The sequence below is a fragment of the Zeugodacus cucurbitae genome, chromosome X (genome assembly GCF_028554725.1).
Source record: "Zeugodacus cucurbitae isolate PBARC_wt_2022May chromosome X, idZeuCucr1.2, whole genome shotgun sequence".
In the NCBI taxonomy this organism is placed as follows: Eukaryota; Metazoa; Arthropoda; class Insecta; order Diptera; family Tephritidae; genus Zeugodacus; species Zeugodacus cucurbitae.
The window spans coordinates 20,859,613-21,003,791 of NC_071672.1; positions in this window are offsets into that span (position 1 = coordinate 20,859,613).

The following is a 144,179-nucleotide window of genomic DNA, read 5'->3' on the forward strand; positions in this document are numbered from 1 at the left end:
CAAGACAAGACAAGACAAGACAAGACAAGACAAGACAAGACAAGACAAGACAAGACAAGACAAGACAAGACAAGACAAGACAAGACAAGACAAGACAAGACAAGACAAGACAAGACAAGACAAGACAAGACAAGACAAGACAAGACAAGACAAAACAACACAACACACGACATGACAAGACAAGACAAGACAAGACAAGACAAGACAAGACAAGACAAGACAAGACAAGACAAGACAAGACAAGACAAGACAAGACAAGACAAGACAAGACAAGACAAGACAAGACAAAACAACACAACACACGACATGACAAGACATGACATGACAAGACAAGACAAGACAAAACAAGACAAGACAATACAAGACAAGACAAGACGAGACAAGACAAGACAAGACAAGACAAGACAAGACAAGACATGACAAGACATGACAAGACAAAACAAGACAAGACAAAACAACACAACACACGACATGACATGACATGACATGACAAGACAAGACAAGACAATATAAGACATGACAAGACAAGACAAGACAACACACGACATGACAAGACAAGACAAAACAACACAACACACGACAGGACAGGACAAGACAAGACAAGACAAGACAAGACATGACACGGCAAAACAACACAAGACAAGACAAAACAACACAACACACGACAGGACAGGACAAGACATGACAAGACAAAGCAAGACAAAACAAGACAAAACAAGACAAGACAAGACAAAACAACACAACACACGTCAGGACAGGCCAAGACAGGACAAGACAAGACAAGACAAGACAAGACAAGACAAGACAAGACAAGACAAGACAAGACAAGACAAGACAAGACAAGACAAGACAAGACAAGACAAGACAAGACAAGACAAGACAAGACAAGACAAGACAAGACAAGACAAGACAAGACAAGACAAGACAAGACAAGACAAGACAAGACAAGACAAGACAAGACAAGACAAGACAAGACAAGACAAGACAAGACAAGACAAGACAAGACAAGACAAGACAAGACAAGACAAGACAAGACAAGACAAGACAAGACAAGACAAGACAAGACAAGACAAGACAAGACAAGACAAGACAAGACAAGACAAGACAAGACAAGACAAGACAAGACAAGACAAGACAAGACAAGACAAGACAAGACAAGACAAGACAAGACAAGACAAGACAAGACAAGACAAGACAAGACAAGACAAGACAAGACAAGACAAGACAAGACAAGACAAGACAAGACCAGATAAGACAAGACAAGACAAGACAAGACAAGACAAGACAAGACAAGACAAGACAAGACAAGACAAGATAAGACAAAATAAGACAAAATAAGACAAGACAAAACAACACAACACAACACACGACATGACATGACATGACATGACAAGACAAGACAAGACAAAACAAGACAAGACAATACAAGACAAGACAAGACGAGACAAGACAAGACAAGACAAGACAAGACAAGACAAGACAAGACATGACAAGACATGACAAGACAAAACAAGACAAGACAAGACAAGACAAGACAAGGCATGACAAGACAAAACAAGACAAGACAAAACAACACAACACACGACATGACATGATATCACAAGACAAGACAAGACAAGACAAGACAAGACAAGACAAGACAAGACAAGACAAGACAAGACAAGACAAGACAAAACAACACAACACACGACATGACATTACATGACAACATAAAACAAGACAAGACAAGACAAAACAAGACAAGACATGACAAGACAAAACAACACAGCACACGACATGACATGACATCACAAGACAAGGCAAGATAAGACAAAACAACACAACACACGACATGACATTACATGACAACATAAAACAAGACAAGACAAGACAAGACAAGACAAGACAAAACAAGACAAAACAAGACAAGACAAAACAAGACAAGACAAAACAACACAAGACAAGACAAGACAAGACAAGACAAGACAAGACAAGACAAGACAAGACAAGACAAGACAAGACAAGACAAGACAAGACAAGACAAGACAAGACAAGACAAGACAAGACAAGACAAGACAAGACAAGACAAGACAAGACAAGACAAGACAAGACAAGACAAGACAAGACAAGACAAGACAAGACAAGACAAGACAAGACAAGACAAGACAAGACAAGACAAGACAAGACAAGACAAGACAAGACAAGACAAGACAAGACAAGACAAGACAAGACAAGACAAGACAAGACAAGACAAGACAAGACAAGACAAGACAAGACAAGACAAGACAAGACAAGACAAGACAAGACAAGACAAGACAAGACAAGACAAGGCAAAACAACACAAGACAAGACAAAACAACACAACACACGACAGGACAGGACAAGACAAGACAAGACAAGACAAGACAAGACATGACACGGCAAAACAACACAAGACAAGACAAAACAACACAACACACGACAGGACAGGACAAGACATGACAAGACAAAGCAAGACAAAACAAGACAAAACAAGACAAGACAAGACAAAACAACACAACACACGTCAGGACAGGCCAAGACAGGACAAGACAAGACAAGACAAGACAAGACAAGACAAGACAAGACAAGACAAGACAAGACAAGACAAGACAAGACAAGACAAGACAAGACAAGACAAGACAAGACAAGACAAGACAAGACAAGACAAGACAAGACAAGACAAGACAAGACAAGACAAGACAAGACAAGACAAGACAAGACAAGGCAAGACAAGACAAGACAAGACAAGACAAGACAAGACAAGACATGACAAGACAAGACAAGACAAGACAAGACAGGACAAGACAAGACAAGTCAAGACATGACAAGACAAAACAAGACAAGACAAGACAACACAACACACGACATGATATGACATGACATGATATGACATGACATGACAAGACAAGACAGGACAGGACAAGACAAGACAAGACAAGACATGACAAGACAAAACAACACAACACACGACAAGACAAGACAAGACAAGACAAGGCAAGACAAGACAAGACAAGACATGACAAGACAAGACAAGACAAGACAAGACAAGACAAGACAAGACAAGACAAGACAAGACAAGACAAGCCTAGACAAGACAAGACAAGACAAGACAAGACATGACATGACAAGACAAAACAACACACCACACGACATGACATGACATCACAAGACAAGACAAGACAAGACAAGACAAGACAAGACATGACAAGACAAAACAACACAACACATGACATGACATCACAAGACAAGACAAGACAAGACAAGACAAGAGAAGACAAGACAAGACAAGACAAGACAAGACAAGACAAGACAAGACAAGACAAGACAAGACAAGACAAGACAAGACAAGACAAGACAAGACAAGACAAGACAAGACAAGACAAGACAAGACAAGACAAGACATGACAAGACAAGACAAGACATGACATGACAAGACAAAACAACACACCACACGACATGACATGACATCACAAGACAAGACAAGACAAGACAAGACAAGACAAGACAAGACAAGACAAGACAAGACAAGACAAGACAAGACAAGACAAGACAAGACAAGACAAGACAAGACAAGACAAGACAAGACAAGACAAGACAAGACAAGACAAGACAAGACAAGACAAGACAAGACAAGACAAGACAAGACAAGACATGCCATGACAAGACAAGACAAGACAAGACAAGACATGACAAGACAAGACAAGACAAGACAAGACAAGACATGACAAGACAAGACAAGACAAGACAAGACAAGACAAGACATGACAAGACAAGACAAGACAAGACATGACATGACAAGACAAAACAACACACCACACGACATGACATGACATCACAAGACAAGACAAGACAAGACAAGACAAGACAAGACAAGACAAGACAAGACAAGACAAGACAAGACAAGACAAGACAAGACAAGACAAGACAAGACAAGACAAGACATGACAAGACATGACAAGACAAGACAAGACAAGACATGACATGACAAGACAAAACAACACACCACACGACATGACATGACATCACAAGACAAGACAAGACAAGACAAGACATGACATGACAAGACAAAACAACACACCAAACGACATGACATGACATCACAAGACAAGACAAGACAAGACAAGACAAGACATGACAAGACAAGACAAGACAAGACAAGACAAGACAAGACAAGACAAGACAAGACAAGACAAGACAAGACAAGACAAGACATGACAAGACAAAACAACACAACACATGACATGACATCACAAGACAAGACAAGACAAGACAAGACAAGAGAAGACAAGACAAGACAAGACAAGACAAGACAAGACAAGACAAGACAAGACAAGACAAGACAAGACAAGACAAGACAAGACAAGACAAGACAAGACATGACAAGACAAGACAAGACAAGACATGACATGACAAGACAAAACAACACACCACACGACATGACATGACATCACAAGACAAGACAAGACAAGACAAGACAAGACATGACAAGACAAAACAACACAACACATGACATGACATCACAAGACAAGACAAGACAAGACAAGACAAGACAAGAAAAGACAAGACAAGACAAGACAAGACAAGACAAGACAAGACAAGACAAGACAAGAAATGACAAAACAACACAACACACGACATGACAAGACAAGACTAGACAATATAAGACATGACAAGACAAAACAACACAACACACGACATGACAAGACAAGACAAGAAAAGATAAGATATGACAAGACAAAACAAGACAAGACAGGGCAGGACAAGACAAGACAAGACAAGACAAGACAAGACAAGACAAGACATGACAAGACAAAACAAGACAAGACAAAACAACACAACACACGACATGACATGACATCACAATACAAGACAAGACAAGAAAAGACAAGACATGACAAGACAAGACAAGACAAGACAAGACAAGACAAGACAAGACAAGACAAGACAAGACAAGACAAGACAAGACAAGACAAGACAAGACAAGACAAGACAAGACAAGACAAGACAAGACAAGACAAGACAAGACAAGACAAGACAAGACAAGACAAGACATGACAAGACAAAACAACACAACACATGACATGACATCACAAGACAAGACAAGACAAGACAAGACAAGACAAGACAAGACAAGAGAAGACAACACGAGACAAGACAAGACAAGACAAGACAAGACAAGACAAGACAAGACAAGACGAGACAAGACAAGACAAGACAAGACAAGACATGACAAGACAAGACAAGACAAGACATGACATGACAAGACAAGACAAGACAAGACAAGACAAGACATGACAAGACAAGACAAGACATGACAAGACAAAACAAGACAAGACAAAACAACACAACACACGACATGACATGACATGACAAGACAAAACAACACAACACACGACATGACATGACAAGACAAGACAAGACAAGACAAGACAAGACAAGACAAGACAAGACAAGACAAGACAAGACAAGACAAGACAAGACAAGACATGACAAGACAAGACATGACAAGACAAAACAAGACAAGACAAAACAACACAACACACGACATGACAAGACAAGACAAGACAAGACAAGACGAGACAAGACAAGACAAGACAAGACAAGACATGACAAGACAAGACAAGACAAGACATGACATGACAAGACAAGACAAGACAAGACGAGACAAGACAAGACAAGACAAGACAAGACATGACAAGACAAGACAAGACAAGACATGACATGACAAGACAAGACAAGACAAGACAAGACAAGACAAGACAAGACATGACAAGACAAAACAAGACAAGACAAAACAACACAACACACGACATGACATGACATCACAATACAAGACAAGACAAGAAAAGACAAGACATGACAAGACAAGACAAGACAAGACAAGACAAGACAAGACAAGACAAGACAAGACAAGACAAGACAAGACAAGACAAGACAAGACAAGACAAGACAAGACAAGACAAGACAAGACAAGACAAGACAAGACAAGACAAGACAAGACAAGACAAGACAAGACAAGACAAGACAAGACAAGACAAGACAAGACAAGACAAGACAAGACAAGACAAGACAAGACAAGACAAGACAAGACAAGACAAGACAAGACAAGACAACACAAGACAAGCCAAGACAAGACAAGACAAGACAAGACAAGACAAGACAAGACAAGACAAGACAAGACAAGACAAGACAAGACAAGACAAGACAAGACAAGACAAGACAAGACAAGACAAGACAAGACAAGACAAGACATGACAAGACAAGACAAGACATGACAAGACAAAACAAGACAAGACAAAACAACACAACACACGACATGACATGACATGACAAGACAAAACAACACAACACACGACATGACATGACATTACATGACAAAACAAGACAAGACAAGACAACATAAAACAAGACAAGACAAGACAACACAAGACAAGACAAGACAAGACAAGACAAGACAAGACAGGACAGGACAAGACAAGACAAGACAGGACAGGACAAGACAAGACAAGACAAGACAACACACGACATGACATGACATTACATGACAAAACAAGACAAGACAAGACAACATAAAACAAGACAAGACAAGACAATACAAGACATGACAAGACAAAACAACACAACACATGACATGACATCACAAGACAAGACAAGACAAGACAAGACAAGACAATATCAGACAAGACAAGACAAGACAAGACAAGACAAGACAAAACAACACAACACACGACATGACATGACATCACAAGACAAGACAAGACAAGATAAGACATGACAAGACAAAGCAAGACAAGACAAAACAACACAACACACGTCAGGACAGGACAAGACAAGACAAGACAAGACAAGGCAAGACAAGACAACACAACACACGACATGACATGACATCACAAGACAAGACAAGACAAGACAAGACAAGACAAAACAACACAACACACGACATGACATGACATCACAAGACAAGACAAGACAAGACAAGATAAGACATGACAAGACAAAGCAAGACAAGACAAAACAACACAACACACGTCAGGACAGGACAAGACAAGACAAGACAAGACAAGGCAAGACAAGACAAGACAAGACATGACAAGACAAGACAAGACAAGACAGGACAAGACAAGACAACACAAGACAACACAAGACAAGAAGAGACAAGACAAGACAAGACACGACAAAACAACACAAGACAAGACAAAACAACACAACACACGACATGACATTACATGACAAAACAAGACAAGACAAGACAAAACAAGAAAAAGAAGACAAGACAAGACAAGACAAGACAAGACAATATAAGACATGACAAGACAAAACAACACAACACACGACATGACAAGACAAGACAAGACAAGAGAAGACAAGACAAGACAAAACAACACAACACATGACATGACATTACATGACAACATAAAACAAGACAAGACAAGACAAAACAAGACAAGACATGACAAGACAAAACAACACAGCACACGACATGACATGACATCACAAGACAAGACAAGACAAGACAAGATAAGACAAAACAACACAACACACGACATGACATTACATGACAACATAAAACAAGACAAGACAAGACAAGACAAGACAAGACAAGACAAGACAAGACAAGACAAGACAAGACAAGACAAGACAAGACAAGACAAGACAAGACAAGACAAGACAAGACATGACAAGACAAGACAAGACAAGACAATGCAAGACAAGACAAGACAAGACAAGACAAGACAAGAAAAGACAAGACAAGACAAGACAAGACAAGACAAGACAAGACAACACACGACATGACATGACATCACAAGACAAGACAAGACAAGACAAGATAAGACATGACAAGACAAAGCAAGACAAGACAAAACAACACAACACACGTCAGGACCGGACAAGACAAGACAAGACAAGACAAGACAAGACAAGGCAAGACAAGACAAGACAAGACATGACAAGACAAGACAAGACAAGACAGGACAAGACAAGACAACACAAGACAACACAAGACAACACAAGACAAGACAAGACAAGACAAGACAAGACAAGACAAGACACGACAAAACAACACAAGACAAGACAAAACAACACAACACACGACATGACATTACATGACAAAACAAGACAAGACAAGACAAGACAAAACAAGAAAAACAAGACAAGACAAGACAAGACAAGACAAGACTAGACAAGACAAGACAAGACAAGACAATATAAGACATGACAAGACAAAACAACACAACACACGACATGACAAGACAAGACAAGACAAGAGAAGACAAGACAAGACAAAACAACACAACACATGACATGACATTACATGACAACATAAAACAAGACAAGACAAGACAAAACAAGACAAGACATGACAAGACAAAACAACACAGCACACGACATGACATGACATCACAAGACAAGACAAGACAAGACAAGATAAGACAAAACAACACAACACACAACATGACATTACATGACAACATAAAACAAGACAAGACAAGACAAGACAAGACAAAACAAGACAAAACAAGACAAAACAAGACAAGACAAAACAACACAACACACGTCAGGACAGGACACGACAAGACAAGACAAGACAAGGCAAGACAAAACAAGACAAGACGTGACAAGACAAGACAAGACAGGACAAGACAAGACAAGACAAGACAAGACAGGGCAGGACAAGACAAGACAAGACAAGACAAGACAAGACAAGACAAGACAAGACAAGACAAGACAAGACAAGACAAGACAAGACAAGACAAGACAAGACAAGACAAGACAAGACAAGACAAGACAAGACAAGACAAGACAAGACAAGACAAGACAAGACAAGACAAGACAAGGCATGACAAGACAAAACAAGACAAGACAAGACAAAACAACACACGACATGACATGACATCACAAGACAAGACAAGACAAGACAAGACAAGACAAGACAAGACAAGACAAGACAAGACAAGACAAGACAAGACAAGACAAGACAAGACAAGACAGGACAAGACAAGACAAGACAAGACAAGACAGGGCAGGACAAGACAAGACAAGACAAGACAAGACAAGACAAAACAACACAACACACGACATGACAAGACAAGACAAGACAAGACAAGACAAGACAAGACATGACACGACAAAACAACACAAGACAAGACAAAACAACACAACACACGACAGGACAGGACAAGACATGACAAGACAAAGCAAGACAAAACAAGACAAAACAAGACAAAACAAGACAAGACAAGACAAGACAAGACATGACAAGACAAGACAAGACAAGACATGACATGACAAGACAAAACAACACACCACACGACATGACATGACATCACAAGACAAGACAAGACAAGACAAGACAAGACAAGACATGACAAGACAAAACAACACAACACATGACATGACAAGACAAGACAAGACAAGACAAGACAAGACAAGACAAGACAAGACAAGACAAGACAAAACAAGACAAGACAAAACAACACAACACACGACATGACATGACATCACAAGACAAGACAAGACAAGACAAGACAAGACAAGACAAGACAAGACAAGACAAGACAAGACAAGACAAGACAAGACAATACAAGACAAGACAAGACAAGACAAGACAAGACAAGACAAGACAAGACAAGACAAGACAAGACAAGACAAGACAAGACAAGACAAGACTAGACAAGACAAGACAAGACAAGACAAGGCAAGACAAGACAAGACAAGACAAGACAAGACAAGACAAGACAAGACAAGACAAGACAAGACAAGACAAGACAAGACAAGACAAGACAAGACAAGACAACACACGACATGACAAGACAAGACAAGACAATATAAGACATGACAAGACAAAGCAAGACAAGACAAGACAAGACATGACAAGACAAGACAAGACAAGACATGACATGACAAGACAAAACAACACACCACACGACATGACATGACATCACAAGACAAGACAAGACAAGACAAGACAAGACAAGACAAGACATGACAAGACAAAACAACACAACACACGACAAGACAAGACAAGACAAGACAAGGCAAGACAAGACAAGACAAGACATGACAAGACAAGACAAGACAAGACAAGACAAGACAAGACAAGACAAGACAAGACAAGACATGACAAGACAAGACAAGACAAGACATGACATGACAAGACAAAACAACACACCACACGACATGACATGACATCACAAGACAAGACAAGACAAGACAAGACAAGACAAGACAAGACAAGATAAGACATGACAAGACAAGACAAAATAAGACAAGACAAAACAACACAACACACGATATGATATGACATGACATGACAAGACAAGACAAGACAAGACAAGATAAGACATGACAAGACAAAATAAGACAAGACAAAACAACATAACACACGATATGACATGACAGGACAAGACAAGATGAGACAAGACAAGACAAGACACGATAAGACAAGACAAGACAAGACAAGACAAGACAAGACAAGACAAGACAAGACAAGACAAGACAAGATAAGACATGACAAGACAAAATAAGACAAGACAAAACAACACAACACACGATATGACATGACATGACATGACAAGACAAGACAAGACAAGACAAGACAAGACAAAACAAGACAAGACAATACAAGACAAGACAAGACAAGATATGACAAGACAAGACAAGACAAGACAAGACAAGACAAGACAAGACAAGACAAGACAAGACAAGACAAGACAAGACAATATAAGACATGACAATACACAACAAGACAAGACAAAACAACACGACATGACAAGACAAGACAAGACAAAGCAACACAAGACACGACATGACATGACATGACAAGACAAGACAAAACAACACAACACACGACATGACAAGACAAGACAAAAACACACGTCAGGACAGGACAAGACAAGAGAAGACAAGACAAGACGAGACAAGACAAGACAAGACAAGACAAGACAACACACGATATGACATGACAGGACAAGACAAGATGAGACAAGACAAGACAAGACAAGACAAGACAAGACATGACAAGACAAGACAAGACAACATTAAACAAGACAAGACAAGACAAGACAAGACAAGACAACACAAGACAAGACAAGACAAGACAAGACAAGACAAGACAAGACAAGACAAGACAAGACAAGACAACACAAGACAAGACAAGACAAGACAAGACAAGACAAGACAAGACAAGACAAGACAAGACAAGACAAGACAAGACAAGACAAGACAAGACAAGATAAGACATGACAAGACAAAATAAGACAAGACAAAACAACACAACACACGATATGACATGACAGGACAAGACAAGATGAGACAAGACAAGACAAGACAAGATAAGACATGACAAGACAAAATAAGACAAGACAAAACAACACAACACACGATATGACATGACAGGACAAGACAAGATGAGACAAGACAAGACAAGACAAGACAAGACATGACAAGACAAGACAAGACAACATAAAACAAGACAAGACAAGACAAGACAAGACAAGACAAGACAAGACAAGACAAGACAACATAAAACAAGACAAGACAAGACAACACAAGACAAGACAAGACAAGACAAGACAAGACAAGACAAGACAAGACAACATAAAACAAGACAAGACAAGACAAGACAAGACAAGACAAGACAAGACAAGACAAGACAAGACAAGACAAGACAAGACAAGACAAGACAAGACAAGATAAGACAAGACAAGACAACATAAAACAAGACAAGACAAGACAACACAAGACAAGACAAGACAAGACAAGACAAGACAAGACAAGACAAGACAAGACAAGACAAGACAAGACAAGACAAGACAAGACAAGACAAGACAAGACAAGACAAGACAAGACAAGACAAGACAAGACAAGACAAGACAAGACAAGACAAGACAAGACAAGACAAGACAAGACAAGACAAGACAAGACAAGACAAGACAAGACAAGACAAGACAAGACAAGACAAGACAAGACAAGACAAGACAAGACAAGACACGACAAGACAAAACAAGACAAGACAAGACAAGACAAGACAAGACAAGACAAGACAAGACAAGACAAGACAAGACAAGACAAGACAAGACAAGACAAGACAAGACAAGACAAGACACGACAAGACAAAACAAGACAAGACAAGACAAGACAATATAAGACATGACAATACACAACAAGACAAGACAAAACAACACAACACACGACATGACAAGACAAGACAAGACAAAAACACACGTCAGGACAGGACAAGACAAGAGAAGACAAGACAAGACGAGACAAGACAAGACAAGACAAGACAAGACAAGACAAGACAAGACAAGACAACATAAAACAAGACAAGACAAGACAACATAAAACAAGACAAGACAAGACAAGACAACACAAGACAAGACAAGACAAGACAAGACAAGACAAGACAAGACAAGACAAGACAAGACAAGACAAGACAAGACAAGACAAGACAAGACAAGACAAGACAAGACAAGACAAGACAAGACAAGATAAGACATGACAAGACAAAATAAGACAAGACAAAACAACACAACACACTATATGACATGACAGGACAAGACAAGATGAGACAAGACAAGACAAGACACGATAAGACAAGACAAGACAAGACAAGACATGACAAGACAAAACAAGACAAGACAAGACAAAGCAACACAAGACACGACATGACATGACATAACAAGACAAGACAAAACAACACAACACACGACAGGACAGGACAAGACAAGACAAGACAAGACAAGACAAGACAAGACAAGACAAGACAAGTCAAGACAAGACAAGACAAGACAAGACAAGACAAGACAAGACAAGACAAGACAAGACAAGACAAGACAAGACAAGACAAGACAAGACAAGACAAGATAAGACATGACAAGACAAAATAAGACAAGACAAAACAACACAACACACGATATGACATGACAGGACAAGACAAGATGAGACAAGACAAGACAAGACACGATAAGACAAGACAAGACAAGACAAGACAAGACAAGACAAGACAAGACAAGACAAGACAAGACAAGACAAGACAAGACAAAACAACACAGCACACGACAGGACAGGACAAGACAAGACAAGACAAGACAAGACAAGACAAGACAAGACAAGACAAGACAAGACAAGACAAGACAAGACAAGACAAGACAAGACACGATAAGACAAGACAAGACAAGACAAGACAACACAACACAGGACAGGACAAGACAAGACAAGACAAGACAAGACAAGACAAGACAAGACAAGACAAGACAAGACAAGACAAGACAAGACAAGACAAGACAAGACAAGACAAGACAAGACAAGACAAGACAAGACAACATAAAACAAGACAAGACAAGACAAGACAACACAAGACAAGACAAGACAAGACAAGACAAGACAAGACAAGACAAGACAAGACAAGACAAGACAAGACAAGACAAGACAAGACAAGACAAGACAAGACAAGACAAGACAAGACAAGACAAGACAAGACAAGACAAGTCAAGACAAGACAAGACAAGATAAGACATGACAAGACAAAATAAGACAAGACAAAACAACACAACACACGATATGACATGACAGGACAAGACAAGATGAGACAAGACAAGACAAGACACGATAAGACAAGACAAGACAAGACAAGACATGACAAGACAAAACAAGACAAGACAAGACAAAGCAACACAAGACACGACATGACATGACATAACAAGACAAGACAAAACAACACAACACACGACAGGACAGGACAAGACAAGACAAGACAAGACAAGACAAGACAAGACAAGACAAGACAAGACAAGACAAGACAAGACAAGACAAGACAAGACAAGACAAGACAAGACAAGACAAGACAAGACAAGACAAGACAAGACAAGACAAGACAAGACAAGACAAGACAAGACAAGACAAGACAAGACAAGACAAGACAAGACAAGACAAGACAAGACAAGACAAGACAAGACAAGGCAAGACAAGACAAGGCAAGACAAGACAAGACAAGACAAGACAAGACAAGACAAGACAAGACAAGACAAGACAAGACAAGACAAGACAAGACAAGACAAGACAAGACAAGACAAGACAAGACAACACAAGACAAGCCAAGACAAGACAAGACAAGACAAGACAAGACAAGACAAGACAAGACAAGACAAGACAAGACAAGACAAGACAAGACAAGACAAGACAAGACAAGACAAGACAAGACAAGACAAGACAAGACAAGACATGACAAGACAAGACAAGACATGACAAGACAAAACAAGACAAGACAAAACAACACAACACACGACATGACATGACATGACAAGACAAAACAACACAACACACGACATGACATGACATTACATGACAAAACAAGACAAGACAAGACAACATAAAACAAGACAAGACAAGACAACACAAGACAAGACAAGACAAGACAAGACAAGACAAGACAGGACAGGACAAGACAAGACAAGACAGGACAGGACAAGACAAGACAAGACAAGACAACACACGACATGACATGACATTACATGACAAAACAAGACAAGACAAGACAACATAAAACAAGACAAGACAAGACAACACAAGACAAGACAAGACAAGACAAGACAAGACAAGACAGGACAGGACAAGACAAGACAAGACAGGACAGGACAAGACAAGACAAGACAAGACAAGACAAGACAAGACAAGACAAGACAAGACAAGACAAGACAAGACAAGACAAGACAAAACAAGACAAGACAAGACAAGACAAGACAAGACAAGACAAAACAAGACAAGACAAGACAAGACAAGACAAGACAAGACAAGACAAGACAAGACAAGACAAGACAAGACAAGACAAGACAAGACAAGACAAGACAAGACAAGACAAGACAAGACAAGACAAGACAAGACAAGACAAGACAAGACAAGACAAGACAAGACAAGACAAGACAAGACAAGACAAGACAAGACAAGACAAGACAAGACAAGACAAGACAAGACAAGACAAGACAAGACAAGACAAGACAAGACAAGACAAGGCAAGACAAGGCAAGACAAGACAAGACAAGACAAGGCAAGACAAGACAAGACAAGACAAGACAAGACAAGACAAGACAAGACAAGACATGACAAGACAAGACAAGACAAGACAAGACAACACAAGACAAGACAAGACAAGACAAGACAAGACAAGACAAGACAAGACAAGACAAGACAAGACAAGACAAGACAAGACAAGACAAGACAAGACAAGACAAGACAAGACAAGACAAAACAAGACAAGACAAGACAAGACAAGACAAGACAAGACAAGACAAGACAAGACAAGACAAGACAAGACAAGACAAGACAAGACAAGACAAGACAAGACAAGACAAGACAAGACAAGACAAGACAAGACAAGACAAGACAAGACACGACAAGACAAGACAAGACAAGACAAGACAAGACAAGACAATATAAGACATGACAATACACAACAAGACAAGACAAAACAACACAACACACGACATGACAAGACAAGACAAGACAAAGCAACACAAGACACGACATGACATGACATGACAAGACAAGACAAAACAACACAACACACGACAGGACAACACAAGACAAGACAAGACAAGACAAGACAAGACAAGACAAGACAAGACAAGACAAGACAAGACAAGACAAGACAAGACAAGACAAGACAAGACAAGACAAAACAACACAACACACGACAGGACAGGAAAAGACAAGACAAGACAAGACAAGACAAGACAAGACACGATAAGACAAGACAAGACAAAACAACACAACACAGGACAGGACAGGAAGAGACAAGACAAGACAAGACAAGACAAGACAAGGCAAGACAAGACAAGACAAGACAAGACAAGACAACATAAAACAAGACAAGACAAGACAACACAAGACAAGACAAGACAAGACAAGACAAGACAAGACAAGACAAGACAAGACAAGACAAGACAAGACAAGACAAGACAAGACAAGACAAGACAAGACAAGACAAGACAAGACAAGACAAGACATGACAAGACAAGACAAGACATGACAAGACAAAACAAGACAAGACAAAACAACACAACACACGACATGACATGACATGACAAGACAAAACAACACAACACACGACATGACATGACATTACATGACAAAACAAGACAATACAAGACAACATAAAACAAGACAAGACAAGACAACACAAGACAAGACAAGACAAGACAAGACAAGACAAGACAGGACAGGACAAGACAAGACAAGACAGGACAGGACAAGACAAGACAAGACAAGACAAGACAAGACAAGACAAGACAAGACAAGACAAGACAAGACAAGACAAGACAAGACAAGACAAGACAAAACAAGACAAGACAAGACAAGACAAGACAAGACAAGACAAAACAAGACAAGACAAGACAAGACAAGACAAGACAAGACAAGACAAGACAAGACAAGACAAGACAAGACAAGACAAGACAAGACAAGACAAGACAAGACAAGACAAGACAAGACAAGACAAGGCAAGACAAGACAAGACAAGACAAGACAAGACAAGACAAGACAAGACAAGACAAGACAAGACAAGACAAGACAAGACATGACAAGACAAGACAAGACAACATAAAACAAGACAAGACAAGACAAGACAAGACAAGACAACACAAGACAAGACAAGACAAGACAAGACAAGACAAGACAAGACAAGACAAGACAAGACAAGACAAGACAACACAAGACAAGACAAGACAAGACAAGACAAGACAAGACAAGACAAGACAAGACAAGACAAGACAAGACAAGACAAGACAAGACAAGACAAGACAAGACAAGACAAGATAAGACATGACAAGACAAAATAAGACAAGACAAAACAACACAACACACGATATGACATGACAGGACAAGACAAGATGAGACAAGACAAGACAAGACAAGATAAGACATGACAAGACAAAATAAGACAAGACAAAACAACACAACACACGATATGACATGACAGGACAAGACAAGATGAGACAAGACAAGACAAGACAAGACAAGACATGACAAGACAAGACAAGACAACATAAAACAAGACAAGACAAGACAAGACAAGACAAGACAAGACAAGACAAGACAAGACAACATAAAACAAGACAAGACAAGACAACACAAGACAAGACAAGACAAGACAAGACAAGACAAGACAAGACAAGACAAGACAAGACAAGACAACATAAAACAAGACAAGACAAGACAAGACAAGACAAGACAAGACAAGACAAGACAAGACAAGACAAGACAAGACAAGACAAGACAAGATAAGACAAGACAAGACAACATAAAACAAGACAAGACAAGACAACACAAGACAAGACAAGACAAGACAAGACAAGACAAGACAAGACAAGACAAGACAAGACAAGACAAGACAAGACAAGACAAGACAAGACAAGACAAGACAAGACAAGACAAGACAAGACAAGACAAGACAAGACAAGACAAGACAAGACAAGACAAGACAAGACAAGACAAGACAAGACAAGACAAGACAAGACAAGACAAGACAAGACAAGACAAGACAAGACAAGACAAGACAAGACAAGACAAGACAAGACAAGACAAGACAAGACAAGACAAGACAAGACAAGACAAGACAAGACACGACAAGACAAAACAAGACAAGACAAGACAAGACAAGACAAGACAAGACAAGACAAGACAAGACAAGACAAGACAAGACAAGACAAGACAAGACAAGACAAGACAAGACAAGACACGACAAGACAAAACAAGACAAGACAAGACAAGACAATATAAGACATGACAATACACAACAAGACAAGACAAAACAACACAACACACGACATGACAAGACAAGACAAGACAAAAACACACGTCAGGACAGGACAAGACAAGAGAAGACAAGACAAGACGAGACAAGACAAGACAAGACAACACACGATATGACATGACAGGACAAGACAAGATGAGACAAGACAAGACAAGACAAGATAAGACATGACAAGACAAAATAAGACAAGACAAAACAACACAACACACGATATGACATGACAGGACAAGACAAGATGAGACAAGACAAGACAAAACACGATAAGACAAGACAAGACAAGACAAGACAAGACAAGACAAGACAAGACAAAACAACACAACACACGACAGGACAGGAAAAGACAAGACAAGACAAGACAAGACAAGACAAGACAAGACAAGACAAGATAAGATAAGACATGACAAGACAAAATAAGACAAGACAAAACAACACAACACACGATATGACATGACATGACATGACATGACAAGACAAGACAAGACAAGACACGACAAGACAAGACAAGACAAGACAAGACAAGACAAGACAAGACAAGACAAGACAAGACAAGACAAGACAAGACAAGACAAGACAAGACAAGACAAGACAAGACAAGACAAGACAAGACAAGACAAGACAAGACAAGACAAGACAAGACAAGACAAGACACGACAAGACAAAACAAGACAAGACAAGACAAGACAATATAAGACATGACAATACACAACAAGACAAGACAAAACAACACAACACACGACATGACAAGACAAGACAAGACAAAAACACACGTCAGGACAGGACAAGACAAGAGAAGACAAGACAAGACGAGACAAGACAAGACAAGACAAGACAAGACAATATAAGACATGACAATACACAACAAGACAAGACAAAACAACACAACACACGACATGACATGACATTACATGACAAAACAAGACAAGACAAGACAACATAAAACAAGACAAGACAAGACAACACAAGACAAGACAAGACAAGACAAGACAAGACAAGACAGGACAGGACAAGACAAGACAAGACAGGACAGGACAAGACAAGACAAGACAAGACAAGACAAGACAAGACAAGACAAGACAAGACAAGACAAGACAAGACAAGACAAGACAAGACAAAACAAGACAAGACAAGACAAGACAAGACAAGACAAGACAAAACAAGACAAGACAAGACAAGACAAGACAAGACAAGACAAGACAAGACAAGACAAGACAAGACAAGACAAGACAAGACAAGACAAGACAAGACAAGACAAGACAAGACAAGACAAGACAAGACAAGACAAGACAAGACAAGACAAGACAAGACAAGACAAGACAAGACAAGACAAGACAAGACAAGACAAGACAAGACAAGACAAGACAAGACAAGACAAGACAAGACAAGACAAGACAAGACAAGGCAAGACAAGGCAAGACAAGACAAGACAAGACAAGGCAAGACAAGACAAGACAAGACAAGACAAGACAAGACAAGACAAGACAAGACATGACAAGACAAGACAAGACAAGACAAGACAACACAAGACAAGACAAGACAAGACAAGACAAGACAAGACAAGACAAGACAAGACAAGACAAGACAAGACAAGACAAGACAAGACAAGACAAGACAAGACAAGACAAGACAAAACAAGACAAGACAAGACAAGACAAGACAAGACAAGACAAGACAAGACAAGACAAGACAAGACAAGACAAGACAAGACAAGACAAGACAAGACAAGACAAGACAAGACAAGACAAGACAAGACAAGACAAGACAAGACACGACAAGACAAGACAAGACAAGACAAGACAAGACAAGACAATATAAGACATGACAATACACAACAAGACAAGACAAAACAACACAACACACGACATGACAAGACAAGACAAGACAAAGCAACACAAGACACGACATGACATGACATGACAAGACAAGACAAAACAACACAACACACGACAGGACAACACAAGACAAGACAAGACAAGACAAGACAAGACAAGACAAGACAAGACAAGACAAGACAAGACAAGACAAGACAAGACAAGACAAGACAAGACAAGACAAGACAAAACAACACAACACACGACAGGACAGGAAAAGACAAGACAAGACAAGACAAGACAAGACAAGACACGATAAGACAAGACAAGACAAAACAACACAACACAGGACAGGACAGGAAGAGACAAGACAAGACAAGACAAGACAAGACAAGGCAAGACAAGACAAGACAAGACAAGACAAGACAACATAAAACAAGACAAGACAAGACAACACAAGACAAGACAAGACAAGACAAGACAAGACAAGACAAGACAAGACAAGACAAGACAAGACAAGACAAGACAAGACAAGACAAGACAAGACAAGACAAGACAAGACAAGACAAGACAAGACAAGACAAGACAAGACAAGACATGACAAGACAAGACAAGACATGACAAGACAAAACAAGACAAGACAAAACAACACAACACACGACATGACATGACATGACAAGACAAAACAACACAACACACGACATGACATGACATTACATGACAAAACAAGACAATACAAGACAACATAAAACAAGACAAGACAAGACAACACAAGACAAGACAAGACAAGACAAGACAAGACAAGACAGGACAGGACAAGACAAGACAAGACAGGACAGGACAAGACAAGACAAGACAAGACAAGACAAGACAAGACAAGACAAGACAAGACAAGACAAGACAAGACAAGACAAGACAAGACAAGACAAAACAAGACAAGACAAGACAAGACAAGACAAGACAAGACAAAACAAGACAAGACAAGACAAGACAAGACAAGACAAGACAAGACAAGACAAGACAAGACAAGACAAGACAAGACAAGACAAGACAAGACAAGACAAGACAAGACAAGACAAGACAAGGCAAGACAAGACAAGACAAGACAAGACAAGACAAGACAAGACAAGACAAGACAAGACAAGACAAGACAAGACAAGACATGACAAGACAAGACAAGACAACATAAAACAAGACAAGACAAGACAAGACAAGACAAGACAACACAAGACAAGACAAGACAAGACAAGACAAGACAAGACAAGACAAGACAAGACAAGACAAGACAAGACAACACAAGACAAGACAAGACAAGACAAGACAAGACAAGACAAGACAAGACAAGACAAGACAAGACAAGACAAGACAAGACAAGACAAGACAAGACAAGACAAGACAAGATAAGACATGACAAGACAAAATAAGACAAGACAAAACAACACAACACACGATATGACATGACAGGACAAGACAAGATGAGACAAGACAAGACAAGACAAGATAAGACATGACAAGACAAAATAAGACAAGACAAAACAACACAACACACGATATGACATGACAGGACAAGACAAGATGAGACAAGACAAGACAAGACAAGACAAGACATGACAAGACAAGACAAGACAACATAAAACAAGACAAGACAAGACAAGACAAGACAAGACAAGACAAGACAAGACAAGACAACATAAAACAAGACAAGACAAGACAACACAAGACAAGACAAGACAAGACAAGACAAGACAAGACAAGACAAGACAAGACAAGACAAGACAACATAAAACAAGACAAGACAAGACAAGACAAGACAAGACAAGACAAGACAAGACAAGACAAGACAAGACAAGACAAGACAAGACAAGATAAGACAAGACAAGACAACATAAAACAAGACAAGACAAGACAACACAAGACAAGACAAGACAAGACAAGACAAGACAAGACAAGACAAGACAAGACAAGACAAGACAAGACAAGACAAGACAAGACAAGACAAGACAAGACAAGACAAGACAAGACAAGACAAGACAAGACAAGACAAGACAAGACAAGACAAGACAAGACAAGACAAGACAAGACAAGACAAGACAAGACAAGACAAGACAAGACAAGACAAGACAAGACAAGACAAGACAAGACAAGACAAGACAAGACAAGACAAGACAAGACAAGACAAGACAAGACAAGACAAGACAAGACAAGACAAGACACGACAAGACAAAACAAGACAAGACAAGACAAGACAAGACAAGACAAGACAAGACAAGACAAGACAAGACAAGACAAGACAAGACAAGACAAGACAAGACAAGACAAGACACGACAAGACAAAACAAGACAAGACAAGACAAGACAATATAAGACATGACAATACACAACAAGACAAGACAAAACAACACAACACACGACATGACAAGACAAGACAAGACAAAAACACACGTCAGGACAGGACAAGACAAGAGAAGACAAGACAAGACGAGACAAGACAAGACAAGACAACACACGATATGACATGACAGGACAAGACAAGATGAGACAAGACAAGACAAGACAAGATAAGACATGACAAGACAAAATAAGACAAGACAAAACAACACAACACACGATATGACATGACAGGACAAGACAAGATGAGACAAGACAAGACAAAACACGATAAGACAAGACAAGACAAGACAAGACAAGACAAGACAAGACAAGACAAAACAACACAACACACGACAGGACAGGAAAAGACAAGACAAGACAAGACAAGACAAGACAAGACAAGACAAGACAAGATAAGATAAGACATGACAAGACAAAATAAGACAAGACAAAACAACACAACACACGATATGACATGACATGACATGACATGACAAGACAAGACAAGACAAGACACGACAAGACAAGACAAGACAAGACAAGACAAGACAAGACAAGACAAGACAAGACAAGACAAGACAAGACAAGACAAGACAAGACAAGACAAGACAAGACAAGACAAGACAAGACAAGACAAGACAAGACAAGACAAGACAAGACAAGACAAGACACGACAAGACAAAACAAGACAAGACAAGACAAGACAATATAAGACATGACAATACACAACAAGACAAGACAAAACAACACAACACACGACATGACAAGACAAGACAAGACAAAAACACACGTCAGGACAGGACAAGACAAGAGAAGACAAGACAAGACGAGACAAGACAAGACAAGACAAGACAAGACAATATAAGACATGACAATACACAACAAGACAAGACAAAACAACACAACACACGACATGACATGACAAGACATGACAAGACAGGACAAGACAAGACAAGACAAGACAAGACAAGACAAGACAAGACAAGACAAGACAAGACAATATAAGACATGACAATACACAACAAGACAAGACAAAACAACACAACACACGACATGACATGACAAGACATGACAAGACAGGACAAGACAAGACAAGACAAGACAAGATAAGACAAGACACGACAAGACAAGACAAGACAAGACAAGACAAGACAAGACAAGACAAGACAAGACAAGACCAGACAAGACAAGACAAGACATGATAAGACAAGACACGACAAGACAAGACAAGACAAGACAAGACAAGACAAGACAAGACAAGACAAGACAAGACAAGACACGACAAGACAAAACAAGACAAGACAAGACAAGACAAGACAATATAAGGCATGACAATACACAACAAGACAAGACAAAACAACACAACACACGACATGACAAGACAAGACAAGACAAAAACACACGTCAGGACAGGACAAGACAAGAGAAGACAAGACAAGACGAGACAAGACAAGACAAGACAAGACAAGACAATATAAGACATGACAATACACAACAAGACAAGACAAAACAACACAACACACGACATGACATGACAAGACATGACAAGACAGGACAAGACAAGACAAGACAAGACAAGACAAGACAAGACAAGACAAGACAAGACAAGACAAGACAAGACAAGACAATATAAGACATGACAATACACAACAAGACAAGACAAAACAACACAACACACGACATGACATGACAAGACATGACAAGACAGGACAAGACAAGACAAGACAAGACAAGATAAGACAAGACACGACAAGACAAGACAAGACAAGACAAGACAAGACAAGACAAGACAAGACCAGACAAGACAAGACAAGACATGATAAGACAAGACACGACAAGACAAGACAAGACAAGACAAGACAAGACAAGACAAGACAAGACAAGACAAGACAAGACAAGACAAGACAAGACAAGACAACACAACACTACACAACACACGACAGGACAGGACAAGACAAGACAAGGCAATACAAGACAACATAAAACAAGACAAGACAAGACAAGACAAGATAAGACAAGACACGACAAGACAAGACAAGACAAGACAAGACAAGACAAGACAAGACAAGACAAGACAAGACAAGACAAGACCAGACAAGACAAGACAAGACATGATAAGACAAGACACGGCAAGACAAGACAAGACAAGACAAGACAAGACAAGACAAGACAAGACAAGACAAGACAAGACAAGACAAGACAAGACAAGACAAGACAAGACAAGACAAGACAACACAACACTACACAACACATGACATGACATGACATGACAAGACAAGATAACACACGATAAGACACGATAAGACAAGACAAGACAAGACAAGACATGACAAGACAAAACAAGACACGACAAGACAAAACAAGACAAGACAAGACAAGACAAGACAATATAAGGCATGACAATACACAACAAGACAAGACAAAACAACACAACACACGACATGACAAGACAAGACAAGACAAAAACACACGTCAGGACAGGACAAGACAAGAGAAGACAAGACAAGACGAGACAAGACAAGACAAGACAAGACAAGACAAGACAATATAAGACATGACAATACACAACAAGACAAGACAAAACAACACAACACACGACATGACATGACAAGACATGACAAGACAGGACAAGACAAGACAAGACAAGACAAGACAAGACAAGACAAGACAAGACAAGACAAGACAAGACAAGACAAGACAAGACAAGACAAGACAAGACAAGACAAGACAAGACAAGACAATATAAGACATGACAATACACAACAAGACAAGACAAAACAACACAACACACGACATGACATGACAAGACATGACAAGACAGGACAAGACAAGACAAGACAAGACAAGATAAGACAAGACACGACAAGACAAGACAAGACAAGACAAGACAAGACAAGACAAGACAAGACCAGACAAGACAAGACAAGACATGATAAGACAAGACACGACAAGACAAGACAAGACAAGACAAGACAAGACAAGACAAGACAAGACAAGACAAGACAAGACAAGACAAGACAAGACAAGACAAGACAAGACAATATAAGACATGACAATACACAACAAGACAAGACAAAACAACACAACACACGATATGACATGACAGGACAAGACAAGATGAGACAAGACAAGACAAGACACGATAAGACAAGACAAGACAAGACAAGACAAGACAAGACAAGACAAGACAAGACAAGACAAGACAAGACAAGACAAGACAAAACAACACAGCACACGACAGGACAGGACAAGACAAGACAAGACAAGACAAGACAAGACAAGACAAGACAAGACAAGACAAGACACGATAAGACAAGATAAGACAAGACAAGACAAAACAACACAACACAGGACAGGACAAGACAAGACAAGACAAGACAAGACAAGACAAGACAAGACAAGACAAGACAAGACAAGACAAGACAAGACAAGACAAGACAAGACAAGACAAGACAACATAAAACAAGACAAGACAAGACAAGACAACACAAGACAAGACAAGACAAGACAAGACAAGACAAGACAAGACAAGACAAGACAAGGCAAGACAAGACAAGACAAGACAAGACAAGACAAGACAAGACAAGACAAGACAAGACAAGACAAGATAAGACATGACAAGACAAAATAAGACAAGACAAAACAACACAACACACGATATGACATGACAGGACAAGACAAGATGAGACAAGACAAGACAAGACACGATAAGACAAGACAAGACAAGACAAGACATGACAAGACAAAACAAGACAAGACAAGACAAAGCAACACAAGACACGACATGACATGACATAACAAGACAAGACAAAACAACACAACACACGACAGGACAGGACAAGACAAGACAAGACAAGACAAGACAAGACAAGACAAGACAAGACAAGACAAGACAAGACAAGACAAGACAAGACAAGACAAGACAAGACAAGACAAGACAAGACAAGACAAGACAAGACAAGACAAGACAAGACAAGACAAGACAAGACAAGACAAGACAAGACAAGACAAGGCAAGACAAGACAAGGCAAGACAAGACAAGACAAGACAAGACAAGACAAGACAAGACAAGACAAGACAAGACAAGACAAGACAAGACAAGACAAGACAAGACAAGACAAGACAAGACAAGACAACACAAGACAAGACAAGACAAGACAAGACAAGACAAGACAAGACAAGACAAGACAAGACAAGACAAGACAAGACAAGACAAGACAAGACATGACAAGACAAGACAAGACATGACAAGACAAAACAAGACAAGACAAAACAACACAACACACGACATGACATGACATGACAAGACAAAACAACACAACACACGACATGACATGACATTACATGACAAAACAAGACAAGACAAGACAACATAAAACAAGACAAGACAAGACAACACAAGACAAGACAAGACAAGACAAGACAAGACAAGACAGGACAGGACAAGACAAGACAAGACAGGACAGGACAAGACAAGACAAGACAAGACAAGACAAGACAAGACAAGACAATGCAAGACAAGACAAGACAAGACAAGACAAGACAAGACAAGACAAAACAAGACAAGACAAGACAAGACAAGACAAGACAAGACAAGACAAAACAAGACAAGACAAGACAAGACAAGACAAGACAAGACAAGACAAGACAAGACAAGACAAGACAAGACAAGACAAGACAAGACAAGACAAGACAAGACAAGACAAGACAAGACAAGACAAGACAAGACAAGACAAGACAAGACAAGACAAGACAAGACAAGACAAGACAAGACAAGACAAGACAAGACAAGACAAGACAAGACAAGACAAGACAAGACAAGACAAGGCAAGACAAGACAAGACAAGACAAGACAAGACAAGACAAGACAAGACAAGACAAGACAAGACAAGACAAGACAAGACAAGACAAGACAAGACAAGACAAGACAAGACAAGACAAGACAAGACAAGACAAGACAAGACAACATAAAACAAGACAAGACAAGACAAGACAAGACAAGACAACACAAGACAAGACAAGACAAGACAAGACAAGACAAGACAAGACAAGACAAGACAAGACAAGACAACACAAGACAAGACAAGACAAGACAAGACAAGACAAGACAAGACAAGACAAGACAAGACAAGACAAGACAAGACAAGACAAGATAAGACATGACAAGACAAAATAAGACAAGACAAAACAACACAACACACGATATGACATGACAGGACAAGACAAGATGAGACAAGACAAGACAAGACAAGATAAGACATGACAAGACAAAATAAGACAAGACAAAACAACACAACACACGATATGACATGACAGGACAAGACAAGATGAGACAAGACAAGACAAAACACGATAAGACAAGACAAGACAAGACAAGACAAGACAAGACAAGACAAAACAACACAACACACGACAGGACAGGAAAAGACAAGACAAGACAAGACAAGACAAGACAAGACAAGACAAGACACGATAAGACAAGACAAGACAAAACAACACAACACAGGACAGGACAGGACAAGACAAGACAAGACAAGACAAGACAAGACAAGGCAAGACAAGACAAGACAAGACAAGACAAGACAACATAAAACAAGACAAGACAAGACAACACAAGACAAGACAAGACAAGACAAAACAACACAACACACGACATGACAAGACAAGACAAGACAAAGCAACACAAGACACGACATGACATGACATGACAAGACAAAATAAGACAAGACAAAACAACACAACACACGATTTGACATGACATGACATGACAAGACAAGACAAGACAAGACAAAACAACACAACACACGACATGACAAGACAAGACAAGACAAAGCAACACAAGACAAGACAAGACAAGACAAGACGAGACAACATAAAACAAGACAAGACAAGACAAGACAACACAAGACAAGACAAGACAAGACAAGACAAGACAAGACAAGACAAGACAACACAAGACAAGACAAGACAAGACAAGACAAGACAAGACAAGACAAGACAAGACAAGACAAGACAAGACAACACAAGACAAGACAAGACAAGACAAGACAAGACAAGACAAGACAAGACAAGACAAGACAAGACAAGACAAGACAAGACAAGACAAGACAAGACAAGATAAGACATGACAAGACAAAATAAGACAAGACAAAACAACACAACACACGATATGACATGACAGGACAAGACAAGATGAGACAAGACAAGACAAGACACGATAAGACAAGACAAGACAAGACAAGACAAGACAAGACAAGACAAGACAAAACAACACAGCACACGACAGGACAGGACAAGACAAGACAAGACAAGACAAGACAAGACAAGACAAGACAAGACAAGACAAGACAAGACAAGACAAGACAAGACACGATAAGACAAGACAAGACAAGACAAGACAAAACAACACAACACAGGACAGGACAAGACAAGACAAGACAAGACAAGACAAGACAAGACAAGACAAGACAAGACAAGACAAGACAAGACAAGACAACATAAAACAAGACAAGACAAGACAAGACAACACAAGACAAGACAAGACAAGACAAGACAAGACAAGACAAGACAAGACAAGACAAGACAAGACAAGACAAGACAAGACAAGACAAGACAAGACAAGATAAGACATGACAAGACAAAATAAGACAAGACAAAACAACACAACACACGATATGACATGACAGGACAAGACAAGATGAGACAAGACAAGACAAGACACGATAAGACAAGACAAGACAAGACAAGACATGACAAGACAAAACAAGACAAGACAAGACAAAGCAACACAAGACACGACATGACATGACATAACAAGACAAGACAAAACAACACAACACACGACAGGACAGGACAAGACAAGACAAGACAAGACAAGACAAGACAAGACAAGACAAGACAAGACAAGTCAAGACAAGACAAGACAAGACAAGACAAGACAAGACAAGACAAGACAAGACAAGACAAGACAAGACAAGACAAGACAAGACAAGACAAGACAAGACAAGACAAGACAAGATAAGACATGACAAGACAAAATAAGACAAGACAAAACAACACAACACACGATATGACATGACAGGACAAGACAAGATGAGACAAGACAAGACAAGACACGATAAGACAAGACAAGACAAGACAAGACAAGACAAGACAAGACAAGACAAGACAAGACAAGACACGACAAGACAAAACAAGACAAGACAAGACAAGACAATATAAGACATGACAATACACAACAAGACAAGACAAAACAACACAACACACGACATGACAAGACAAGACAAGACAAAAACACACGTCAGGACAGGACAAGACAAGAGAAGACAAGACAAGACGAGACAAGACAAGACAAGACAAGACAAGACAACACACGATATGACATGACAGGACAAGACAAGATGAGACAAGACAAGACAAGACAAGATAAGACATGACAAGACAAAATAAGACAAGACAAAACAACACAACACACGATATGACATGACAGGACAAGACAAGATGAGACAAGACAAGACAAAACACGATAAGACAAGACAAGACAAGACAAAACAACACAACACACGACAGGACAGGAAAAGACAAGACAAGACAAGACAAGACAAGACAAGACAAGACAAGACAAGATAAGATAAGACATGACAAGACAAAATAAGACAAGACAAAACAACACAACACACGATATGACATGACATGACATGACATGACATGACAAGACAAGACAAGACAAGACACGACAAGACAAGACAAGACAAGACAAGACAAGACAAGACAAGACAAGACAAGACAAGACAAGACAAGACAAGACAAGACAAGACAAGACAAGACAAGACAAGACAAGACAAGACAAGACAAGACAAGACAAGACAAGACAAGACAAGACAAGACAAGACAAGACACGACAAGACAAAACAAGACAAGACAATATAAGACATGACAATACACAACAAGACAAGACAAAACAACACAACACACGACATGACAAGACAAGACAAAAACACACGTCAGGACAGGACAAGACAAGAGAAGACAAGACAAGACGAGACAAGACAAGACAAGACAAGACAAGACAATATAAGACATGACAATACACAACAAGACAAGACAAAACAACACAACACACGACATGACATGACAAGACATGACAAGACAGGACAAGACAAGACAAGACAAGACAAGACAAGACAAGACAAGACAAGACAAGACAAGACAAGACAAGACAAGACAATATAAGACATGACAATACACAACAAGACAAGACAAAACAACACAACACACGACATGACATGACAAGACATGACAAGACAGGACAAGACAAGACAAGACAAGACAAGATAAGACAAGACACGACAAGACAAGACAAGACAAGACAAGACAAGACAAGACAAGACCAGACAAGACAAGACAAGACATGATAAGACAAGACACGACAAGACAAGACAAGACAAGACAAGACAAGACAAGACAAGACAAGACAAGACAAGACAAGACACGACAAGACAAAACAAGACAAGACAAGACAAGACAAGACAATATAAGGCATGACAATACACAACAAGACAAGACAAAACAACACAACACACGACATGACAAGACAAGACAAGACAAAAACACACGTCAGGACAGGACAAGACAAGAGAAGACAAGACAAGACGAGACAAGACAAGACAAGACAAGACAAGACAATATAAGACATGACAATACACAACAAGACAAGACAAAACAACACAACACACGACATGACATGACAAGACATGACAAGACAGGACAAGACAAGACAAGACAAGACAAGACAAGACAAGACAAGACAAGACAAGACAAGACAAGACAAGACAAGACAAGACAATATAAGACATGACAATACACAACAACACAACACACGACATGACATGACAAGACATGACAAGACAGGACAAGACAAGACAAGACAAGACAAGATAAGACAAGACACGACAAGACAAGACAAGACAAGACAAGACAAGACAAGACAAGACAAGACAAGACAAGACAAGACAAGACAAGACCAGACAAGACAAGACAAGACATGATAAGACAAGACACGACAAGACAAGACAAGACAAGACAAGACAAGACAAGACAAGACAAGACAAGACAAGACAAGACAAGACAAGACAAGACAAGACAAGACAAGACAACACAACACTACACAACACACGACAGGACAGGACAAGACAAGACAAGGCAATACAAGACAACATAAAACAAGACAAGACAAGACAAGACAAGATAAGACAAGACACGACAAGACAAGACAAGACAAGACAAGACAAGACAAGACAAGACAAGACAAGACCAGACAAGACAAGACAAGACATGATAAGACAAGACACGACAAGACAAGACAAGACAAGACAAGACATGATAAGACAAGACACGACAAGACAAGACAAGAGAAGACAAGACAAGACGAGACAAGACAAGACAAGACAAGACAAGACAATATAAGACATGACAATACACAACAAGACAAGACAAAACAACACAACACACGACATGACATGACAAGACATGACAAGACAGGACAAGACAAGACAAGACAAGACAAGACAAGACAAGACAAGACAAGACAAGACAAGACAAGACAAGACAAGACAAGACAATATAAGACATGACAATACACAACAAGACAAGACAAAACAACACAACACACGACATGACATGACAAGACATGACAAGACAGGACAAGACAAGACAAGACAAGACAAGATAAGACAAGACACGACAAGACAAGACAAGACAAGACAAGACAAGACAAGACCAGACAAGACAAGACAAGACATGATAAGACAAGACACGACAAGACAAGACAAGACAAGACAAGACAAGACAAGACAAGACAAGACAAGACAAGACAAGACAATATAAGACATGACAATACACAACAAGACAAGACAAAACAACACAACACACGACATGACATGACAAGACATGACAAGACAGGACAAGACAAGACAAGACAAGATAAGACAAGACACGACATGACAAGACATGACAAGACAGGACAAGACAAGACAAGACAAGACAAGACAAGATAAGACAAGACACGACAAGACAAGACAAGACAAGACAAGACAAGACAAGACAAGACAAGACAAGACCCGACAAGACAAGACAAGACATGATAAGACAAGACACGACAAGACAAGACAAGACAAGACAAGACAAGACAAGACAAGACAAGACAAGACAAGACAAGACAAGACAAGACAAGACAAGACAAGACAAGACAAGACAAGACAAGACAAGACAAGACAACACAACACTACACAACACACGACAGGACAGGACAAGACAAGACAAGGCAATACAAGACAACATAAAACAAGACAAGACAAGACAAGACAAGATAAGACAAGACACGACAAGACAAGACAAGACAAGACAAGACAAGACAAGACAAGACAAGACAAGACAAGACAAGACAAGACAAGACAAGACCAGACAAGACAAGACAAGACATGATAAGACAAGACACGACAAGACAAGACAAGACAAGACAAGACAAGACAAGACAAGACAAGACAAGACAAGACAAGACAAGACAAGACAAGACAAGACAAGACAAGACAAGACAAGACAAGACAACACAACACTACACAACACACGACAGGACAGGACAAGACAAGACAAGGCAATACAAGACAACATAAAACAAGACAAGACAAGACAAGACAAGATAAGACAAGACACGACAAGACAAGACAAGACAAGACAAGACAAGACAAGACAAGACAAGACCAGACAAGACAAGACAAGACATGATAAGACAAGACACGACAAGACAAGACAAGACAAGACAACACAACACAACACTACACAACACATGACATGACATGACATGACAAGACAAGATAACACACGATAAGACACGATAAGACAAGACAAGACAAGACAAGACATGACAAGACAAAACAAGACACGACAAGACAAAACAAGACAAGACAAGACAAGACAAGACAAGACAAGACAATATAAGGCATGACAATACACAACAAGACAAGACAAAACAACACAACACACGACATGACAAGACAAGACAAGACAAAAACACACGTCAGGACAGGACAAGACAAGAGAAGACAAGACAAGACGAGACAAGACAAGACAAGACAAGACAAGACAATATAAGACATGACAATACACAACAAGACAAGACAAAACAACACAACACACGACATGACATGACAAGACATGACAAGACAGGACAAGACAAGACAAGACAAGACAAGACAAGACAAGACAAGACAAGACAAGACAAGACAAGACAAGACAAGACAAGACAAGATAAGACAAGACACGACAAGACAAGACAAGACAAGACAAGACAAGACAAGACAAGACAAGACAAGACCCGACAAGACAAGACAAGACATGATAAGACAAGACACGACAAGACAAGACAAGACAAGACAAGACAAGACAAGACAAAACAACACAACACAACACACGATATGACATGACATGACATGACATGACAAGACAAGACAAGACAAGACACGACAAGACAAGACAAGACAAGACAAGACAAGACAAGACAAGACAAGACAAGACAAGACAAGACAAGACAAGACAAGACAAGACAAGACAAGACAAGACAAGACAAGACAAGACAAGACAAGACAAGACAAGACAAGACAAGACAAGACAAGACAAGACAAGACAAGACAAGACAAGACAAGACAAGACAAGACAAGACAAGACACGACAAGACAAAACAAGACAAGACAAGACAAGACAATATAAGACATGACAATACACAACAAGACAAGACAAAACAACACAACACACGACATGACAAGACAAGACAAGACAAAAACACACGTCAGGACAGGACAAGACAAGAGAAGACAAGACAAGACGAGACAAGACAAGACAAGACAAGACAAGACAATATAAGACATGACAATACACAACAAGACAAGACAAAACAACACAACACACGACATGACATGACAAGACATGACAAGACAGGACAAGACAAGACAAGACAAGACAAGACAAGACAAGACAAGACAAGACAATATAAGACATGACAATACACAACAAGACAAGACAAAACAACACAACACACGACATGACATGACAAGACATGACAAGACAGGACAAGACAAGACAAGACAAGACAAGATAAGACAAGACACGACAAGACAAGACAAGACAAGACAAGACAAGACAAGACAAGACAAGACCAGACAAGACAAGACAAGACATGATAAGACAAGACACGACAAGACAAGACAAGACAAGACAAGACAAGACAAGACAAGACAAGACAAGACACGACAAGACAAAACAAGACAAGACAAGACAAGACAAGACAATATAAGGCATGACAATACACAACAAGACAAGACAAAACAACACAACACACGACATGACAAGACAAGACAAGACAAAAACACACGTCAGGACAGGACAAGACAAGAGAAGACAAGACAAGACGAGACAAGACAAGACAAGACAAGACAAGACAATATAAGACATGACAATACACAACAAGACAAGACAAAACAACACAACACACGACATGACATGACAAGACATGACAAGACAGGACAAGACAAGACAAGACAAGACAAGACAAGACAAGACAAGACAAGACAAGACAAGACAAGACAAGACAAGACAAGACAAGACAAGACAATATAAGACATGACAATACACAACAACACAACACACGACATGACATGACAAGACATGACAAGACAGGACAAGACAAGACAAGACAAGACAAGATAAGACAAGACACGACAAGACAAGACAAGACAAGACAAGACAAGACAAGACAAGACAAGACAAGACAAGACAAGACAAGACCAGACAAGACAAGACAAGACATGATAAGACAAGACACGACAAGACAAGACAAGACAAGACAAGACAAGACAAGACAAGACAAGACAAGACAAGACAAGACAAGACAAGACAAGACAACACAACACTACACAACACACGACAGGACAGGACAAGACAAGACAAGGCAATACAAGACAACATAAAACAAGACAAGACAAGACAAGACAAGATAAGACAAGACACGACAAGACAAGACAAGACAAGACAAGACAAGACAAGACAAGACAAGACCAGACAAGACAAGACAAGACATGATAAGACAAGACACGACAAGACAAGACAAGACAAGACAAGACATGATAAGACAAGACACGACAAGACAAGACAAGAGAAGACAAGACAAGACGAGACAAGACAAGACAAGACAAGACAAGACAATATAAGACATGACAATACACAACAAGACAAGACAAAACAACACAACACACGACATGACATGACAAGACATGACAAGACAGGACAAGACAAGACAAGACAAGACAAGACAAGACAAGACAAGACAAGACAAGACAAGACAAGACAAGACAAGACAAGACAAGACAATATAAGACATGACAATACACAACAAGACAAGACAAAACAACACAACACACGACATGACATGACAAGACATGACAAGACAGGACAAGACAAGACAAGACAAGACAAGATAAGACAAGACACGACAAGACAAGACAAGACAAGACAAGACAAGACAAGACCAGACAAGACAAGACAAGACATGATAAGACAAGACACGACAAGACAAGACAAGACAAGACAAGACAAGACAAGACAAGACAAGACAAGACAAGACAAGACAAGACAATATAAGACATGACAATACACAACAAGACAAGACAAAACAACACAACACACGACATGACATGACAAGACATGACAAGACAGGACAAGACAAGACAAGACAAGACAAGACAAGACAAGATAAGACAAGACACGACATGACAAGACATGACAAGACAGGACAAGACAAGACAAGACAAGACAAGACAAGATAAGACAAGACACGACAAGACAAGACAAGACAAGACAAGACAAGACAAGACAAGACAAGACAAGACCCGACAAGACAAGACAAGACATGATAAGACAAGACACGACAAGACAAGACAAGACAAGACAAGACAAGACAAGACAAGACAAGACAAGACAAGACAAGACAAGACAAGACAAGACAAGACAAGACAAGACAAGACAAGACAACACAACACTACACAACACACGACAGGACAGGACAAGACAAGACAAGGCAATACAAGACAACATAAAACAAGACAAGACAAGACAAGACAAGATAAGACAAGACACGACAAGACAAGACAAGACAAGACAAGACAAGACAAGACAAGACAAGACCAGACAAGACACGACAAGACAAGACAAGACAAGACAAGACAAGACAAGACAAGACAAGACAAGACAAGACAAGACAAGACCAGACAAGACAAGACAAGACATGATAAGACAAGACACGACAAGACAAGACAAGACAAGACAAGACAAGACAAGACAAGACAAGACAAGACAAGACAAGACAAGACAAGACAAGACAAGACAAGACAAGACAAGACAAGACAACACAACACTACACAACACACGACAGGACAGGACAAGACAAGACAAGGCAATACAAGACAACATAAAACAAGACAAGACAAGACAAGACAAGATAAGACAAGACACGACAAGACAAGACAAGACAAGACAAGACAAGACAAGACAAGACAAGACCAGACAAGACAAGACAAGACATGATAAGACAAGACACGACAAGACAAGACAAGACAAGACAAGACAAGACAAGACAAGACAACACAACACAACACTACACAACACATGACATGACATGACATGACAAGACAAGATAACACACGATAAGACACGATAAGACAAGACAAGACAAGACAAGACATGACAAGACAAAACAAGACACGACAAGACAAAACAAGACAAGACAAGACAAGACAAGACAAGACAAGACAATATAAGGCATGACAATACACAACAAGACAAGACAAAACAACACAACACACGACATGACAAGACAAGACAAGACAAAAACACACGTCAGGACAGGACAAGACAAGAGAAGACAAGACAAGACGAGACAAGACAAGACAAGACAAGACAAGACAATATAAGACATGACAATACACAACAAGACAAGACAAAACAACACAACACACGACATGACATGACAAGACATGACAAGACAGGACAAGACAAGACAAGACAAGACAAGACAAGACAAGACAAGACAAGACAAGACAAGACAAGACAAGACAAGACAAGACAAGACAAGACAAGACAAGACAAGACAATATAAGACATGACAATACACAACAAGACAAGACAAAACAACACAACACACGACATGACATGACAAGACATGACAAGACAGGACAAGACAAGACAAGACAAGGCAAGATAAGACAAGACACGACAAGACAAGACAAGACAAGACAAGACAAGACAAGACAAGACAAGACCAGACAAGACAAGACAAGACATGATAAGACAAGACACGACAAGACAAGACAAGACAAGACAAGACAAGACAAGACAAGACAAGACAAGACAAGACAAGACAAGACAAGACAAGACAAGACAAGACAAGACAAGACAAGACAATATAAGACATGACAATACACAACAAGACAAGACAAAACAACACAACACACGACATGACATGACAAGACATGACAAGACAGGACAAGACAAGACAAGACAAGACAAGATAAGACAAGACACGACAAGACAAGACAAGACAAGACAAGACAAGACAAGACAAGACAAGACAAGACCAGACAAAATAAGACAAGACAAAACAACACAACACACGATATGACATGACAGGACAAGACAAGATGAGACAAGACAAGACAAGACACGATAAGACAAGACAAGACAAGACAAGACAAGACAAGACAAGACAAGACAAGACAAAACAACACAGCACACGACAGGACAGGACAAGACAAGACAAGACAAGACAAGACAAGACAAGACAAGACAAGACAAGACAAGACAAGACAAGACAAGACAAGACAAGACAAGACAAGACAAGACAAGACACGATAAGACAAGATAAGACAAGACAAGACAAAACAACACAACACAGGACAGGACAAGACAAGACAAGACAAGACAAGACAAGACAAGACAAGACAAGACAAGACAAGACAAGGCAAGACAACATAAAACAAGACAAGACAAGACAAGACAAGACAAGACAAGACAAGACAAGACAAGACAAGACAAGACAAGACAAGACAAGACAAGACAAGACAAGACAAGACAAGACAAGACAAGACAAGACAAGATAAGACATGACAAGACAAAATAAGACAAGACAAAACAACACAACACACGATATGACATGACAGGACAAGACAAGATGAGACAAGACAAGACAAGACACGATAAGACAAGACAAGACAAGACAAGACATGACAAGACAAAACAAGACAAGACAAGACAAAGCAACACAAGACACGACATGACATGACATAACAAGACAAGACAAAACAACACAACACACGACAGGACAGGACAAGACAAGACAAGACAAGACAAGACAAGACAAGACAAGACAAGACAAGACAAGACAAGACAAGACAAGACAAGACAAGACAAGACAAGACAAGACAAGACAAGACAAGACAAGACAAGACAAGACAAGACAAGACAAGACAAGACAAGACAAGACAAGACAAGACAAGACAAGACAAGACAAGACAAGACAAGGCAAGACAAGACAAGGCAAGGCAAGACAAGACAAAACAAGACAAGACAAGACAAGACAAGACAAGACAAGACAAGACAAGACAAGACAAGACAAGACAAGACAAGACAAGACAAGACAACACAAGACAAGACAAGACAAGACAAGACAAGACAAGACAAGACAAGACAAGACAAGACAAGACAAGACAAGACAAGACAAGACAAGACAAGACAAGACAAGACAAGACATGACAAGACAAGACAAGACATGACAAGACAAAACAAGACAAGACAAAACAACACAACACACGACATGACATGACATGACAAGACAAAACAACACAACACACGACATGACATGACATTACATGACAAAACAAGACAAGACAAGACAACATAAAACAAGACAAGACAAGACAACACAAGACAAGACAAGACAAGACAAGACAAGACAGGACAGGACAAGACAAGACAAGACAGGACAGGACAAGACAAGACAAGACAAGACAAGACAAGACAAGACAAGACAAGACAATGCAAGACAAGACAAGACAAGACAAGACAAGACAAGACAAAACAAGACAAGACAAGACAAGACAAGACAAGACAAGACAAAACAAGACAAGACAAGACAAGACAAGACAAGACAAGACAAGACAAGACAAGACAAGACAAGACAAGACAAGACAAGACAAGACAAGACAAGACAAGACAAGACAAGACAAGACAAGACAAGACAAGACAAGACAAGACAAGACAAGACAAGACAAGACAAGACAAGACAAGACAAGACAAGACAAGACAAGACAAGACAAGACAAGACAAGACAAGACAAGACAAGACAAGACAAGACAAGACAAGACAAGGCAAGACAAGACAAGACAAGACAAGACAAGACAAGACAAGACAAGACAAGACAAGACAAGACAAGACAAGACAAGACAAGACAAGACAAGACAACATAAAACAAGACAAGACAAGACAAGACAAGACAAGACAACACAAGACAAGACAAGACAAGACAAGACAAGACAAGACAAGACAAGACAAGACAAGACAAGACAAGACAAGACAAGACAAGACAAGACAACACAAGACAAGACAAGACAAGACAAGACAAGACAAGACAAGACAAGACAAGACAAGACAAGACAAGACATGACAAGACAAGACAAGACAAAAACACACGTCAGGACAGGACAAGACAAGAGAAGACAAGACAAGACGAGACAAGACAAGACAAGACAAGACAAGACAATATAAGACATGACAATACACAACAAGACAAGACAAAACAACACAACACACGACATGACATGACAAGACATGACAAGACAGGACAAGACAAGACAAGACAAGACAAGACAAGACAAGACAAGACAAGACAAGACAAGACAAGACAAGACAAGACAAGACAATATAAGACATGACAATACACAACAAGACAAGACAAAACAACACAACACACGACATGACATGACAAGACATGACAAGACAGGACAAGACAAGACTAGACAAGACAAGATAAGACAAGACACGACAAGACAAGACAAGACAAGACAAGACAAGACAAGACAAGACCAGACAAGACAAGACAAGACATGATAAGACAAGACACGACAAGACAAGACAAGACAAGACAAGACAAGACAAGACAAGACAAGACAAGACACGACAAGACAAAACAAGACAAGACAAGACAAGACAAGACAATATAAGGCATGACAATACACAACAAGACAAGACAAAACAACACAACACACGACATGACAAGACAAGACAAGACAAAAACACACGTCAGGACAGGACAAGACAAGAGAAGACAAGACAAGACGAGACAAGACAAGACAAGACAAGACAAGACAATATAAGACATGACAATACACAACAAGACAAGACAAAACAACACAACACACGACATGACATGACAAGACATGACAAGACAGGACAAGACAAGACAAGACAAGACAAGACAAGACAAGACAAGACAAGACAAGACAAGACAAGACAAGACAAGACAAGACAATATAAGACATGACAATACACAACAACACAACACACGACATGACATGACAAGACATGACAAGACAGGACAAGACAAGACAAGACAAGACAAGATAAGACAAGACACGACAAGACAAGACAAGACAAGACAAGACAAGACAAGACAAGACAAGACAAGACAAGACAAGACAAGACAAGACCAGACAAGACAAGACAAGACATGATAAGACAAGACACGACAAGACAAGACAAGACAAGACAAGACAAGACAAGACAAGACAAGACAAGACAAGACAAGACAAGACAAGACAAGACAAAACAAGACAAGACAAGACAACACAACACTACACAACACACGACAGGACAGGACAAGACAAGACAAGGCAATACAAGACAACATAAAACAAGACAAGACAAGACAAGATAAGACAAGACACGACAAGACAAGACAAGACAAGACAAGACAAGACAAGACAAGACAAGACCAGACAAGACAAGACAAGACATGATAAGACAAGACACGACAAGACAAGACAAGACAAGACAAGACATGATAAGACAAGACACGACAAGACAAGACAAGAGAAGACAAGACAAGACGAGACAAGACAAGACAAGACAAGACAAGACAATATAAGACATGACAATACACAACAAGACAAGACAAAACAACACAACACACGACATGACATGACAAGACATGACAAGACAGGACAAGACAAGACAAGACAAGACAAGACAAGACAAGACAAGACAAGACAAGACAAGACAAGACAAGACAAGACAAGACAAGACAATATAAGACATGACAATACACAACAAGACAAGACAAAACAACACAACACACGACATGACATGACAAGACATGACAAGACAGGACAAGACAAGACAAGACAAGACAAGATAAGACAAGACACGACAAGACAAGACAAGACAAGACAAGACAAGACAAGACCAGACAAGACAAGACAAGACATGATAAGACAAGACACGACAAGACAAGACAAGACAAGACAAGACAAGACAAGACAAGACAAGACAAGACAAGACAAGACAAGACAAGACAATATAAGACATGACAATACACAACAAGACAAGACAAAACAACACAACACACGACATGACATGACAAGACATGACAAGACAGGACAAGACAAGACAAGACAAGACAAGATAAGACAAGACACGACATGACAAGACATGACAAGACAGGACAAGACAAGACAAGACAAGACAAGACAAGATAAGACAAGACACGACAAGACAAGACAAGACAAGACAAGACAAGACAAGACAAGACAAGACAAGACCCGACAAGACAAGACAAGACATGATAAGACAAGACACGACAAGACAAGACAAGACAAGACAAGACAAGACAAGACAAGACAAGACAAGACAAGACAAGACAAGACAAGACAAGACAAGACAAGACAAGACAAGACAAGACAAGACAAGACAACACAACACTACACAACACACGACAGGACAGGACAAGACAAGACAAGGCAATACAAGACAACATAAAACAAGACAAGACAAGACAAGACAAGATAAGACAAGACACGACAAGACAAGACAAGACAAGACAAGACAAGACAAGACAAGACAAGACCAGACAAGACACGACAAGACAAGACAAGACAAGACAAGACAAGACAAGACAAGACAAGACAAGACAAGACAAGACAAGACCAGACAAGACAAGACAAGACATGATAAGACAAGACACGACAAGACAAGACAAGACAAGACAAGACAAGACAAGACAAGACAAGACAAGACAAGACAAGACAAGACAAGACAAGACAAGACAAGACAAGACAAGACAACACAACACTACACAACACACGACAGGACAGGACAAGACAAGACAAGGCAATACAAGACAACATAAAACAAGACAAGACAAGACAAGACAAGATAAGACAAGACACGACAAGACAAGACAAGACAAGACAAGACAAGACAAGACAAGACAAGACAAGACCAGACAAGACAAGACAAGACATGATAAGACAAGACACGACAAGACAAGACAAGACAAGACAAGACAAGACAAGACAACACAACACAACACTACACAACACATGACATGACATGACATGACAAGACAAGATAACACACGATAAGACACGATAAGACAAGACAAGACAAGACAAGACATGACAAGACAAAACAAGACACGACAAGACAAAACAAGACAAGACAAGACAAGACAAGACAAGACAAGACAATATAAGGCATGACAATACACAACAAGACAAGACAAAACAACACAACACACGACATGACAAGACAAGACAAGACAAAAACACACGTCAGGACAGGACAAGACAAGAGAAGACAAGACAAGACGAGACAAGACAAGACAAGACAAGACAAGACAATATAAGACATGACAATACACAACAAGACAAGACAAAACAACACAACACACGACATGACATGACAAGACATGACAAGACAGGACAAGACAAGACAAGACAAGACAAGACAAGACAAGACAAGACAAGACAAGACAAGACAAGACAAGACAAGACAAGACAAGACAAGACAAGACAAGACAAGACAATATAAGACATGACAATACACAACAAGACAAGACAAAACAACACAACACACGACATGACATGACAAGACATGACAAGACAGGACAAGACAAGACAAGACAAGGCAAGATAAGACAAGACACGACAAGACAAGACAAGACAAGACAAGACAAGACAAGACAAGACAAGACCAGACAAGACAAGACAAGACATGATAAGACAAGACACGACAAGACAAGACAAGACAAGACAAGACAAGACAAGACAAGACAAGACAAGACAAGACAAGACAAGACAAGACAAGACAAGACAAGACAAGACAAGACAATATAAGACATGACAATACACAACAAGACAAGACAAAACAACACAACACACGACATGACATGACAAGACATGACAAGACAGGACAAGACAAGACAAGACAAGACAAGATAAGACAAGACACGACAAGACAAGACAAGACAAGACAAGACAAGACAAGACAAGACAAGACAAGACCAGACAAAATAAGACAAGACAAAACAACACAACACACGATATGACATGACAGGACAAGACAAGATGAGACAAGACAAGACAAGACACGATAAGACAAGACAAGACAAGACAAGACAAGACAAGACAAGACAAGACAAGACAAAACAACACAGCACACGACAGGACAGGACAAGACAAGACAAGACAAGACAAGACAAGACAAGACAAGACAAGACAAGACAAGACAAGACAAGACAAGACAAGACAAGACAAGACAAGACACGATAAGACAAGATAAGACAAGACAAGACAAAACAACACAACACAGGACAGGACAAGACAAGACAAGACAAGACAAGACAAGACAAGACAAGACAAGACAAGACAAGACAAGGCAAGACAACATAAAACAAGACAAGACAAGACAAGACAACACAAGACAAGACAAGACAAGACAAGACAAGACAAGACAAGACAAGACAAGACAAGACAAGACAAGACAAGACAAGACAAGACAAGACAAGACAAGACAAGACAAGACAAGACAAGACAAGACAAGATAAGACATGACAAGACAAAATAAGACAAGACAAAACAACACAACACACGATATGACATGACAGGACAAGACAAGATGAGACAAGACAAGACAAGACACGATAAGACAAGACAAGACAAGACAAGACATGACAAGACAAAACAAGACAAGACAAGACAAAGCAACACAAGACACGACATGACATGACATAACAAGACAAGACAAAACAACACAACACACGACAGGACAGGACAAGACAAGACAAGACAAGACAAGACAAGACAAGACAAGACAAGACAAGACAAGACAAGACAAGACAAGACAAGACAAGACAAGACAAGACAAGACAAGACAAGACAAGACAAGACAAGACAAGACAAGACAAGACAAGACAAGACAAGACAAGACAAGGCAAGACAAGACAAGGCAAGGCAAGACAAGACAAAACAAGACAAGACAAGACAAGACAAGACAAGACAAGACAAGACAAGACAAGACAAGACAAGACAAGACAAGACAAGACAAGACAACACAAGACAAGACAAGACAAGACAAGACAAGACAAGACAAGACAAGACAAGACAAGACAAGACAAGACAAGACAAGACAAGACAAGACAAGACAAGACAAGACAAGACAAGACATGACAAGACAAGACAAGACATGACAAGACAAAACAAGACAAGACAAAACAACACAACACACGACATGACATGACATGACAAGACAAAACAACACAACACACGACATGACATGACATTACATGACAAAACAAGACAAGACAAGACAACATAAAACAAGACAAGACAAGACAACACAAGACAAGACAAGACAAGACAAGACAAGACAGGACAGGACAAGACAAGACAAGACAGGACAGGACAAGACAAGACAAGACAAGACAAGACAAGACAAGACAAGACAAGACAATGCAAGACAAGACAAGACAAGACAAGACAAGACAAGACAAAACAAGACAAGACAAGACAAGACAAGACAAGACAAGACAAAACAAGACAAGACAAGACAAGACAAGACAAGACAAGACAAGACAAGACAAGACAAGACAAGACAAGACAAGACAAGACAAGACAAGACAAGACAAGACAAGACAAGACAAGACAAGACAAGACAAGACAAGACAAGACAAGACAAGACAAGACAAGACAAGACAAGACAAGACAAGACAAGACAAGACAAGACAAGACAAGACAAGACAAGACAAGACAAGACAAGACAAGACAAGACAAGACAAGACAAGACAAGACAAGACAAGACAAGGCAAGACAAGACAAGACAAGACAAGACAAGACAAGACAAGACAAGACAAGACAAGACAAGACAAGACAAGACAAGACAAGACAAGACAAGACAAGACAACATAAAACAAGACAAGACAAGACAAGACAAGACAAGACAACACAAGACAAGACAAGACAAGACAAGACAAGACAAGACAAGACAAGACAAGACAAGACAAGACAAGACAAGACAAGACAAGACAAGACAACACAAGACAAGACAAGACAAGACAAGACAAGACAAGACAAGACAAGACAAGACAAGACAAGACAAGACAAGACAAGACAAGACAAGATAAGACATGACAAGACAAAATAAGACAAGACAAAACAACACAACACACGATATGACATGACAGGACAAGACAAGATGAGACAAGACAAGACAAGACAAGATAAGACATGACAAGACAAAATAAGACAAGACAAAACAACACAACACACGATATGACATGACAGGACAAGACAAGATGAGACAAGACAAGACAAAACACGATAAGACAAGACAAGACAAGACAAGACAAGACAAGACAAGACAAGACAAAACAACACAACACACGACAGGACAGGAAAAGACAAGACAAGACAAGACAAGACAAGACAAGACAAGACAAGACACGATAAGACAAGACAAGACAAAACAACACAACACAGGACAGGACAGGACAAGACAAGACAAGACAAGACAAGACAAGACAAGGCAAGACAAGACAAGACAAGACAAGACAAGACAACATAAAACAAGACAAGACAAGACAACACAAGACAAGACAAGACAAGACAAGACAAGACAAGACAAGACAAGACAAGACAAGACAAGACAACATAAAACAAGACAAGACAAGACAAGACAAGACAAGACAAGACAAGACAAGACAAGACAAGACAAGACAAGACAAGACAAGACAAGATAAGACAAGACAAGACAACATAAAACAAGACAAGACAAGACAACACAAGACAAGACAAGACAAGACAAGACAAGACAAGACAAGACAAGACAAGACAAGACAAGACAAGACAAGACAAGACAAGACAAGACAAGACAAGACAAGACAAGACAAGACAAGACAAGACAAGACAAGACAAGACAAGACAAAACAAGACAAGACAAAACAACACACGACATGACATGACATGACATGACAAGACAAAACAAGACAAGACAAGACAAGACAAGACAAGACAAGACAAGACAAGATAAGATAAGACATGACAAGACAAAATAAGACAAGACAAAACAACACAACACACGATATGACATGACATGACATGACATGACAAGACAAGACAAGACAAGACACGACAAGACAAGACAAGACAAGACAAGACAAGACAAGACAAGACAAGACAAGACAAGACAAGACAAGACAAGACAAGACAAGACAAGACAAGACAAGACAAGACACGACAAGACAAGACAAGACAAGACAAGACAAGACAAGACAAGACAAGACAAGACAAGACAAGACAAGACAAGACAAGACAAGACACGACAAGACAAAACAAGACAAGACAAGACAAGACAATATAAGACATGACAATACACAACAAGACAAGACAAAACAACACAACACACGACATGACAAGACAAGACAAGACAAAAACACACGTCAGGACAGGACAAGACAAGAGAAGACAAGACAAGACGAGACAAGACAAGACAAGACAAGACAAGACAATATAAGACATGACAATACACAACAAGACAAGACAAAACAACACAACACACGACATGACATGACAAGACATGACAAGACAGGACAAGACAAGACAAGACAAGACAAGACAAGACAAGACAAGACAAGACAAGACAAGACAAGACAAGACAAGACAAGACAATATAAGACATGACAATACACAACAAGACAAGACAAAACAACACAACACACGACATGACATGACAAGACATGACAAGACAGGACAAGACAAGACAAGACAAGACAAGATAAGACAAGACACGACAAGACAAGACAAGACAAGACAAGACAAGACAAGACAAGACAAGACAAGACCAGACAAGACAAGACAAGACATGATAAGACAAGACACGACAAGACAAGACAAGACAAGACAAGACAAGACAAGACAAGACAAGACAAGACACGACAAGACAAAACAAGACAAGACAAGACAAGACAAGACAATATAAGGCATGACAATACACAACAAGACAAGACAAAACAACACAACACACGACATGACAAGACAAGACAAGACAAAAACACACGTCTGGACAGGACAAGACAAGAGAAGACAAGACAAGACGAGACAAGACAAGACAAGACAAGACAAGACAATATAAGACATGACAATACACAACAAGACAAGACAAAACAACACAACACACGACATGACATGACAAGACATGACAAGACAGGACAAGACAAGACAAGACAAGACAAGACAAGACAAGACAAGACAAGACAAGACAAGACAAGACAAGACAAGACAAGACAATATAAGACATGACAATACACAACAAGACAAGACAAAACAACACAACACACGACATGACATGACAAGACATGACAAGACAGGACAAGACAAGACAAGACAAGACAAGATAAGACAAGACACGACAAGACAAGACAAGACAAGACAAGACAAGACAAGACAAGACAAGACCAGACAAGACAAGACAAGGCATGATAAGACAAGACACGACAAGACAAGACAAGACAAGACAAGACAAGACAAGACAAGACAAGACAAGACAAGACAAGACAAGACAAGACAAGACAAGACAAGACAAGACAAGACAAGACAAGACAAGACAAGACAAGACACGACAAGACAAGACAAGACAAGACAAAACAACACAACACACGACAGGACAGGACAAGACAAGACAAGGCAAGACAAGACAACATAAAACAAGACAAGACAAGACAAGGCAAGACAACACAAGACAAGACAAGACAAGACAAGACAAGACAAGACAAGACAAGACAAGACAAGACAAGACAAGACAAGACAAGACAAGACAAGACAAGACAAGACAAGACAAGACAAGACAAGACAAGACAAGACAAGACAAGACAAGACAAGACAAGACAAGACAAGACAAGACAAGACAAGACAAGACAAGACAAAACAACACAAGACAAGACAAGACAAGACAAGACAAGACAAGACAAGACAAGACAATATAAGACATGACAATACACAACAAGACAAGACAAAACAACACAACACACGACATGACAAGACAAGACAAGACAAAGCAACACAAGACACCACATGACATGACATGACAAGACAAGACAAAACAACACAACACACGACAGGACAGGACAAGACAAGACAAGACAAGACAAGACAAGACAACATAAAACAAGACAAGACAAGACAAGACAACACAAGACAAGACAAGACAAGACAAGACAAGACAACACAAGACAAGACAAGACAAGACAAGACAACACAAGACAAGACAAGACAAGACAAGACAAGACAAGACAAGACAAGACAAGACAAGACAAGACAAGACAAGACAAGACAAGACAAGACAAGACAAGACAAGACAAGACAAGACAAGACAAGACAAGACAAGACAAGACACGATAAGACAAGACAAGACAAGACAAGACAAGACAAAACAACACAACACACGACAGGACAGGACAAGACAAGACAAGACAAGACAAGACAAGACAACATAAAACAAGACAAGACAAGACAAGACAACACAAGACAAGACAAGACAAGACAAGTCAAGACAAGACAAGACAAGACAAGACAAGACAAAACAAGACAAGACAAAACAACACACGACATGACATGACATGACATGACATGACAGGACAAAACAAGACAAGACAAGACAAGACAAGACAAGACAAGACAAGACAAGACAAGATAAGACATGACAAGACAAAATAAGACAAGACAAAACAACACAACACACGATATGACATGACATGACAAGACAAGACAAGACAAGACAAGACAAGACAAGACAAGACAAGACAAAACAACACAACACACGACAGGACAGGACAAGACAAGACAAGACAAGACAAGACAAGACAAGACAAGACAAGACAAGACAAGACAAGACAAGACAAGACAAGACAAGACAAGACAAAACAAGACAAGACAAAACAACACACGACATGACATGACATGACATGACATGACAAGACAAAACAAGACAAGACAAGACAAGACAAGACAAGACAAGACAAGACAAGACAAGATAAGTCATGACAAGACAAAATAAGACAAGACAAAACAACACAACACACGATATGACATGACATGACATTACAAGACAAGACAAGACAAGACAAGACAAGACACGACAAGACAAGACAAGACAAGACAAGACAAGACAAGACAAGACAAGACAAGAAAAGACAAGACAAGACAAGACAAGACAAGACAAGACAAGACAAGATAAGACATGACAAGACAAAATAAGACAAGACAAAACAACACAACACACGATATGACATGACATGACATGACAAGACAAGACAAGACAAGACAAGAGAAGACATGACAAGACAAAATAAGACAAGACAAAACAACACAACACACGATATGACATGACAGGACAAGACAAGATGAGACAAGACAAGACAAGACACGATAAGACAAGACAAGACAAGACAAGACAAGACAAGACAAGACAAGACAAGACAAGACAAGACAAGACAAGACAAGACAAGACAAGACAAGACAAGACAAGACAAGATAAGACATGACAAGACAAAATAAGACAAGACAAAACAACACAACACACGATATGACATGACATGACATGACAAGACAAGACAAGACAAGACAAGACAAAACAAGACAAGACAATACAAGACAAGACAAGACAAGACATGACAAGACAAGACAAAACAACACAACACACGACAGGACAGGACAAGACAAGACAAGGCAATACAAGACAACATAAAACAAGACAAGACAACACAACACTACACAACACATGACATGACATGACATGACAAGACAAGATAACACATGACAAGACAAAACAAGACAAGACAAAACAACACACGACATGACATGACATGACATGACAGGACAAGACAAGACAAGGCAATACAAGACAACATAAAACAAGACATGACAAGACAAGACAAGACAAGACAAAACAACACTACACAACACATGACATGACATGACATGACAAGACAAGATAACACATGACAAGACAAAACAAGACAAGACAAAACAACACACGACATGACATGACATGACATGACATGACAAGACAAGACAAGACAAGACAAGACAAGACAAGACAAGACAAGACAAGACAAGACAAGACAAGACAAGACAAGACAAGACAAGACAAAACAACACAACACACGACAGGACAGGACAAGACAAGACAAGACAAGACAAGACAAGACAACATAAAACAAGACAAGACAAGACAAGACAACACAAGACAAGACAAGACAAGACAAGACAAGACAAGACAAGACAAGACAACACAAGACAAGACAAGACAAGACAAGACAAGACAAGGCAAGACAAGACAAGACAAGACAAGACAAGACAAGACAAGACAAGACAAGACAAGACAAGACAAGACAAGACAAGACAAGACAACATAAAACAAGACAAGACAAGACAAGACAAGACAAGACAACACAAGACAAGACAAGACAAGACAAGACAAGACAAGACAAGACAAGACAAGACAAGACAAGACAAGACAAGACAAGACAAGACAAGACAAGACAAGACAAGACAAGACAAGACAAGACAAGACAAGACAAGACAAGACAAGACAAGACAAGACAAGACAAGACAAGACAAGACAAGACAAGACAAGACAAGACAAGACAAGACAAGACAAGACAAGACAAAACAAGACAAGACAAGACAAGACAAGACAAAACAAGACAAGACAAAACAACACACGACATGACATGACATGACATGACATGACAAGACAAAACAAGACAAGACAAGACAAGACAAGACAAGACAAGACAAGACAAGACAAGACAAGACAAGACAAGACAAGATAAGACATGACAAGACAAAATAAGACAAGACAAAACAACACAACACACGATATGACATGACATGACATGACAAGACAAGACAAGACAAGACAAGACAAGACACGACAAGACAAGACAAGACAAGACAAGACAAGACAAGACAAGACAAGACAAGACAAGACAAGACAAGAAAAGACAAGACAAGACAAGACAAGACAAGATAAGACATGACAAGACAAAATAAGACAAGACAAAACAACACAACACACGATATGACATGACATGACATGACAAGACAAGACAAGACAAGACAAGAGAAGACATGACAAGACAAAATAAGACAAGACAAAACAACACAACACACGATATGACATGACAGGACAAGACAAGATGAGACAAGACAAGACAAGACACGATAAGACAAGACAAGACACGACATGACATGACATGACATGACATGACAAGACAAGACAAGACAAGACAAGACAAGACAAGACAAGACAAGACAAGACAAGACAAGACAAGACAAGACAAGACAAGACAAGACAAGACAAGACAAGACAAGACAAGATAAGACATGACAAGACAAAATAAGACAAGACAAAACAACACAACACACGATATGACATGACATGACATGACAAGACAAGACAAGACAAGACAAGACAAGACACGACAAGACAAGACAAGACAAGACAAGACAAGACAAGACAAGACAAGACAAGACAAGACAAGAAAAGACAAGACAAGACAAGACAAGACAAGATAAGACATGACAAGACAAAATAAGACAAGACAAAACAACACAACACACGATATGACATGACATGACATGACAAGACAAGACAAGACAAGACAAGAGAAGACATGACTAGACAAAATAAGACAAGACAAAACAACACAACACACGATATGACATGACAGGACAAGACAAGATGAGACAAGACAAGACAAGACACGATAAGACAAGACAAGACACGACATGACATGACATGACATGACATGACAAGACAAGACAAGACAAGACAAGACAAGACAAGACAAGACAAGACACGACAAGACAAGACAAGACAAGACAAGACAAGACAAGACAAGACAAGACAAGACAAGACAAGACAAGACAAGACAAGACACGACAAGACAAGACAAGACAAGACATGACAAGACAAAATAAGACAAGACAAAACAACACAACACACGATATGACATGACATGACATGACAAGACAAGACAAGACAAGACAAGACAAGACAAAACAAGACAAGACAATACAAGACAAGACAAGACAAGACAAGACATGACAAGACAAGACAAAACAACACAACACACGACAGGACAGGACAAGACAAGACAAGGCAATACAAGACAACATAAAACAAGACAAGACAAGACAAGACAAGACAAGACAACACAACACTACACAACACATGACATGACATGACATGACAAGACAAGATAACACATGACAAGACAAAACAAGACAAGACAAAACAACACACGACATGACATGACATGACAGGACAAGACAAGACAAGGCAATACAAGACAACATAAAACAAGACATGACAAGACAAGACAAGACAAAACAACACTACACAACACATGACATGACATGACATGACAAGACCAGATAACACATGACAAGACAAAACAAGACAAGACAAAACAACACACGACATGACATGACATGACATGACATGACAAGACAAGACAAGACAAGACAAGACAAGACAAGACAAGACAAGACAAGACACGACAAGACAAGACAAGACAAGACAAGACAAGACAAGACAAGACAAGACAAGACAAGACAAGACAAGACATGATAAGACAAGACACGACAAGACAAGACAAGACAAGACAAGACAAGACAAGACAAGACAAGACAAGACAAGACAAGACAAGACAAGACAAGACAAGACAAGACAAGACAAGACAAGACAAGACAAGACAAGACAAGACAAGACAAGACAAGACAAGACAAGACACGACAAGACAAGACAAAACAAGACAAGACACGACATGACATTACATGACAAAACAAGACAAGACAAAACAACACAACACACGTCAGGACAGGACAAAACAACACAAGACAAGACAAAACAACACAACACACGTCAGGACAGGACAAGAAAAGAGAAAACAAGACAAGACGAGACAAGACAAGACAAGACAAGACAAGACAAGACAAGACAAGACATGACAAGACAAGACAAGACAGGACAAGACAAGACAAGACAAGACAAGACAAGACAAGACAAGACACGACAAGACAAAACAAGACAAGACAAGACAAGACAAGACAATATAAGACATGACAATACACAACAAGACAAGACAAAACAACACACGACATGACAAGACAAGACAAGACAAAAACACACGTCAGGACAGGACAAGACAAGAGAAGACAAGACAAGACAAGACAAGACAAGACAAGACAAGACAAGACAAGACAAGACAATATAAGACATGACAATACACAACAAGACAAGACAAAACAACACAACACACGACATGACATGACAAGACATGACAAGACAGGACAAGACAAGACAAGACAAGACAAGACAAGACAAGACAAGACAAGACAAGACAAGACAAGACAAGACAAGACAAGACAAGACAAGACAAGACAAGACAACACAAGACAAGACAAGACAAGACAAGACAAGCCAAGACAAGACAAGACAAGACAAGACAAGACAAGACAAGACAAGACAAGACAAGACAAGACAAGACAAGACAAAACAAGACAAGACAAGACATGACAAGACAAGACAAGACAAGACAAAACAACACTACACAACACATTTCATGACATAACATGAGAAAACAATACAAGACAAGACAAGACAAGACAAGACAAGACAAGACATGACAAGACAAGACAAGACAGGACAAGACAGGACAAGACAAGACAAGACAAGACAAGACAAGACAAGACAAGACAAGACAAGACAAGACAAGACAAGACAAGACAAGACAAGACAAGACAAGACAAGACAAGACAAGACAAGACAAGACAAGACAAGACAAGACAAGACAAGACAAGACAAGACAAGACAAGACAAGACAAGACAAGACAAGACAAGACAAGACAAGACAAGACAAGACAAGACAAGACAAGACAAGACAAGACAAAACAAGACAAGACATGACAAGACAAGACAAGACAAGACAATATAAGACATGACAATACACAACAAGACAAGACAAAACAACACAACACACGACATGACATGACAAGACAAGACAAGACAGGACAAGACAAGACAAGACAAGACAAGACAAGACAAGACAAGACAAGACAAGACAAGACAAGACAAGACAAGACAAGACAAGACAAGACAAGACAAGACAAGACAAGACAAGACAAGACAAGACAAGACAAGACAAGACAAGACAAGACAAGACAAGACAAGACAAGACAAGACAAGACAAGACAAGACAAGACAAGACAAGACAAGACAAGACAAGACAAGACAAGACAAGACAAGACAAGACAAGACAAGACATGACAAGACAAGACAGGACAAGACAAGACAAGACAAGACAAGACAAGACAAGACAAGACAAGACAAGACAAGACAAGACAAGACAAGGCCAGACGAGACAAGACAAGACAAGACAAGACAAGACAATATAAGACATGACAATACACAACAAGACAAGACAAGACAAGACAATACAAGACAAGACAAGACAAGACAAGACAAGACAAGACAAGACAAGACAAGACAAGACAAGACAAGACAAGACAAGACAAGACAAGACAAGACAAGACAAGACAAGACAAGACAAGACAAGACAAGACAAGACAAGACAAGACAAGACAAGACAAGACAAGACAAGACAAGACAAGACAAGACAAGACAAGACAAGACAAGACAAGACAAGACAAGACAAGACAAGACAAGACAAGACAAGACAAGACAAGACAAGACAAGACAAGACAAGACAAGACAAGACAAGATAAGACATGACAAGACAAAATAAGACAAGACAAAACAACACAACACACGATATGACATGACATGACAAGACAAGACAAGACAAGACAAGACAAGACAAGACAAGACAAGACAAGACAAGACAAGACAATATAAGACATGACAATACACAACAAGACAAGACAAAACAACACAACACACGACATGACAAGACAAGACAAGACAAAGCAACACAAGACACGACATGACATGACATGACAAGACAAGACAAAACAACACAACACACGACAGGACAGGACAAGACAAGACAAGACAAGACAAGACAAGACAACATAAAACAAGACAAGACAAGACAAGACAATACAAGACAAGACAAGACAAGACAAGACAAGACAAGACAAGACAAGACAACACAACACAAGACAAGACAAGACAAGACAAGACAAGACAAGACAAGACAAGACAAGACAAGACAAGACAAGACAAGACAAGATAAGACATGACAAGACAAAATAAGACAAGACAAAACAACACAACACACGACAGGACAGGACACGACAAGACAAGACAAGACAAGACAAGACAAGACAAGACAAGACAAGACACGATAAGACAAGACAACACAAGACAAGACAAGACAAGACAAGACAAGACAAGACAAGACAAGACAAGACAGGACAAGACAAGATGAGACAAGACAAGACAAGACACGATAAGACAAGACAAGACAAGACAAGACAAGACAAGACAAGACAAGACAAGACAAGACAAGACAAGACAAGACAAGACAAGACAAGACAAGACAAGACAAGACAAAACAACACAATACAACACAATACACGACAGGACAGGACAAGACAAGACAAGACAAGACAAGACAAGACAAGACAAGACAAGACAAGACAAGACAAGACAAGACAAGACAAGACAAGACAAGACAAGACAAGACAAGACAAGACAAGACAAGACAAGACAAGACAAGACAAGACAAGACAAGACAAGACAAGACAAGACAAAACAAGACAAGACAAAACAACACACGACATGACATGACATGACATGACATGACAAGACAAAACAAGACAACACAAGACAAGACAAGACAAGACAAGACAAGACAAGACAAGACAAGACAAGATAAGACATGACAAGACAAAATAAGACAACACAACACACGATATGACATGACATGACATGACAAGACAAGACAAGACAAGACAAGACAAGACACGACAAGACAAGACAAGACAAGACAAGACAAGACAAGACAAGACATGACAAGACAAGACAAGACAAGACAAGACAAGACAAGACAAGACAAGATAAGACATGACAAGACAAAATAAGACAAGACAAAACAACACAACACAATATATGACATGACATGACATGACAAGACAAGACAAGACGAGACAAGACAAGAGAAGACATGACAAGACAAAATAAGACAAGACAAAACAACACAACACACGATATGACATGACAGGACAAGACAAGATGAGACAAGACAAGACAAGACACGATAAGACAAGACAAGACAAGACAAGACAAGACAAGACAAGACAAGACAATATAAGACATGACAATACACAACAAGACAAGACAAAACAACACAACACACGACATGACAAGACAAGACAAGACAAAGCAACACAAGACACGACATGACATGACATGACAAGACAAGACAAAACAACACAACACACGACAGGACAGGACAAGACAAGACAAGGCAATACAAGACAACATAAAACAAGACAAGACAAGACAAGACAAGACAAGACAACACAACACTACACAACACATGACATGACATGACATGACAAGACAAGATAACACATGACAAGACAAAACAAGACAAGACAAAACAACACACGACATGACATGACATGACATGACAGGACAAGACAAGACAAGGCAATACAAGACAACATAAAACAAGACATGACAAGACAAGACAAGACAAGACAAACCAACACTACACAACACATGACATGACATGACATGACAAGACAAGATAACACATGACAAGACAAAACAAGACAAGACAAAACAACACACGACATGACATGACATGACATGACATGACAAGACAAGACAAGACAAGACAAGACAAGACAAGACAAGACAAGACAAGACAAGACAAGACAAGACAAGACAAGACAAGACAAGACAAGATAAGACATGACAAGACAAAATAAGACAAGACAAAACAACACAACACACGAGAAAACAAGACAAGACAAGACAAGACAATATAAGACATGACAATACACAACAATACAAGACAAAACAACACAACACACGACATGACGACATGATAAGACGTGATGACAAAGCAACACAAGACACGACATGACATGACATGACAAGACAAGACAAAACAACACAACACAACACACGACAGGACAGGACAAGACAAGAAAAGACAAGACAAGACAAGACAAGACAAGACAAGACAAGACAAGGCAAGACACGACAAGACAAGACAAGACAAGACAAGACAAGACAAGACAAGACAAGACAAGACAAGACAAGACAAGACATGATAAGACAAGACACGACAAGACAAGACAAGACAAGACAAGACAAGACAAGACAAGACAAGACAAGACAAGACAAGACAAGACAAGACAAGACAAGACAAGACACGACAAGACAAGACAAGACAAGACAAGACAAGACAAGACAAGACACGACATGACATTACATGACAAAACAAGACAAGACAAGACAACATAAAACAAGACAAGACAAAACAACACAACACACGTCAGGACAGGACAAAACAACACAAGACAAGACAAAACAACACAACACACGTCAGGACAGGACAAGAAAAGAGAAAACAAGACAAGACGAGACAAGACAAGACAAGACAAGACAAGACAAGACAAGACAAGACAAGACAAGACAAGACAAGACAAGACAAGACAAGACAAGACATGACAAGACAAGACAGGACAAGACAAGACAAGACAAGACAAGACAAGACAAGACAAGACAAGACAAGACAAGACAAGACAAGACAAGACAAGACAAGACACGACAAGACAAAACAAGACAAGACAAGACAATAAAAGACATGACAATACACAACAAGACAAGACACGACATTACAAGACAAGACAAGACAAGACAGAACAACACTACACAACACATTTCATGACATAACATGAGAAAACAAGACAATACAAGACAAGACAAGACAAGACAAGACAAGACAAGACAATATAAGACATGACAATACACAACAAGACAAGACAAAACAACACAACACACGACATGACATGACAAGACATGACAAGACAGGACAAGACAAGACAAGACAAGACAAGACAAGACAAGACAAGACAAGACAATATAAGACATGACAATACACAACAAGACAAGACAAAACAACACAACACATGACATGACATGACAAGACATGACAAGACAGGACAAGACAAGACAAGACAAGACAAGACAAGACAAGACAAGACAAGACAAGACAAGACAAGACAAGACAACACAAGACAAGACAAGACAAGACAAGACAAGATAAGACAAGACAAGACAAGACAAGACAAGACAAGACAAGACAAGACAAGCCAAGACAAAACAAGACAAGACAAGACAAGACAAGACAAGACATGACAAGACAAGACAAGACAAGACAAAACAAGATAAGACAAGACAAGACAAGACAAGACAAGACAAGACAAGACAAGACAAGACAAGACAAGACAAGACAAAACAAGACAAGACAAGACAAGACATGACAAGACAAGACAAGACAAGACAAAACAAGACAAGACAAGACAAGAAAAGACAAGACAAAACAAGACAAGACAAGACAAGACAAGACAAGACAATATAAGACATGACAATACACAACAAGACAAGACAAAACAACACAACACACGACATGACATGACAAGACATGACAAGACAGGACAAGACAAGACAAGACAAGACAAGACAAGACAAGACAAGACAAGACAATATAAGACATGACAATACACAACAAGACAAGACAAAACAACACAACACACGACATGACATGACAAGACATGACAAGACAGGACAAGATAAGACAAGACAAGACAAGACAAGACAAGACAAGACAAGACAAGACAAGCCAAGACAAGACAAGACAAAACAAGACAAGACAAGACAAGACAAGACAAGACAAGACAAGACAAGACAAGACAAGACAAGACAAGACAAGACAAGACAAGACAAAACAGGACAAGACAAGACAAGACAAGACAAGACAAGACAAGACAAGACAAAACAAGACAAGACAAGACAAGACATGACAAGACAAGACAAGATAAGACAAGACAAGACAAGACAAGACAAGACAAGACAAGACAATATAAGACATGACAATACACAACAAGACAAGACAAAACAACACAACACACGACATGACATGACAAGACATGACAAGACAGGACAAGACAAGACAAGACAAGACAAGACAAGACAAGACAAGACAACACAAGACTAGACAAGACAAGACAAGACAAGACAAGACAAGACAAGACAAGACAAGACAAGACAAGACAAGACAAGACAAGACAAGACAAGACAAGACAAGACAAGACAAGACAAGACAAGACAAGACAAGACAAGACAAGACAAGACAAGACAAGACAAGACAAGACAAAACAAGACAAGACAAGACAAGACATGACAAGACAAGACAAGACAAGACAAAACAACACTACACAACACATTTCATGACATAACATGAGAAAACAAGACAATACAAGACAAGACAAGACAAGACAAGACAAGACAAGACAAGACATGACAAGACAAGACAAGACAGGACAAGACAGGACAAGACAAGACAAGACAAGACAAGACAAGACAAGACAAGACAAGACAAGACAAGACAAGACAAGACAAGACAATATAAGACATGACAATACACAACAAGACAAGACAAAACAACACAACACACGACATGACATGACAAGACATGACAAGACAGGACAAGACAAGACAAGACAAGACAAGACAAGACAAGACAAGACAAGACAACACAAGACAAGACAAGACAAGACAAGACAAGACAAGACAAGACAAGACAAGACAAGACAAGACAAGACAAGACAAGACAAGACAAGACAAGACAAGACAAGACAAGATAAGACAAGACAAGACAAGACAAGACAAGACAAGACAAGACAAGACAAGACAAGACAAGACAAGACAAGACAAGACAAGACATGACAAGACAAGACAAGATAAGACAAGACAAGACAAGACAAGACAAGACAAGACAAGACAAGACAAGACAAGACAAGACAAGACAAGACAAAACAAGACAAGACAAGACAAGACAAGACAAGACAAGACAAGACAAGACAAGACAAGACAAGACAAGACAATATAAGACATGGCAATACACAACAAGACAAGACAAAACAACACAACACACGACATGACATGACAAGACATGACAAGACAGGACAAGACAAGACAAGACAAGACAAGACAAGACAATATAAGACATGACAATACACAACAAGACAAGACAAAACAACACAACACACGACATGACATGACAAGACATGACAAGACAGGACAAGACAAGACAAGACAAGACAAGACAAGACAATATAAGACATGACAATACACAACAAGACAAGACAAAACAACACAACACACGACATGACATGACAAGACATGACAAGACAGGACAAGACAAGACAAGACAAGACAAGACAAGACAAGACAACACAAGACAAGACAAGACAAGACAAGACAAGACAAGACAAGACAAGACAAGACAAGACAAGACAAGACAAGACAAGACAAGACAAGACAAGACAAGACAAGACAAGACAAGACAAGACAAGACAAGACAAGACAAGACAAGATAAGACAAGACAAGACAAGACAAGACAAGACAAGACAAGACAAGACAAGACAAGACAAGACAAGACAAAACAAGACAAGACAAGACAAGACATGACAAGACAAGACAAGATAAGACAAGACAAGACAAGACAAGACAAGACAAGACAAGACAAGACAAGACAAGACAAGACAAGACAAGACAAAACAAGACAAGACAAGACAAGACAAGACAAGACAAGACAAGACAAGACAAGACAATATAAGACATGACAATACACAACAAGACAAGACAAAACAACACAACACACGACATGACATGACAAGACATGACAAGACAGGACAAGACAAGACAAGACAAGACAAGACAAGACAAGACAAGACAAGACAAGACAATATAAGACATGACAATACACAACAAGACAAGACAAAACAACACAACACACGACATGACATGACAAGACATGACAAGACAGGACAAGACAAGACAAGACAAGACAAGACAAGACAAGACAAGACAAGACAATATAAGACATGACAATACACAACAAGACAAGACAAAACAACACAACACACGACATGACATGACAAGACATGACAAGACAGGACAAGACAAGACAAGACAAGACAAGACAAGACAAGACAAGACAAGACAAGACAAGACAAGACAAGACAAGACAACACAAGACAAGACAAGACAAGACAAGACAAGATAAGACCAGACAAGACAAGACAAGACAAGACAAGACAAGACAAGACAAGACAAGACAAGACAAGACAAGACAAAACAAGACAAGACAAGACAAGACATGACAAGACAAGACAAGACAAGACAAAACAACACAACACAACACATTTCACGACATAACATGAGAAAACAAGACAATACAAGACAAGACAAGACAAGACAAGACAAGACAAGACAAGACAAGACAAGACATGACAAGACAAGACAAGACAGGACAAGACAGGACAAGACAAGACAAGACAAGACAAGACAAGACAAAACAAGACAAGACAAGACAAGACAAGACAAGACAAGACAAGACAAGACAAGACAAGACAAGACAAGACAAGACAAGACAAGACAAGACAAGACAAGACAAGACAAGACAAGACAAGACAAGACAAGACAAGACAAGACAAGACAAGACAAGACAAGACAAGACAAGACAAGACAAGACAAGACAAGACAAGACAAGACAAGACAAGACAAGACAAGACAAGACAAGACAAGACAAGACAAGACAAGACAAGACAAGACAAGACAAGACAAGACAAGACAAGACAAGACAAGACAAGACAAGACAAGACAAGACAAGACAAGACAAGACAAGACAAGACAAGACAAGACAAGACAAGACAAGACAAGACAAGACAAGACAAGACAAGACAAGACAAGACAAGACAAGACAAGACAAGACAAGACAAGACAAGACAAGACAAGACAAGACAAGACAAGACAAGACAAGACAAGACAAGACAAGACAAGACAAAACAAGACAAGACATGACAAGACAAGACAAGACAAGACAATATAAGACATGACAATACAACACAACACACGACATGACATGACAAGACAAGACATGACAAGACAAGACACGACAAGACAAGACAAGACAAGACAAGACAAGACAAGACAAGACAAGTTAAGACAAGACAAGACAAGATAAGACATGACAAGACAAAATAAGACAAGACAAAACAACACAACACACGATATGACAAGACAAGACAAGACAAGACAAGACAAGACAAGACAAGACAAGATAAGGCAAGACAAGACAAGACAAGACAAGACAAGACAAAACAACACAACACAACACATGACATGACATGACAAGACAAGACAGGACAAGACAAAACAAGACAAGACAAAACAATACAACACACGCAATTTTTTTTTTTTTGGTGAGAGAGCTTTCAACCTATACGGACGTGTATTTTATGCGATCCGTGATTATTCTCTAAAACCTAAAATTAAAATAAAATAAGTAAAAAACAAAACAACTTAAACAGTGCATTAAGCAAAGCGTTAGTCAATAACGCCGAAATTGTTAGCAAAACAAAAAAAAAATCACAAAAATAAAAGTGTACAAACAATAATAAATACGAAATAACAAATTCTAAGTGCGAGAAAATAAACAATAAACAATAACATGAGCGCTGCGCAGCCTCACCAACAAGGCCGTAGGCATTCTCTGAATGCCTACTTTAGCTTTGTCGAGCCTGCAAAACCAGCTCCTACCAACAAACAAGGCAAAGGCGAGAAGGATGAGACATCTCAGCGATCAACGGAGCAGCACCCTAAGCAGAGCTTAGCAACAACAATAGTAGCAGAGAACGGCAGCCAACAACGGCCAGCAACAAACACGAACGCATCAACATATAAGCAGGTACCTGCAAGCGAGCAGACAGCGAAGAAAACGCAAGGTGAGAATGCACAAATCAAAAAAGGTCCATCTGTTCAGATTGGCATTGACCGCTACGTCAATATTAAAAGGAAATTAAGTCCTGTGAAGTCAGCGGTCAATCCTAAAAAATTTCTAGGCGGCACGCCAACCAAGAATAAACCTGACGTTTTAAATGGCAACAGATTTGCCGTACTAAGCACTGGTTCTGATGATGATGCGAAGGGTACCACCACAGTCGCGTATGCCAAACCGCCCCCAATATATTTGCGCGAGCGTAGCTCAAATACTCTTGTTGCTAAATTAAGCGAAATTGTAGGTACAAAAAACTTTCATATAGTGCCTTTAAAAAAAGGCAATATAGATGAAACGAAAATACAGACATACACTGAGAAAAGTTTTATGGATGTTGTCAAGTTTTTGTCGGATAAAAACAAAAATTATTATTCCTATCAGTTGAAGAGCTCAAAGGGCCTAGCTGTAGTAATTAAAGGTATAGAGTCATCTGTAGACTCTAGTGAAACCAAAGAAGCTCTTGAAGAATGTGGCTTTGAAGTTAAAACTGTCGTAAACATCTTTAACAGAAACAAAGTACCACAACCAATGTTTAGAATTGAATTGATGCCGAATTCTAACCAGCTTAAAAAGAACGAAGTGCATCCAATATATAATTTAAAATATTTGCTCCACCGTAGAGTAACCGTAGAAGAACCACACAAAAGAAACGGTCCGGTACAATGCACCAACTGCCAAGAGTATGGGCATACCAAATCTTATTGCACTCTACGCAGTGTTTGTGTGGTATGTGGAGATATACATCCCACTTCAAAATGTATCCTCAAGAAAGAGGATTTAAACAAAAAATGCAGCAACTGTGGAGGAAGTCACACTGCCAACTACAGGGGTTGTCCTGTTTATAAAGATTTGAAATCGAAGTTGTCACAGGGAATTCAAGCACGACGTAACCAAATGTTACATACTCCCCGTACTGACATTATAGATATCACAGACCATATTCCGAAATCTAGTAATATTAAAAATAATACTGTACAAGGGAGCTATGCCAATGTTGTAAAAGGCAACAATGTACAAATGCAACCACCGCAAAATCCTCCAAATAGTGGTATAGAAAATATGATTCTAAATCTGACTCAATGTATGACACAATTCATGTCTACGATGCAAAACATGATCCAAGATTTAATAAAATCACAAAACCAAATGCTGCAAACCTTATTAAAAAAAAATGAGCATACTAAACATTTGTATATGGAACGCTAACGGTGTTAACCAACATAAACTAGAGATAATTAGATTTCTGTCTGAAAAAAATATAGATGTAATGTTAATATCAGAGACTCATCTGACAAACAAAAACAATTTTAAAATACCGGGATTTAGACTGTATGTTACAAATCACCCGGATGGAAAAGCACATGGCGGAACGGCAGTATTGGTTAGAAATCGGTTAAACCACTTTACTCTGGGTTCTCATGCTACAGCACAGTTACAAGCTACAACAATATCGTTAAAAAATCGGGGTTGTGATTTAAATCTATCGGCTATATACTGCCCACCTCGTTTTAAAATTACAGATAGCGAATTTAAAGACTTCTTTGGAACGCTAGGTCATAGATTTCTAGCAGGTGGAGATTATAATGCAAAACACATGTACTGGGGGTCACGTCTTAATAATCCGAAAGGACGCCAGTTGTACCAAACCATTATGAACCACAATAACCTTGATATAATATCTCCTGGTAAACCTACATACTGGCCCAGTGATCGTAACAAAATACCAGATTTAATTGATTTCGCTGTAACCAAAAATATAGATAGATCACTTGTGACAGTTGATACAGTACATACTTATCTTCAGATCATTCACCTGTACTAATAAAGTTGCGTGAAGAACCCATATTCGTTGAGCCAAAGGTGGGTCTAACATCTCACAAAACGAACTGGTTAAAATACAAAAAATATGTGAGTAGCCACATTAATATTGATGTAAAAATAGATACAGAAAGAGATATTGATGAAGGTATAAGAGAATTTAATGATGTAATATCAAATGCAGCTGTCATAGCAACACCAAACATAAGCAATAAACCGATTATCCGCAGAAAACTCACTAATAATGAAATAGAAAAGCTTGTAAATGAAAAAAGGCGAGCTAGACGTGAATGGCAGTTAAATCGCTCCCCTTCTACTCAGCTGCAACTAAAATATGCTGTACGAAAACTAAAAACAGCGCTTAAACGTGAGGAAGAATACCACACTCACAATTATATAAAGAAACTGTGTCCAAATTCAAACAAAAGAAATTCTCTTTGGAAAGCCCAAAAGTCAATGAAGCCTCCAGTCGACTCCAACTTGCCTATAAGAGGCTTGGGTGGAAACTGGGCAAGAAGTGACGAGGATAAGGCAAATTGTTTCGCAAATCACCTAGAAAAGGTACACAAGACAAGACAATACAAAACAAGACAAGACAAGACAAGACAAGACAAGACAAGACAAGACAAGACAAGACAAGACAAGACAAGACAAGACAAGACAAGACAAGACAAGATAAGACATGACAAGACAAAATAAGACAAGACAAAACAACACAACACACGATATGACATGACAGGACAAGACAAGATGAGACAAGACAAGACAAGACACGATAAGACAAGACAAGACAAGACAAGACAAGACAAGACAAGACAAGACAAGACAAGACAAGACAAGACAAGACAAGACAAGACAAGACAAGACAAAACAACACAACACACGACAGGAAAGGACAAGACAAGACAAGACAAGACAAGACAAGACACGATAAGACAAGACAAGACAAGACAAGACAAGACAAGACAAAACAAAACAACACAGGACAGGACAGGACAAGACAAGACAAGACAAGACAAGACAAGACAAGACAACATAAAACAAGACAAGACAAGACAAGACAACACAAGACAAGACAAGACAAGACAAGACAAGACAAGACAAGACAACACAAGACAACACAAGACAAGACAAGACAAGACAAGACAAGACAAGACAAGACAAGACAAGACAAGACAACATAAAACAAGACAAGACAAGACAAGACAAGACAAGACAAGACAAGACAAGACAAGACAAGACAAGACAAGACAAGACAAGACAAGACAAGGCAAGACAAGACAAGACAAGACAAGACAAGACAAGACAAGACAAGACAAGACAAGACAAGACAAGACAAGACAAGACAAGACAAGACAAGACAAGACAAGACAAGACAAGACAAGACAAGACAAGACAAGACAAGACAAGACAAGACAAGACAAAACAAGACAAGACAAAACAACACACGACATGACATGACATGACATGACATGACAAGACAAGACAAGACAAGACAAGACAAGACAAGACAAGACAAGACAAGACAAGACAAGACAAGACAAGACAAGACAAGACAAGACAAGACAAGACAAGATAAGACATGACAAGACAAAATAAGACAAGACAAAACAACACAACACACGATATGACATGACATGACATGACAAGACAAGACAAGACAAGACAAGACAAGACACGACAAGACAAGACAAGACAAGACAAGACAAGACAAGACAAGACAAGACAAGACAAGAAGAGAAAAGACAAGAAAAGACAAGACAAGACAAGACAAGGCAAGAAAAGATAAGACATGACAAGACAAAATAAGACAAGACAAAACAACACAACACACGATATGACATGACATGACATGACAAGACAAGACAAGACAAGACAAGACAAGAGAGGACATGACAAGACAAAATAAGACAAGACAAAACAACACAACACACGATATGACATGACAGGACAAGACAAGATGAGACAAGACAAGACAAGACACGATAAGACAAGACAAGACAAGACAAGACAAGATAAGACATGACAAGACAAAATAAGACAAGACAAAACAACACAACACACGATATGACATGACATGACATGACAAGACAAGACAAGATAAGACAAAACAAGACAAGACAATACAAGACAAGACAAGACAAGACATGACAAGACAAGACAAGACAAGACAAGACAAGACAAGACAAGACAAGACAAGACAAGACAAGACAATATAAGACATGACAATACACAACAAAACAAGACAAAACAACACAACACACGACATGACAAGACAAGACAAGACAAAGCAACACAAGACACGACATGACATGACATGACAAGACAAGACAAAACAACACAACACACGACAGGACAGGACAAGACAAGACAAGGCAATACAAGACAACATAAAACAAGACAAGACAAGACAAGACAAGACAAGACAACACAAGACAAGACAAGACAAGACAAGACAAGACAAGACAAGACAAGACAAGACAAGACAAGACAAGACAAGACAAGACAAGACAAGACAAGACATGACAAGACAAGACAAGACAAGACAAGACAAGTCAACACAAGACAAGACAACACAAGACAAGACAAGACAAGACAAGACAAGACAAGACAAGACACGACAAGACAAGACAAGACAAGACAAGACAAGACAAGACAAGACAAGACATGACAAGACAAAACAAGACAAGACAAGACAAGACAAAACAAGACAAGACAAGACAAGACAAGACAAGATAAGGCAAGACAAGACAAGACAAGACAAGACAAAACAACACAACACAACACATGACATGACATGACAAGACAAGACAGGGCAAGACAAAACAAGACAAGACAAAACAACACAACACACGACATGACATCACAAGACAAGACAAGACAAGGCAAGACAATATAAGACATGACAAGACAAAACAACACAACACACGACATGACAAGACAAGACAAGGAGAAGACAAGACAAGACAAAACAACACAACACACGACATGACATTACATGACAAAACAAGACAAGACAAGACAAGACAAGACAACACAAGACAAGACAACACAAGACAAGACAAGACAAGACAAGACAAGACAAGACAAGACAAGACAAGACAAGACAAGACAAGACAAGCCAAAATAAGACAAGACAAAACAACACAACACACGATATGACATGACATGACATGACAAGACAAGACAAGACAAGAAAGACAAAACAAGACAAGACAATACAAGACAAGACAAGACAAGACATGACAAGACAAGACAAGACAAGACAAGACAAGACAAGACAAGACAAGACAAGACAAGACAACACAAGGCAAGACAATATAAGACATGACAATACACAACAAGACAAGACAAAAGAACACAACACACGACATGACAAGACAAGACAAGACAAAGCAACACAAGACACGACATGACATGACATGACAAGACAAGACGAAACAACACAACACACGACAGGACAGGACAAGACAAGACAAGACAAGACAAGACAAGACAAGACAAGACAAGACAAGACAACATAAAACAAGACAAGACAAGACAAGACAAGACAAGACAAGACAAGACAAGACAAGACAAGACAAGACAAGACAAGACAAGACAAGACAAGACAAGACAAGACAAGACAAGACAAGACAAGACAAGACAAGACAAGACAAAACAAGACAAGACAAGACAAGACAAGACAAGATAAGACATGACAAGACAAAATAAGACAAGACAAAACAAGACAAGACAAGACAAAACAACACAACACAACACATGACATGACATGACAAGACAAGACAAGACAAGACAAGACAAAACAACACAACACACGACATGACATTACATGACAAAACAAGACAAGACAAGACAACACAAGACAAGACAACACAAGACAAGACAAGACAAGACAAGACAAGACAAGACATGACAAGACAAAATAAGACAAGACAAAACAAGACAAGACAAGACAAAACAACACAACACAACACATGACATGACATGACAAGACAAGACAAGACAAGACAAAACAAGACAAGACAAGACAAGACAAGACAAGACAAGACAAGACAAGACAAGACAAGACAAGACAAGACAAGATAAGACATGACAAGACAAAATAAGACAAGACAAATCAAGACAAGACAAGACAAGACAAGACAAAACAACACAACACACGACATGACATTACATGACAAAACAAGACAAGACAAGACAAGACAACACAAGACAAGACAACACAAGACAAGACAAGACAAGACAAGACAAGACAAGACAAGACAAGACAAGACAAGACAAGACAAGACAAGACAAGACAAGATAAGACATGACAAGACAAAATAAGACAAGACAAAACAACACAACACACGATATGACATGACATGACATGACAAGACAAGACAAGACAAGACAAGACAAGACAAGACAAGACAAGACAAGACAAGACAAAACAAGACAAGACAAGACAAGACAAGACAAGACAAGACAAGACAAGACAAGACAAGACAAGACAAGACAAGACAATATAAGACATGACAAGACAAAACAACACAACACACATGACATGACATGACATTACATGAGAAAACAAAACAATTCAAGACAAGACAAAACAAGACAAGACAAGACAAGACAAGACAAGACAAGACAAGACAAGACAAGATAAGACATGACAAGACAAAATAAGACAAGACAAAACAACACAACACACGATATGACATGACAAGACAAAGCAACACAAGACACGACATGACATGACAAGACAAGACAAGACAAGACATGACAATACACAACAAGACAAAGCAACACAAGACAAGACAAGACGAGACAAGACAAGACAAGACAAGACAAGACAAGACAAGACAAGACAAGACAAAACAACACAACACACGACATGACATTACATGACAAAACAAGACAAGACAAGACAAGACAACACAAGACAAGACAACACAAGACAAGACAAGACAAGACAGGACAAGACAAGACAAGACAAGACAAGACAAGACAAGACAAGACAAGACAAGACAAGACAAGACAAGACAAGACAAGACAAGACAAGACAAGACAAGACAAGACAAGACAAGACAAGACAAGACAAGACAAGACAAGACAAGACAAGACAAGACAAGACAAGACAAGACAAGACAAGACAAGACAAGACAAGACAAGACAAGACAAGACAAGACAAGACAAGACAAGACAAGACAAGACAAGACAAGACAAGACAAGACAAGACAAGACAAGACAAGACAAGACAAGACAAGACAAGACAAGACAAGACGAGACAAGACAAGACAAGACAAGACAAGACAAGACAAGGCAAGACAAGACAAGACAATACAATATAAGACATGACAAGACAAAACAACACAACACACGACAGACAAAACAAGACAAGGAGAAGACAAGACAAGACAAAACAACACAACACACGACATGACAATACACAACAAGACAAAGCAACACAAGACACGACATGACAAGACAAGACAAGACAAGACAAGACAAGACAAGACAAGACAAGACAAGACAAGACAAGACAAGACAAGACGAGACAAGACAAGACAAGACAAGACAAGACAAGACAAGACAAGACAAGACAAGACAAGGCAAGGCAAGACAAGACAAGACAAGACAAGACAAGACAAGACAAGACAAGACAAGACAAGACAAGACAAGACAAGACAAGACAAGACAAGACAAGACAAGACAAGACAAGACAAGACAAAATAAGACAAGACAAAACAACACAACACACGATATGACATGACATGACAAGACAAGACAAGACAAGACAAGACAAGACAAGACAAGACAAGATAAGACATGACAAGACAAAATAAGACAAGACAAAACAACACAACACACGATATGACATGACAAGACAAAGCAACACAAGACACGACATGACATGACAAGACAAGACAAGAAAAGACATGACAATACACAACAAGACAAAGCAACACAAGACAAGACAAGACGAGACAAGACAAGACAAGACAAGACAAGACAAGACAAGACATGACAAGATAAGACATGACAAGACAAAATAAGACAAGACAAAACAACACAACACACGATATGACATGACATGACATGACAAGACAAGACAAGACAAGACAAGACAAGACAAAACAAGACAAGACAAAACAACACAACACACGACATGACAAGACAAGACAAGACAAAGCAACACAAGACACGACATGACATGACATGACAAGACAAGACAAGACAAGACAAGACAAGACAAGACAAAGCAACACAAGACACGACATGACAAGACAAGACAAAACAACACAACACACGACAGGACAGGACAAGACAAGACAAGACAAGACAAGACAAGACAAGACAAGACAAGACGAGACGAGACAAGACAAGACAAGACAAGACAAGACAAGACAAGAAAAGACAAGACAATATAAGACATGACAATACACAACAAGACAAGACAAAACAACACAACACACGACATGACAAGACAAGACAAGACAAAGCAACACAAGACACGACATGACATGACATGACAAGACAAGACAAGACAAGACAAGACAAGACAAGACAAGACAAGACAAAACAACACAACACACGATATGACATGACATGACAAGACAAGACAAGACAAGACAAGACAAGACAAGACAAGACAAGACAAGACAAGACAAGACAAGACAAGACAAGACAAGACAAGACAAGACAAGACAAGACAAGACAAGACAAGACAAGACACGACAAGACAAGACAAGACAAGACAAGACAAGACAAGACAAGACAAGACAAGACAAGACAAGACAAGACAAGACAAAATAAGACAAGACAAAACAACACAACACACGATATGACATGACATGACAAGACAAGACAAGACAAGACAAGACAAGACAAGACAAGATAAGACATGACAAGACAAAATATGACAAGACAAAACAACACAACACACGATATGACATGACATGACATGACAAGACAAGACAAGACAAGACAAGACAAGACAAGACAAGACAAGGCAAGACAAGATAAGACATGACAAGACAAAATAAGACAAGACAAAACAACACAACACACGATATGACATGACATGACATGACAAGACAAGACAAGACAAGACAAGACAAAACAAGACAAGACAATACAAGACAAGACAAGACAAAGCAACACAAGACACGACATGACATGACATGACAAGACAAGACAAAACAACACAACACACGACAGGACAGGACAAGACAAGACAAGACAAGACAAGACAAGACAAGACAAGACAAGACAAGACAAGACAAGACAAGACAAGACAAGACAAGACAAGACAAGACAAGACAAGACAAGACAAGACAAAATAAGACAAGACAAAACAACACAACACACGATATGACATGACATGACAAGACAAGACAAGACAAGACAAGATAAGACATGACAAGACAAAATAAGACAACACAAAACAACACAACACACGATATGACATGACATGACATGACAAGACAAAACAAGACAAGACAAGACAAGACAAGACAAAACAAGACAAGACAAGACAAGACAAGACATGACAAGACAACACAAGACAAGACAAGACAAGACAATATAAGACATGACAATACACAACAAGACAAGACAAAACAACACAACACACGACATGACAAGACAAGACAAGACAAGGAGAAGACAAGACAAGACAAAACAACACAACACACGACATGACAATACACAACAAGACAAAGCAACACAAGACAAGACAAGACGAGACAAGACAAGACAAGACAAGACAAGACAAGACAAGACAAGATAAGACATGACAAGACAAAATAAGACAAGACAAAACAACACAACACACGATATGACATGACATGACATGACAAGACAAGACAAGACAAGACAAGACAAAACAAGACAAGACAATACAAGACAAGACAAGACAAGACAAGACAAGACAATATAAGACATGACAATACACAACAAGACAAGACAAAACAACACAACACACGACATGACAAGACAAGACAAGACAAAGCAACACAAGACACGACATGACAAGACAAGACAAAACAACACAACACACGACAGGACAGGACAAGACAAGACAAGACAAGACAAGGCAAGACAAGACAAGACAAGACAAGACAAGACAAGACAAGACAAGACAAGACAAGACAAGACAAGACAAGACAAGACAAGACAAGACAAGACAAGACAAGACAAGACAAGACAAGACAAGACAAGACAAGACATGACAAGACAAGACAAGACAAAATAAGACAAGACAAAACAACACAACACAACACACGATATGACATGACATGACAAGACAAGACAAGACAAGACAAGACAAGACAAGACAAGACAAGACAAGACAAGACAAGACAAGACAAGACAAGATAAGACATGACAAGACAAAATAAGACAAGACAAAACAACACAACACACGATATGACATGACATGACATGACAAGACAAGACAAGACAAGACAAGACAAGACAAGACAAAACAAGACAAGACAAGACAAGACAAGACATGACAAGACAACACAAGACAAGACAAGACAAGACAAGACAAGACAAGACAATATAAGACATGACAATACACAACAAGACAAGACAAAACAACACAACACACGACATGACAAGACAAGACAAGACAAAGCAACACAAGACACGACATGACATGACATGACAAGACAAGACAAAACAACACAACACACGACAGGACAGGACAAGACAAGACAAGACAAGACAAGACAAGACAAAACAAGACAAAACAACACAACACAACACACGACATGACATGACATGACAAGACAAGACAAGACAAGACAAGACAAGACAAGACAATATAAGACATGACAATACACAACAAGACAAGACAAAACAACACAACACACGACATGACAAGACAAGACAAGACAAGACAAAGCAACACAAGACACGACATGACATGACATGACAAGACAAGACAAAACAACACAACACACGACAGGACAGGACAAGACAAGACAAGACAAGACAAGACAAGACAAGACAAGACATGACACGACAAAACAACACAAGACAAGACAAAACAACACAACACACGACATGACATTACATGAGAAAACAAGACAATTCAAGACAAGACAAAACAAGACAAGACAAGACAAGACAAGACAAGACAAGACAAGACAAGACAAGACAAGACAAGACAAGACAAGACAAGACAAGACAAGACAAGACAAGACAAGACAAGACAAGACAAGACAAGACAAGACAAGACAAGACAAGACAGGACAAGACAAGACAAGATGAGACAAGACAAGACAAGACAAGACAAGACAAGACAAGACACGACAAGTCAAGACAAAACAAGACAAGACAAAACAAGACAAGACAAGACAACACAACACACGACATGACATTACATGAGAAAACAAAACAATTCAAGACAAGACAAGACAAGACAAGACAAGACAAGACAAGACAAGACAAGACAAGACAAGACAAGACAAGACAAGACAAGACAAGACAAGACAAGACAAGACAAGACAAGACAAGACAAGACAAGACAAGACAAGACAAGACAAAACAACACAAGACAAGACAAAACAACACCACACACGACATGACATTACATGAGAAAACAAAACAATTCAAGACAAGACAAGACAAGACAAGACAAGACAAGACAAGACAAGACAAGACAAGACAAGACAAGACAAGACAATACAAGACAAGACAAGACAAGACAAGACAAAACAACACAAGACAAGACAAAACAACACCACACACGACATGACATTTCATGAGAAAACAAAATAATTCAAGACAAGACAAAACAAGACAAGACAAGACAAGACAAGACAAGACAAGACAAGACAAGACAAGACAAGACAAGACAAGACATGACACGACAAAACAACACAAGACAAGACAAAACAACACCACACACGACATGACATTACATGAGAAAACAAGACAATTCAAGACAAGACAAGACAAAACAAGACAAGACAAGACAAAACAAGGCAATACAAGACAAGACAAGACAAGACAAAACAAGACAAGACACGACAAAACAACACAAGACAAGACAAGACAAGACAAGACAAGACAAGACAAGGCAATACAAGACAAGACAAGACAAGACAATACAAGACAGGACAAGACAAGACAAGACAAGACAAGACAAGACAAGACAAGACAAGACAAGACAAGACAAGACAAGACAAGACAAGATAACACAACACCACACACGACATGACATTACATGAGAAAACAAAACAATTCAAGACAAGACAAGACAAGACAAGATGAGACAAGACAAGACAAGACAAGACAAGACAAGACAAGACAACACAACACACGACATGACATTACATGAGAAAACAAAACAATTCAAGACAAGACAAAACAAGACAAGACAAGACAAGACAAGACAAGACAAGACAAGACAAGACAAGACAAGACAAGACAAGACAAGACAAGACAAGACAAGACAAGACAAGACAAGACAAGACAAGACAAGACAAGACAAGACAAGACAAGACAAGACAAGACAAGACAAGACAAGATAACACAACACACGACATGACATTACATGAGAAAACAAAACAATTCAAGACAAGACAAAACAAGACAAGACAAGACAAGACATGACACGACAAAACAACACAAGACAAGACAAAACAACACCACACTCGACATGACACTACATGAGAAAACAAGACAATTCAAGACAAGACAAGACAAGACAAGACAAGACAAGACAAGACAAGACAAGACAAGACAAGATAACACAACACACGACATGACATTACATGAGAAAACAAAACAATTCAAGACAAGACAATACAAGACAAGACAAGACAAGACAAGACAAGACAAGACAAGACAAGACAAGACAAGACAAGACAAGACAAGACAAGACAGGACAAGACAAGACAAGACAAGATGAGACAAGACAAGACAAGACAAGACACGACAAGTCAAGACAAGACAAGACAAGACAAGACAAGACAAGACAAGACAAGACAAGACAAGACAAGACAACACAACACACGACATGACATTACATGAGAAAACAAAACAATTCAAGACAAGACAAAACAAGACAAGACAAGACAAGACAAGACAAGACAAGGCAAGACAAGACAAGACAAGACAAGACAAGACAAGACAAGACAAGACAAGACAAGACAAGACAAGACAAGACAAGACAAGACAAGACAAGACAAGACAAGACAAGACAAGACAAGACAAGACAAGACAAGACAAGACAAGACAAGACAAGACAAGACAAGACAAGACAAGACAAGACAAGACAAGACAAGACAAGACAAGACAAGGCAAGACAAGACAAGACAAGACAAGACAAGACAAGACAAGACAAGTCAAGACAAGACAAGACAACACACGACATGACATTACATGAGAAAACAAAACAATTCAAGACAAGACAAAACAAGACAAGACAAGACAAGACAAGACAAGACAAGACAAGACAAGACAAGACAAGACAAGACAAGACAAGACAAGACAAGACAAGACAAGACAAGACAAGACAAGACAAGACAAGACAAGACAAGACAAGACAAGACAAGACAAGACAAGACAAGACAAGACAAGACAAGACAAGACAAGACAAGACAAGACAAGACAAGACAAGACAAGACAAGGCAAGACAAGACAAGACAAGACAAGACAAGACAAGACAAGACAAGACAAGACAACACAACACACGACATGACATTACATGAGAAAACAAAACAATTCAAGACAAGACAAGACAAGACAAGACAAGACAAGACAAGACAAGACAAGACAAGACAAGACAAGACAAGACAAGACAAAACAACACAAGACAAGACAAAACAACACCACACACGACATGACATTACATGAGAAAACAAAACAATTCAAGACAAGACAAGACAAGACAAGACAAGACAAGACAAGACAAGACAAGACAAGACAAGACAAGACAAGACAAGACAAGACAAGACAATACAAGACAAGACAAGACAAGACAAGACAAAACAACGCAAGACAAGACAAAACAACACCACACACGACATGACATTACATGAGAAAACAAAACAATTCAAGACAAGACAAAACAAGACAAGACAAGACAAGACAAGACAAGACATGACACGACAAAACAACACCACACACGACATGACATTACATGAGAAAACAAGACAATTCAAGACAAGACAAGACAAAACAAGACAAGACAAGACAAAACAAGGCAATACAAGACAAGACAAGACAAGACAAAACAAGACAAGACACGACAAAACAACACAAGACAAGACAAGACAAGACAAGACAAGACAAGACAAGACAAGACAAGACAAGACAAGACAAGACATGGCAATACAAGACAAGACAAGACAAGACAATACAAGACAGGACAAGACAAGACAAGGCAAGACAAGATAAGACAAGACAAGACAAGACAAGACAAGACAAGACAAGACAGGACAAGACAAGACAAGACAAGACAATACAAGACAAGACAAGACAAGACAAGACAAGACAAGACAAGACAAGACAAGAAAAGACAAGACAAAACAAGACAAGACAAGACAAAACAAGGCAATACAAGACAAGACAAGACAAGACAAGAGAAGACAAGACAAGACAAGACAAGACAAGACAAGACAAGACAAGACAAGACAAGACAAGACAAGACAAGACAAGACAATACAAGACAATACAAGACAAGACAAGACAAGACAAGACAAGACAAGACAAGACAAGACAGGACAAGACAAGACAAGACAAGATGAGACAAGACAAGACAAGACAAGACAAGACAAGACAAGACAAGACAAGACAACACAACACACGACATGACATTACATGAGAAAACAAAACAATTCAAGACAAGACAAAACAAGACAAGACAAGACAAGACAAGACAAGACAAGACAAGACAAGACAAGACAAGACAAGACAAGACAAGACAAGACAAGACAAGACAAGACAAGACAAGACAAGACAAGACAAGATAACACAACACACGACATGACATTACATGAGAAAACAAAACAATTCAAGACAAGACAAAACAAGACAAGACAAGACAAGACATGACACGACAAAACAACACAAGACAAGACAAAACAACACAACACACGACATGACATTACATGAGAAAACAAGACAATTCAAGACAAGACAAGACAAGACAAGACAAGACAAGATAACACAACACACGACATGACATTACATGAGAAAACAAAACAATTCAAGACAAGACAATACAAGACAAGACAAGACAAGACAAGACAAGACAAGACAAGACAAGACAAGACAAGACAAGACAAGACAAGACAAGACAAGACAAGACAAGACAGGACAAGACAAGACAAGACAAGATGAGACAAGACAAGACAAGACAAGACAAGACAAGACAAGACAAGACAAGACAAGACAAGACAAGACAAGACAAGACAAGACAAGACAAGACAAGACAAGACAAGACAAGACAAGACAAGACAAGACAAGACAAGACAAGACAAGACAAGACAAGACAAGACAAGACAAGACAAGACAAGACAAGACAAGACAAGACAAGACAAGACAAGACAAGACAAGACAAGACAAGACAAGACAAGACAAGACAAGACAAGACAAGACAAGACAAGACAAGACAAGACAAGACAAGACAAGACAAGACAAGACAAGACAAGACAAGACAAGACAAGACAAGACAAGACAAGACAAGACAAGACAAGACAAGACAAGACAAGACAAGACAAGACAAGACAAGACAAGACAAGACAAGACAAGACAAGACAAGACAAGGCAAGACAAGACAAGACAAGACAAGACAAGACAAGACAAGACAAGACAAGACAACACACGACATGACATTACATGAGAAAACAAAACAATTCAAGACAAGACAAAACAAGACAAGACAAGACAAGACAAGACAAGACAAGACAAGACAAGACAAAACAACACACGACATGACATTACATGAGAAAACAAAACAATTCAAGACAAGACAAGACAAGACAAGACAAGACAAGACAAGACAAGACAAGACAAGACAAGACAAGACAAGACAAGACAAGACAAGACAAGACAAGACAAGACAAGACAAGACAAGACAAGACAAGACAAGACAAGACAACACAACACACGACATGACATTACATGAGAAAACAAAACAATTCAAGACAAGACAAGACAAGACAAGACAAGACAAGACAAGACAAGACAAGACAAGACAAGACAAGACAAGACAAGACAAGACAAGACAAGACAAGACAAGACAAGACAAGACAAGACAAGACAAGACAAGACAAGACAAGACAAGACAAGACAAGACAAGACAAGACAAGACAAGACAAGACAAGACAAGACAAGACAAGACAAGACAAGACAAGACAAGACAAGACAAGACAAGACAAGACAAGACAAGACAAGACAAGACAAGACAAGACAAGACAAGACAAGACAAGACAAGACAAGACAAGACAAGACAAGACAAGACAAGACAAGACAAGACAAGACAAGACAAGACAAGACAAGACAAGACAAGACAAGACAAGGCAAGACAAGACAAGACAAGACAAGACAAGACAAGACAAGACAAGACAAGACAAGACAAGACAAGACAAGACAAGACAAGACAAGACAAGACAAGACAAGACAAGACAAGACAAGACAAGACAAGACAAGACAAGACAAGGCAAGACAAGACAAGACAAGACAAGACAAGACAAGACAAGACAACACACGACATGACATTACATGAGAAAACAAAACAATTCAAGACAAGACAAAACAAGACAAGACAAGACAAGACAAGACAAGACAAGACAAGACAAGACAAAACAAGACAAGACAAGACAAGACAAGACAAGACAAGACAAGACAAGACAAGACAAGACAACACAACACACGACATGACATTACATGAGAAAACAAAACAATTCAAGACAAGACGAAACAAGACAAGACAAGACAAAACAAGACAAGACAAAACAAGGCAAGACAAGACAAGACAAGACATGACACTACACAACAAGACAAGACAAAACAACACAACACACGACATGACATTACATGAGAAAACAAAACAATTCAAGACAAGACGAAACAAGACAAGACAAGACAAGACAAAACAAGACAAGACAAAACAAGGCAAGACAAGACAAGACAAGACATGACAATACACAACAAGACAAGACAAAACAACACAACACACGACATGACATTACATGACAAAACAGGACAAGACAAGACAAGACAAAACAAGACAAGACAAAACAAGGCAAGACAAGACAAGACAAGACAAGACACGACAAGTCAAGACAAGACAAGACAAGACAAGACAAGACAAGACAAGACAAGACAAGACAAGACAAGACAAGACAAGACAAGACAAGACAAGACAAGACAAGACAAGACAAGACAAGACAAGACAAGACAACACAAGACAACACAACACACGACATGACATTACATGAGAAAACAAAACAATTCAAGACAAGACGAAACAAGACAAGACAAGACAAGACAAGACAAGACATGACAAGACAAAACAAGACAAGACAAGACAAGACAAGACAAGACAAGACATGACAAGACAAAACAAGACTAAACAACACAGCACACGACATGACATGACATGACAAGACAAGACAAAACAACACAACACACGACAGGACAGGAGAAGACAAGACAAGACAAGACAAGACAAGACAAGACAAGACAAGACAAGACAAGACAAGACAAGACAAGACAAGACAAGACAAGACAAGACAAGACAACACAACACACGACATGACATTACATGAGAAAACAAAACAATTCAAGACAAGACAAGACAAGACAAGACAAGACAAGACAAGACAAGACAAGACAAGACAAGACAAGACAAGACAAGACAAGACAAGACAAGACAAGACAAGACAAGACAAGACAAGACAAGACAAGACAAGACAAGACAAGACAAGACAAGACAAGACAAGACAAGACAAGACAAGACAAGTCAAGACAAGACAAGACAAGACAAGACAAGACAAGACAAGACAAGATAACACAACACACGACATGACATTACATGAGAAAACAAAACAATTCAAGACAAGACAAAACAAGGCAAGACAAGACAAGACAAGACAAGACACGACAAGTCAAGACAAGACAAGACAAGACAAGACAAGACAAGACAAGACAAGACAAGACAAGACAAGACAAGACAAGACAAGACAAGACAAGACAAGACAAGACAAGACAAGACAAGACAAGACAAGACAAGACAAGACAACACAAGACAACACAACACACGACATGACATTACATGAGAAAACAAAACAATTCAAGACAAGACGAAACAAGACAAGACAAGACAAGACAAGACAAGACATGACAAGACAAAACAAGACAAGACAAGACAAGACAAGACAAGACAAGACATGACAAGACAAAACAAGACTAAACAACACAGCACACGACATGACATGACATGACATGACATGACATGACAAGACAAGACAAGACAATATAAGATATGACAATACACAACAAGACAAGACAAAACAACACAACACACGACATGACATTACATGACAAAACAAGACAAGGCAAGACAAGACAAAACAAGACAAGACAAAACAAGGCAAGACAAGACAAGACAAGACAAGACAAGACAAGACAAGACAAGACAAGACAAGACAAGACAAGACAAGACAAGACAAGACAAGACAAAACAAGACAAGACAAGACAAGTCAAGACATGACATGACAAGACAAAACAAGACAAGACAAGACAAGACAAGACAAAACAAGACAAGACAAGACAAGACAAGTCAAGACATGACATGACAAGACAAAACAAGACAAGACAAAACAAGACAAGACAAAACAACACAACACACGACAAGACAAGACAATATAAGACATGACAATACACAACAAGACAAGACAAAACAACACAACACACGACATGACAAGACAAAACAACACAACACACGACATGACAAGACAAGACAAGACAAGACAAAGCAACACAAGACACGACATGACATGACATGACAAGACAAGACAAAACAACACAACACACGACAGGACAGGAGAAGACAAGACAAGACAAGACAAGACATGACACGACAAAACAACACAAGACAAGACAAAAAAACACAACACACGACATGACATTACATGAGAAAACAAGACAATTCAAGACAAGACAAAACAAGACAAGACAAGACAAGACAATACAAGACAAGACAAGACAAGACAAGACAAGACAAGACAAGACAAGACAAGACAAGACAAGACAAGACAAGACAAGACAAGACAAGACAAGACAAGACAAGACAAGACAGGACAAGACAAGACAAGACAAGATGAGACAAGACAAGACAAGACAAGACACGACAAGTCAAGACAAGACAAGACAAGACAAGACAAGACAAGACAAGACAAGACAAGACAACACAACACACGACATGACATTACATGAGAAAACAAAACAATTCAATACAAGACAAAACAAGACAAGACAAGACAAGACAAGACATGACACGACAAAACAACACAAGACAAGACAAAACAACACCACACACGGCATGACATTACATGAGAAAACAAGACAATTCAAGACAAGACAAGACAAGAAAAGACAAGACAAGACAAGATAACACAACACACGACATGACATTACATGAGAAAACAAAACAATTCAAGACAAGACAAGACAAGACAAGACAAGACAAGACAAGACAAGACAAGGCAAGACAAGACAAGACAAGACAAGACAAGACAAGACAAGACAAGACAAGACATGACACGACAAAACAACACAAGACAAGACAAAACAACACCACACACGGCATGACATTACATGAGAAAACAAGACAATTCAAGACAAGACAAGACAAGACAAGACAAGACAAGACAAGACACGACAAGACAAGACAAGACAAGACAAGACAAGACAAGACAAGACAAGATAACACAACACACGACATGACATTACATGAGAAAACAAAACAATTCAAGACAAGACAAGACAAGACAAGACAAGACAAGACAAGACAAGATAACACAACACACGACATGACATTACATGAGAAAACAAAACAATTCAAGACAAGACAAAACAAGACAAGACAAGACAAGACAAGACAAGGCAAGACAAGACAAGACAAGACAAGACAAGACAAGACAAGACAATATAAGACATGACAATACACAACAAGACAAGACAAAACAACACAACACACGACATGACATTACATGACAAAACAAGACAAGACAAGACAAAACAAGACAAGACAAAACAAGGCAAGACAAGACAAGACAAGACAAGACAAGACACGACAAGTCAAGACAAGACAAGACAAGACAAGACAAGACAAGACAAGACAAGACAAGACAAGACAAGACAAGACAAGTCAAGACAAGACAAGACAAGACAAGACAAGACAAGACAAGACAAGATAACACAACACACGACATGACATTACATGAGAAAACAAAACAATTCAAGACAAGACAAAACAAGACAAGACAAGACAAGACAAGACAAGACAAGACAAGACAAGACAAGACAAGACAAGACAAGACAAGACAAGACAAGACAAGACAAGACAAGACAAGAAAAGACAAGACAAGACAAGACAAGACAAGACAAGACAAGACAAGACAAGACAAGACAAGACAAGACAAGACATGACACGACAAAACAACACAAGACAAGACAAAACAACACCACACACGACATGACATTACATGAGAAAACAAGACAATTCAAGACAAGACAAAACAAGACAAGACAAGACAAGACAAGACAAGACATGACAAGACAAGACAAGACAAGACAAGACAAGACAAGACAAGACAAGACAAGACAAGACAAGACAAGACATGACAAGACAAAACAAGACAAGACAAGACAAAACAACACAACACACGACATGACATGACATGACATGACAAAACAACACAACACACGACATGACATGACATTACATGACAAAACAAGACAAGACAAGACAACATAAAACAAGACAAGACAAGACAAGACAAGACAAGACAAGACAAGACAAGACAAGACAAGACAAGACATGACAAGACAAAACAAGACAAGACAAGACAAAACAACACAACACACGACATGACATGACATGACATGACAAAACAACACAACACACGACATGACATGACATTACATGACAAAACAAGACAAGACAAGACAACATAAAACAAGACAAGACAAGACAAGACAAGACAAGACAAGACAAGACAAGACAAGACAAGACAAGACAAGACAAGACAAGACAAGACAAGACAAGACAAGACAAGACAAGACAAAGCAACACAAGACACGACATGACATGACATGACAAGACAAGACAAAACAGCACAACACACGACAGGACAGGACAAGACAAGACAAGGCAAGACAAGACAACATAAAACAAGACAAGACAAGAGAAGATAACACAACACACGACATGACATTACATGAGAAAACAAAACAATTCCAGACAAGACAAGACAAGACAAGACAAGACAAGACAAAACAAGACAAGACAATACAAGACAAGACAAGACAAGACATGACAAGACAAGACAAGACAAGACAAGACAAGACAAGACAAGACAAGACAATATAAGACATGACAATACACAACAAGACAAGACAAAAACACAACACACGACATGACAAGACAAGACAAGAAAAAGCAACACAAGACACGACATGACATGACATGACATGACATGACAAGACAAGACAAAACAACACACGACAGGACAGGACAAGACAAGACAAGACAAGACAAGACAAGACAAGACAACATAAAACAAGACAAGACAAGACAAGACAAGACAACACAAGACAAGACAAGACAAGACAAGACAAGACAAGACAAGACAAGACAAGATAAGACATGACAAGACAAAATAAGACAAGACAAAACAACACAACACACGATATGACATGACAGGACAAGACAAGATGAGACAAGACAAGACAAAACACGATAAGACAAGACAAGACAAGACAAGACAAGACAAGACAAGACAAGACAAGACAAGACAAGACAAGACAAGACAAGACAAGACAAGACAAGACAAGACAAGACAAGACAAGACAAGACAAGACAAGACAAGACAAGACAAGACAGGACAAGACAAGACAAGACAAGATGAGACAAGACAAGACAAGACAAGACACGACAAGTCAAGACAAGACAAGACAAGACAAGACAAGACAAGACAAGACAAGACAAGACAAGACAAGACAAGACAAGACAAGACAAGACAAGACAAGGCAAGACAAGACAAGACAAGACAAGACAAGACAAGACAAGACAAGTCAAGACAAGACAAGACAACACACGACATGACATTACATGAGAAAACAAAACAATTCAAGACAAGACAAAACAAGACAAGACAAGACAAGACAAGACAAGACAAGACAAGACAAGACAAGACAAGACAAGACAAGACAAGACAAGACAAGACAAGACAAGACAAGATAACACAACACACGACATGACATTACATGAGAAAACAAAACAATTCAAGACAAGACAATACAAGACAAGACAAGACAAGACAAGACAAGACAAGACAAGACAAGACAAGACAAGACAAGACAAGACAAGACAAGACAAGACAAGACAAGACAAGACAAGACAGGACAAGACAAGACAAGACAAGACACGACAAGTCAAGACAAGACAAGACAAGACAAGACAAGACAAGACAAGACAAGACAAGACAAGACAAGACAAGACAAGACAAGACAAGACAAGACAAGACAAGACAAGGCAAGACAAGACAAGACAAGACAAGACAAGACAAGACAAGACAAGACAAGTCAAGACAAGACAAGACAACACACGACATGACATTACATGAGAAAACAAAACAATTCAAGACAAGACAAAACAAGACAAGACAAGACAAGACAAGACAAGACAAGACAAGACAAGACAAGACAAGACAAGACAAGACAAGACAAGACAAGACAAGGCAAGACAAGACAAGACAAGACAAGACAAGACAAGACAAGACAAGACAAGACATGACACGACAAAACAACACAAGACAAGACAAAACAACACCACACTCGACATGACACTACATGAGAAAACAAGACAATTCAAGACAAGACAAGACAAGACAAGACAAGACAAGACAAGACAAGACAAGATAACACAACACACGACATGACATTACATGAGAAAACAAAACAATTCAAGACAAGACAATACAAGACAAGACAAGACAAGACAAGACAAGACAAGACAAGACAAGACAAGACAAGACAAGACAAGACAAGACAAGACAAGACAAGACAAGACAAGACAAGACAGGACAAGACAAGACAAGACAAGATGAGACAAGACAAGACAAGACAAGACACGACAAGTCAAGACAAGACAAGACAAGACAAGACAAGACAAGACAAGACAAGACAAGACAACACAACACACGACATGACATTACATGAGAAAACAAAACAATTCAAGACAAGACAAAACAAGACAAGACAAGACAAGACAAGACAAGACAAGGCAAGACAAGACAAGACAAGACAAGACAAGACAAGACAAGACAAGACAAGACAAGACAAGACAAGACAAGACAAGACAAGACAAGACAAGACAAGACAAGACAAGACAAGACAAGACAAGACAAGACAAGACAAGACAAGACAAGACAAGACAAGACAAGACAAGACAAGACAAGACAAGACAAGACAAGACAAGACAAGACAAGACAAGACAAGACAAGACAAGACAAGACAAGACAAGGCAAGACAAGACAAGACAAGACAAGACAAGACAAGACAAGACAAGTCAAGACAAGACAAGACAACACACGACATGACATTACATGAGAAAACAAAACAATTCAAGACAAGACAAAACAAGACAAGACAAGACAAGACAAGACAAGACAAGACAAGACAAGACAAGACAAGACAAGACAAGACAAGACAAGACAAGACAAGACAAGACAAGACAAGACAAGACAAGACAAGACAAGACAAGACAAGACAAGACAAGACAAGACAAGACAAGACAAGACAAGACAAGACAAGACAAGACAAGACAAGACAAGACAAGACAAGACAAGACAAGACAAGGCAAGACAAGACAAGACAAGACAAGACAAGACAAGACAAGACAAGACAAGACAAGACAAGACAAGACAACACAACACACGACATGACATTACATGAGAAAACAAAACAATTCAAGACAAGACAAGACAAGACAAGACAAGACAAGACAAGACAAGACAAGACAAGACAAGACAAGACAAGACAAGACAAGACAAGACAAGACAAGACAAAACAACACAAGACAAGACAAAACAACACCACACACGACATGACATTACATGAGAAAACAAAACAATTCAAGACAAGACAAGACAAGACAAGACAAGACAAGACAAGACAAGACAAGACAAGACAAGACAAGACAAGACAAGACAAGACAATACAAGACAAGACAAGACAAGACAAGACAAAACAACGCAAGACAAGACAAAACAACACCACACACGACATGACATTACATGAGAAAACAAAACAATTCAAGACAAGACAAAACAAGACAAGACAAGACAAGACAAGACAAGACATGACACGACAAAACAACACCACACACGACATGACATTACATGAGAAAACAAGACAATTCAAGACAAGACAAGACAAAACAAGACAAGACAAGACAAAACAAGGCAATACAAGACAAGACAAGACAAGACAAAACAAGACAAGACACGACAAAACAACACAAGACAAGACAAGACAAGACAAGACAAGACAAGACAAGACAAGACATGGCAATACAAGACAAGACAAGACAAGACAATACAAGACAGGACAAGACAAGACAAGGCAAGACAAGATAAGACAAGACAAGACAAGACAAGACAAGACAAGACAAGACAGGACAAGACAAGACAAGACAAGACAATACAAGACAAGACAAGACAAGACAAGACAAGACAAGACAAGACAAGACAAGAAAAGACAAGACAAAACAAGACAAGACAAGACAAAACAAGGCAATACAAGACAAGACAAGACAAGACAAGAGAAGACAAGACAAGACAAGACAAGACAAGACAAGACAAGACAAGACAAGACAAGACAAGACAAGACAAGACAATACAAGACAATACAAGACAAGACAAGACAAGACAAGACAAGACAAGACAAGACAAGACAAGACAGGACAAGACAAGACAAGACAAGATGAGACAAGACAAGACAAGACAAGACAAGACAAGACAAGACAAGACAAGACAACACAACACACGACATGACATTACATGAGAAAACAAAACAATTCAAGACAAGACAAAACAAGACAAGACAAGACAAGACAAGACAAGACAAGACAAGACAAGACAAGACAAGACAAGACAAGACAAGACAAGACAAGACAAGACAAGACAAGACAAGACAAGACAAGACAAGACAAGACAAGATAACACAACACACGACATGACATTACATGAGAAAACAAAACAATTCAAGACAAGACAAAACAAGACAAGACAAGACAAGACATGACACGACAAAACAACACAAGACAAGACAAAACAACACAACACACGACATGACATTACATGAGAAAACAAGACAATTCAAGACAAGACAAGACAAGACAAGACAAGACAAGATAACACAACACACGACATGACATTACATGAGAAAACAAAACAATTCAAGACAAGACAATACAAGGCAAGACAAGACAAGACAAGACAAGACAAGACAAGACAAGACAAGACAAGACAAGACAAGACAAGACAAGACAAGACAGGACAAGACAAGACAAGACAAGATGAGACAAGACAAGACAAGACAAGACAAGACAAGACAAGACAAGACAAGACAAGACAAGACAAGACAAGACACGACAAGACAAGACAAGACAAGACAAGACAAGACAAGACAAGACAAGACAAGACAAGACAAGACAAGACAAGACAAGACAAGACAAGGCAAGACAAGACAAGACAAGACAAGACAAGACAAGACAAGACAAGACAAGACAAGACAAGACAAGACAAGACAAGACAAGACAAGACAAGACAAGACAAGACAAGACAAGACAAGACAAGACAAGACAAGACAAGACAAGACAAGACAAGACAAGACAAGACAAGACAAGACAAGACAAGACAAGACAAGACAAGACAAGACAAGACAAGACAAGACAAGACAAGACAAGACAAGACAAGACAAGACAAGACAAGACAAGACAAGACAAGACAAGACAAGACAAGACAAGACAAGACAAGACAAGACAAGACAAGACAAGACAAGACAAGACAAGACAAGAAAAGACAAGGCAAGACAAGAAAAGACAAGACAAGACAAGACAAGACAAGACAAGACAAGACAAGACAAGACAAGACAAGACAAGACAAGACAAGACAAGACAAGACAAGACAAGACAAGACAAGACAAGGCAAGACAAGACAAGACAAGACAAGACAAGACAAGACAAGACAAGACAAGACAAGACAACACACGACATGACATTACATGAGAAAACAAAACAATTCAAGACAAGACAAAACAAGACAAGACAAGACAAGACAAGACAAGACAAGACAAGACAAGACAAAACAAGACAAGACAAGACAAGACAAGACAAGACAAGACAACACAAGACAACACAACACACGACATGACATTACATGAGAAAACAAAACAATTCAAGACAAGACGAAACAAGACAAGACAAGACAAAACAAGACAAGACAAAACAAGGCAAGACAAGACAAGACAAGACATGACACTACACAACAAGACAAGACAAAACAACACAACACACGACATGACATTACATGAGAAAACAAAACAATTCAAGACAAGACGAAACAAGACAAGACAAGACAAGACAAAACAAGACAAGACAAAACAAGGCAAGACAAGACAAGACAAGACATGACAATACACAACAAGACAAGACAAAACAACACAACACACGACATGACATTACATGACAAAACAGGACAAGACAAGACAAGACAAAACAAGACAAGACAAAACAAGGCAAGACAAGACAAGACAAGACAAGACACGACAAGTCAAGACAAGACAAGACAAGACAAGACAAGACAAGACAAGACAAGACAAGACAAGACAAGACAAGACAAGACAAGACAAGACAAGACAAGACAAGACAAGACAAGACAAGACAAGACAAGACAAGACAAGACAAGACAAGACAAGACAAGACAACACAAGACAACACAACACACGACATGACATTACATGAGAAAACAAAACAATTCAAGACAAGACGAAACAAGACAAGACAAGACAAGACAAGACAAGACATGACAAGACAAAACAAGACAAGACAAGACAAGACAAGACAAGACAAGACATGACAAGACAAAACAAGACTAAACAACACAACACACGACATGACATGACATGACATGACATGACATGACAAGACAAGACAAGACAATATAAGATATGACAATACACAACAAGACAAGACAAAACAACACAACACACGACATGACATTACATGACAAAACAAGACAAGGCAAGACAAGACAAAACAAGACAAGACAAAACAAGGCAAGACAAGACAAGACAAGACAAGACAAGACAAGACAAGACAAGACAAGACAAGACAAGACAAGACAAGACAAGACAAGACAAGACAAGACAAAACAAGACAAGACAAGACAAGTCAAGACATGACATGACAAGACAAAACAAGACAAGACAAGACAAGACAAGACAAAACAAGACAAGACAAGACAAGTCAAGACATGACATGACAAGACAAAACAAGACAAGACAAAACAAGACAAGACAAAACAACACAACACACGACAAGACAAGACAATATAAGACATGACAATACACAACAAGACAAGACAAAACAACACAACACACGACATGACAAGACAAAACAACACAACACACGACATGACAAGACAAGACAAGACAAGACAAAGCAACACAAGACACGACATGACATGACATGACAAGACAAGACAAAACAACACAACACACGACAGGACAGGAGAAGACAAGACAAGACAAGACAAGACATGACACGACAAAACAACACAAGACAAGACAAAACAACACAACACACGACATGACATTACATGAGAAAACAAGACAATTCAAGACAAGACAAAACAAGACAAGACAAGACAAGACAATACAAGACAAGACAAGACAAGACAAGACAAGACAAGACAAGACAAGACAAGACAAGACAAGACAAGACAAGACAAGACAAGACAAGACAAGACAAGACAAGACAAGACAAGACAGGACAAGACAAGACAAGACAAGATGAGACAAGACAAGACAAGACAAGACACGACAAGTCAAGACAAGACAAGACAAGACAAGACAAGACAAGACAAGACAAGACAAGACAACACAACACACGACATGACATTACATGAGAAAACAAAACAATTCAATACAAGACAAAACAAGACAAGACAAGACAAGACAAGACATGACACGACAAAACAACACAAGACAAGACAAAACAACACCACACACGGCATGACATTACATGAGAAAACAAGACAATTCAAGACAAGACAAGACAAGACAAGACAAGACAAGACAAGATAACACAACACACGACATGACATTACATGAGAAAACAAAACAATTCAAGACAAGACAAGACAAGACAAGACAAGACAAGACAAGACAAGACAAGGCAAGACAAGACAAGACAAGACAAGACAAGACAAGACAAGACAAGACAAGACATGACACGACAAAACAACACAAGACAAGACAAAACAACACCACACACGGCATGACATTACATGAGAAAACAAGACAATTCAAGACAAGACAAGACAAGACAAGACAAGACAAGACAAGACACGACAAGACAAGACAAGACAAGACAAGACAAGACAAGACAAGATAACACAACACACGACATGACATTACATGAGAAAACAAAACAATTCAAGACAAGACAAGACAAGACAAGACAAGACAAGACAAGACAAGACAAGACAAGATAACACAACACACGACATGACATTACATGAGAAAACAAAACAATTCAAGACAAGACAAAACAAGACAAGACAAGACAAGACAAGACAAGGCAAGACAAGACAAGACAAGACAAGACAAGACAAGACAAGACAAGACAATATAAGACATGACAATACACAACAAGACAAGACAAAACAACACAACACACGACATGACATTACATGACAAAACAAGACAAGACAAGACAAAACAAGACAAGACAAAACAAGGCAAGACAAGACAAGACAAGACAAGACAAGACACGACAAGTCAAGACAAGACAAGACAAGACAAGACAAGACAAGACAAGACAAGACAAGACAAGACAAGACAAGTCAAGACAAGACAAGACAAGACAAGACAAGACAAGACAAGACAAGATAACACAACACACGACATGACATTACATGAGAAAACAAAACAATTCAAGACAAGACAAAACAAGACAAGACAAGACAAGACAAGACAAGACAAGACAAGACAAGACAAGACAAGACAAGACAAGACAAGACAAGACAAGACAAGACAAGACAAGACAAGACAAGAAAAGACAAGACAAGACAAGACAAGACAAGACAAGACAAGACAAGACAAGACAAGACAAGACAAGACAAGACATGACACGACAAAACAACACAAGACAAGACAAAACAACACCACACACGACATGACATTACATGAGAAAACAAGACAATTCAAGACAAGACAAAACAAGACAAGACAAGACAAGACAAGACAAGACATGACAAGACAAGACAAGACAAGACAAGACAAGACAAGACAAGACAAGACAAGACAAGACAAGACAAGACAAGACAAGACAAGACAAGACAAGACAAGACAAGACAAGACAAGACAAGACAAGACAAGACAAGACAAAGCAACACAAGACACGACATGACATGACATGACATGACAAAACAACACAACACACGACATGACATGACATTACATGACAAAACAAGACAAGACAAGACAACATAAAACAAGACAAGACAAGACAAGACAAGACAAGACAAGACAAGACAAGACAAGACAAGACAAGACAAGACAAGACAAGACAAGACAAGACAAGACAAAGCAACACAAGACACGACATGACATGACATGACAAGACAAGACAAAACAGCACAACACACGACAGGACAGGACAAGACAAGACAAGGCAAGACAAGACAACATAAAACAAGACAAGACAAGAGAAGATAACACAACACACGACATGACATTACATGAGAAAACAAAACAATTCAAGACAAGACAAGACAAGACAAGACAAGACAAGACAAAACAAGACAAGACAATACAAGACAAGACAAGACAAGACATGACAAGACAAGACAAGACAAGACAAGACAAGACAAGACAAGACAAGACAATATAAGACATGACAATACACAACAAGACAAGACAAAAACACAACACACGACATGACAAGACAAGACAAGAAAAAGCAACACAAGACACGACATGACATGACATGACAAGACAAGACAAAACAACACACGACAGGACAGGACAAGACAAGACAAGACAAGACAAGACAAGACAAGACAACATAAAACAAGACAAGACAAGACAAGACAAGACAACACAAGACAAGACAAGACAAGACAAGACAAGACAAGACAAGACAAGACAAGATAAGACATGACAAGACAAAATAAGACAAGACAAAACAACACAACACACGATATGACATGACAGGACAAGACAAGATGAGACAAGACAAGACAAAACACGATAAGACAAGACAAGACAAGACAAGACAAGACAAGACAAGACAAGACAAGACAAGACAAGACAAGACAAGACAAGACAAAAACACACGTCAGGACAGGACAAGACAAGAGAAGACAAGACAAGACAAGACAAGACAAGACAAGACAAGACAAGACAAGACAAGACAAGACAAGACAAGACAAGACAAGACAAGACAAGACAAGACAAGACAAGACAAGACAAGACAAGACAAGACAAGACAAGACAAGACAAGACAAGACAAGACAAGACAAGACAAGACAAGACAAGACAAGACAAGACAATATAAGACATGACAATACACAACAAGACAAGACAAAACAACACAACACACGACATGACATGACAAGACATGACAAGACAAGACAAGACACGACAAGACAAGACAAGACAAGACAAGACAAGACAAGACAAGACAAGACAAGACAAGACAAGACAAGACAAGACAAGACAAGACAAGACAAGACAAGACAAGACAAGACAAGACAAGACAAGACAAGACAAGACAAGACAAGACAAGACAAGACAAGACAAGACAAGACAAGACAAGACAAGACAAGACAAGACAAGACAAGACAAGACAAGACAAGACAAGACAAGACAAGACAAGACAAGACAAGACAAGACAAGACAAGACAAGACAAGACAAGACAAGACAAGACAAGACAAGACAAGACAAGACAAGACAAGACAAGACAAGACAAGACAAGACAAGACAAGACAAGACAAGACAAGACAAGACAAGACAAGACAAGACAAGACAAGACAAGGCAAGACAAGACAAGACAAGACAAGACAAGACAAGACAAGACAAGACAAGACAAGACAAGACAAGACAAGACAAGACAAGACAAGACAAGACAAGACAAGACAAGACAAGACAAGATAAGACATGACAAGACAAAATAAGACAAGACAAAACAACACAACACACGATATGACATGACATGACATGACAAGACAAGACAAGACAAGACAAGACAAAACAAGACAAGACAATACAAGACAAGACAAGACAAGACAAGATATGACAAGACAAGACAAGACAAGACAAGACAAGACAAGACAAGACAAGACAAGACAAGACAAGACAATATAAGACATGACAATACACAACAAGACAAGACAAAACAACACAACACACGACATGACAAGACAAGACAAGACAAAGCAACACAAGACACGACATGACATGACAAGACAAGACAAAACAACACAACACACGACAGGACAGGACAAGACAAGACAAGACAAGACAAGACAAGACAAGACAAGACAACATAAAACAAGACAAGACAAGACAAGACAACACAAGACAAGACAAGACAAGACAAGACAAGACAAGACAAGACAAGACAAGACAAGACAAAATAAGACAAGACAAAACAACACAACACACGATATGACATGACATGACATGACAAGACAAGACAAGACAAGACAAGACAAAACAAGACAAGACAATACAAGACAAGACAAGACAAGACAAGATATGACAAGACAAGACAAGACAAGACAAGACAAGACAAGACAAGACAAGACAAGACAAGACAAGACAAGACAAGACAAGACAAGATAAGATATGACAAGACAAAATAAGACAAGACAAAACAACACAACACACGACAGGACAGGACAAGACAAGACAAGACAAGACAACACAAGACAAGACAAGACAAGACAAGACAAGACAAGACAAGACAAGACAAGACAAGACACGATAAGACAAGACAACACAAGACAAGCCAAGACAAGACAAGACAAGACAAGACAAGACAGGACAAGACAAGATGAGACAAGACAAGACAAGACACGATAAGACAAGACAAGACAAGACAAGACAAGACAAGACAAGACAAGACAAGACAAGACAAGACAAGACAACATAAAACAAGACAAGACAAGACAAGACAAGACAAGACAAGACAAGACAAGACAAGACAAGACAAGACAAGACAAGACAAGACAAGACAACATAAAACAAGCAAGACAAGACAAGACAAGACAAGACAAGACAAGACAAGACAAGACAAGACAAGACAAAACAAGACAAGACAAAACAACACACGACATGACATGACATGACATGACATGACATGACAAGACAAAACAAGACAAGACAAGACAAGACAAGATAAGACATGACAAGACAAAATAAGACAAGACAAAACAACACAACACACGATATGACATGACATGACATGACAAGACAAGACAAGACAAGACAAGACACGATAAGACAAGACAAGACAAGACAAGACAAGACAAGACAAGACAAGACAAGACAAGACAAGACAAGACAAGATAAGACATGACAAGACAAAATAAGACAAGACAAAACAACACAACACACGATATGACATGACATGACATGACAAGACAAGACAAGACAAGACAAAACAAGACAAGACAATACAAGACAAGACAAGATATGACAAGACAAGACAAGACAAGACAAGACAAGACAAGACAATATAAGACATGACAATACACAACAAGACAAGACAAAACAACACAACACACGACATGACAAGACAAGACAAGACAAAGCAACACAAGACACGACATGACATGACATGACAAGACAAGACAAAACAACACAACACACGACAGGACAGGACAAGACAAGACAAGGCAAGACAAGACAACATAAAACAAGACAAGACAAGGCAAGACAACACAACACAAGACAAGACAAGACAAGACAAGACAAGACAAGACAAGACAAGACAAGACAAGACAAGACAAGACAAGACAAGACAAGACAAGACAAGACAAGACAAGACAAGACAAGACAAGACAAGACAAGACAAGACAAGACAAGACAAGACAAGACAAGACAAGACAAGATAAGACATGACAAGACAAAATAAGACAAGACAAAACAACACAACACACGATATGACATGACATGACAAGACAAGACAAGACAAGACAAGACAATATAAGACATGACAATACACAACAAGACAAGACAAAACAACACAACACACGACATGACAAGACAAGACAAGACAAAGCAACACAAGACACGACATGACATGACATGACAAGACAAGACAAAACAACACAACACACGACAGGACAGGACAAGACAAGACAAGACAAGACAACATAAAACAAGACAAGACAAGACAAGACAACACAAGACAAGACAAGACAAGACAAGACAAGACAAGACAACACAAGACAAGACAAGACAAGACAAGACAAGACAACACAACACAAGACAAGACAAGACAAGACAAGACAAGACAAGACAAGACAAGACAAGACAAGACAAGACAAGACAAGACAAGACAAGACAAGACAAGACAAGACAAGACATGACAAGACAAAATAAGACAAGACAAAACAACACAACACACGACAGGACAGGACAAGACAAGACAAGACAAGACAAGACAAGACAAGACAAGACAAGACAAGACAAGACAAGACACGATAAGACAAGACAAGACAAAACAACACAACACAGGACAGGACAGGACAAGACAAGACAAGATGAGACAAGACAAGACAAGACACGATAAGACAAGACAAGACAAGACAAGACAAGACAAGACAAGACAAGACAAGACAAGACAAGACAAGACAAGACAAGACAAGACAAGACAAGACAAGACAAGATAAGACATGACAAGACAAAATAAGACAAGACAAAACAACACAACACACGATATGACATGACATGACAAGACAAGACAAGACAAGACAAGACAAGACAAGACAATATAAGACATGACAATACACAACAAGACAAGACAAATCAACACAACACACGACATGACAAGACAAGACAAGACAAAGCAACACAAGACACGACATGACATGACATGACAAGACAAGACAAGACAAAACAACACAACACACGACAGGACAGGACAAGACAAGACAAGACAAGACAAGACAAGACAAGACAACACAAGACAAGACAAGACAAGACAAGACAAGACAAGACAAGACAAGACAAGACACGACAAGACAAGATAAGACATGACAAGACAAAATAAGACAAGACAAAACAACACAACACACGACAGGGCAGGACAAGACAAGACAAGACAAGACAAGACAAGACAAGACAAGACAAGACAAGACACGATAAGACAAGACAACACAAGACAAGACAAGACAAGACAAGACAAGACAAGACAAGACAAGACAGGACAAGACAAGATGAGACAAGACAAGACAAGACACGATAAGACAAGACAAGACAAGACAAGACAAGACAAGACAAGACAAGACAAGACAAGACATGACAAGACAAGACAAAACAACACAACACACGACAGGACAGGACAAGACAAGACAAGACAAGACAAGACAAGACAAGACAACACAAGACAAGACAAGACAAGACAAGACAAGACAAGACACGACAAGACAAGATAAGACATGACAAGACAAAATAAGACAAGACAAAACAACACAACACACGACAGGGCAGGACAAGACAAGACAAGACAAGACAAGACAAGACAAGACAAGACAAGACAAGACCAGACAAGACACGATAAGACAAGACAACACAAGACAAGACAAGACAAGACAAGACAAGACAAGACAAGACAAGACAAGACAAGACAAGACAAGACAAGACAAGACAAGACAGGACAAGACAAGATGAGACAAGACAAGACAAGACACGATAAGACAAGACAAGACAAGACAAGACAAGACAAGACAAGACAAGACAAGACAAGACAAGACACGACAAGACAAGATAAGACATGACAAGACAAAATAAGACAAGACAAAACAACACAACACACGACAGGACAGGACAAGACAAGACAAGACAAGACAAGACAAGACAAGACAAGACAAGACAAGACAAGACAAGACAAGACAAGACAAGACAAGACAAGACAAGACAAGACAAGACAAGACAAGACAAGACAAGACAAGACAAGACAAGACAAGACAAGACAAGACAAGACAAGACAAGACAAGACAAGACAAGACAAGACAAGACAAGACAAGACAAGACAAGACAAGACAAGACAAGACAAGACAAGACAAGACAAGACAAGACAAGACAAGACAAGATAAGACATGACAAGACAAAATAAGACAAGACAAAACAACACAACACACGATATGACATGACATGACATGACAAGACAAGACAAGACAAGACAAGACAAAACAAGACAAGACAATACAAGACAAGACAAGACAAGACATGACAAGACAAGACAAAACAACACAACACACGACAGGACAGGACAAGACAAGACAAGGCAATACAAGACAACATAAAACAAGACAAGACAAGACAACACAACACTACACAACACATGACATGACATGACATGACAAGACAAGATAACACATGACAAGACAAAACAAGACAAGACAAAACAACACACGACATGACATGACATGACAGGACAAGACAAGACAAGGCAATACAAGACAACATAAAACAAGACATGACAAGACAAGACAAGACAAGACAAAACAACACTACACAACACATGACATGACATGACATGACAAGACAAGATAACACATGACAAGACAAAACAAGACAAGACAAAACAACACACGACATGACATGACATGACATGACATGACAAGACAAGATAAGACATGACAAGACAAAATAAGACAAGACAAAACAACACTACACAACACATGACATGACATGACATGACAAGACAAGATAACACATGACAAGACAAAATAAGACAAGACAAAACAACACAACACACGAGAAAACAAGACAAGACAAGACAAGACAATATAAGACATGACAATACACAACAATACAAGACAAAACAACACAACACACGACATGACGACATGATAAGACGTGATGACAAAGCAACACAAGACACGACATGACATGACATGACAAGACAAGACAAAACAACACAACACAACACACGACAGGACAGGACAAGACAAGAAAAGACAAGACAAGACAAGACAAGACAAGACAAGACAAGATAAGACAAGACACGACAAGACAAGACAAGACAAGACAAGACAAGACAAGACAAGACAAGACAAGACAAGACATGATAAGACAAGACACGACAAGACAAGACAAGACAAGACAAGACAAGACAAGACAAGACAAGACACGACATGACATTACATGACAAAACAAGACAAGACAAGACAACATAAAACAAGACAAGACAAAACAACACAACACACGTCAGGACAGGACAAAACAACACAAGACAAGACAAAACAACACAACACAACACACGACAGGACAGGAAAGGACAAGAAAAGACAAGACAAGACAAGACAAGACAAGACAAGATAAGACAAGACACGACAAGACAAGACAAGACAAGACAAGACAAGACAAGACAAGACAAGACAAGACAAGACAAGACAAGACAAGACAAGACAAGACACGACAAGACAAGACAAGACAAGACAAGACAAGACACGACATGACATTACATGACAAGACAGGACAAGACAAGACAAGACAAGACAAGACAAGACAAGACAAGACAAGACAAGACAAGACAAGACAAGACAAGACAAGACAGGACAAGACAAGAAAAGACAAGACAAGACAAGACAAGACAAGACAAGACAAGATAAGACAAGACACGACAAGACAAGACAAGACAAGACAAGACAAGACAAGACAAGACAAGACAAGACAAGACAAGACAAGACAAGACAAGACACGACATGACATTACATGACAAAACAAGACAAGACAAGACAACATAAAACAAGACAAGACAAAACAACACAACACACGTCAGGACAGGACAAAACAACACAAGACAAGACAAAACGACACAACACACGTCAGGACAGGACAAGAAAAGAGAAAACAAGACAAGACGAGACAAGACAAGACAAGACAAGACAAGACAAGACAAGACAAGACAAGACAAGACAAGACATGACAAGACAAGACAAGACAGGACAAGACAAGACAAGACAAGACAAGACAAGACAAGACAAGACAAGACAAGACAAGACAAGACAAGACAAGACAAGACAAGACACGACAAGACAAAACAAGACAAGACAAGACAATATAAGACATAACAATACACAACAAGAAAAGACAAAACAACACAACACACGACATGACAAGACAAGACAAGACAAAAACACACGTCAGGACAGGACAAGACAAGAGAAGACAAGACAAGACAAGACAAGACAAGACAAGACAAGACAAGACAAGACAAGACAAGACAATATAAGACATGACAATACACAACAAGACAAGACAAAACAACACAACACACGACATGACATGACAAGACATGACAAGACAGGACAAGACAAGACAAGACAAGACAAGACAAGACAAGACAAGACAAGACAAGACAAGACAAGACAAGACAAGACAAGACAAGACAAGACAAGACAAGACAAGACAAGACAAGACAAGACAAGACAAGACAAGACAAAACAAGACATGACAAGACAAGACAAGACAAGACAAAACAACACTACACAACACATTTCATGACATAACATGAGAAAACAAGACAATACAAGACAAGACAAGACAAGACAAGACAAGACAAGACAAGACAAGACATGACAAGACAAGACAAGACAGGACAAGACAGGACAAGACAAGACAAGACAAGACAAGACAAAACAAGACAAGACAAGACAAGACAAGACAAGACAAGACAAGACAAGAAAAGACAAGACAAGACAAGACAAGACAAGACAAGACAAGATAAGACAAGACACGACAAGACAAGACAAGACAAGACAAGACAATACACAACAAGACAAGACAAAACAACACAACACACGACATGACATGACAAGACATGACAAGACAGGACAAGACAAGACAAGACAAGACAAGATAAGACATGACAAGACAAAATAAGACAAGACAAAACAACACAACACACGATATGACATGACATGACAAGACATGACAAGACAGGACAAGACAAGACAAGACAAGACAAGACAAGAAAAGACAAGACAAGACAAGACAAGACAAGACAAGATAAGACAAGACACGACAAGACAAGACAAGACAAGACAAGACAAGACAAGACAATACAAGACAAGACAAGATAAGACAAGACAAGACAAGACAAGACAAGACAAGACAAGACAAGACAAGACAAGACAAGACAAGACAAGACAAGACAAGACAAGACAAGACAAGACAAAACAAGACAAGACATGACAAGACAAGACAAGACAAGACAATATAAGACATGACAATACACAACAAGACAAGACAAAACAACACAACACACGACATGACATGACAAGACAAGACAAGACAGGACAAGACAAGACAAGACAAGACAAGACAAGACAAGACAAGACAAGACAAGACAAGACAAGACAAGACAAGACAAGACAAGACAAGACAAGACAAGACAAGACAAGACAAGACAAGACAAGATAAGACAAGACAAGACAAGACAAGACAAGACAAGACAAGACAAGACAAGACAAGACAAGACAAGACAAGACAAGACAAGACAAGACAAGACAAGACAAGACAAGACAAGACAAGACAACACAAGACAAGACAAGACAAGACAAGACAAGGCAAGACAAGACATGACAAGACAAGACAGGACAAGACAAGACAAGACAAGACAAGACAAGACAAGACAAGACAAGACAAGACAAGACAAGACAAGACAAGACAAGACAAGACAAGACAAGACAAGACAAGACAAGACAAGACAAGATAAGACATGACAAGACAAAATAAGACAAGACAAAACAACACAACACACGATATGACATGACATGACAAGACAAGACAAGACAAGACAAGACAAGACAAGACAAGACAAGACAAGACAAGACAATATAAGACATGACAATACACAACAAGACAAGACAAAACAACACAACACACGACATGACAAGACAAGACAAGACAAAGCAACACAAGACACGACATGACATGACATGACAAGACAAGACAAAACAACACAACACACGACAGGACAGGACAAGACAAGACAAGACAACATAAAACAAGACAAGACAAGACAAGACAACACAAGACAAGACAAGACAAGACAAGACAAGACAAGACAAGACAAGACAACACAAGACAAGACAAGACAAGACAAGACAAGACAAGACAACACAAGACAAGACAAGACACGACAAGACAAGACAAGACAAGACAAGACAAGACAAGACAAGATAAGACATGACAAGACAAAATAAGACAAGACAAAACAACACAACACACGACAGGACAGGACAAGACAAGACAAGACAAGACAAGACAAGACAAGACAAGACAACACAAGACAAGACAAGACACGATAAGACAAGACAAGACAAGACAAGACAAAACAACACAACACAGGACAGGACAGGACAAGACAACACAAGATGAGACAAGACAAGACAAGACACGATAAGACAAGACAAGACAAGACAAGACAAGACAAGACAAGACAAGACAAGACAAGACAAGATAAGACATGACAAGACAAAATAAGACAAGACAAAACAACACAACACACGACAGGACAGGACAAGACAAGACAAGACAAGACAAGACAAGACAAGACAAGACAACACAAGACAAGACAAGACACGATAAGACAAGACAAGACAAGACAAGACAAAACAACACAACACAGGACAGGACAGGACAAGACAACACAAGATGAGACAAGACAAGACAAGACACGATAAGACAAGACAAGACAAGACAAGACAAGACAAGACAAGACAAGACAAGACAAGACAAGACAAGACAAGACAAGACAAGACAAGACAATATAAGACATGACAATACACAACAAGACAAGAGAAAACAACACAACACACGACATGACAAGACAAGACAAGACAAAGCAACACAAGACACGACATGACCTGACATGACAAGACAAGACAAAACAACACAACACACGACAGGACAGGACAAGACAAGACAAGGCAATACAAGACAACATAAAACAAGACAAGACAAGACAAGACAAGACAAGACAACACAACACTACACAACACATGACATGACATGACATGACAAGACAAGATAACACATGACAAGACAAAACAAGACAAGACAAAACAACACACGACATGACATGACATGACATGACAGGACAAGACAAGACAAGACAAGACAAGACAAGACAAGACAAGACAAGACAAGACAAGACAAGATAAGACATGACAAGACAAAATAAGACAAGACAAAACAACACAACACACGAGAAAACAAGACAAGACAAGACAAGACAATATAAGACATGACAATACACAACAATACAAGACAAAACAACACAACACACGACATGACGACATGATAAGACGTGATGACAAAGCAACACAAGACACGACATGACATGACATGACAAGACAAGACAAAACAACACAACACAACACACGACAGGACAGGACAAGACAAGAAAAGACAAGACAAGACAAGACAAGACAAGACAAGACAAGATAAGACAAGACACGACAAGACAAGACAAGACAAGACAAGACAAGACAAGACAAGACAAGACAAGACAAGACAAGACAAGACAAGACAAGACATGATAAGACAAGACACGACAAGACAAGACAAGACAAGACAAGACAAGACAAGACAAGACAAGACAAGACAAGACACGACAAGACAAGACAAGACACGACATGACATTACATGACAAAACAAGACAAGACAAGACAACATAAAACAAGACAAGACAAAACAACACAACACACGTCAGGACAGGACAAAACAACACAAGACAAGACAAAACAACACAACACACGTCAGGACAGGACAAGAAAAGAGAAAACAAGACAAGACGAGACAAGACAAGACAAGACAAGACAAGACAAGACAAGACAAGACAAGACAAGACAAGACAAGACAAAACAAGACAAGACAAGATAAGACATGACAAGACAAAATAAGACAAGACAAAACAACACAACACACGAGAAAACAAGACAAGACAAGACAAGACAATATAAGACATGACAATACACAACAATACAAGACAAAACAACACAACACACGACATGACGACATGATAAGACGTGATGACAAAGCAACACAAGACACGACATGACATGACATGACAAGACAAGACAAAACAACACAACACAACACACGACAGGACAGGACAAGACAAGAAAAGACAAGACAAGACAAGACAAGACAAGACAAGATAAGACAAGACACGACAAGACAAGACAAGACAAGACAAGACAAGACAAGACAAGACAAGACACGACAAGACAAGACAAGACACGACATGACATTACATGACAAAACAAGATATGACAAGACAAGACAAGACAAGACAAAGCAAGACAAGACAATACAAGACAATACAAGACAAGACATGACAAGACAAGACAAGACAAGACAAGACAAGACAAGACAAGACAATATAAGACATGACAATACACAACAAGACAAGACAAAACAACACAACACACGACATGACAAGACAAGACAAGACAAAGCAACACAAGACACGACATGACATGACATGACAAGACAAGACAAAACAACACAACACACGACAGGACAGGACAAGACAAGACAAGACAAGACAAGACAAAACAACACAACACACGACAGGACAGGACAAGACAAGACAAGACAAGACAAGACAAGACAAGACAAGACACGATAAGACAAGACAAGACAAGACAAGACAAGACAAAACAAAACAACACAGGACAGGACAGGACAAGACAAGACAAGACAAGACAAGACAAGACAAGACAAGACAACATAAAACAAGACAAGACAAGACAAGACAACACAAGACAAGACAAGACAAGACAACACAAGACAAGACAAGACAAGACAAGACAAGACAAGACAAGACAAGACAACATAAAACAAGACAAGACAAGACAAGACAACACAAGACAAGACAAGACAAGACAAGACAAGACAACACAAGACAACACAAGACAAGACAAGACAAGACAAGACAAGACAAGACAACATAAAACAAGACAACACAAGACATGACAAGACAAGACACGACAAGACAAGACAAGACACGACATGACATTACATGACAAAACAAGACATGACAAGACAAGACAAGACAAGACAAGACAAGACAAGACAAGACAAGACAATATAAGACATGACAATACACAACAAGACAAGACAAAACAACACAACACACGACATGACAAGACAAGACAAGACAAAGCAACACAAGACACGACATGACCTGACATGACAAGACAAGACAAAACAACACAACACACGACAGGACAGGACAAGACAAGACAAGGCAATACAAGACAACATAAAACAAGACAAGACAAGACAAGACAACACAACACTACACAACACATGACATGACATGACATGACAAGACAAGATAACACATGACAAGACAAAACAAGACAAGACAAAACAACACACGACATGACATGACATGACAGGACAAGACAAGACAAGACAAGACAAGACAAGACAAGACAAGACAAGACAAGACAAGACAAGACAAGACAAGACAAGACAAGATAAGACATGACAAGACAAAATAAGACAAGACAAAACAACACAACACACGAGAAAACAAGACAAGACAAGACAAGACAATATAAGACATGACAATACACAACAATACAAGACAAAACAACACAACACACGACATGACGACATGATAAGACGTGATGACAAAGCAACACAAGACACGACATGACATGACATGACAAGACAAGACAAAACAACACAACACAACACACGACAGGACAGGACAAGACAAGAAAAGACAAGACAAGACAAGACAAGACAAGACAAGATAAGACAAGACACGACAAGACAAGACAAGACAAGACAAGACAAGACAAGACAAGACAAGACAAGACAAGACAAGACATGATAAGACAAGACACGACAAGACAAGACAAGACAAGACAAGACAAGACAAGACAAGACAAGACAAGACAAGACAAGACAAGACAAGACACGACAAGACAAGACAAGACACGACATGACATTACATGACAAAACAAGACAAGACAAGACAACATAAAACAAGACAAGACAAAACAACACAACACACGTCAGGACAGGACAAAACAACACAAGACAAGACAAAACAACACAACACACGTCAGGACAGGACAAGAAAAGAGAAAACAAGACAAGACGAGACAAGACAAGACAAGACAAGACAAGACAAGACAAGACAAGACAAGACAAGACAAGACATGACAAGACAAGACAAGACAGGACAAGACAAGACAAGACAAGACAAGACAAGACAAGACAAGACAAGACAAGACAAGACAAGACAAGACAAGACAAGACAAGACAAGACAAGACACGACAAGACAAAACAAGACAAGACAAGACAATATAAGACATGACAATACAAGACATGACAAGACAAGACAGGACAAGACAAGACAAGACAAGACAAGACAAGACAAGACAAGACAAGACAAGACAAGACAAGACAAGACAAGACAAGACAAGACAAGACAAGACAAGACAAGACAAGACAAGACAAGACAAGACAAGACAAGACAAGACAAGACAAGAGAAGACAAGGCAAGACGAGACAAGACAAGACAAGACAAGACAAGACACGACAAGACAAGACAAGACACGACATGACATTACATGACAAAACAAGACAAGACAAGACAACATAAAACAAGACAAGACAAAACAACACAACACACGTCAGGACAGGACAAAACAACACAAGACAAGACAAAACAACACAACACACGTCAGGGCAGGACAAGAAAAGAGAAAACAAGACAAGACGAGACAAGACAAGACAAGACAAGACAAGACAAGACAAGACAAGACAAGACAAGACAAGACAAGACATGACAAGACAAGACAAGACAGGACAAGACTAGACAAGACAAGACAAGACAAGACAAGACAAGACAAGACAAGACAAGACAAGACAAGACAAGACAAGACACGACAAGACACGACAAGACAAAACAAGACAAGACAAGACAATATAAGACATGACAATACAAGACATGACAAGACAAGACAGGACAAGACAAGACAAGACAAGACAAGACAAGACAAGACAAGACAAGACAAGACAAGACAAGACAAGACAAGACAAGACAAGACAAGACAAGACAAGACAAGACAAGACAAGACAAGACAAGACAAGACAAGACAAGACAAGACAAGAGAAGACAAGGCAAGACGAGACAAGACAAGACAAGACAAGACAAGACAATATAAGACATGACAATACACAACAAGACAAGACAAGACAAGACAATACAAGACAAGACAAGACAAGACAAGACAAGACAAAGCAAGACAAGACAATACAAGACAAGACAAGACAAGACATGACAAGACAAGACAAGACAAGACAAGACAAGACAAGACAAGACAAGACAATATAAGACATGACAATACACAACAAGACAAGACAAAACAACACAACACACGACATGACAAGACAAGACAAGACAAAGCAACACAAGACACGACATGACATGACATGACAAGACAAGACAAAACAACACAACACACGACAGGACAGGACAAGACAAGACAAGACAAGACAAGACAAGACAAGACAAAACAACACAACACACGACAGGACAGGACAAGACAAGACAAGACAAGACAAGACAAGACAAGACAAGACAAGACAAGACACGATAAGACAAGACAAGACAAGACAAGACAAAACAAAACAACACAGGACAGGACAGGACAAGACAAGACAAGACAAGACAAGACAAGACAAGACAAGACAAGACAAGACAAGACAAGACAAGACAACATAAAACAAGACAAGACAAGACAAGACAAGACAACACAAGACAAGACAAGACAAGACAAGACAAGACAACACAAGACAACACAAGACAAGACAAGACAAGACAAGACAAGACAAGACAACACAAGACAACACAAGACAAGACAAGACAACACAAGACAAGACAAGACAAGACAACACAAGACAACACAAGACAACACAAGACAAGACAAGACAAGACAAGACAAGACAAGACAAGACAAGACAAGACAAGACAAGACAAGACAAGACAAGACAAGACAAGACAAGACAAAACAAGACAAGACAAGACAAGACAAGACAAGACAAGACAAGACAAGACAAGACAAGACAAGACAAGACAAGACAAGACAAGACAAGACAAGACAAGACAAGACAAGACAAGACAACACAAGACAACACAAGACAAGACAAGACAAGACAAGACAAGACAAGACAAGACAAGACAAGACAAGACAAGACAAGACAAGACAAGACAAGACAAGACAAGACAAAACAAGACAAGACAAGACAAGACAAGACAAGACAAGACAAGACAAGACAAGACAAGACAAGACAAGACAAGACAAGACAAGACAAGACAAGACAAGACACGATAAGACAAGACAAGACAAGACAAGACAAAACAAAACAACACAGGACAGGACAGGACAAGACAAGACAAGACAAGACAAGACAAGACAAGACAAGACAAGACAAGACAAGACAAGACAAGACAACATAAAACAAGACAAGACAAGACAAGACAAGACAACACAAGACAAGACAAGACAAGACAAGACAAGACAACACAAGACAACACAAGACAAGACAAGACAAGACAAGACAAGACAAGACAACACAAGACAACACAAGACAAGACAAGACAACACAAGACAAGACAAGACAAGACAACACAAGACAACACAAGACAACACAAGACAAGACAAGACAAGACAAGACAAGACAAGACAAGACAAGACAAGACAAGACAAGACAAGACAAGACAAGACAAGACAAGACAAAACAAGACAAGACAAGACAAGACAAGACAAGACAAGACAAGACAAGACAAGACAAGACAAGACAAGACAAGACAAGACAAGACAAGACAAGACAAGACAAGACAAGACAAGACAAGACAAGACAAGACAAGACAAGACAAGACAAAACAACACAACACACGACAGGACAGGACAAGACAAGACAAGACAAGACAAGACAAGACAAGACAAGACAAGACAAGACAAAACAACACAACACACGACAGGACAGGACAAGACAAGACAAGACAAGACAAGACAAGACAAGACACGATAAGACAAGACAAGACAAGACAAGACGAAACAAAACAACACAGGACAGGACAGGACAAGACAAGACAAGACAAGACAAGACAAGACAAGACAAGACAAGACAACATAAAACAAGACAAGACAAGACAAGACAACACAAGACAAGACAAGACAAGACAAGACAAGACAACACAAGACAACACAAGACAAGACAAGACAAGGCAAGACAAGATAAGACATGACAAGACAAAATAAGACAAGACAAAACAACACAACACACGATATGACATGACATGACATGACAAGACAAGACAAGACAAGACAAGACAAGAGAGGACATGACAAGACAAAATAAGACAAGACAAAACAACACAACACACGATATGACATGACATGACATGACAAGACAAGACAAGACAAGACAAGACAAGACATGACAAGACAAGACAAGACAAGACAAGACAAGTCAACACAAGACAAGACAACACAAGAAAAGACAAGACAAGACAAGACAAGACAAGACAAGACAAGACAAGACAAGACAAGAGAAGACATGACAAGACAAAACAAGACAAGACAAGACAAAACAAGACAAGACAAGACAAGACAAGACAAGATAAGGCAAGACAAGACAAGACAAGACAAGACAAAACAACACAACACAACACATGACATGACATGACAAGACAAGACAGGACAAGACAAAACAAGACAAGACAAAACAACACAACACACGACATGACATCACAAGACAAGGCAAGACAATATAAGACATGACAAGACAAAACAACACAACACACGACATGACAAGACAAGACAAGGAGAAGACAAGACAAGACAAAACAACACAACACACCACATGACATTACATGACAAAACAAGACAAGACAAGACAAGACAAGACAACACAAGACAAGACAACACAAGACAAGACAAGACAAGACAAGACAAGACAAGACAAGACAAGACAAGACAAGACAAGACAAGACAAGACAAAATAAGACAAGACAAAACAACACAACACACGATATGACATGACATGACATGACAAGACAAGACAAGACAAGACAAGACAAAACAAGACAAGACAATACAAGACAAGACAAGACAAGACAAGACAATATAAGACATGACAATACACAACAAGACAAGACAAAACAACACAACACACGACATGACAAGACAAGACAAGACAAAGCAACACAAGACACGACATGACATGACATGACAAGACAAGACGAAACAACACAACACACGACAGGACAGGACAAGACAAGACAAGACAAGACAAGACAAAATAAGACAAGACAAAACAACACAACACACGATATGACATGACATGACATGACAAGACAAGACAAGACAAGACAAGACAAAACAAGACAAGACAATACAAGACAAGACAAGACAAGACAAGACAATATAAGACATGACAATACACAACAAGACAAGACAAAACAACACAACACACGACATGACAAGACAAGACAAGACAAAGCAACACAAGACACGACATGACATGACATGACAAGACAAGACAAAACAACACAACACACGACATGACAAGACAAAGCAACACAAGACACGACATGACATGACATGACAAGATAAGACAAGACAAGACAAGACAAGACAAGACAAGACAAGATAAGACATGACAAGACAAAATAAGACAAGACAAAAAAACACAACACACGATATGACATGACATGACATGACAAGACAAGACAAGACAAAACAAGACAAGACAAGACAAGACAAGACAAGACAAGACAAGACAAGACAAGACAAGACAAGACAAGACAAGACAAGACAAGACAAGATAAGACATGACAAGACAAAATAAGACAAGACAAAATAACACAACACACGATATGACATGACATGACATGACAAGACAAGACAAGACAAAACAAGACAAGACAAGACAAGACAAGACATGACAAGACAACACAAGACAAGACAAGACAAGACAAGACAAGACAAGACAAGACAAGACAAGACAAGACAAGACAAGACAATATAAGACATGACAATACACAACAAGACAAGACAAAACAACACAACACACGACATGACAAGACAAGACAAGACAAAGCAACACAAGACACGACATGACATGACATGACAAGACAAGGCAAAACAACACAACACACGACAGGACAGGACAAGACAAGACAAGACAAGACAAGACAAGACAAGACAAGACAAGACAAGACAAGACAAGACAAGACAAGCCAAGACATGACATGACATGACAAGACAAGACAAGACAAGACAAAACAAGACAAGACAATACAAGACAAGACAAGACAAAGCAACACAAGACACGACATGACATGACATGACAAGACAAGACAAAACAACACAACACACGACAGGACAGGACAAGACAAGACAAGACAAGACAAGACAAGACAAGACAAGACAAGACAAGACAAGACAAGACAAGACAAGACAAGACAAGACAAGACAAGACAAGACAAGACAAGACAGGACAAGACAAGACAAGACAAGACAAAATAAGACAAGACAAAACAACACAACACACGATATGACATGACATGACAAGACAAGACAAGACAAGACAAGATAAGACATGACAAGACAAAATAAGACAACACAAAACAACACAACACACGATATGACATGACATGACATGACAAGACAAGACAAGACAAGACAAGACAAGACAAGACAAGACAAAACAAGACAAGACAAGACAAGACAAGACAGGACAAGACAACACAAGACAAGACAAGACAATATAAGACATGACAATACACAACAAGACAAGACAAAACAACACAACACACGACATGACAAGACACAACAAGACAAAGCAACACAAGACAAGACAAGACAAGACAAGACAAGACAAGACAAGACAAGACAAGACAAGACAAGACAAGACAAGACAAGACAAGACAAAATAAGACATGACAAGACAAAATAAGACAAGACAAAACAACACAACACACGATATGACATGACATGACATGACAAGACAAGACAAGACAAGACAAGACAAAACAAGACAAGACAATACAAGACAAGACAAGACAAGACAAGACAAGACATGACAAGACAAGACAAGACAAGACAAGACAAGACAAGACAAGACAAGACAAGACAAGACAAGACAAGACAAGACAAGACAAGACAAGACAAGACAAGACAAGACAAGACAAGATAAGACATGACAAGACAAAATAAGACAAGACAAAACAACACAACACACGATATGACATGACATGACATGACAAGACAAGACAAGACAAGACAAGACAAAACAAGACAAGACAAGACGAGACGAGACAAGACAAGACAAGACAAGAAGAGACAAGACAATATAAGACATGACAATACACAACAAGACAAGACAAAACAACACAACACACGACATGACAAGACAAGACAAGACAAAGCAAGACAAGACAAGACAAGACAAGACAAGACAAGACGAGACAAGACAAGACAAGACAAGAAAAGACAAGACAATATAAGACATGACAATACACAACAAGACAAGACAAAACAACACAACACACGACATGACAAGACAAGACAAGACAAAGCAACACAAGACACGACATGACATGACATGACAAGATAAGACAAGACAAGACAAGACAAGACAAGACAAGACAAGACAAGACAAGACCAGACAAGACAAGACAAGACAAGACAAGACAAGACAAGACAAGACAAGACAAGACAAGACAAGACAAGACAAGACAAGACAAGACAAGACAAAACAACACAACACACGATATGACATGACATGACAAGACAAGACAAGACAAGACAAGACAAGACAAGATAAGACATGACAAGACAAAATAAGACAAGACAAAACAACACAACACACGATATGACATGACATGACAAGACAAAGCAACACAAGACACGACATGACATGACAAGACAAGACAAGACAAGACAAGACAAGACAAGACAAGATAAGACATGACAAGACAAAATAAGACAAGACAAAATAACACAACACACGATATGACATGACATGACATGACATGACAAGACAAGACAAGACAAGACATGACAAGACAACACAAGACAAGACAAGACAATATAAGACATGACAATACACAACAAGACAAGACAAAACAACACAACACACGACATGACAAGACAAGACAAGACAAGACAAGACAAGACAAGACAAGACAAGACAAGACAAGACAAGACAAGACAAGACAAACCAGACAAGACAAGACAAGACAAGACAAGACAAGACAAGACAAGACAAGACAAGACAAGACAAGACAAGACAAGACAAGACAAGACAAGACAAGACAAGACAAGACAAGACAAGACAAGACAAGACAAGACGAGACAAGACAAGACAAGACAAGAAAAGACAAGACAATATAAGACATGACAATACACAACAAGACAAGACAAAACAACACAACACACGACATGACAAGACAAGACAAGACAAAGCAACACAAGACACGACATGACATGACATGACAAGATAAGACAAGACAAGACAAGACAAGACAAGACAAGACAAGACAAGACAAGACAAGACAAGACCAGACAAGACAAGACAAGACAAGACAAGACAAGACAAGACAAGACAAGACAAGACAAGACAAGACAAGACAAGACAAGACAAGACAAGACAAGACAAGACAAGACAAGACAAGACAAGACAAGAAAAGACAAAATAAGACAAGACAAAACAACACAACACACGATATGGCATGACATGACAAGACAAGACAAGACAAGACAAGACAAGACAAGATAAGACATGACAAGACAAAATAAGACAAGACAAAACAACACAACACACGATATGACATGACATGACAAGACAAAGCAACACAAGACACGACATGACATGACAAGACAAGACAAGACAAGACAAGACAAGACAAGACAAGACAAGACAAGATAAGACATGACAAGACAAAATAAGACAAGACAAAATAACACAACACACGATATGACATGACATGACATGACAAGACAAGACAAGACAAAACAAGACAAGACAAGACAAGACAAGACATGACAAGACAACACAAGACAAGACAAGACAAGACAAGACAAGACAAGACAATATAAGACATGACAATACACAACAAGACAAGACAAAACAACACAACACACGACATGACAAGACAAGACAAGACAAAGCAACACAAGACACGACATGACATGACATGACAAGACAAGACAAAACAACACAACACACGACAGGACAGGACAAGACAAGACAAGACAAGACAAGACAAGACAAGACAAGACAAGACAAGACAAGATAAGACAAGACAAGACAAGCCAAGACATGACATGACATGACAAGACAAGACAAGACAAGACAAAACAAGACAAGACAATACAAGACAAGACAAGACAAAGCAACACAAGACACGACATGACATGACATGACAAGACAAGACAAAACAACACAACACACGACAGGACAAGACACAACAAGACAAAGCAACACAAGACAAGACAAGACAAGACAAGACAAGACAAGATAAGACATGACATGACAAGACAAGACAAGACAAGACAAGACAAAATAAGACAAGACAAAACAACACAACACACGATATGACATGACATGACAAGACAAGACAAGACAAGACAAGATAAGACATGACAAGACAAAATAAGACAAGACAAGACAAGACAAGACATGACAAGACAACACAAGACAAGACAAGACAATATAAGACATGACAATACACAACAAGACAAAGCAACACAAGACAAGACAAGACAAAACAAGACAAGACAATACAAGACAAGACAAGACAAAGCAACACAAGACACGACATGACATGACAGGACAAGACAAGACAAGACAAGACAAGACAAGACAAGACAAGACAAGACAAGACAAGACAAGACAAGACAAGACAAGACAAGACAAGACAAGACAAGACAAGACAAAATAAGACAAGACAAAACAACACAACACACGATATGACATGACATGACAAGACAAGACAAGACAAGACAAGATAAGACATGACAAGACAAAATAAGACAACACAAAACAACTCAACACACGATATGACATGACATGACATGACAAGACAAGACAAGACAAGACAAGACAAGACAAGACAAGACAAGACAAAACAAGACAAGACAAGACAAGACAAGACATGACAAGACAACACAAGACAAGACAAGACAATATAAGACATGACAATACACAACAAGACAAGACAAAACAACACAACACACGACATGACAAGACACAACAAGACAAAGCAACACAAGACAAGACAAGACAAGACAAGACAAGACAAGACAAGACAAGACAAGACAAGACAAGACAAGACAAGACAAGACAAGACAAGACAAGACAAGATAAGACATGACAAGACAAAATAAGACAAGACAAAACAACACAACACACGATATGACATGACATGACATGACAAGACAAGACAAGACAAGACAAGACAAAACAAGACAAGACAATACAAGACAAGACAAGACAAGACAAGACATGACAAGACAAGACAAGACAAGACAAGACAAGACAAGACAAGACAAGACAAGACAAGACAAGACAAGACAAGACAAGACAAGACAAGACAAGGCAAGACAAGACAAGACAAGACAAGACAAGACAAGACAAGACAAGACGAGACGAGACAAGACAAGACAAGACAAGAAAAGACAAGACAATATAAGACATGACAATACACAACAAGACAAGACAAAACAACACAACACACGACATGACAAGACAAGACAAGACAAAGCAACACAAGACACGACATGACATGACATGACAAGATAAGACAAGACAAGACAAGACAAGACAAGACAAGACAAGACAAGACAAGACAAGACAAGACCAGACAAGACAAGACAAGACAAGACAAGACAAGACAAGACAAGACAAGACAAGACAAGACAAGACAAGACAAGACAAGACAAGACAAGACAAGACAAAATAAGACAAGACAAAACAACACAACACACGATATGACATGACATGACAAGACAAGACAAGACAAGACAAGACAAGACAAGATAAGACATGACAAGACAAAATAAGACAAGACAAAACAACACAACACACGATATGACATGACATGACAAGACAAAGCAACACAAGACACGACATGACATGACAAGACAAGACAAGACAAGACAAGACAAGACAAGACAAGACAAGATAAGACATGACAAGACAAAATAAGACAAGACAAAATAACACAACACACGATATGACATGACATGACATGACAAGACAAGACAAGACAAAACAAGACAAGACAAGACAAGACAAGACATGACAAGACAACACAAGACAAGACAAGACAATATAAGACATGACAATACACAACAAGACAAGACAAAACAACACAACACACGACATGACAAGACAAGACAAGACAAAGCAACACAAGACACGACATGACATGACATGACAAGACAAGACAAAACAGCACAACACACGACAGGACAGGACAAGACAAGACAAGACAAGACAAGACAAGACAAGACAAGACAAGACAAGACAAGACAAGACAAGACAAGACAAGACAAGACAAGACAAGACAAGACAAGACAAGACAAGACAAGACAAGACAAGACAAGACAAGACAAGACAAGACAAGACAAGACAAGACAAGACAAGACAAGACAAAACAAGACAAGACAAGACAAGACAAGACAAGACAAGACAAGACAAGACAAGACAAGACAAGACAAGACAAGACAAGACAAGACAAGACAAGACAAGACAAGACAAGACAAGACAATATAAGACATGACAATACACAACAAGACAAGACAAAGCAACACAACACACGATATGACATGACATGACAAGACAAGACAAAACAAGACAATATAAGACATGACAAGACAAAACAACACAACACACGACAGACAAGACAAGACAAGGAGAAGACAAGACAAGACAAAACAACACAACACACGACATGACAATACACAACAAGACAAAGCAACACAAGACACGACATGACAAGACAAGACAAGACAAGACAAGACAAGACAAGACAAGACAAGACAAGACAAGACGAGACAAGACAAGACAAGACAAGACAAGACAAGACAAGACAAGACAAGACAAGACAAGACAAGACAAGACAAGACAAGACAAGACAAGACAAGACAAGACAAGACAAGACAAGACAAGACAAGACAAGACAAGACAAGACAAGACAAGACAAGACAAGACAAGACAAGACAAGACAAGACAAGACAAGACGAGACAAGACAAGACAAGACAAGACAAGACAATATAAGACATGACAAGACAAAACAACACAACACACGACAGACAAGACAAGACAAGGAGAAGACAAGACAAGACAAAACAACACAACACACGACATGACAATACACAACAAGACAAAGCAACACAAGACAAGACAAGACGAGACAAGACAAGACAAGACAAGACAAGACAAGACAAGACAAGACAAGACAAGACAAGACAAGACAAGACAAGACAAGACAATACAAGACAAGACAAGACAAGACAAGACAAGACAAGACAAGACAAGACAAGACAAGACAAGACAAGACAAGACAAGACAAGACAAGACAAGACAAGACAAGACAAGACAAGACAAGACAAGATAAGACATGACAAGACAAAATAAGACAAGACAAAACAACACAACACACGATATGACATGACATGACATGACAAGACAAGACAAGACAAGACAAGACAAAACAAGACAAGACAATACAAGACAAGACAAGACAAAGCAACACAAGACACGACATGACATGACATGACAAGACAAGACAAGACAAGACAATATAAGACATGACAAGACAAGACAAGACAAGACAAGACAAGACAAGACAAGACAAGACAAAACAACACAACACACGATATGACATGACAAGACAAGACAAGACAAGACAAGACAAGACAAGACAAGACAAGACAAGACAAGACAAGACAAGACAAGACAAGACAAGACAAGACAAGACAAGACAAGACAAGACAAGACAAGACAAGACAAGACAAGACAAGACAAGACAAGACAAGACATGACAAGACAAGACAAGATAAGACAAGACAAGACAAGACAAGACAAGACAAGACAAGACAAGACAAGACAAGACAAGACAAGACAATATAAGACATGACAATACACAACAAGACAAGACAAAGCAACACAACACACGATATGACATGACATGACAAGACAAGACAAAACAAGACAATATAAGACATGACAAGACAAAACAACACAACACACGACAGACAAGACAAGACAAGGAGAAGACAAGACAAGACAAAACAACACAACACACGACATGACAATACACAACAAGACAAAGCAACACAAGACACGACATGACAAGACAAGACAAGACAAGACAAGACAAGACAAGACAAGACAAGACAAGACGAGACAAGACAAGACAAGACAAGACAAGACAAGACAAGACAAGACAAGACAAGACAAGGCAAGACAAGACAAGACAAGACAAGACAAGACAAGACAAGACAAGACAAGACAAGACAAGACAAGACAAGACAAGACAAGACAAGACAAGACAAGACAAGACAAGACAAGACGAGACAAGACAAGACAAGACAAGACAATATATGACATGACAAGACAAAACAACACAACACACGACAGACAAGACAAGACAAGGAGAAGACAAGACAAGACAAAACAACACAAGACACGACATGACATGACATGACAAGACAAGACAAGACAAGACAATATAAGACATGACAAGACAAGACAAGACAAGACAAGACAAGACAAGACAAGACAAGACAAAACAACACAACACACGATATGACATGACAAGACAAGACAAGACAAGACAAGACAAGACAAGACAAGACAAGACAAGACAAGACAAGACAAGACAAGACAAGACAAGACAAGACAAGACAAGACAAGACAAGACAAGACAAGACAAGACAAGACAAGACAAGACAAGACAAGACAAGACATGACAAGACAAGACAAGATAAGACAAGACAAGACAAGACAAGACAAGACAAGACAAGACAAGACAAGACAAGACAAGACAAGACAATATAAGACATGACAATACACAACAAGACAAGACAAAGCAACACAACACACGATATGACATGACATGACAAGACAAGACAAAACAAGACAATATAAGACATGACAAGACAAAACAACACAACACACGACAGACAAGACAAGACAAGGAGAAGACAAGACAAGACAAAACAACACAACACACGACATGACAATACACAACAAGACAAAGCAACACAAGACACGACATGACAAGACAAGACAAGACAAGACAAGACAAGACAAGACAAGACAAGACAAGACGAGACAAGACAAGACAAGACAAGACAAGACAAGACAAGACAAGACAAGACAAGACAAGGCAAGACAAGACAAGACAAGACAAGACAAGACAAGACAAGACAAGACAAGACAAGACAAGACAAGACAAGACAAGACAAGACAAGACAAGACAAGACAAGACAAGACGAGACAAGACAAGACAAGACAAGACAATATATGACATGACAAGACAAAACAACACAACACACGACAGACAAGACAAGACAAGGAGAAGACAAGACAAGACAAAACAACACAACACACGACATGACAATACACAACAAGACAAAGCAACACAAGACAAGACAAGACGAGACAAGACAAGACAAGACAAGACAAGACAAGACAAGACAAGACAAGACAAGACAAGACAAGACAAGACAAGACAAGACAAGACAATACAATACAAGACAAGACAAGACAAGACAAGACAAGACAAGACAAGACAAGACAAGACAAGACAAGACAAGACAAGACAAGACAAGACAAGACAAGACAAGACAAGACAAGACAAGACAAGACAAGACAAGACAAGATAAGACATGACAAGACAAAATAAGACAAGACAAAACAACACAACACACGATATGACATGACATGACATGACAAGACAAGACAAGACAAGACAAGACAAGACAAGACAAGACAAGACAAGACAAGACAAGACAAGACAAGACAAGACAAGACAAGACAAGACAAGACAAGACAAGACAAGACAAGACAAGACAAGACAAGACAAGACAAGACAAGACAAGACAAGACAAGACAAGACAAGACAAAATAAGACAAGACAAAACAACACAACACACGATATGACATGACATGACAAGACAAGACAAGACAAGACAAGACAAGACAAGATAAGACATGACAAGACAAAATAAGACAAGACAAAACAACACAACACACGATATGACATGACATGACAAGACAAAGCAACACAACACAACACACGACATGACATGACAAGACAAGACAAGACAAGACAAGACAAGATAAGACATGACAAGACAAAATAAGACAAGACAAAATAACACAACACACGATATGACATGACATGACATGACATGACAAGACAAGACAAGACAAAACAAGACAAGACAAGACAAGACAAGACATGACAAGACAACACAAGACAAGACAAGACAATATAAGACATGACAATACACAACAAGACAAGACAAAACAACACAACACACGACATGACAAGACAAGACAAGACAAGACAAGACAAGACAAGACAAGACAAGACAAGACAAGACAAGACAAGACAAGACAAGACAAGACAAGACAAGACAAGACAAGACAGGACAAGACAAGACAAGACAAGACAAGACAAGACAAGACAAGACAAGACAAGACAAGACAAGACAAGACAAGACAAGACAAGACAAGACAAGACAAGACAAGACAAGACAAGACGAGACAATATAAGACATGACAATACACAACAAGACAAGACAAAACAACACAACACACGACATGACAAGACAAGACAAGACAAAGCAACACAAGACACGACATGACATGACATGACAAGATAAGACAAGACAAGACAAGACAAGACAAGACAAGACAAGACAAGACAAGACAAGACCAGACAAGACAAGACAAGACAAGACAAGACAAGACAAGACAAGACAAGACAAGACAAGACAAGACAAGACAAGACAAGACAAGACAAGACAAGACAAGACAAGACAAGACAAGACAAGACAAGACAAGACAAGACAAGACAAGAAAAGACAAAATAAGACAAGGCAAAACAACACAACACACGATATGGCATGACATGACAAGACAAGACAAGACAAGACAAGACAAGATAAGACATGCCAAGACAAAATAAGACAAGACAAAACAACACAACACACGATATGACATGACATGACAAGACAAAGCAACACAAGACACGACATGACATGACAAGACAAGACAAGACAAGACAAGACAAGACAAGACAAGACAAGACAAGATAAGACATGACAAGACAAAATAAGACAAGACAAAATAACACAACACACGATATGACATGACATGACATGACAAGACAAGACAAGACAAAACAAGACAAGACAAGACAAGACAAGACATGACAAGACAACACAAGACAAGACAAGACAAGACAAGACAAGACAAGACAAGACAATATAAGACATGACAATACACAACAAGACAAGACAAAACAACACAACACACGACATGACAAGACAAGACAAGACAAAGCAACACAAGACACGACATGACATGACATGACAAGACAAGACAAAACAACACAACATGACATGACATGACAAGACAAGACAAAACAAGACAAGACAAGACAAGACAAGACATGACAAGACAACACAAGACAAGACAAGACAATATAAGACATGACAATACACAACAAGACAAGACAAAACAACACAACACACGACATGACAAGACACAACAAGACAAAGCAACACAAGACAAGACAAGACAAGACAAGACAAGACAAGACAAGACAAGACAAGACAAGACAAGACAAGACAAGACAAGACAAGATAAGACATGACAAGACAAAATAAGACAAGACAAAACAACACAACACACGATATGACATGACATGACATGACAAGACAAGACAAGACAAGACAAGACAAAACAAGACAAGACAATACAAGACAAGACAAGACAAGACAAGACATGACAAGACAAGACAAGACAAGACAAGACAAGACAAGACAAGACAAGACAAGACAAGACAAGACAAGACAAGACAAGACAAGACAAGACAAGGCAAGACAAGACAAGACAAGACAAGACAAGACAAGACAAGACAAGACGAGACGAGACAAGACAAGACAAGACAAGAAAAGACAAGACAATATAAGACATGACAATACACAACAAGACAAGACAAAACAACACAACACACGACATGACAAGACAAGACAAGACAAAGCAACACAAGACACGACATGACATGACATGACAAGATAAGACAAGACAAGACAAGACAAGACAAGACAAGACAAGACAAGACAAGACAAGACCAGACAAGACAAGACAAGACAAGACAAGACAAGACAAGACAAGACAAGACAAGACAAGACAAGACAAGACAAGACAAGACAAGACAAGACAAGACAAAATAAGACAAGACAAAACAACACAACACACGATATGACATGACATGACAAGACAAGACAAGACAAGACAAGACAAGACAAGATAAGACATGACAAGACAAAATAAGACAAGACAAAACAACACAACACACGATATGACATGACATGACAAGACAAAGCAACACAAGACACGACATGACATGACAAGACAAGACAAGACAAGACAAGACAAGACAAGACAAGAGAAGACAAGATAAGACATGACAAGACAAAATAAGACAAGACAAAATAACACAACACACGATATGACATGACATGACATGACAAGACAAGACAAGACAAAACAAGACAAGACAAGACAAGACAAGACATGACAAGACAACACAAGACAAGACAAGACAATATAAGACATGACAATACACAACAAGACAAGACAAAACAACACAACACACGACATGACAAGACAAGACAAGACAAAGCAACACAAGACACGACATGACATGACATGACAAGACAAGACAAAACAACACAACACACGACAGGACAGGACAAGACAAGACAAGACAAGACAAGACAAGACAAGACAAGACAAGACAAGACAAGACAAGACAAGACAAGACAAGACAAGACAAGACAAGACAAGACAAGACAAGACAAGACAAGACAAGACAAGACAAGACAAGACAAGACAAGACAAGACAAGACAAGACAAGACAAGACAAGACAAGACAAGACAAGACAAGACAAGACAAGACAAGACAAGACAAGACAAGACAAGACAAGACAAGACAAGACAAGACAAGACAAGACAAGACAATATAAGACATGACAATACACAACAAGACAAGACAAAGCAACACAACACACGATATGACATGACATGACAAGACAAGACAAAACAAGACAATATAAGACATGACAAGACAAAACAACACAACACACGACAGACAAGACAAGACAAGGAGAAGACAAGACAAGACAAAACAACACAACACACGACATGACAATACACAACAAGACAAAGCAACACAAGACACGACATGACAAGACAAGACAAGACAAGACAAGACAAGACAAGACAAGACAAGACAAGACAAGACAAGACGAGACAAGACAAGACAAGACAAGACAAGACAAGACAAGACAAGACAAGACAAGACAAGACAAGACAAGACAAGACAAGACAAGACAAGACAAGACAAGACGAGACAAGACAAGACAAGACAAGACAATATAAGACATGACAAGACAAAACAACACAACACACGACAGACAAGACAAGACAAGGAGAAGACAAGACAAGACAAAACAACACAACACACGACATGACAATACACAACAAGACAAAGCAACACAAGACAAGACAAGACGAGACAAGACAAGACAAGACAAGACAAGACAAGACAAGACAAGACAAGACAAGACAAGACAAGACAAGACAAGACAAGACAAGACAAGACAAGACAATACAAGACAAGACAAGACAAGACAAGACAAGACAAGACAAGACAAGACAAGACAAGACAAGACAAGACAAGACAAGACAAGACAAGACAAGACAAGACAAGACAAGACAAGACAAGACAAGACAAGACAAGACAAGACAAGATAAGACATGACAAGACAAAACAACACAACACACGATATGACATGACATGACATGACAAGACAAGACAAGACAAGACAAGACAAAACAAGACAAGACAATACAAGACAAGACAAGACAAAGCAACACAAGACACGACATGACATGACATGACAAGACAAGACAAAACAACACAACACACGACAGGACAGGACAAGACAAGACAAGACAAGACAAGACAAGACAAGACAAGACAAGACAAGACAAGACAAGACAAGACAAGAGAAGACAAGACAAGACATAACACGACAAAACAACACAAGACAAGACAAAACAACACAACACACGACATGACATTACATGAGAAAACAAGACAATACAAGACAAGACAAAACAAGACAAGACAAGACATGACAAGACAAGACAAGACAAGACAGGACAAGACAAGACAAGACAAGACAAGACAAGACAAGACAAGACAAGACAAGACAAGACAATATAAGACATGACAAGACAAAACAAGACAAGACAAAACAACACAACACACGACATGACATGACATGACAAGACAAGACAAGACAAGACAAGACAAGACAAGACAAGACAATATAAGACATGACAATACACAACAAGACAAGACAAAACAACACAACACACGACATGACAAGACAAGACAAGACAATATAAGACATGACAATACACAACAAGACAAGACAAAACAACACAACACACGACATGACAAGACAAGACAAGACAAAGCAACACAAGACACGACATGACATGACATGACAAGACAAGACAAAACAACACAACACACGACAGGACAGGACAAGACAAGACAAGACAAGACAAGACAAGACAAGACAAAACAACACAACACAACACATGACATGACATGACAAGACAAGACAGGACAAGACAAAACAAGACAAGACAAAACAACACAACACACGACATGACATCACACGACATGACAAGACAAGACAAGACAATATAAGACATGACAAGACAAAACAACACAACACACGACATGACATCACAAGACAAGACAAGACAATGTAAGACATGACAAGACAAAACAACACAACACACGACATGACATTACATGACAAAACAAGACAACATAAAACAAGACAAGACAAGACAAGACAACACAAGACAAGACAAGACAAGACAAGACAAGACAAAACAACACAACACCACACATGACATGACATGACAAGACAAGACAGGACAAGACAAAACAAGACAAGACAAGACAAGACAAGACAAGACAAGACAAGACAAGACAAGACAAGACAAGACAAGACAAGACAAGACAAGACAAGACAAGACAAGACAAGACAAGACAAGACAAGACAAGACAAGACAAGACAAGACAATACAAGACAAGACAAGACAAGACAAGACAAGACAAGACAAGACAACACAAGACAAGACAATATAAGACATGACAATACACAACAAGACAAGACAAAACAACACAACACACGACATGACAAGACAAGACAAGACAAGACAACACAAGACAAGACAAGACGAGGCAACACAAGACAAGACAAGACAAGACAAGACAAGACATGACAAGACAAGACAAGACAGGACAGGCCAAGACATGACAAGACAAAACAACACAACACACGACATGACATCACAAGACAAGACAAGACAAGACAAGACAAGACAAGACAAGACAAGACAAGACAAGACAAGACAAGACAAGACAAGACATGACAAGACAAAACAACACAACACACGACATGACATCACAAGACAAGATAAGACAAGACAAGACAATATAAGAAATGACAAGACAAAACAACACAACACACGACATGACATTACATGACAAAACAAGACAAGACAAGACAACATAAAACAAGACAAGACAAGACAAGACAAGACAAGACAAGACAAGACAAGACAAGACAAGACAAGACAAGACAAGACAAGACAAGACAAGACAAGACAAGACAAGACAAGACAAGACAAGACAAGACAAGAAATGACAAGACAAAACAACACAACACACGACATGACATTACATGACATTACATGACAAAACAAGACAAGACAAGACAACATAAAACAAGACAAGACAAGACAAGACAAGACAAGACAAGACAAGACAAGAGAAGACAAGACAAGACAAGACAAGACAAGACAAGACAAGACAAGACAAGACAAGACAAGACAAGACAAGACAAGACAAGACAAGACAAGACAAGACAAGACAAGACAAGACAAGACAAGACAAGACAAGACAAGACAAGACAAGACAAGACAAGACAAGACAAGACAAGACAAGACAAGACAAGACAAGACAAGACAAGACAAGACAAGACAAGACAAGACAAGACAAGACAAGACAAGACAAGACAAGACAAGACAAGACAAGACAAGACAAGACAAGACAAGAAATGACAAGACAAAACAACACAACACACGACATGACATTACATGACAAAACAAGACAAGACAAGACAACACAAGACAAGACAAGACAAGACAAGACAAGATAAGACAAGACAAGACAATATAAGAAATGACAAGACAAAACAACACAACACACGACATGACATTACATGACAAAACAAGACAAGACAAGACAACATAAAACAAGACAAGACAAGACAAGACAAGACAAGACAAGACAAGACAAGACAAGACAAGACAAGACAAGAGAAGACAAGACAAGACAAGACAAGACAAGACAAGACAAGACAAGACAAGACAAGACAAGACAAGACAAGACAATACAAGACAAGACAAGACAAGACAAGACAAGACAAGACAAGACAAGACAAGACAAGACAAGACAAGACAATATAAGACATGACAATACACAACAAGACAATACACAACAAGACAAGACAAAACAACACAACACACGACATGACAAGACAAGACAAGACAAGACAACACAAGACAAGACAAGACAAGACAAGACAAGACAAGACAAGACAAGACAAGACAAGACAAGACAAGACAAGACAAGACAAGGCAAGACAAGACAAGACAAGACAAGACAAGACAAGACAAGACAAGACAAGACATGACAAGACAAGATAGGACATGACAAGACAAAGCAAGACAAGACAAAACAACACAACACACGTCAGGACAGGACAAGACAAGACAAGACAAGACGAGGCAACACAAGACAAGACAAGACATGACAAGATAAGACAAGACAGGACAGGACAAGACATGACAAGACAAAACAACACAACACACGACAAGACAAGACAAGACAAGACATGACAAGACAAAACAACACAACACACGACATGACATTACATGACAAAACAAGTCAAGACAAGACAAGACAAGACAAGACAAGACAAGACAAGACAAGACAAGACAAGACAAGACAAGACAAGACAAGACAAGACAAGACAAGACAAGACAAGACAAGACAAGACAAGACAAGACAAGACAAGACAAGACAAGACAAGACAAGACAAGACAAGACAAGACAAGATAGGACATGACAAGACAAAGCAAGACAAGACAAAACAACACAACACACGTCAGGACAGGACAAGACAAGACAAGACAAGACGAGGCAACACAAGACAAGACAAGACATGACAAGATAAGACAAGACAGGACAGGACAAGACATGACAAGACAAAACAACACAACACACGACAAGACAAGACAAGACAAGACATGACAAGACAAAACAACACAACACACGACATGACATTACATGACAAAACAAGTCAAGACAAGACAAGACAAGACAAGACAAGACAAGACAAGACAAGACAAGACAAGACAAGACAAGACAAGACAAGACAAGACAAGACAAGACAAGACAAGACAAGACAAGACAAGACAAGACAAGACAAGACAAGACAAGACAAGACAAGACAAGACAAGACAAGACAAGACAAGACAAGACAAGACAAGACAAGACAAGACAAGACAATACAAGACAAGACAAGACAAGACAAGACAAGACAAGACAACACAAGACAAGACAAGACAAGACAAGACAAGACAAGACAAGACAAGACAAGACAAGACAAGACAAGACAAGACAAGACAAGACAATACAAGACAAGACAAGACAAGACAAGACAAGACAAGACAACACAAGACAAGACAAGACAATATAAGACATGACAATACACAACAAGACAAGACAAAACAACACAACACACGACATGACAAGACAAGACAAGACAAGACAACACAAGACAAGACAAGACGAGGCAACACAAGACAAGACAAGACAAGACAAGACAAGACATGACAAGACAAGACAAGACAGGACAGGACAAGACATGACAAGACAAAACAACACAACACACGACATGACATCACAAGACAAGACAAGACAAGACAAGACAAGACAAGACAAGACAAGACAAGACAAGACAAGACAAGACAAGACAAGACATGACAAGACAAAACAACACAACACACGACATGACATCACAAGACAAGATAAGACAAGACAAGACAATATAAGAAATGACAAGACAAAACAACACAACACACGACATGACATTACATGACAAAACAAGACAAGACAAGACAACATAAAACAAGACAAGACAAGACAAGACAAGACAAGACAAGACAAGACAAGACAAGACAAGACAAGACAAGACAAGACAAGACAAGACAAGACAAGACAAGACAAGACAAGACAAGACAAGACAAGACAAGACAAGACAAGACAAGAAATGACAAGACAAGACAAGACAAGACAAGACAAGACAAGACAATACAAGACAAGACAAGACAAGACAGGACAAGACATGACATGACAAGACAAAACAACACAACACACGACATGACATCACAAGACAAGATAAGACAAGACAAGACAATATAAGAAATGACAAGACAAAACAACACAACACACGACATGACATTACATGACAAAACAAGACAAGACAAGACAACATAAAACAAGACAAGACAAGACAAGACAAGACAAGACAAGACAAGACAAGACAAGACAAGACAAGACAAGACAAGACATGACAAGACAAGACAAGACAGGACAGGACAAGACATGACAAGACAAAACAACACAACACACGACATGACATCACAAGACATGACATCACAAGACAAGACAAGACAAGACAAGACAAGACAAGACAAGACAAGACAAGACAAGACAAGACAAGACAAGACAAGACATGACAAGACAAAACAACACAACACACGACATGACATCACAAGACAAGATAAGACAAGACAAGACAATATAAGAAATGACAAGACAAAACAACACAACACACGACATGACATTACATGACAAAACAAGACAAGACAAGACAACATAAAACAAGACAAGACAAGACAAGACAAGGCAAGACAAGACAAGACAAGACAATACAAGACAAGACAAGACAAGACAAGACAAGACAAGACAAGACAAGACAAGACAAGACAAGACAAGACAATATAAGACATGACAATACACAACAAGACAATACACAACAAGACAAGACAAAACAACACAACACACGACATGACAAGACAAGACAAGACAAGACAACACAAGACAAGACAAGACAAGACAAGACAAGACAAGACAAGACAAGACAAGACAAGACAAGACAAGACAAGACAAGACAAGACAAGACAAGACAAGACAAGACAAGACAAGACAAGACAAGACAAGACAAGACAAGACAAGACAAGACATGACAATACACAACAAGACAATACACAACAAGACAAGACAAAACAACACAACACACGACATGACAAGACAAGACAAGACAAGACAACACAAGACAAGACAAGACAAGACAAGACAAGACAAGACAAGACAAGACAAGACAAGACAAGACAAGACAAGACAAGACAAGACAAGACAAGACAAGACAAGACAAGACAAGACAAGACAAGACAAGACAAGACAAGACAAGACAAGACAAGACAAGACATGACAAGACAAGATAGGACATGACAAGACAAAGCAAGACAAGACAAAACAACACAACACACGTCAGGACAGGACAAGACAAGACAAGACAAGACGAGGCAACACAAGACAAGACAAGACATGACAAGATAAGACAAGACAGGACAGGACAAGACATGACAAGACAAAACAACACAACACACGACATGACATTACATGACAAAACAAGTCAAGACAAGACAAGACAAGACAAGACAAGACAAGACAAGACAAGACAAGACAAGACAAGACAAGACAAGACAAGACAAGACAAGACAAGACAAGACAAGACAAGACAAGACAAGACAAGACAAGACAAGACAAGACAAGACAAGACAAGACAAGACAAGACAAGACAAGACAAGACAAGACAATACAAGACAAGACAAGACAAGACAAGACAAGACAAGACAACACAGGACAAGACAAGACAATATAAGACATGACAATACACAACAAGACAAGACAAAACAACACAACACACGACATGACAAGACAAGACAAGACAAGACAACACAAGACAAGACAAGACGAGGCAACACAAGACAAGACAAGACAAGACAAGACAAGACATGACAAGACAAGACAAGACAGGACAGGACAAGACATGACAAGACAAAACAACACAACACACGACATGACATCACAAGACAAGACAAGACAAGACAAGACAAGACAAGACAAGACAAGACAAGACAAGACAAGACATGACAAGACAAAACAACACAACACACGACATGACATCACAAGACAAGATAAGACAAGACAATACAATATAAGAAATGACAAGACAAAACAACACAACACACGACATGACATTACATGACAAAACAAGACAAGACAAGACAACATAAAACAAGACAAGACAAGACAAGACAAGACAAGACAAGACAAGACAAGACAAGACAAGACAAGACAAGACAAGACAAGACAAGACAAGACAAGACAAGACAAGACAAGACAAGACAAGACAAGACAAGACAAGAAATGACAAGACAAAACAACACAACACACGACATGACATTACATGACAAAACAAGACAAGACAAGACAACATAAAACAAGACAAGACAAGACAAGACAAGACAAGACAAGACAAGACAAGAGAAGACAAGACAAGACAAGACAAGACAAGACAAGACAAGACAAGACAAGACAAGACAAGACAAGACAAGACAAGACAAGACAAGACAAGACAAGACAAGACAAGACAAGACAAGACAAGACAAGACAAGACAAGACAAGACAAGACAAGACAAGACAAGACAAGACAAGACAAGACAAGACAAGACAAGACAAGACAAGACAAGAAATGACAAGACAAAACAACACAACACACGACATGACATTACATGACAAAACAAGACAAGACAAGACAACACAAGACAAGACAAGACAAGACAAGACAAGATAAGACAAGACAAGACAATATAAGAAATGACAAGACAAAACAACACAACACACGACATGACATTACATGACAAAACAAGACAAGACAAGACAACATAAAACAAGACAAGACAAGACAAGACAAGACAAGACAAGACAAGACAAGACAAGACAAGAGAAGACAAGACAAGACAAGACAAGACAAGACAAGACAAGACAAGACAAGACAAGACAAGACAAGACAAGACAAGACAAGACAAGACAATACAAGACAAGACAAGACAAGACAAGACAAGACAAGACAAGACAATATAAGACATGACAATACACAACAAGACAATACACAACAAGACAATACACAACAAGACAAGACAAAACAACACAACACACGACATGACAAGACAAGACAAGACAAGACAACACAAGACAAGACAAGACAAGACAAGACAAGACAAGACAAGACAAGACAAGACAAGACAAGACAAGACAAGACAAGACAAGGCAAGACAAGACAAGACAAGACAAGACAAGACAAGACAAGACAAGACAAGACATGACAAGACAAGATAGGACATGACAAGACAAAGCAAGACAAGACAAAACAACACAACACACGTCAGGACAGGACAAGACAAGACAAGACAAGACGAGGCAACACAAGACAAGACAAGACATGACAAGATAAGACAAGACAGGACAGGACAAGACATGACAAGACAAAACAACACAACACACGACAAGACAAGACAAGACAAGACATGACAAGACAAAACAACACAACACACGACATGACATTACATGACAAAACAAGACAAGACAAGACAAGACAAGACAAGACAAGACAAGACAAGACAAGACAAGACAAGACAAGACAAGACAAGACAAGACAAGACAAGACAAGACAAGACAAGACAAGACAAGACAAGACAAGACAAGACAAGACAAGACAAGACAAGACAAGACAAGACAAGACAAGACAAGACAAGACAAGACAAGACAAGACAAGACAAGACAAGACAAGACAAGACAAGACAAGACAAGACAAGACAAGACAAGACAAGACAAGACAAGACAAGACAAGACAAGACAAGACAAGACAAGACAAGACAAGACAAGACAAGACAAGACAAGACAAGACAAGACAAGACAAGACAAGACAAGACAAGACAAGACAAGACAAGACAAGACCAGACAAGACAAGACAAGACAAGACAAGACAAGACAAAACAAGACAAGACAAGACAAGACAAGACAAGACAAGACAAGAAATGACAAGACAAAACAACACAACACACGACATGACATTACATGACAAAACAAGACAAGACAAGACAACATAAAACAAGACAAGACAAGACAAGACAAGACAAGACAAGACAAGACAAGACAAGACAAGACAAGACAAGAGAAGATAAGACAAGACAAGACAAGACAAGACAAGACAAGACAAGACAAGACAAGACAAGACAAGACAAGACAAGACAAGACAAGACAAGACAAGACAAGACAAGACAAGAAAAGACAAGACAAGACAAGACAAGACAAGACAAGACAAGACAAGACAAGACAAGACAAGACAAGACAAGACAAGACAAGACAAGACAAGACAAGACAAGACAAGACAAGACAAGACAAGACAAGACAAGACAAGACAAGACAATACACAACAAGACAATACAAGACAAGACAAGACAACACAAGACAAGACAAGACAAGACAAGACAAGACAAGACAAGACAAGACAAGACAAGACAAGACAAGACAAGACAAGACAAGACAAGGCAAGACAAGACAAGACAAGACAAGACATGACAAAACAAAGCAAGACAAGACAAAACAACACAACACACGTCAGGACAGGACAAGACAAGACAAGACAAGACGAGGCAACACAAGACAAGACAAGACAAAACATGACAAGACAAGACAGGACAGGACAAGACATGACAAGACAAAACAACACAACACACGACAAGACAAGACAAGACAAGACAAGACAAGACATGACAAGACAAAACAACACAACACACGACATGACATTACATGACAAAACAAGACAAGACAAGACAACATAAAACAAGACAAGACAAGACAAGACAAGACAAGACAAGACAAGACAAGACAAGACAAGACAAGACAAGACAAGACAAGACAAGACAAGACAAGACAAGACAAGACAAGACAAGACAAGACAAGACAAGACAAGACAAGACAAGACAAGACAAGACAAGACAAGACAAGACAAGACAAGACAAGACAAGACAAGACAAGACAAGACAAGACAAGACAAGACAAGACAAGACAAGACAAGACAAGATAAGACAAGACAAGACAATATAAGAAATGACAAGACAAAACAACACAACACACGACATGACATTACATGACAAAACAAGACAAGACAAGACAACACAAGACAAGACAAGACAAGACAAGACAAGATAAGACAAGACAAGACAATATAAGAAATGACAAGACAAAACAACACAACACACGACATGACATTACATGACAAAACAAGACAAGACAAGACAACATAAAACAAGACAAGACAAGACAAGACAAGACAAGACAAGACAAGACAAGACAAGACAAGACAAGAGAAGACAAGACAAGACAAGACAAGACAAGACAAGACAAGACAAGACAAGATAAGACAAGACAAGACAATATATAAAATATCAAGACAAAACAACACAACACACGACATGACATTACATGACAAGACAAGACAAGACAAGACAAGACAAGACAAGACAAGACAAGACAAGACAAGACAAGACAAGACAAGACAAGACAAGACAAGACAAGACAAGACAAGACAAGACAAGACAAGACAAGACAAGACAAGACAAGACAAGACAAGACAAGACAAGACAAGACAAGACAAGACAAGACAAGACAAGACAAGACAAGACAAGACAAGACAAGATAAGACAAGACAAGACAATATAAGAAATGACAAGACAAAACAACACAACACACGACATGACATTACATGACAAAACAAGACAAGACAAGACAACACAAGACAAGACAAGACAAGACAAGACAAGATAAGACAAGACAAGACAATATAAGAAATGACAAGACAAAACAACACAACACACGACATGACATTACATGACAAAACAAGACAAGACAAGACAACATAAAACAAGACAAGACAAGACAAGACAAGAGAAGACAAGACAAGACAAGACAAGACAAGACAAGACAAGACAAGACAAGATAAGACAAGACAAGACAATATAAGAAATGACAAGACAAAACAACACAACACACGACATGACATTACATGACAAAACAAGACAAGACAAGACAACACAAGACAAGACAAGACAAGACAAGACAAGATAAGACAAGACAAGACAATATAAGAAATGACAAGACAAAACAACACAACACACGACATGACATTACATGACAAAACAAGACAAGACAAGACAACATAAAACAAGACAAGACAAGACAAGACAAGACAAGACAAGACAAGACAAGACAAGACAAGACAAGACAAGACAAGACAAGACAAGACAAGACAATATAAGACATGACAATACACAACAAGACAATACACAACAAGACAAGACAAAACAACACAACACACGACATGACAAGACAAGACAAGACAAGACAACACAAGACAAGACAAGACAAGACAAGACAAGACAAGACAAGACAAGACAAGACAAGACAAGACAAGACAAGACAAGACAAGACAAGGCAAGACAAGACAAGACAAGACAAGACAAGACAAGACAAGACAAGACAAGACATGACAAGACAAGATAGGACATGACAAGACAAAGCAAGACAAGACAAAACAACACAACACACGTCAGGACAGGACAAGACAAGACAAGACAAGACGAGGCAACACAAGACAAGACAAGACATGACAAGATAAGACAAGACAGGACAGGACAAGACATGACAAGACAAAACAACACAACACACGACAAGACAAGACAAGACAAGACAAGACAAGACATGACAAGACAAAACAACACAACACACGACATGACATTACATGACAAAACAAGACAAGACAAGACAAGACAAGACAAGACAAGACAAGACAAGACAAGACAAGACAAGACAAGACAAGACAAGACAAGACAAGACAAGACAAGACAAGACAAGACAAGACAAGACAAGACAAGACAAGACAAGACAAGACAAGACAAGACAAGACAAGACAAGACAAGACAAGACAAGACAAGACAAGACAAGACAAGACAAGACAAGACAAGACAAGACAAGACAAGACAAGACAAGACAAGACAAGACAAGACAAGACAAGACAAGACAAGACAAGACAAGACAAGACAAGACAAGACAAGACAAGACAAGACAAGACAAGACAAGACAAGACAAGACAAGACAAGACAAGACAAGACAAGACAAGACAAGACAAGACAAGACAAGACAAGACAAGACAAGACAAGACAAGACAAGACAAGACAAGACAAGACAAGACAAGACAAGACAAGACAAGACAAGACAAGACAAAACAAGACAAGACAAGACAAGACAAGACAAGACAAGACAAGAAATGACAAGACAAAACAACACAACACACGACATGACATCACAAGACAAGATAAGACAAGACAAGACAATATAAGAAATGACAAGACAAAACAACACAACACACGACATGACATTACATGACAAAACAAGACAAGACAAGACAACATAAAACAAGACAAGACAAGACAAGACAAGACAAGACAAGACAAGACAAGACAAGACAAGACAAGACAAGACAAGACAAGACAAGACAAGACAAGACAAGACAAGACAAGACAAGACAAGACAAGACAAGACAAGACAAGACAAGACAAGACAAGACAAGACAAGACAAGACAAGACAAGACAAGACAAGACAAGACAAGACAAGACAAGACAAGACAAGACAAGACAAGACAAGACAAAACAAGACAAGACAAGACAAGACAAGACAAGACAAGACAAGAAATGTCAAGACAAAACAACACAACACACGACATGACATTACATGACAAAACAAGACAAGACAAGACAACACAAGACAAGACAAGACAAGACAAGACAAGACAAGACAAGACAAGACAAGACAAGACAAGACAAGACAAGACAAGACAAGACAAGACAAGACAAGACAAGACAAGACAAGACAAGACAAGACAAGACAAGACAAGACAAGACAAGACAAGACAAGACAAGACAAGACAAGACAAGACAAGACAAGACAAGACAAGACAAGACAAGACAAGACAAGACAAGACAAGACAAGACAAGACAAGACAAGACAAGACAAGACAAGACAAGACAAGACAAGACAAGACAAGACAAGACAAGACAAGACAAGACAAGACAAGACAAGACAAGACAAGACAAGACAAGACAAAACAAGACAAGACAAGACAAGACAAGACAAGACAAGACAAGAAATGACAAGACAAAACAACACAACACACGACATGACATCACAAGACAAGATAAGACAAGACAAGACAATATAAGAAATGACAAGACAAAACAACACAACACACGACATGACATTACATGACAAAACAAGACAAGACAAGACAACATAAAACAAGACAAGACAAGACAAGACAAGACAAGACAAGACAAGACAAGACAAGACAAGACAAGACAAGACAAGACAAGACAAGACAAGACAAGACAAGACAAGACAAGACAAGACAAGACAAGACAAGACAAGACAAGACAAGACAAGACAAGACAAGACAAGACAAGACAAGACAAGACAAGACAAGACAAGACAAGACAAGACAAGACAAGACAAGACAAGACAAGACAAGACAAGACAAGACAAGACAAGACAAGACAAGACAAGACAAGACAAAACAAGACAAGACAAGACAAGACAAGACAAGACAAGACAAGACAAGAAATGACAAGACAAAACAACACAACACACGACATGACATTACATGACAAAACAAGACAAGACAAGACAACACAAGACAAGACAAGACAAGACAAGACAAGATAAGACAAGACAAGACAATATAAGAAATGACAAGACAAAACAACACAACACACGACATGACATTACATGACAAAACAAGACAAGACAAGACAACATAAAACAAGACAAGACAAGACAAGACAAGACAAGACAAGACAAGACAAGACAAGACAAGACAAGACAAGACAAGACAAGAGAAGATAAGACAAGACAAGACAAGACAAGACAAGACAAGACAAGACAAGACAAGACAAGACAAGACAAGACAAGACAAGACAAGACAAGACAAGACAAGACAAGACAAGACAAGACAAGACAAGACAAGACAAGACAAGACAAGACAAGACAAGACAAGACAAGACAAGACAAGACAAGACAAGACAAGACAAGACAAGACAAGACAAGACAAGACAAGACAAGACAAGACAAGACAAGACAAGACAAGACAAGACAAGACAAGACAAGACAAGACAAGACAAGACAAGACAAGACAAGACAAGACAAGACAAGACAAGACAAGACAAGACAAGACAAGACAAGACAAGACAAGACAAGACAAGACAAGACAAGAAATGACAAGACAAAACAACACAACACACGACATGACATTACATGACAAAACAAGACAAGACAAGACAACACAAGACAAGACAAGACAAGACAAGACAAGACAAGACAAGACAATATAAGACATGACAATACACAACAAGACAAGACAAAACAACACAACACACGACATGACAAGACAAGACAAGACAAGACAAGACAAGACAAGACAAGACAAGACAAGACAAGACAAGACAAGACAAGACAAGACAAGACAAGACAAGACAAGACAAGACAAGACAAGACAAGACAAGACAAGACAAGACAAGACAAGACAAGACAAGACAAGACAAGACAAGACAAGACAAGACAATATAAGACATGACAATACACAACAAGACAATACAAGACAAGACACAACAAGACAATACAAGACAAGACAAGACAACACAAGACAAGACAAGACAAGACAAGACAAGACAAGACAAGACAAGACAAGACAAGACAAGGCAAGACAAGACAAGACAAGACAAGACAAGACAAGACAAGACAAGACATGACAAGACAAGATAGGACATGACAAAACAAAGCAAGACAAGACAAAACAACACAACACACGTCAGGACAGGACAAGACAAGACAAGACAAGACGAGGCAACACAAGACAAGACAAGACAAGACAAGACAAGACAAGACATGACAAGACAAGACAAGACAGGACAGGACAAGACATGACAAGACAAAACAACACAACACACGACAAGACAAGACAAGACAAGACATGACAAGACAAAGCAACACAAGACACGACATGACAAGACAAGACAAGACAACACAAGACAAGACAAGACAAGACAAGACAAGACAAGACAAGACAAGACAAGGCAAGACAAGACAAGACAAGACATGACAAGACAAGACAATACAGGACAGGACAAGACATGACAAGACAAAACAACACAACACACGACATGACATCACAAGACAAGACAAGACAAGACATGACACACGACATGACATCACAAGACAAGATAAGACAAGACAAGACAATATAAGAAATGACAAGACAAAACAACACAACACACGACATGACATTACATGACAAAACAAGACAAGACAAGACAACATAAAACAAGACAAGACAAGACAAGACAAGACAAGACAAGACAAGACAAGACAAGACAAGACAAGACAAGACAAGACAAGACAAGACAAGACAAGACAAGACAATATAAGACATGACAATACACAACAAGACAAGACAAAACAACACAACACACGGCATGACAAGACAAGACAAAGCAACACAAGACACGACATGACATGACATGACAAGACAAGACAAAACAACACAACACACGACAGGACAGGACAAGACAAGAGAAGACAAGACAAGACATAACACGACAAAACAACACAAGACAAGACAAAACAACACAACACACGACATGACATTACATGAGAAAACAAGACAATACAAGACAAGACAAAACAAGACAAGACAAGACAAGACATGACAAGACAAGACAAGACAAGACAAGACAAGACAAGACAAGACAAGACAAGACAAGACAAGACAAGACAAGACAAGACAAGACAAGACAAGACAAGACAAGACAAGACAAGACAAGACAAGACAAGACAAGACAAGACAAGACAAGACAAGACAAGACAAGACAAGACAAGACAAGACAAGACAAGACAAGACAAGACAAGACAAGACAAGACAAGACAAGACAAGACAAGACAAGACAAGACAAGACAAGACAAGACAAGACAAGACAAGACAAGACAAGACAAGACAAGACAAGACAATATAAGACATGACAATACACAACAAGACAAGACAAAACAACACAACACACGACATGACAAGACAAGACAAGACAATATAAGACATGACAATACACAACAAGACAAGACAAAACAACACAACACACGACATGACAAGACAAGACAAGACAAAGCAACACAACACACGACAGGACAGGACAAGACAAGACAAGACAAGACAAGACAAGACAAAACAACACAACACAACACATGACATGACATGACAAGACAAGACAGGACAAGACAAAACAAGACAAGACAAAACAACACAACACACGTCAGGACAGGACAAGACAAGACAAGACAAGACGAGGCAACACAAGACAAGACAAGACAAGACAAGACAAGACATGACAAGACAAGACAAGACATGACAAGACAAGATAGGACATGACAAGACAAAGCAAGACAAGACAAAACAACACAACACACGTCAGGACAGGACAAGACAAGACAAGACAAGACGAGGCAACACAAGACAAGACAAGACAAGACAAGACAAGACATGACAAGACAAGACAATACAGGACAGGACAAGACATGACAAGACAAAACAACACAACACACGACATGACATCACAAGACAAGACAAGACAAGACATGACACACGACATGACATCACAAGACAAGATAAGACAAGACAAGACAATATAAGAAATGACAAGACAAAACAACACAACACACGACATGACATTACATGACAAAACAAGACAAGACAAGACAACATAAAACAAGACAAGACAAGACAAGACAAGACAAGACAAGACAAGACAAGACAAGACAAGACAAGACAAGACAAGACAAGACAAGACAAGACAAGACAATATAAGACATGACAATACACAACAAGACAAGACAAAACAACACAACACACGGCATGACAAGACAAGACAAAGCAACACAAGACACGACATGACATGACATGACAAGACAAGACAAAACAACACAACACACGACAGGACAGGACAAGACAAGAGAAGACAAGACAAGACATAACACGACAAAACAACACAAGACAAGACAAAACAACACAACACACGACATGACATTACATGAGAAAACAAGACAATACAAGACAAGACAAAACAAGACAAGACAAGACAAGACATGACAAGACAAGACAAGACAAGACAAGACAAGACAAGACAAGACAAGACAAGACAAGACAAGACAAGACAAGACAAGACAAGACAAGACAAGACAAGACAAGACAAGACAAGACAAGACAAGACAAGACAAGACAAGACAAGACAAGACAAGACAAGACAAGACAAGACAAGACAAGACAAGACAAGACAAGACAAGACAAGACAAGACAAGACAAGACAAGACAAGACAAGACAAGACAAGACAAGACAAGACAAGACAAGACAAGACAAGACAAGACAAGACAAGACAAGACAAGACAAGACAAGACAATATAAGACATGACAATACACAACAAGACAAGACAAAACAACACAACACACGACATGACAAGACAAGACAAGACAATATAAGACATGACAATACACAACAAGACAAGACAAAACAACACAACACACGACATGACAAGACAAGACAAGACAAAGCAACACAACACACGACAGGACAGGACAAGACAAGACAAGACAAGATAAGACAAGACAAAACAACACAACACAACACATGACATGACATGACAAGACAAGACAGGACAAGACAAAACAAGACAAGACAAAACAACTCAACACACGACATGACATCACAAGACAAGACAAGACAAGACAAGACAATATAAGACATGACAAGACAAAACAACACAACACACGACATGACATCACAAGACAAGACAAGACAATATAACATGACAAGACAAACAACACAACACACGACATGACATTACATGACAAAACAAGACAAGACAAGACAACATAAAACAAGACAAGACAAGACAAGACAACACAAGACAAGACAAGACAAGACAACACAAGACAAGACAAGACAAAACAACACAACACAACACATGACATGACATGACAAGACAAGACAGGACAAGCCAAAACAAGACAAGACAAGACAAGACAAGACAAGACAAGACAATATAAGACATGACAATACACAACAAGAGAACACAAGACAAGACAAGACAAGACAACACAAGACAAGACAAGACAAGACAGGACAAGACAAAACAAGACAAGACAAGACAAGACAAGACAAGACAAGACAAGACAAGACAAGACAAGACAAGACAAGACAAGACAATATAAGACATGACAATACACAACAAGACAACACAAGACAAGACAAGACAAGACAACACAAGACAAGACAAGACAAGACAAGACAAGACAAGACAAGACAAGACAACACACGACAGGACAGGACAAGACAAAGCAACACAAGACACGACATGACAAGACAAGACAAGACAACACAAGACAAGACAAGACAAGACAAGACAAGACAAGACAAGACAAGGCAAGACAAGACAAGACAAGACAAGACAAGACAAGACAAGACATGACAAGACAAGATAGGACATGACAAGACAAAGCAAGACAAGACAAAACAACACAACACACGTCAGGACAGGACAAGACAAGACAAGACAAGACAAGACAAGACAAGACAAGACAAGACAAGACAAGACAAGACATGACAAAACAAGACAAGACAAAACAACACAACACACGACATGACATGACATGACAAGACAAGACAAGACAAGACAAGACAATATAAGACATGACAATACACAACAAGACAAGACAAAACAACACAACACACGGCATGACAAGACAAGACAAAGCAACACAAGACACGACATGACATGACATGACAAGACAAGACAAAACAACACAACACACGACAGGACAGGACAAGACAAGAGAAGACAAGACAAGACATAACACGACAAAACAACACAAGACAAGACAAAACAACACAACACACGACATGACATTACATGAGAAAACAAGACAATACAAGACAAGACAAAACAAGACAAGACAAGACAAGATATGACAAGACAAGACAAGATATGACAAGACAAGACAAGACAAGACAAGACAAGACAAGACAAGACAATATAAGAAATGACAAGACAAAACA